This window comes from Chiloscyllium punctatum, chromosome 1 (genome assembly GCF_047496795.1).
Source record: "Chiloscyllium punctatum isolate Juve2018m chromosome 1, sChiPun1.3, whole genome shotgun sequence".
Classification (NCBI taxonomy): domain Eukaryota; kingdom Metazoa; phylum Chordata; class Chondrichthyes; order Orectolobiformes; family Hemiscylliidae; genus Chiloscyllium; species Chiloscyllium punctatum.
The window spans coordinates 45,620,046-45,764,224 of NC_092739.1; the positions used below are offsets into that span (position 1 = coordinate 45,620,046).

At 40.5% G+C, this 144,179-nt stretch overlaps 1 protein-coding gene across 1 annotated transcript; it reads right to left on the reverse strand.

Annotated features, from left to right (window-relative positions):
• Nucleotides 1-15,936: 15,936 nt before the first annotated feature.
• On the reverse strand, nt 15,937-73,784 carry wdr1 (WD repeat domain 1). Its single transcript, XM_072554562.1, has 15 exons — nt 73,489-73,784; nt 67,488-67,609; nt 67,310-67,400; nt 62,999-63,146; nt 56,433-56,613; nt 51,306-51,383; nt 48,430-48,510; nt 47,750-47,983; nt 38,497-38,586; nt 36,239-36,393; nt 31,118-31,205; nt 30,350-30,460; nt 29,213-29,389; nt 20,648-20,792; nt 15,937-16,589 (listed from the first exon to the last, which is right to left on the reverse strand). The coding sequence occupies exons 1-15, from the start codon at nt 73,502-73,504 to the stop codon at nt 16,480-16,482; spliced, it is 1,827 nt and encodes a 608-aa protein (XP_072410663.1). The 5' UTR covers nt 73,505-73,784; the 3' UTR covers nt 15,937-16,479.
• Nucleotides 73,785-144,179: the final 70,395 nt, after the last annotated feature.

The following is a 144,179-nucleotide window of genomic DNA, read 5'->3' on the forward strand; positions in this document are numbered from 1 at the left end:
TGGAAAAGGATATGGAAGATATAGACTGTACGGAAATAGATGGTGACATCTTGCAAAATGTCCATATTACAGAGGAGGAAGTGCTGGATGTCTTGAAATGCACAAAGGTGGATAAATCCCCAGGAGCTGATCAGGTGTAACCTAGAGCTCTGTGGGAAGCTAGGGAAGTGATTGCTGGGCCTCTTGCTGAGATATTTGTATCATCGATAGTCACAGGTGAGGTGCCAGAAGACTGGAGTTTGGCTAACGTGGTGCCACTGTTTAAGAAGGGTGGTAAGGACAAGCCAGGAACTATAGACCAATGAGCCTGACCTCAGTGGTGGGCAAGTTGTTGGAGGGAATCCTGAGGGACAGGATGTACATGTATTTGGAAAGACAAGGACTGATTCAGGATAGTCAACATGGCTTTGTGCGTGGGAAATCATATCTCACAAACTTGATTGAGTTTTTTGAAGAAGTAACAAAGAAGATTGATGAGGGCAGAGTAGTAGATGTGATCTATATGGACTTCAGTAAGGCATTCGACAAAGTTCCCATGGAAGACTGATTAGCAAGGTTGGATCTCATGGAATACAGGGAGAACTAGCCATTTGGATACAGAACTGGCTCAAAGGTGGAAGACAGAGGGTGGTGATGGAGGGTTGGTTTTCAGACTGGAGGCCAGTGGAGTGCCACAAGGATTGGTGCTGGGCCTCTACTTTTTGTTATTTACATAAATGATTTGGATGCGAGCATAAGAGGTACGGTTAGTAAGTTTGCAGATGACACCAAAATTGGAGGTGTAGTGGTCAGAGAAGAGGTTACCTCAGATTACAACACGATCTTGACCAGATGGGCCAATGGGCTGAGAAGTGGCAGATGGAGTTTCATTCAGATAAATGCGAGGTGCTGCATTTTGGGAAAGCAAATCTTAGCAGGACTTATACACTTAATGCTAAGGTCCTAGGGTGTGTTGCTGAACAAAGAGACCTTGGTGTGCAGGTTCATAGCTCCTTGAAAGTGGATTCGCAGGTAGATAGGAGAGTGAAGAAGGCATTTGGTATGCTTTCCTTTATTGGTCAGAGTATTGAGTACAGGAGTTGGGAGGTCATGTTGCGGCTGTACAGGACATTGGTTAGGCCACTGTTGGAATAGTGCGTGCAATTTTGGTCTCCTTCCTATTGGAAAGATGTTGTGAAACTTGAAAGGGTTCAGAAAAAATTTACAAGGATGTTGCCAGGGTTGGAGGATCTGAGCTATGGGGAGAGGCTGAACAGGCTGAGTCTGTTTTCCCTGGAGCATCAGAGGCTGAGGGGTGACCTTATAGAGGTTTACAAAATTATGAGGGGCATGGATAGGATAAATAGACAAAGTCTTTTCCCTGGGGTCGGGGAGTCCAGAACTAGAGGGCATAGGTTTAGGGTGAGAGGGGAAAGATATAAAAGAGATCTAAGGGGCAACGTTTTCACGCAGAGGGTGGTACGTGTATGGAATGAGCTGCCAGACCAAATGATGGAGGCTGGTACAAGTGCAACATTTAAGAGGCATTTGGATGGGTATATGAAGAGGAAGGATTTGGAGGGATATGGGCCGGGTGCTGGCAGGTGGGACTGGATTGGGTTGGGATATCTGGTCAGCATGGATGGGTTGGACTGAAGGGTCTGTTTCCATGCTGTACATCTCTATGACTTTCTATGACTCTAAATCCAAACCTCCCATCCCCTTCAGAAGCTGCAATTTATCCACCTTAACAAGAGGCTGCCTATGATGCCAGATGTCAGATCCAAACCCACTGTAAAGCCTCCGTAATGCTTGCCAAGTCCGCATCAAAGGGAGCATTCCCATGGGATATAATAAACGAGGAAGAACATTTATTTTGACCAGAGCTATTCTACCCAACCAGGATATCGGAAGATCCTCCCAGCACCGAAGGTCCTGTGTTATCTTCTCTAGAAAGTGCACAAAATTAGCTTTATATAATTGATCAAAGGCCGGGGTGATAAAAATACCTAAATGCAGGAAACCTCCCTGTGACCATCTGAAAGGGAAACAGGTTCCATCCCCAAGATCAGATATTCTCTTGAGGCCTCCCACAGCATGGCCTCCGACTTCATAAAATTAATTTTACGCCCTGAGAACCAACCAAATAGATTAATCACTTGTATTAAATGGGGTACAGGTGTCATCAGATCAGTTAAAAAGACAACATCATCCATGTAAAAGTTGATCTTATGCCTGCCTGACTCTACCTCCAGGGTAATTCAGTAGGGAACCCTCCGGATAGCCTCTGCCAATGGCTCAATCACCAATGTAAATAATAACAGTGAGCGAGGGCACCCTTGTCGGCTGCCTCTGCCAATACTAAAATTATCCGACTGTAAACCATTCGTGAGAACCGCTGCTTTTGGGTCACTATATAACATTGTCAACCACCTGGCAAAAACCCCTCCAAGACTAGACTGTTCCATAAAAGAGGACATAAAAGAGGTCCAGCCACTCCACCTGGTTAAAAGCTTTCCCTGCATCTAAGAAGACTACGAAGCCTGGAATCGAATCTTGTTGGCATACCTGGACCATGTTTAATACTCTTCTAATATTATTGGTAGACCTACGACCCTTAATAAAACCTGTTTGGTCCTCCTTTATAATGAAGGGCAAAACTCTCTCCAACATCAATCTCAGCATTTTCACCAGAATTTTAAAATCCATGTTCGGTGACGGTATGGGCCTGTATGAAGTGCAATCCTCTGGAGCTTTCCCTTTCTTGAGAATAAGAGAAATATTTGCTTCTCTCAGAGAGGATGGGAGGCAGTCCTGACTGTCTGAGTAGTTGTACATATCCAACAGTGTCTCGGCCAGTATGTCTATACACTCCTTATAAAACTCACTCTGAAATCTTTCGGGACCGGGTGCTTTACCACTCTGGAGCTGCCTCACCACCTCCTGTATTTCTTGGATTGTCAGAGGGGGCATACAGAAAGGACACCTGCTCTGAAGTTACACCTGGAAGGTTCAGGGTCTTAAAAAGGATGCCATCTTCGCCAATCTGTCCTCACAGCCCTCCAACTGGTACAGCTCAAAGTAGAACTTCGTAAATGTTGAATTAATCTTTTTGATATCGCAAGTAAGAGTGCTAACACTCTCTCTGATGGATGTGATAGACTGGGGGGCATTCTCCTTTCTGGCCAGGTCCGCTAGATATCTACCTGGTTTATCACCAGACTCAAATTATCTCTGTTTCGCAAAGGAGATTTCTCTCTTTGCTGTCTGGGTGAGCGCAGCATTTAAAGTAGTCCTGAGGCTGTAGTCCACTGCAATTTTGTAACAGATGGTCTGTCAAAGTATGCTGTCTCAGCTGCCTTCAGACAAGCCTCGAGCAAAGACTGCTATTCTCCCCTCTGTTGTTTCTGGGTCGCCGGGTCAGAAATGGCTACGTTTCCTTTGCTGCAAGACAGCACCGAATTCAAAACAATCGATGGGGCAAAAAACATGTCAATCCTAGTATAGCACTTATCTGGATTACAGAAGAAGTTGAAATCCTTACCTTCAGGGTGAAGACATCTCCACACATCCACCAACCCCAGCTCCCTGTTCAGGTCCACCAACTGCCTGGATTATGGGGACGTACTCGCGAGACCCTGAGGCATCCTATCCACTTTGGGGTCAGTAAGTCAGTTAAAGCCTCCCCCATAATTGTATGACACACCGCAAGGGCATCAACCCAGAAACCGCATCCATTAAAAATTTAAGGGGGTGTACCGGAGGGGCAGTACACATTCAAAATCCCATACTCCTCTACCTGTATTAAAGCTTCAAGAATCATAAACCACTCACATTCATCCTTAATTTGGTCTAACAGTTGAAATGGGAGATTCTTTTGGATGAGTACAGCAACTCCTTTACTTTTCGAATTAAAGGATAAGAAAAACACCTCTGAACGCTCCCTGCAGTAACTTCAAGTGCTCCTTCTCGGTTAAATGTGTTGCTTGCAGCAAGGCTACATCGATCCTCTCTTGTCTAAGGCTTGAAAGTATCTTTTTTCTCTTAATTAGTGAATGACGCCCCTTAACATTTCAGGTGCACCATTTAAATGAATGGCCAGCCATTGCTGTCTGAGACAGTCTGTGACCCTCTGGGAGGAAGAACCCCAATCATAGTGCACCAAGTGAAAACACCAAACAGTTCATATAAATTTAAAAATACAACTACCAAAACTACAAAATCAAAACTTCTAACAACTACTTCTACAACAGACCAACATATAACACAAATGAAAGTAAACTTTCCCCTTTGCCCACAGGGGGCGCTCATACTATCCACTAACCCCTCCATGGCTCTTTCTAGCTGAAATCATATCCTAACACCAGTCAACACAAAGTAAGAAAAAGTTACACGTATCTTATAACAAGAAAGTTAAAAGTGGGCACTCAACCCTTCCCATCCATACTGTAACCCTAGACACTCCTGGTGGAACAGAAATATATAAACCCCTCCTGCCTCCCCCAGCCATACCCCCCAATCCCATACCAAGAGAGAAAAACAAAAGGAAATAATGAGATAAAAGAATAACTGGAGGGGAGAAGGTAGAAGAGAGAGAAAAAGAAAAAGAAACCAATTATGACCCCCACATATATAAAAAAACCCTGAAAACCAGGTAAACCAGACAAGTTACAGAGAAAAACAGAGTAAAACATTTTTGTTCATATTATTTGAGCCAACCAGTCTATTTTAAAACATCCAGGAAGTCCTTTGCCTTTTCTAGTGAATCAAAATTAAACACGGACCCTCTGTGGCTGCAGCGTAATATTGCCAGATATCTTACGGAATACTGGATATTCAAGCCCCTCAGCTGCCTTTTTACCTCATCAAAGGACTTCCTCTTGTGAATCATGACCACAGAAAAGTCTTTGAAAAGCATAATTCGTGATCTTTTGTATATCAGAGCGTGTGGATCCTTCCCCAGTGTTCTAGAGGCTTCCAACACCATTTGTTTATCTCTGTAGTATTGGAGTCGCACTAGGACCAGGTGGATGCGCTGGACTGATCTGGGCCTGTGCACTGCGACCTGGTGGGCCTGCTCGATTTGCACCTGGCCTGCTTCGACTTCCAGCCTCAAAAACTGTGGGAGCCATTGCTCTAAGAAGCTGATGAGCTGGCCTTCTTCCTTTCATTCCGGCAGCCCCACCAGACTGATGTTCTTCCGATTACCTCGATTTTCAACCTGCTCCTCCAAGGCCTGCACCTGCCGTTTCAGATACTGGACCCAACACGCCGAGGATTCTGCTGTGGTTTCAGAGGCCGAGGTCCGCTGTTCCATCTCCACGATGCATGCCTGAGATGCCAGATCTCCTGGTCATGCTTCTGCAGCATGACCAAGATCGGTTATAGCCTGGCCTGGGTCTTCTCCATCACTGAATCAATCTTCTCTTGGAATTTCACAAACTCCGAGATCAGGCTCTGCTCCACATGGGGTGGCATGGTGGCTCAGTGATTAGCACTGTACCAGGGACCCAGGTTCAATTCTAGCCTTAGGCGGCTGTCTGTGTGTGGAGTTTATATATTCTCTCCGTATCTGCGTGGGTTTCCTCTAGGTGCTCTGGTTTCCTCCCACAGTCCAAAGATGTGCAGGTTAGGTGGATTGGACATGCTAAATTGCCCATAGTGCTCAGGAATGTGGAGGTTGGGTGCATTAGTCAGGGGTAAATATAGGATAGTAGGGGAATGGGTCTGGTTGAGTTAAACTTTGGAGGGTCGGTATGGACTTGTTGGGCCAAATAGCCTGTTTCCAGACTGTAGGCATGCTACGTAGAGGTAAGTCCCTGGGGTGTTCATGGAGGCTGATGCCGCAGGCATGTCCATTATTGCAGGGGAGTGCCCTGCTTGTTGCGATCCTCAAGGTCCCTCCCTTTTGGTCATTCTCTAACTATTTTAAACTGACACTGAACAATTCTGGGGGTGAGAAAATAACAATTTCTACTACACTGGGTAATAAAGGAAGGGTGAGTGCACCACTTTGTCTGGGTTCTGGTGCGGAGTTCAGCAGGGCAGACTACTGGGTCGCTGCCATCTTGAATCCCCAAGAATCACTTCTTAAGAGTCAATTATCTCAGAGAGAGAGATAACATGAGGGAGAAAGGTGAGCTAATTTGTGTTAACCAATGTTTAGAGATTAGATGCCTAGTACTCCAAACTACTCACAAGATGGCAAGCAAAATCTGAGATATCTATGTTCCAGTGTAGCATTAGCAAAGCAAAGAGAACACAAACGCTAGTGTTTAGGACACAGTTGTCTGTAACGCAAAATGGCAAGATAAGACAGGCACGATCCATTTAAAGGAGAAGTGTTTGAAAATTGGTCAGCATCTATATCTATCCAACTGAGTTAAACACAGCAAAATCAAACATTGCTCAAAGTTAAGATCCCATACTTATCAGATCAGACCTCCTATGATTTTCCTTCTTTGCAACTCAGTCCAGTCTCTATTTCAACTCAACTGTGTTGGTTATTTTGTGCATGTAGAGCTGTACTTAATATTTCTCAGGTTTCAACATTAGAATTCAGCAATTCACACATCATCACTTTCCTTTCAATAGGTGACTATGATGCCTTTTATTCTGACTACTTCATGGATTCAATGGATGCCATGACTGTCTCAGTGATGCAGAATACACTCAATTCATGCTAATACTAAAATGGCCTAAGCAAGGGTCACCAGACCCAAAACATTTACTCTGATTCCTCTTCAGAGAAGCTGCCGGACATATTGAGCTTTTCCGTTTTTGTTTTAGAAGGATATGGGCCAGATGCTTGCAAATAGGACTAGATAAATTCAGTACTTCAGATTGGTATGGACGAGTTGGACCAAAGGGTCTGTTTCCATGCTGTACAGCTCTATGACTTTATGACGCTCTCTCCACCTCAGCACCGTTGCTGCAGACAGGAACATGCCCTCTCTTCTGCTTCCTGTGGTCTATGACCAGCTTCTTTTTGCTGATGTTGATGTGGGGATTGTTATCTTTACATGATGCCAGGAAGCACTCGATCTCTGTCCTGTATTTTGTCTCATCATTGTTTGCAATCATCCATACAGTAGTGGTGACATCATCAAAGTTGCAAATGGAATTGAGGCTGAATTTGGTCACACAGTCATGAGTGTAGAAGAGTATATTAGAGTTCTGAGTAGGCAGTCTTGTGGAGCATGGCGATGAAGATTATAATGGAAAAGATGTTGCGACCTGTTTGTACTGATTGTAGACTGTGGGCCAGGAAGTCAAGGATGGAGTTACAAAGGGGGGGAGCAGAGTCTGGATCTTGGAGTTTAGAGATGAGTTTGTTTGGAATTATGATATTCAAGTCAGAACTTTAGTCAATTAGTTGAAGTCTGACATTATCATAAAGGAAATAGAGGATTCTGGGTAATCTAAGATGGAGGACAGGAAAAATTTCTGGCTATAAGAGTTGTTCTTTTTTTGAGGTATTTTAGATGCTGGAGATGATTTCCTTGAATTCCAGGAGCAGCAACTCCAGGAGTTGCATTGTTTTGGAACTTTGGGAAAAAAAAGTCAAACCAACAGCAGTTTTAAAAGGGAGAAGAACAGTCAAAGGAAGCACATAGTGAGGTCAGTGCAGGAGAGAGGGAGAGAAAGAAACTGACACCAGAGTGAACCTGCACAGCACTGCCTTTGCTGTTTGAATTCATTTATTGCTGGACATCAGAGTGAGTCTGGGAAAATTAACCAACAGTGAAATTCACAACTGGTCCTAGAGGAACTGTTTGGACAAAGTTCAAAGCACAGAATCAGATAAGTTAGTTGTTTTAAGTGGCCCACAGAAAGTCTATAGTAGTGAGTAGAGTGGGTTCATTCTTGATTATATGTCTTTTGAGATAGGTCTCTTGATTAAACTTAAAATATAAGCCGTAACTATTAATCTAACCTGGGGAAGTGTTTGGAGAGGAATAAGACGGTGTTATTTTCTGGGTCTACAGATTGTGAAGGATCAAAAATGGCCTTTAGTAGAGTCATAGTCACAGAGAGGTACAGCATGGAAACAGACCCATCGGTCCAACCCATCCATGCCGACCAGATATCCCAACCCAATCTAGTCCCACCTGCCAGCAACTGGCCCATTTCCCTCCAAACCCTTCCTATTCATATACCCATCCAAATGCCTCTTAAATGTTGCAACTGTACCAGTCTCTACCACTTCCTCTGGCAGCTCATTCCATACATGTACCACCCTCTGTGAAAAAGTTGCCCCTTAGGTCTCTTTTTCATCTTTCCCCTCTCACCCCAAACCTATGCCCTCTAGTTCTGGACTCCCCGACCCCAGGGAAAAGACTTTGTCTATTTATCCTATTCATGGCCCTCATGATTTTATAAACCTCTATAAGGTCACCTCTCAGCCTCTGACGCTCCAGGGAAAACAGCCCCAGCTTGTTCAGCCTCTCCCTATACCTCAAATCTTCCAACCCTGGCAACATCCTTGTAAATTTTTTCTGAACCCTTTCAAGTTTCATAATCTTTCCGATAGGAAGGAGGGCAGAATTGCACGCAATATTCCAATAGTGGTCCAACCAATGTCCTGTACAGCCGCAACATGACCTCCCAACTCCTGTACTTAATACTCTAATATGTGCTTCTTATCAGATGTGGGAGATTAAAGAGATTTTATGGGTTACTGTGGATTATATCTGCAATAAATGCTGTTGGTTGCGAATCTTATCAGATCGAATGGATCGGTTGGACAGACAGTTAGTGCAATGAGGAACTTGCAACAGCAACAGTATGTGATGGATGACAGATAAAGGAAGGGGGGAAAGTCTCAGACACAGTCACATAAATGGGTTAACTCCAGGAAAGGTAAGAGAGGTAGGTACCTAATGCCGGTATGTTCTGTGGCTATACCCATTTCAAACAAGTATGCTGTTTTCGAAAATATAGGGGGTGATAGATTTTCAGGGGAACATAGCATGAACAGCCAAGATTCTGGTATTGAGACTAACTCTAATGCAATGAAGGGTACGTCAGGTTCCAAGAGATCAATTGTCTTAGGGGATAGTCTGTTCTGAGGTAGACAGACGTTTCTGTGGATAGCAACGAAAAATCAAAATAGTGTGTTGCTTCCCTGATGTCAGGATCAAGGATGTCTCAGAGAGTGTGCAGAATGTTCTCAAGGGGGAGAGGGGCCAGCAAGAGGTCATTGTCCACATTGGATCCAACGATATAGCAAGGGAAAAGGTTGAGATTCTGAAGGGAGATTACAGAGAGTTAGGCAGGAATTTAAAAAGGAGGGCCTCAAAAGTAGCAATATCTAGCTTACGAGCTAGTGAGGGCAGGAATAGGAGGATAGAGCAGAAGAATGCATGGCTGAGGAGCTGATGCATGGGAGAAGGATTCACATTTTTGGCTAATTTTCACGGTATTAGGCAAGAACTTTCAAAAGCTGATTGGGGGCAGATGTTTGCAGGTAAAAGTACGGCTGGAAAATGGGAAGCCTTCAGGAATGAGATAAGGAGAATCCAGAGAAAGTATATTCCTGTCAGGGTGAAAGGGAAGGCTGGTAGGTATAGTGAATGCTGGATGACTAAAGAAATTGAGGGTTTGGTTAAGAGAAAGAAGGAAGCATATGTCAGGTATAGACAGGATAGATCGAGTGAATCCTTAGAAGAGCATAAAGGCAGTAGGAGTATACTTAAGAGGGAACTCAGGAGGGCAAAACGGGGACATGAGATAGCTTTGGCAAATAGAATGAAGGAGAATCCAAAGGGTTTTTACAAAAACATTAAGGACAAAAGGGTAACTAGGGAGAGAATAAGGCCCCTCAAAGATCAGTAAGGTGGCCTTTGTGTGGAGCCGCAGAAAATGGGAGAGAGGCTAAACGAGTATTTTGCATCAGTATTTATTGTGGAAAAGGATATGGAAGATATAGAATGTAGGGAAATAGATAGTGACACCTTGCAAATGTCCATATTACAGAGGAGGAAGTGCTGGATGTCTTGAAATGCACAAAGGTGGATAAATCCCCAGGACCTGATCAGGTATACCCGAGAACTCTGTGGGAAGCTAGAGAGGTGATTGCCGGGCCTCTTGCTGAGATATTTGTATCATCGATAGTCACAGGTGAGGTACAGAAGACTGGAGGTTGGCAAATGTGGTGCCACTGTTTAAGAAGGGTGGTAAGGACAAGCCAGGGAACTACAGATCAGTGAGCCTGACCTCGGTGGTGGGCAAGTTGTTGGAGGGAATCCTGAGGGACAGGATGTACATGCATTTGGAAAGGCAAGGACTGATTAGGGATAGTCAACATGGCTTTGTGCGTGGGAAATTATGTCTCACAAACTTGATTTTTTTGAAGAAGTAACAAAGAAGATTGATGAGGGCAGAGTAGTAGATGTGATCTATATGGACTTCAGTAAGGTATTCGATAAAGCTCCCCCGAGGTGACTGGTTAGCAAGGTTGGATCTCATGGAATACAGAGAGAACTAGCTATTTGGATACAGAACTGGGTCAAAGGTAGAAGACAGAGGGTGGTGGTGGAGGGTTGTTTTTCAGACTGGAGGCCTATGACCAGTGGAGTGCCACAAGGATCGGTGCTGGGCCCTCTACGTTTCGTCATTTACATAAATGATTTGGATGCGAGCATAAGAGGTACAGTTAGTAAGTTCGCAGATGACACCAAAATTGGAGGTGTAGTGGACAGTGAAGAAGGTTACCTCAGATTATAACAGCATCTTGACCAGATGTGCAGATGGAGTTTAATTCAGATAAATGCGAGGTGCTGCATTTTGGGAAAGCAAATCTTAGCAGGACTTGTACACTTAATGGTAACGTCCTAGGGAGTGCTGCTGAACAGAGACCTTGGAGTGCAGGTTCATAGCTCCTTGAAAGTGGAGTCGCAGGTGGATAGGATAGTGAAGATGGCGTTTGGTATGCTTTCTTTTATTGGTCAGAGTATTGAGTACAGGAGTTGGGAGGCCATGTTGCGGCTGTACAGGACATTGGTTAGGCCACTGTTGGAACATTGCGTGCTATTCTGGTCTCTTTCCTAATGGTAAGATGTTGTGAAACTTGAAAGGGTTCAGAAAAGATTTACAAGGATGTTGCCAGAGTTGGAGAATTTGAGCTAAAGGGAGAGGCTGAATAGGCTGGGGCTGTTTTCCTTGGAGCGTCAGAGGTTGAGGGGTGACCTCATAGAGGTTTACAAAATCATGAGGGCGATGGATAGGATAAATAGCCAAACTCTTTTCCCTGGAGTTGGTGAGTCCAGAACTAGGGGGCCTAGGTTTAGGGTGAGGGGGGAAAAATATAAAAAAGACCTAAGGGGCAACTTTTTCATGCAGAGGGTATGTGTATGGAATGAGCAGCCAGAGGAAGTAGCATTTGGATGGGTACACGAATAGGAAGGGTTTGGAGGGATATGGGCCGGGTGCTGGCAGGTGCGACTAGATTGAGTTGGGATATCGGGTCGGCATGGATGGGTTGGATCAAAGGATCTGTTTCCGTGCTGTACATCTCTATGACTGAAGGTATAGTTAATATTAGTAAACCTGTGGCTGGGTGTTATGGTATTTGTACATCAAGAAAGACATCAGGCAAAGTCCAGTCTGATTTCTTGTATGATGAAGACTTATTTAACTACTTATTAGTTGGCTTTGCAATGTGATTGTCGTACGGAAACTTCCTGAACACTGACCAAGGAAGATTTTAACCTGTTTGCATGCTACATATATCATCCTTTTCTCATCTGTCTTAATTAACTTTTGATGAAACTGCACCAAAACATTGGTCACCTTCTGTGTAATTCAATTGATTTGTATGTGAGTTTTTTTTTAAATTATAACTTTCATCCTTTTGGTCTCTTATCATTAGTAATCCATCTGCAGATGTGCTGTATGATTAATCCACAAGAAAACCTTGTTGCAATCAACCGATGTGCTGGGTGAATAAAGAAGGGTAGTCAGTACCTCTCACCTCACCTGGGAGCTTTACAGGTTGGAGCATCACATCAGGAATCATAAACAATTGGTGATACCTGCCCCATATCTGATCGGAATAGCTGACAATACTAGCAATGAAATTGTTTGAATATCATGGATTGATGATGTCTCATTTTCACAAAATTTCAAGATGATTCATTGTCTCCAGGATTGATCGATATGTCTAATTAGAACACTGTTCCATTATTTCATCCCACCAGAACATATTGCTTGGATCACAGATGTTGTGGCACAAAGCAATTTCTTTTGTTGTATTCAGATATGCAAATAATTTCTGCAAAACCCAGAGTTGTTACATCAGAAAGTTATGTTCTGCCTTCAGTCAAAATTATGCAGCCAATTCTTGAAATGCACTGGTTATTTTCTTACCGAAAATGGAAGAGCATAGAATTGACGTGTTTTGGAAATTAGTTAGGAAATGTAAAACTGCAGGGATGTAGGATGCATACATGTCAGATGCATATATGGTTATGCACATTGAAAGGAGGAATGAAAGTTGAAATTTTTTTAAATGGGGAAACACTGCAGAAAACAATCACACAAAGGGATTTGGCAGGCCTCATGCAAGAAACACAAAAAAACTAGCATCCAAGTTTAATAAGTAAAAGGTAAGGTAAATTGAATGGTTGCCTTTATTTCAAAGGGAATGAAGGATAAAAGTGGGGAATGTCTTGCTAAAAGGATACTTCTTCATTAGCAGTTCTGGAGAGACAAGGATGATTTGCTTCCACTCTGTAGTAGGGGAGCAGGAGTGGTGATCCATTGTGTTGAAGAATCCAATCCTGAAGCCACAGATTTTGTCCCAAGTGGGGCACATGGTGTTTGATGAGGCAGGTCACTGTGATGCTCTGGATTCTGCACACTCTTCCTGCTACTTGTATTGGATCTCCATGTGTTCTACTTGGTGATGCTCAGGGTGTTTTATATGTTCACAGATGCTGCTTAGCTCGTTTGCACACTCTAGGACAAGCAATATAGCCCCTAATGGTATTGCATTCATTTAGAAAGTCATGTGGTGTTTCCTCTGGCTTCCTAATGCTGACTAACTTTCATAGAACTTGGCATACGGCAAAATATACAAGGCACAAATCAGACAACTGGAATATAGTAAATTTTGGTTCTCTTATTCTAAGGAAATATATACTGGTACCAGAAAAGGTTCATGTGGCTGATCCCAGGTATTTGGTGGGGGTGGGGGGAAAGTGAGAGAGAAGGGGGAAAACGAAAAAAAGAGAAAGGGGGGGGGGGGGGGGGGGAGGGAAAGAGAAAGAATTTTCTTTGAGGTTGAGCTTGTACTCATTAGACGAATAAGAGGTGACCATATTGAAACATATGAGATTCTTACAGGACTTGACAGGGTAGTTTGGAAAGCTTCTTCCCCCTTGTGGGAGAACCTAAGACCAGCAGCCATAATCTTAGAGCAAGCAGTCACCCATTTTAGATAGACAGAGGAACTTATTTTTCTTGGGATTATGATCTGTGGAATGATTTACTATAGAAAGCTATCAAAGCTCAATCAAAATATATTCAAGGAGGAGAGAAACAGGTTTTTAGTGAGGGAGGGAGTCAAGGATTCTGAGGGTAAGGTAGGTAAGTGGAGTTGGACTATCAGGTCAACCGTGATATCATAGAGTGTGTCAGAGCTGACTTGATGGAGCTGAATAACACTTCTGTTCCTACGTCTTATAGTGTTAAAAATGAAAGAATGAAAAGAACAAGCTAAAGCCTGATATAATATGCAAGTAAATATTCCACAACAAATGTAATATGCGCAATAGTGCCCACAGATTCTGAATTAGCCTCATCAGTTATCTTCACATTCATGGAAAACATTCATCGTGTGAGAGACATCCAATAATTATAAATCTAACAATATCTGAGTGTCATCTTAAGGAAATATGTAATGATATCAGGCCACAAAATCTGATAGAAGGAAACATGATCAAAATCTTGCTATGCAATGCTTATTATAATAATGTTGAATTGTCATTAACCTCTGTTCAGCCCCCATTGAGCTCAAGCCCTCACAATATGCCCACAAATATCATTTTCTCCCCTCAGCCATAACCAGTTTAGCAGAAGATATAATTAATTAATTCTAATATTTACCTATCATTGCATATTTACATATATATAAAATCGCAAGAAATGTTTTTTAAAAAATAAATAAATAATTAAAATTCATTCACAGGATGAGGACAATTAAGAGTCAACCACATTGCTGTGGATTTAGTGTCACATGTCAGCCAGACCAGGTAAGAATGGCAGATTTCCTTGCCTAAAGGACCAGATTGTATTTCTGTCAGAAAAACCAATGGATTTTTTGGTAATAATTAGACTCAATTCCAGATTTTAAAAAAATTGAATTCCACCATCTGCTATGACAGGATTTGAACCAAGGTCCCCAGAACATTACTCTGGAATAACAGTAGGCCATCATCTCTCCCTTTATGTCCAAAAGGATGCTCTCAATGGCAATTTTTCCAGGCTCAAGTAAGTTTAAAAAGCCACCCGTTTCCTCCCTTATTGTGTGTGTGGCTACTTATTCACTACTGAGTGTATTAATAATTTTTTTGCTGCCAGAAATCAAAATGAACTGAACCTTTTGTTCCACACAAGTATTGCGTTCAAAAACTGAATCAACATTCAAAACAGAGGCAGCAAACTAATTTGCCTCCAAATCCCCAAAACACTTGGGAAAATTCCATCACCGGAGTGGCCATTTAGTAAAGACCAACACCTCGGCACAGGAGAGGAGCTTCTTCTCCAATTGTAGACTGGATCTTCAACAGCACGAGCAGGGCAAAAGGAATTTGTGATTACAAGAGCCGAAGAGAAAATCTATGATTAGAAGAACAACAAGGGCAGGAGGAAGGGAACGGATGACTGGAGAAGTTTTTAGCCAATGCTTCAGCACGAAGCAGTGTTTAAATAAGGATTGAGCAGACTCCAAGGGAAGCTGTGATAAAGCAAGCTTGAGCACAGTGAGTATCCATTAGGAATGGGCACCGAGCTTCATCTGGGTGGAGAGGTATAGTTTGTGCTCGGCTTAGAGCTTCTGCTGTGTAAGAAAAGGAGTTGGTATAAATTGAGCTTGTGTTTCAGCCCATCAGGTTGGCGTTGGGGGAAATTGACCTGTGGTGCTGCAGGTTGTTTTACCACTTTTTGAACTAACGCTGCTTTGATTTTATTCTCAAGACCTGAAGGATATGATTTGTTTCCTACTTTTGACACATTAGCATGAGTCACCTTAAAAGAATGTGTATTAAATATGCAGGACTTTGATAATAATTGAACTATGTTTAGTTCCATCCATGAGATGACAACAACTCTGCTTTCGTGACCCTTTTGGACTGCAGCTTTAAATATGATCTTAAGCCTGAACACTAATGCTTTGCTCTAAATTTAAACTTGTACATGACCAACATTAATCTGTCCATCAAGTGTGAAAGAAAGATTTTTTTTTGATATACCACCTAATACTGCGCTGGGCCTTAGGTTCAGAGTGGAAGTGGTTGGAATGTTGTGACAATGAATTCCATGCCAACCGAAAGGGAAGGAGAAAGGGTAGAGGTCAACATGTGTCAGTGTGTGACAGATTTATTTAAAATAAGATTAACAAAACATCTTATTTATGGCTTTCAAGTTAAAAGATTTAATACATTTTTGTGTATACAATGTTTGGCAATTGCGCTCTCTTTCTGAAGGAGAAAACCTGAAAAAAAAAATTCAACATAAATGCTGGACAGCAATGTTACAGCACTTTGCACCATTTAATAAAGCCAGCAAGAATCAAAAAATAGCCTTCAAGAAAATCTCACAAGCCGCACTCAGGGGACAACAAAATTGATCCCTGACCTGAACAGTGTCATCTTGCACTCACTTGATTCACCGTTTATCAATTGGACCTATGGAATAAAAACTGTAGACTACACTTACAAATTGATTACGCATAGCTTAACGTTTATAGCATTAAAAATTTATTAGGTTTTTTTTGATCATCTGGAGAAAACTGGAGGCAAGAATTGTGCAGTACAGATTTTTAAAGCAAAGTAATAACATGTACAATATACAGTAGCTGCACTTACATCAATTCAGATCACAATTAAGAATTTTTGTTACTGTACAGAAATATTCTGTAGCTGTAGCTGAGGGTCTCTTGATTCAACTCAACACAGCTTCATATATCTGGACTTAAACAAAAAAAAAACTGCATATGGGGCTTTATATGAATAGAAATAAGGCTGCTGCCTCTGGAATGTTGAACAAACAAGGGTAAAGCTCCAGAGATTAGGTTAACAAGTGCTTTTCACGTGCAATTTATTTTCTGCTAAAGCTTTCCAAACACAGTATCTTCGATATGAACACTCAAGGTGAACTAGGATTGTGATATGGGGCCCAATGGGCAATAAAGAAATTTTCTGCTCAATGCTAATTTTCTACAGCAGCACCCTAGTCCCTGAAATCCTACATGCCCTCCCCAAAAACAGCAATTCCCGTTCAGTTGTAAGTGATGGTCCACTGCTTCACACTGGCATCATGGGATGTTGTCACCAGGGTATGTTCATCCAGCCAAGCGATACCGCTTATGTGATACAACCGATGACATTCTAAGGAAAATAGGTTATACTTAAGTTTACATAATATTAGACAGCCTTGTAAGAAATCAATTATGCACCATAGTCCTCATTATTATCCAGAAAGTTCTAGTCTTACTTCAGTATATGTGAATTTAACAATTGCTTTATCAATTAACATTACTAGTATAACTCCATGATCGAGCTGAATTTAGAAAAGGTCACTGATCTGACAAGTGTTCAAAATGTACATGTTGGCATAATGCTATTAACTGTCTGAGGGTATCACCAGGCACCATTAGATAAAGGATTGTTTCCACTCAAAATGCACTTGAAATGAATGAACTGTTTGTTTGTAATTCAAGCTTCTGCAAAAATATCTACAGTTACAAATGTAATATCAGGGAACAGATAAAATAGCAGTCCTAAAATATTTGGCTATATTCAAATCAGTTTATCAAAAAGTGAAAACTTTTAATAAAAGGGCATCCAGTTAGAGCCAAGAATATAATTAGGAGCAAAGATGACCATTTGGTCCCTCAAGCCTGCTCTGCCCTTTAATATGATCATGGCTAAATCGGTTTGTGTTCTAAATTCCTATTGACCAATAACCTTTGAACCCTTGCCTAACCAAAAACAAATCTACCTACTGTCATCTTAAAAATATTCAATGACTCTCTATTTCCATGCCTTCTGAGGCATAGTTCTAAAGTTCTCATCAGCTTCAAAAACAAATTTCTCTGTATCTTTGTCTTAGAAGGGTGACCCCTAAATTTTACTGCAACTCTCATCACCCCCAACAACTTCCCTACATAAGCGTGACCTGATTTAAAGTTACTGCAAGTGAATAAAAAATTGAATCATTTATAGTTTTATTGGTGCAGAATTGACGTATTAAAATAACTTCCAAATGCAAATTTTTTAAAGTCTACATATAGCCCTACAAATATGAATGAAGTTTGAAGAATGTTTCAAAATTAGAGGGAAGGCTTAGGCAGTTGCGTAAGCAGAGTCCAATTCAAGAAAAAGTGAAGCAGCATGGACGCCTGCACAACTCAAGCAAATGGTTTAAGCATAACTCATTTAAGTTCTCTGATCCTTTTTAACTAGTCTGGTTAATTCCACCTGATTGGCACTGATGTGATAAGCGCTGAAAATATGTTGCTGGAAAAGCGCAGCAGGTCAGGCAGCATCTAGCATCTGTAGTCCTCACTTTCCACTGATGTGATAAGGTTTAACCTTCTCAGCGTCTTGAATAAAAACGTTACATTCACAGGTCTTATTTTAGCATAATTTTCAATACAGATATGTTTTTTCTTTTCTAAACCCAAATCATTAACTCAAATATAAGTGATCAGACTACAAAACTTCAGACATAATGAATGGTTGCTAAAAATAAGTTACACTAGAGGTAAGTACTAATTGTTTTATTCAAACTTCATGGATGTGATGTGGGTGTCACTAGCTAAGTCAACATTTATTGCCCATCCCTACCCAGAGGGCAGTCAAATATCAACCACATTGCTGTGGGTCTGGAGTCACATGTAGACCAGACCAGGTAAGGATGGCAGTTAAAAGGCCATTACTGACCCAGAAGGGTTTCTGTAACAATTGACTATATTTCATGGTCATCATTAGACTCTAGATATTTACTGAATTCAAATTCTACTGGCTGCCATGACAGGAATTGAATCAGGGCCCTGCTGTCTAGCTTTCAGTTAAAATGGTATGCATAATCAAGATTTTCTTTTAATCTTCACTATTGAGTTTAACAAACTTTTTCATGTGAACACTGTTACAAAAATGCTTCATGTTTAATTTTTCTTAGAGGTCTGAAGAAGGATAGAGCTTGGAAAAATAGATTTCTTTCTCGTTTTATGGGAATACTAGGAACAGTTCTTTTAAAAGTGGTCGATGGAAGGCATTGCTTTTTTTATTTTAATATAAACAAGGCTTTTTAGAAATAATGCAATTACTAACATCCATTTGGCCTGCTGTAGGTCACAGAAGGATGTCTGTTTGAACAATGCAGTACTTTCACATCTATGTTTGTTGGGGAGAAGCAAGCAGTTGGTTAAGAAAGGGAGCCCAGATAATCTATGATCTTTCTAAAGAGAACTCTCGTCGAGCTCAGGGTGAAAAACTTATTTATTCCTATTAATCTGTACATTGAAATAACTTTTCAATGTTGTACTTCCTAAGTAAGCTGGGTCTGCAAAGACTTCAGACACAACAGTGCATAGTTACCAACTTGTGCTAGGACAAAGCAAGAATAAGCACAATGGCCAATTTTTACTTTTAATAACGTGAACCTCTGTGGAGAGAAATTCTTTTAGAGAGGTTTGAGAAGATTTGTAGCTTAGATTGAGGTTCTGAACGTAGGTTTGCTTTCTGAGCTGGAAGGTTCATTTTCAGACGTTTCGATATCATACTAGGTAACATCTTCAGTGGACCACCTGGCAAAGCCTGGAGGCCCACTGAAGAGGTTACTTAATAGGGCGACGAAACGTCTGGAAATGAACCTTCCAGCTCAGCGAGCAAACCTACATCCAATGTTTTTTCTTTTCCTGAAGAGAGTGTGCATGCAAGTTACAAGTGTGGTGCTGGAAAAGCACAGGTCAGGCAGCATCCGAGAAGCAGGAGAGTCGGTGTTTCGAGTATAAGCACTTCATCAGGAACGAAGACATTGCTGATGAAGAGCTTATGCTTGAAATGTCGACTCTTCTGCTCCTTGGATGCTGCCTGAACTGCTGGCTTTTCCAGCACCACACTTTTGACTCTGATTTCCAGCATCTGCAGTCTTCACTTTTTCCTTATTTAGGAAGAAATAATGTTAAGGCTTCCATATTACCACCTATATAAGTTAATCAATTATTGCATCTTTCGTGAAACTTTGTTTTGATAATAAACCAATTATTATGTTTATTGAAGTCATCAATGGATATTTTTAAATTTAAACATTGATATAGTTAAGTCATTTAAATTGCTTTTCACTAACTGGGGAAAGCTTTAGTTGGTGTTGTGACCTGTAGGAATAGCAGAAGTGTTTGCCACCAGCCTTGGGTATTACAGCATCTGCCAACGTTAATCTAAGTACACAACAATGCAAAGTCTTGTTTTGTAAAAATTGAGGATATGCATTTCCTTCAAATCTTGTTTTTCTGCCAATGAACTAGAGTTCCTGTGAAAATTCATATTTTACAGGTGTTTTGTGGTGGGAAAATACATTTGATCCTGCACAGCACAGAATATCTACTTTACTTTAAAAAGAACAAGCTTAAGCTTAAATGCTTAGTTAGTCAACACTTAACCATTTCAAATATTTTACATAAATAAGTTCCTTTGTCATCAGGGTAATACCATCATTTGAGCACAGCTAAGACTGATCAGCTGTTGCTTAGTTGATCTTGGATGGCAAGTTCTGGAAGTCTCATCCCAGTTCATCGCTACGATCACTTATAGTATCAATATGCACTTGCTCAGAGGCCAGAATGATGGTTGGATAGAGAAGCAGAAACAAACACTGAGGATTGTATCAAAGGCTTTCTTCAAGTTGGAGCTAAAATCATTGTTACGAATGCAGCCAATGTTACATCCTTTCTTAGTATGATCAATGAGAGGCAATAGGTGGGAAAAAATGCAAAAAGCATTAACACTTAGACTCAGACAGCATGGAAATAGACCCTTCAATCCAACTACTCCATGCAGAGCATAATCCCAAACTAAACTAGTCCTACTTTTCTGCTCCTGACCCATAGCCCTCCTAACCTTTCCTATTCATGTACTTATCCAGATGTCTCTTAAACATTGTAATTGTACCAAGATCCACCACTTCCTCAGGAAGTTCAATTCACATGCAAACACTCTTAAAAACATTTGCCTCATATCTTTTTTTAAATCTCTCACCATTAAAAAAAGTGTCGCCAGTCTTGAAATCCCCCATCCCATGAAAAAGACAACTATCAATCTGTCCGTACCTCAACTTCTATCAGGTCAACCTAAGACACCAAAATCCATTATGCCCTAGTGAAACTCAATTCAAACAGCTCACAGCCATTAAAAAGGCACACTGAAAAGCAAATTGTAAATACCTTGTAGTTTGAATATTTTATGAGTATCCTTCAGGGTCCAGACGAAGACTAATCCATCCATCCCACCAGTTGCAAAATGTTGATTGTCTGGAGACCATGCTAAACAGAGAACTTTAGCGTGATGCCCATAGTAGCTCTCTGCCTCCTATTAAAACACAAATTTTGTTAAAACACAGTTCATCTCCTTCCAACACAGCCCCATCTACATAAATCTTGAATCTTAAATCTCTCTGCTTTTCGCAGCAGAGAGCGGCGGGAGCTGGGTGGAAGTTCAGACGGAGCGCAAAGCTGGTCGGGAAAGTAAGTGATTGTTATTAGAGTGGGTGTGTTCTAAACCCCAGGTCCTACAAAGTAGGGTCTCCCTCCCTCCCTCCTCCTCTAACCTTAATTAAGAGTGCACAGACTTGCCATAGGAAGAGGGTCTAAGGAAGTTTAGATCGAAGAGTGAGGCTTCAGCTCAGGAATCTTGATAAGGAGGTTGAGTAAAGAGATTACGCCACAGTTGAAGAGGGTGAAGACATGACTGCTCAGCTGGTTCAGTGCGCTACGTGTTTGATGTGGCAGGTCAACGACTCTGGTGTGTCTGGCTCGTATATGTGTGGAAAGTGTGCGCACATTCAGCAATTGACCGAGCATATTGCAGCACTGATGAAAGAACTCGAAGACCTTAGGCTCATCCGAAAGAACAAGATCTTTCTGGACAAGACCTTCAGTGATGTTATTACACCAATCATGCCAGAAGAGAGCAGAAGAGTGCAGACGATGAGGAAGGCAGAGAGGAGACAGGTGCAAGAGACGCCGGGAGAAGTACCTGTCAGGAACAAGTTGAAGCTTTTGGAAACAGTAGAGTCTGATGACACTGCCAGTTCGCAAGGCGGCCATGTTTGTCAATCAAAAGTTGCCGCTGAAGCAGAGCGGAAGAGTCGGACATCGCACAGAGCCGTGGTAATAGGGGACTCCATCGTGAGAGGAACTGACCCGGGTTTTTGTGGCAGCAGACGGGATTTAAGGATGGTGTGTTGCCTTCCTGGTGCTAGAGTGAAAGACATCGCGGACAGAGTGCAGGACATCCTCAAGGACGAGGGTGAAGAGCCCGAGGTGGTGGTACACGTCGGCACAAATGATGTCGGGAAGAAGAGGAGGAACATACTACAGCGAGACTTCGGAGAACTAGGAAGAAGGCTAAAAAGCAGGACGTCCAAGGTGGTTATCTCCAGTTTGCTTCCAGTTCCTCGGGCCAGTGTGGCCAGAAACCGGGAGATAATGGACTTGAACATGTGGTTGGGGAACTGGTGCAGGAAGCAAGGTTTCAAGTTCTTGGATCACTGGGGTATATTTTATGGTAACCATAAATTCTACAAGAGAGACGGCTTGCACCTTAATAGATCAGGGATCAGCATTCTGGCAGGCAGGTTTTCTGCTGCAACACCGCTACATTTAAACTAAGTAGCGGGGGGGAGGGGACAAGCTGGATGATTAAAAAGGAAATTGAAGGGGTAGTTAGAACAAGAGAAGTCAAGAAAGACAACTGTATCAAGGAGGCAGAAAACTGGAAAAGGCATCATGCTGTAAAGTTGAGTGAAATAAGGGTTGAGGGGAAGGGTGAGAGCAGTAACAAATTAAAAATTCTATATATGAATGCACGAAGCATTAGACACAAGGTGGATGAGCTTGAGGCTCTTTTGGAAATTGGCAGATACGATATTGTGGGGATAACTGAGACGTGGCTTCATGGGGACAGGGCCTGGGAAATGAATATTCAAGGCTTCACGTGCTATCGTAAGGACAGACTGACGGGCAGAGGGGGTGGGGTGGCCTTGTTGGTAAGGGAGGATATTCAGTCCCTTGCGCGGGGGGACCTAGAGTCAGGGGATGTAGAGTCAGTGTGGATAGAGCTTCGAAACACTAAGGGTAAAAAGACCCTCATGGGAGTCATCTACAGGCCCTCAAACAGTAGTCTGGATGCCGGATGTAAGTTGAATCAGGAGCTGAAATTGACCTGTCGCAAAGATGTTACTACAGTTGTTATGGGGGATTTTAACATGCAGGTAGACTGGGAGAATCAGGATGGTATCGGGCCTCAAGAAAGAGACTTTGTGGAGTGCCTCAGAGATGGATTTTTAGAGCAGCTGGTGCTGGAGCCGACCAGGGATAAGGCGATTCTGAATCTGGTATTGTGTAACGAACCAGAATTGGTCAGTGACCTCGAAGTGAAGGAGCCATTGGGAAGTAGTGACCATAATACAATAAGCTTCAATCTGCAATTTGAGAGGGAGTGGGTACAATCGGAAGTGACAATATTTCAGTTGAATAAAGGAAATATGGAGCTATGAGGGAGCAACTGGCCAAAGTTCAATGGTGCAATACCTTAACAGGGAAGACCGTGGAGGAACAATGGCGGATATTTCGGTGTATAATGCAGAAGTTGCAGGATCAGTTCATTCCTAAAAGGAAGAAAGATCCCAGGAGGAGACATGGGCGGCCGTGGCTGACGAGGGAAGTAAAGAAACATATAAAGTTAAAAGAGAAAAAGTATAACTTAGCGAAGATAAGTGGGAAAACTGAGGACTGGGAAGCTTTTAAAGAACAACAGAGGATTAGTAAGAAGGAAATACGCAGAGAATAAATGAGGTACGAAGGTAAACTGGCCAAGAATATAAAGGAGGATTTTTTAGGTATGTCCAAGGCAAAAAAATGTTTAGGACAAAAATTGGGCCCTTGAAGACAGAAACAGGGGAATATATTACTGGGAACAAAGAAATGGCAGAGGAATTAAATGGGTACTTCAGATCTGTGTTCACTGGGGAAGACACAAAAAATCTCCCTGAGGTAACAGTGGCTGAAGGACCTGAACTGAAGGGAATTTATATTTGCCAGGATTTGGTGTTGGAGAGACTGTTAGGTCTGAAGGTTGATAAGTCTCCGGGACCTGATGGCCTGCATCCCAGGGTACTGAAGGAGGTGGCTCGGGAGATCGTGGATGCGCTGGTGATTATTTTCCAGAGTTCAATAGAATCGGGGTCGGTTCCTGAGGATTGGAGGGCGGCTAATGTTGTGCCACTTTTTAAGAAGGGTGGGCGGGAGAAAGCAGGAAATTATAGACCAGTTAGTCTGACCTCAGTGGTGGGAAAGATGCTGGAGTCTATTATAAAGGATGAAATTACGACACATCTGGATAGTAGAAACAGGATAGGACAGAGTCAGCATGGATTTATGAAGGGGAAATCATGCTTGACTAATCTTCTTGAATTTTTTGAGGATGTAACTCGGAAGATGGACGAGGGAGATCCAGTGGATGTAGTGTACCTAGACTTTCAGAAAGCTTTTGATAAAGTCCCACACAAGAGGTTAGTGAGTAAAATTAGGGCGCACGGTATTGGGGGCAAAGTACTAGATTGGATAGAGAATTGGTTAGCTGATAGGAAACAAAGGGTAGTGATTAACGGCTCCATTTCGGAATGGCAGGCAGTGACCAGTGGGGTACCGCAGGGATCCGTGCTGGGACCACAGCTTTTTACAATATATGTAAATGATATAGAAGATGGTATCAGCAATAACATTAGCAAATTTGCTGATGATACAAAGCTGGGTGGTAGGGTGAAATGTGATGAGGATGTTAGGAGAGTACAGGGTGACCTGGACAAGTTAGGTGAGTGGACAGATGCATGGCAGATGCAGTTTAATGTGGATAAATGTCTGGTTATCCACTTTGGTGGCAAGAACAGGTAGGCAGATTACTACCTCAATGGTATCAAATTAGGTAAAGGGGCTGTTCAGAGAGATCTGGGTGTTCTTGTCCACCAGTCAATGAAGGTAAGCATGCAGGTACAGCAGGTCGTGAAGAAGGCTAAAAGCATGCTGGCCTTCATAACAAGAGGAATTGAGTATAGAAGCAAAGAGGTGCTTCTGCAGCTGTACAGGGCCCTGGTGAGACCACACCTGGAGTACTGTGTGCAATTCTGGTCTCCAAATTTGAGGAAAGACATTCTGGCTATTGAGGGAGTGCAGCGTAGGTTCACGGGGTCAATTCCTGGAATGGCGGGATTACCTTACACTGAAAGACTGAAGCAACTGGGCTTGTATACCCTTGAGTTTAGGAGACTGAGAGGGGATCTGATTGAGACATATAAAGATTATTAAAGGATTGGACACTCTGGCAGGAGGAAACATATTTCCGCTGATGGGGGAGTCCCGAACCAGAGGACACAGCTTAAAAATACGGGGTAGACCATTTAGGAAAGAGATGAGGAGAAACTTCTTCACCCAGAGAGTGGTGGCTGTGTGGAATGCTCTGCCCCAGAGGGCAGTGGAGGCCCAGTCTCTGGGTTCATTTAAGAATGAATTGGATAGAGCTCTTAAAGATAGTGGAGTCAAGGGTTATGGAGATAAGGCTGGAACAGGATACTGATTGGGAATGATCAGCCATGATCATATTGAATGGCGGTGCAGGCTCGAAGGGCTGAATGGCCTACTCCTGCATCTATTGTCTATTTTTACATGACTAAAAACAACAAAAACTTTCTAATAGATTACGAGATAGAAAGGATATAGAGGCAATACAAGAACATGGCATGAAGATGAAGATCGGTTCGACTTGCAGCAGACTCGATGGGTGCATGGTCTATTTTGTATTTTATGATGAAAGATTTATCTACTGGGGATGCAAAATATCAACCAATACAATGTCTGAACCTACAGCATAGTCTCAATTTGGGAACAGCCAAGCCCCTTTGACCTGATCCCATAATTGCAGGAAGTAATTTTTAAAAGACTTCGAGAATTCAAAGCAGATCTAATTTGCTTTAATCTCAGCAATAGTGTTATATCAGTCACTGCATTCGTTACTTAAGATCTCCATTATCAGACATTCCTACAAGATTTTAAACAGAAACCAAATTTGGGAAAAGTTTTTTTTTGCTCCATGTTCATTCCTCAACCTAGTCTTGCAAACGGTCATCACAATATGGTTGTGCCATTGCTGTCCACCCCCAAATTATTCATTTGACTCTTCTTCGCCAAGGCTACCCAGCAGGTATCAACTAAGCCTAACCTAGACCACATATTTCAGAAAGACTGTTTTTAAGGAATGGGGCCACTGAGCAGACTTTACTACCTCCCCCCACCTCTCTTTTTAGCATTATTTTACAAAATTTTACATCTGCATTGAACAACCAGTGGTAAAACAACATGGACGAAACTGAAGGTTACAGATATGGCAGAAACAGATTCCCTTGGCGACCATCTGTTTATTCTTAGAAAGATCTTTCTTTCTAAAAATAAGCCCAATCTGGATTTCAGCAAGCACTACATTCCACAGCATGACACTTACAATAAATAATAAAGTACTGTTGAGCTACAAAGGTCTTAAATAATTATGGTTTAAAATTTACTTCAGCTGGGGAGAAAAAACCTCCATTACTTTAAATCATGAGAGGAGTTGATCAAAAATGTGAACAATCATATTGAATATTACTGAAAGCCCACAAAGTACAATTTAGATTCTTTGGGAATTACTTCATCAAGATTTCTTCAATTTCGATCTGTATTTTTAATATTATGTCCCAAGGTCTGTTCTGAACGAAAAAGGAAGGAAGGATAGAAAAAGAAGTTAAAAATGGATAATGGAATGGACATTAAGCCAAAGCGAGAATGTTAAGATGAGTAACTTGTGACCAAATAACTGGCTTTGGGAAGATTTTAAACATGTGGAAAGAAGGATGAAAATTCTAAATTGCAAGGATGAAGGAGCCAATACCTCTGGCAGGAAAAAAAGGAATGAAAGAATATGTGGAAGATTGGATGTGAGCATAAAAGGTATAGTTAGTAAGTTCGCAGATGACACCAAAACTGGAGGTGTAGTGGACAGTGAAGAAAGTTACCTCGGATTACAACAGGACCTGGACCAGATGGGCCAATGGGCTGAGAAGTGGCAGATGGAGTTTAATTCAGATAAATGCAAGGTGCTGCATTTTGGGAAAGCAAATCTTAGCAGGACTTATACACTTAATGGTAAGGTCCTTGGGAGTGTTGCTGAACAAAGTGCAGGTTTCATAGCTCCTTGAAAGTGGAGTTGCAGGTAGGTAAGATAGTGAAGGCGGCGTTTGGTATGCTTGCCTTTATTGGTCAGCTTACACAGTACAGGAGTTGGGAGGTTATGTTGTGGCTGTACAGTACATTGTTGAGGCCAATTTGGAATATTGCGTGCAATTCTGGTCTCCTTCCTATTAGAAAGATGTTGTGAAACATGAAAGGGTTCAGAAAAGATTTACAAGGATGTTGCCAGGGTGGGAGGATTTGAGCTATAGGAAAAGGCTGAATAGGCTAGGGCTGTTTTCCTTGGAGCATTGGAGGATGAGGGATGAGGGATGAGCTGACAGAGGTTTATAAAATCATGAGGGACATAGATAGGATAAATAGACAAAGTCTCTTCCCTGGGGAGGGTGGAGTCCAGAACTAGGTTTAGAGTGAGCGGGGAAAGATAAGGGACCCAAGGGGCAACATTTTCATGCAAAGGGTGGCACTTGTATGGAATGAGCTGCCAGAGGAAGTGGTGGAAGCTGGTACAGTTGCAACATTTAAAAAGTCATCTGGATAGGTATAGGAATAGGAAGGGTTTGGAGGGATATGGGCTAGGCACTGACAGGTGGGACTAAATAAGGTTGGGATATCTGGTTGGCATGGACAAGTTGGACCAAAGGGTCTGTTTTCATGCTGTACATCTCTATGACTGAGTCAGAAAATGAACAAGTGTGGATTCAAGGCTGAAGGTGGAAAGAAAGAGAGTTAGGGCTAAATGACAAATGATTTTAAAGTGAGGTATAAATGGGCTAGTAGGCTGGAAATCAATCTTAAAAAAGGTCACCAAAATGTAAAGTCCCCAATTTATCTGTTGGGTAGATCCATGTTAACTGAAAACACAGATCAAACTTTTATACTTAACAAAAGCAGAATTCATTAGAAAGAGATTTAATTACAGATAACAACTATGAACTGTCAATATAAAACTTCTTAGTTAAAACTCTAATTCCCCTCTGAAAAACCATAAAACAGCATGGATGAGTAAAAACACACTACAGTAACAGTTTAATACCACCAGTCCTCAAGACTCAACGATATGTTCATTTCCCCAAGTTTGTGATCTTTGGCCTCCCGATTGTCTCATCTTCACGGGGTGGGGGGTGGGGGTGCGGGACAGAGAGAGAGACAGAGAGAGAGAGACAGAGAGAGACAGAGAGAGAGAGAGAGAGAGAGAGAGAGAGAGAGACAGAGAGAGAGAGACAGAGAGAGAGAGAGAGAGAGAGAGAGAGAGACAGAGAGAGAGAGACAGAGAGAGAGAGGGAGGGAGAGAGACAGAGAGAGAGGGAGGGAGGGAGGGAGGGAGGGAGGGAGGGAGGGAGGGAGGGAGGGAGGGAGGGAGGGAGGGAGGGAGGGAGGGAGGGAGGGAGGGAGGGAGGGAGGGAGGGAGGGAGGGAGGGAGGGAGGGAGGGAGGGAGGGAGGGAGGGAGGGAGGGAGGGAGGGAGGGAGGGAGGGAGGGAGGGAGGGAGGGAGGGAGGGAGGGAGGGAGGGAGGGAGGGAGGGAGGGAGGGAGGGAGGGAGGGAGGGAGGGAGAGAGAGAGAGAGAGAGAGAGAGAGAGAGAGTGAGAGAGAGAGAGAGAGAGAGAGAGAGAGAGAGAGAGAGAGAGAGGCTCCACATCCCATTCCAAAAGGTCTGAGTGAATCTCACTATTGTTCATCTGCACAAGCCATTCAGAAACGAATAATATGCATCAGGCTGAAGACCTTTGGCATTCACAATCACCCAAACCAAGTCAGCTACTTGTTGCCAACTAAACCTCATTTTGCATACTGGTGATGGCCCATCTACAAAGAGTTTCCCCTACTGCTTGAACAAAACAATACAACTTACAATGGGTTTCAATACCTTACTTTTTCCAAAGTGCAGCAAACCTTCCACAATCCTTGTTTTTAATCTTTTTCTATTTCACTACACAATTAAAAACATAATAAAGAGATGTCTTCACAGAACTGGATGTATCGGGTTTGGGTTTTGGGGGTGGGGGTGGACAATGGGAAGAAGGGGGAGAGATGTAGGAATGCTGTTATGAGAATATGGAACAGATAGAAGACAGTGAGAAATGCACAATTGAGTTTGCAGATTGAATATTTTGCAAAAATGAGAAGAATGGAAAAATCAACAAGCCAATGAGAGAATGGAATTTCAGTGGTAATGCTGTTACATTATGTAAAGAGGTGAGTAATGTGTCAGGCCTGGAGTTAAACAAAGTTTGGAATTCAGTTGGAGGTCAAACAGGGTACGAAGGTTTCTCAAACAGTCTGGTTGAGGATGAGCATTTAAAATGTAATCTTAAAAATACTAAAAAAGGTTAAGGTAGACCATTCTGGAGCTAGGAAAAAATGTTAAACTAATTTTGGATTGCACATAGAAAACTAGTCAATAAGATTCAGAATTTAATTGAGTCTAAGGGTTAAGCAAAATCCTGTTCACACATTATAACTGAAAAGGGAAGAGTCTCCTTTAACCATATCACAGGAAATAAGATTACCTTGTAGTCATCTGCAACTGTAAATATTGTTGTGACTTTATTTGTAGACGAAACAGCAAGGTTTCCGCCATCAGGTGAATAAGACAGAACAGACACAGGTCCCAAATGGCTTGGAGACAAAACAGAGTGTTTTTGCAGTGTGGCACCTTGAATAGAATACAGATGCACTTTGGAATCCTAATGATAAAGGTAAACATGAATCAAAGTTAAAATTGAGAAAAACAAACTTTGATGTTTAGCAGCAATAATACCATGTAGCACTTCTAAATGTCAAACCTGTACCTCGTGAAATTTCACTACATTTTGTATTATGTACTTTCAGAAACATATGCACACTTACAAATAAATGAAAATCATTTTACGTGTGACTGTTAAATTAAATTTCAAGTTAAGGATTAGCTTCAATTTTGCTGATAGTTTTGAAAGATCAACTCGATCATGCAAGCAAATTGCAGCAAATTAAATTACTTCACAACCATAAGCTTAATATTTTAATAAAATATAACTATCCCTGAAAATTAAAACGCATACTTCAATATTAAATTTCATCAGGTGAAGCAACTGGTGAACCTGTACTGCGATGATACTATGCCTTTAAAACGTGTATTTTGCCAGTTTTTTTAAAAAACAAAGAAATTTACACACTCTAAATTTTTGCTATAAATTCTGTGTTACGATCGAGCCCTCCACTATCACCTGATGAAGGAACATCGCTCTGAAAGCTAGTGTGCTTCCAATTAAATCTGTTGGACTATAACCTGGTATTGTGTGATTTGTAACTTAGTTTGTTTATTCAGTTGTCCTAACTAAACTTAGTTAACTTAGTTGTACATTATTTTTTTGTTAATTATTTTGATAGTTATAGTTAAGCCACTTATTTTCATTTTATCTGTATCCTAACTGTAGTGTACAAATAAAGCGCTTTGTTTAAAGATGAGCGATTTGACCAAATTGAATCTGGAATGCCTTACATTTACCTTTAAGATAACTTAAAAAGGTTCTAGGCCATCTTCTTAACATGTTCTGTGGGAGTTTGGATTGATCAATGACAGTACGAAACGTTATCACTCCAATTCTAAATTAAATATTTTCTGAATATGGTACACTTAAACATTTAAAAATAAAAAGACATCTTACATTTCCTCCCACTGCTACAGTAACTCCTCCAGGATGAATCGCTACACATTCTGGTTCGTAATCAAGGTTCTCAATCGTAAAAACCTTCTTCTTGTCCTTTAGCAGTACAATCTGTATGCAAGAGCATAGTTAGTAACTTTCTTGTAGAAGCTGTTGCTCACAGCTGGACAATTATCAGAATCAGAAAATAATTGTTGGAACATAATTTAACATGATAGAAACTATTAGCTGGTAAATACACTTTTTCTCATTGAACTGGAGACAGAATAAAGTTTGATACATTGCATATTTTATCTGATTGGGGTGGGGTGGATCTGGGACAGTTGGTAAACTTTGATGGCTGGTTTATTGTGCAGAATGAGGCCAAAAGAGTTTGTTCAATTCCTACATGCTGAGGTTACCATGAAGGTCCCTCTTTCTCAATCTCTCCAATCATGTGAGGTGATTGTGACCCTCCGGTTAAATCACCAGTCATCTGTTTAATGAGAGCACAGACCTATGGTCCGGGACGACTAGTGCAACTTTTTCTATCTTATCGTGCAGTAGCCAAATGTTTTATGTTATTATAATTGTGTACTTAGCTTAAAAAAAAACACTGAAAATTTCAGTCTTATACTTAGAAATAAAAATGAAAGTTCCCACTTAAGCACAATGAGATGCTATAAAGCACTTAAAGCAAACCTGATCAATCTTTAAAAAATATGCCATTACACATATCAGGTGTGAAGTCACATTATAGCCATTGTAGGGAATTAAAAAGAAAATTACCTGCTCAATGCAAATGACCACCACGTAGCCACCAGGACCAACTGCCACATTCTTAGGTTGATTATCCATCTTCACTGCATTTTCAGGTCTACAAAAACAAAAGATATTCAGTATGAATATTAGGTTTCTAGAACAAATAGAAAAATACTGTTGTCACAAAGTTTTTTTCTAAAAGTTGTTCCTTTTCTCAAGGATATGTGTCTTTGATTTTTTTAAAGAGGGGTTGGGCTCTGATTAGACTAGGTAAAAACAATGACTGCAGATGCTGAAAACCAAATACTAGATTAGTGGTGCTGGAAGAGCACAGCAGTTCAGGCAGCATCCAACGAGCAGCAAAATCGACGTTTCGGGCAAAAGCCCTTCATCAGGAATAGACTAGTTTGGTACACAGATGAAAAGGATTTTGAGAGGCCTTTTGTTTATATGTAAACTATGAGATTTCAGGGTAAAGTGGTAATGTTTTAGAAGTGACCTGTACAATGAAAGGGGAGTGGTCAGCTCCCTGGCAGTTCAGCTCAGTCCAGAACTACTTAGGAGTTCAACATTGAGCTGTGGGGAAACAGTTTGCTAAACTTTGTGCCCTTCTAACTTCAACCTGTAAGCATCTGTTCCTTTCTTTTAAACTATGTTTTAAGGGGGTTTGCTTATTGGGATTGTTGTATATATTCAGAACAGCATAATTAAGTCAGGTTTGGACAGACTGAGTTCTGTAAGGGTTCTTTATTCTGTTCTTTGTGTAATTTTGTGAATACATTTTTGTCTGTTTTAAAACCAGGTAGTCAGCCTTGCTAATTTACTCCGGGTAATTTTCACTGTACATTTACTGAGACAAACTGCAAAGTTATGGTCTGGGCTGCCTGCTCAAGAGTGTTTCCAGTGGTCTGGCCTAGTCCATAAAAAACATTAGACATAAAAATCACAGAACCATTACAGCGCAGGGATGCGACAATTTGGACTATTGCAACTGTTCAGCTCTCAATGAGCAATTCACATGATGACAGCATCACTGGCTAGGCTAGCATTTATTGTCTATTCAGTGGGTAGTTAAGATTCAACCACATTACTATAGGTCTGGAGTCACAAGTAGTTCAAACGAGATAAAAATGGCGGTTTCCTTCCATAAAATGAAATTAATAAATCAAATGGGCTTTTCTAGCAATTAGTAATGGATTCATGGTCACCATCAGACTGGTAATTCCAGATTTGTGTTGAATTCAAATTCTTCCATTTGCCATGGCGGGATTTGAACCTAGGTTCCCAGAACTTTACCTAGGTGTCTGGTTTAACAGCCCAACAATTATACCATCACCTACTCAAGTGCCATTCCCACTCTTTCCCAAAGCTAGAGTATTCTTTGAGGTAATTCATTTTTTTCTTGAATGCCTTGATTCTTCCACCATCACAATATCAGGTGACACATTCCAGATTTTAGGGCCTGCTATGGTTTCACCTATATCTCCACTGTTCCTTTTTCCAATCATCTTAAAATCTGTTTCCTTGTATTCTATCCTTCTACTAATGAGAAAAGCTCTTTCCCCAATTTTCTGTGTCCAGAATATTCATCATTTTGAAACCTCAATCAAATCTCCTCTCAAGCTTCTCTACAACAAGAGAAAATCTCAACTTCTCTTATCTATGTGACTGAAAAATCTCATCATTGGGATCATTCTCATTCTCTTTATAATGTCTTCATTTCTTTACTGAAGTGTGATACTCTGTGATAAATGGAAAATACAAGTTGAGGCCAAACTAGTGCTTTATTGAAGTTTGACATAACCAATTCGCTCCTATATTCTGATCCCTGTAAGCTTGGGAATAATGCCACAAGTTAAATCCTTGGGGACAAAATTCAATAACTTCTCCAAAAAAAAACAGGAAAAACATTAGCAGAGGGATCATGATAAGCAATGAACAATGCCCATTGATTGCAATGCAGTCAGCATTTCACTTTATGCTTTGTGTTCCCTTTCAACAATTTCAGTATTCATTCAATACTGACTATGCTACTGATTTCTTAGACGCATCAGCTATAGGACCTGAATGGTTAGCATAATATAAAGCCAAAATACAAACAAATGCTCAGCAGAACTGGCAACATTTATGGACAAAGGAAGAATTCAAGTTTTAGGTCGATGACATTTCATCGGATCTGGAGAAATGTAATCAATTTCAGTAAGTAAAAAGGGGTGCACGTGTGTGAAATGAACGAAACAAAATCTGCGCTAGGACATGGAATAGTAGAGATGAAATAGAAATAGGATTTTTTTGCAAAATGGACTAAAAAGAGACAGTGATATTAGACAAACAAAGGGACTTTTTAAAAAGTGCCCGGTGGATGCAAAAATGTCAGGATAGCTGTGTGAAAGGAAAAAAGAATGAAAAAAAAAGTGCAATTACCAAGATAGTCTCCATGGTCAATTCAGAAGACTGCAAACTGCGCAGTGGAAAAGTGTTGTTCCTGAATCATGAATTGAGTTTCATTGGAAAGACAAATGTCAGAGAAGGAGAATGGCAGAGAACTAAAATTATAGCTGGCTGCATTATGGAATTATGTGGTCAAATAGTAGCATTCTCAGAGTCACTCAGCCTGTTTTTAGTCTCTCCAGTGTAACAGACCACAGAGCAGTGATTGCAGGATGTTAAATCGAAAGGCATGCAAGTAAATTGCTATTGCATCTGAATGGAGAACTTAAGGCCTCAGTCAACGTGATAGAAGGAGGGAAAAAGGGGAGGTATTCAGTTACAGATTTTGGAACAACAAGAAAGCCAACAATTATGAAGTACAAGCAAAAGTGGCATACAGGTCACAATTTGATAAGCTATGTCTTACGGACTGGCACACAAGTCTCCACTTATATTTAAGTAACTGCGATTGATTTCCCCTAGAAGAGCCTGGGTTCTAACATCCTTGGAGGATGCCTTGTGGCACTTGAGAGATTACAAGAGGGCAAGTTTTAAGGGAGATGTGCGAGGGAAGATTTTCAAGCAGAGAGCGACAGGAGCCAGGAATGACACTGCTAGAAGAGATGGTGGAAGTAGACATGCTGATGACATTTAACAGGCATCTGGATGGTTACATGAATAGGGAGGGAACAGAGGTTTGTTCCTGTGTTGTACTTCTCCTTGAATTAGGCAGAAGTGGGCACTGCAGATGGCTGGAGATTAGAGTTAAGGTTATGGTAGTGCTGGAAAAGCACAAGTCAGGCAGCATCTAAGGAGAAGGAAAATTGACGTTTCAGGCAAAAGTCCTTCATCAGGAATGAGGCCTTGAATTCCCCAGTGCAACAAACAAGCAAAAGAATATCTAAAGAAATACTGATTGAGGGAGTGGAATTATTATAGCAATAGACATTATTAAAAATAATTTAACAGAACAAAATAACATTTTCCTCTGAGGAATAGGTGCCACAGAATTGGAGGTAGATGTTAACAAATTAACATAGTAACTCCCATGAAGACGGCAATGGCAGATAATGTCAGAAAAATTATTTAGTGAGGCCTTGACAAGCAAAGTGGTTAAAACAAAACACAACGGCATCATCATACTTTATCCTCTCTCTCTATCCATACTTCACCTCTATCCAATGTATGCTTCTGATTTACAAGCTTGTCATGGTCAAAGCACTCATCACGTCCAGACCACAACCCTACCCTTTTGTCTTTCAAATAGCCAAACAGTACAACCTGGTTGATCAGAGGAGCAAAATCAAGATGATAGTGAAGACTAATAGGGAATTGTGATATTGCATTGAGCGGAGTTACTTAAATCCCTGATTGAAAGGAGCTCTCCAATTTCCATTCTTCCTTCTTCTTTCACTATTTCAATCACAGAGGTATACTCCAGAGTGTGATGGCAGCAACATGCAAGAAATTGCTGTCCACTCAAGATGATGGCATCACCTTTTTGCTCTGACACTAACCTTTGCAGGTGACAAGGCAGCTTAGACTGGCCATAGTAGAGTTACGCCCAGAACGGTTATACAACTGGAAGCCAGCAGCTTTCCAATTCCTGATGAAGGGCTTTTGCCTGAAAGGTCGATTTTCCTACTTCTCGGATGCTGCCTGACCTGTTGTGCTTTTCCAGCACCACTCTAATCTAGACTCTGACGTCCAGCATCTGCAGTCCTCGCTTTTGACCAGCTTTCCAATATATTCCAAAATTGCACATTCGTGTCAAATTTATGTTGATTGTTGATTGATTTAATACTTCACTATGTTGCATTCTTCAGGCATATAAATAAGCTCATCTACTTTTGTGCTGGAAGACCCATGTCCCACCTGCTTCAATAATATCATTATGTAATAAAGCATCACCACCAAAATATGTCCAAGCAGATGTATTAAAAGCATTTTACTAACAATCTCACCACACATTTGGCTTGATTTGCCTCATGTAATTTGCCTTATCTTTTGTTATGAATGCTGTTTTGGGATTCCAAGGGCAGTTGCATGGGTTTTAAAAAACAGGCTCAAATACTATGAGTTGCTCACACTCTTATCAGGAAAATGTTAAGCAACATATACTTTGAGTGACTAAAGGTGCATTATCATTCCTGAAGTCCTCTGTAGACTTTGAAATAGTGACCTACGTTATTCACCACCAAGAGCTCATCTTTTATCCAGCTTAGTGAACCCTTTTAGAAATTTCCACCTGTGGCCTCCCCTTACCTGTGGCCTGTAGACCTAGATCCAAAATATTCACCCATAACTGCCTCCCTTTTACGTGCTATTCATGACATTATGCATACCAATGAGGCCAGTTTCTGCATTTACCACGCTGACTCCTGCACTGGCAAGGAGGTCTGACTGCTTAATTCAATCTACTGTGTTTGCTAAATCCCAAGCCTCCTTTTATTAAGTATGAGAAAGGCTAAAGTTATTATATTGGCTCAGATCACAATCTCCCACTCCTTTGGTACAACTCCATTCTCCTCCCTTACCTGCATCAGAATGTTCATACTATATGACAGCTTATTTGACCGAAAGATGATTTGCCAATCCCAAAGTCTATGTTAGGGGTGTTAACCAACTGCAAGCATCGTTAATGGGAGTTCTCCCATTAAAATTTAAGGAAATATAGAAGACAACATTAAAACATGTGCAATGCAAACAGAATCTTACTTGTATTCGTTTGAGCACAAACATGTGAAGCGCACAGTATCATCCATACTACAAGTGACAATCTCATTTGAGTCACTGGCCACTATACATGACACTTGGTTTGTATGTCCTTTCCCTGCGAAAGTATCATTCTCTCCAGTTGTAGCATTCCAAACATGTGAAATCTTATTAGTCAAGGAAATGCAAAACAGAAATTTTGCCAAATACATTCAAAACTTGCATGTGACAACTGAACGGAGCAGTACTATTTAAGCGTAGTGTCTCTGGGTTGGGTCGAAGTATTGCTGAATGTATGGATTTTTGTTTTTACAAACAATATGTATTCAATGGAACACAAACAACGACTTTACATCTGATTATCTTTAACAAGTGAAGGGATTTGGTCATAAGCAGTATTTAAGTGCTACATTTTAAAAGTGTTTGATAAAAAGCCACATGTTGTAGGCCTTGATAACATATTCAAGATTCAGATGGGATGAGGATGGGAGAAATAGATGCCATTATTGATTGGCCAACTAACAAAGCACTTATCAGTGAAGAAACCCGAAGTACAGACATCCTACTGTCTAGTTATGCAGAAAAGAATAAAAATATAGTCACCTAACCAATGCCTATGAATAAGGTCTGGCAGTGAAGGGGAACTTGCTTATCAAGCCCTTAGCCACTAAAGCCTTGTCTTTTCTAGACCTTAGTCAGGGCAAAACATTATTTTTAACAACATGGCGTGTCACTAACTCAAGAACATTTTAAAAATCTCCCTTCAGAAAGGAAAAAGAAAACTTGTGAAATATGTTCAGTCCTGACTACAAGGATCAAAGAGCAAAAAAAGCTATAATTACTCAGTTCAGTCAGTATCTTTGAAAAGAAAGACAGAGCAAGAGAAGGAAAGAGAAAAAGTTAACATGAAGTCACTGACATTAAGTAATTCCAGCACTGGGTGTTTTGGTTTAAAATTTCTAGTATCTGCATCGTTCAGCTTTTCAGATGACAGAGGAGTCCTATTGTTAAGATTGTTGGTTCATGTCTTGTATAAGTATATATTGAAAGAATGACTAGCATGGTTATGCATGACAGAATAATGAACACTTGAAACCATTAAAATAATATTGTTATAATAAATGGTGTTACCTTCCAGAAAATTGAAAAGCTACTCATGAAAACAGTAACAATTAAAGACAATCAAAAAAAAGCAATGAGGATCATTTTTTTGAAGTTTGTAATAAATTTTAAAATGGCACATTGAGCTAAAGCCAACTCGATTCTGATGAAAAAAAAAATCAAATCTTTCTCAAAAAAATGTATGTATAAAATCAATTAAATTCATATTACCATGTCTATAACTTTAGGAAGGCTAGAATTTTAATTACACTTATGTGGGGCCATAAACCTTATGGCATAGAAGGGAACAAAAATAAGTGTTACTAGATTGTCAAGATATAATAAAATACCAATTCAGAAATTAAAGACTAAATGGGATGACAGCAGGCAAAGAGGAATTTTCTTTCTCAAATCTGGCTCCTTTCAAAAACCCCAGTTTCTTCAAATAGTTCCAATGTCTAATGGCCCACAAACTGCCATATTTTAGTGTTAAAGGCAAGGAAAATTGTGTTAATTAAAAAATATACTAGAAATACTTCACTAACCAGACAATGACTGAAGTGAGAAACTGAAAGGTTGATGAACAACAATTCCAACTAAAGGTCACCAACCTTTGTAACATTAACTTGTATGCTGCTACATTAGAATATTTCCAACACCTGTAGTACTTTGCTTTTGCATCAAAGTACAACAGTGACAAATGTACCTTACTAAGCTGGCACTTTAGCATGTTTTGAACAGCAATACTTCTGATTTTCCAAAGAAATCACAACGCTTTTGGATACCTGGAGTTGTAATGACAGGTAAAGAGATAATCCATATTCATTAAAATGTCTGCTTTTCATCTCATTTTACGTTGTGGGTGTACTATTTAAAACATGGTTAAAACTCCTGTGTGGACCCTGACAGGTGAACTCCCTGGTCTGGTAAATGCTACAGTCTGACAAGGGTCCCAGCCCAAGGTTGTCCCAATTACTGAGATACAAACTCTTAACCAATAAATATAGATTATGTTTCTTAAAAATATAAAGATGGAAGAATCTGAAGAAATAAAGAAGCTGAATCATTTTGTCTAATATCTTTTAAGTTATCCGAAGTACCAAACTCTAACCAAAGCATTGACCAAGCTGACAAACGTCGTTAAGCACGTCAAAAAGGATATTCATATGACCATCATGGCTGCCTGAGTAGATAGAGCACCTCCCATCACTGGTGTGAACAGTCAAGGCCTGAATCGACTTGCTGTGCCCCTATAAAACAAAACGGTGGTCAAAATAGTTTTGGATTTATTTAATACAAATCCATTAATCTAACAAAACTCATACGTAGTTGCCTTCATGACTAAAACCAACTATATAATTGAGTCAATTAAGTTCAACGTTGACACAAATGTATCTACTACTTCAATTTAGCAACCTCTTGAGACCCGATGTACGAAGTCTCTGGATTCAGGTGGACATGTCAGCTCTCTGCAGCATTGGGTAAAATTTCAAATATACATGTGTAGTTTTTTAAAAACACAAAGGGGACAAAATAACTGTTTTGGAAGGTTGAAATGAGTAGAATGGCAATAATAGATTTGCAGTGATATGGTCACACACTAAATTTGTTTAATTTTAAGAATGCATTCTGATTAAATAAATAATAAGCAATCCTTTCATAACTCAAAAGGAGCAATGGTCTTTAAAGATTAAATGATTGATGCAAATTACATAAACCAAAATCTGCCTTCTTGGGATTCCAAGTATTTCTAAATTGGTGGAAACAGCATTTCTGACTCTGCACAAGCATCTTCACAGCATTAACAATTAGCATAAACAGGCTCAGAAAGAAAAACCTTTTTTTGACATGCTGGCAAGCTAACAAACTAAATTACCCATTCTACTCATACATCTGAAATAGTCACTTTAGTACTCAAACCAATAATTTTCTTTCAAATGCAATGACTACGGTGCCACTCTGGTCACAATCTTTACATTGCAGCCACAAGCACTAACTTAAATATGCACTAACAATCCCATGCAAAGTTTCAACTTCTGTTCCTAACAAAAATGATCAATACAAATTAACTTTAGTTCTCTCTCCAAAATGCTACTTTACAGAAAGGATTTACAAAACTTTATTTCAGATTTTCAGCACAATATTCGGCACTTTAAGTGTAGAAGAGCTTATAGACAGACAATTACAAAGAAAGGCAAGCAGCTCAGTTCAAAAATGTCTCTTCTTGAGCAGGTCATAAACATCCTATTATTCTACAGATGAAATGTGCTACTTTCCTTCCATTAGCCGGTCTCTTCAGATTCAAAGAGGTATTTATAGTCCAACATAGCGAAGTTCATACTGGTAGTCATGTAAGAAAACAGAGTTCCTCTGGGCTTAGAGTTAAATGAAGAGTAATTTTTATTCGGCACTCATAACTAACCTTACTGGGTCCAAGACGTTACACAAATAAGCATCTCTCTCTAAGGATCAAGATCATTTCAGATTACTTTCTGTCAGGAACTGACAGTATCTCAATCTGCACATAATAGCCCCTCTCTTTGACAGCCACTATTGGATTGCTTACAAGAATGGTACCTGAAAGGCAACGCCAACAAACTAAAAATTTCACACGTTTACATTGTAAAAATTTTTACAACGACAAATATAATACAAAATATACTGAAAAGAAACACCAATTTTCAGAAAATCAGGGGAGTATTTTGCTAATAACTTTTTGAACACAAAGTGCCAACAAACCAGATCACAGCACAAATTATGGCATTTTAATCTGCAATGTCCTCTGTGAAGGACACATTTCTCTAATATTCATAGCTCAAGAGCATTCTAATCATGTTAATCTTTATAAAAATAGTTACAGGAACCCAAGAGAATTTGGCTCTTCGTAAAAGTTAATCTGAATTATAGGAATGTAAAAGGAAAAATCTCAAATTAAGACCTTGATTTACAGTAGCATTGTCACTTCATAAAACTGCATCTTGCAATACTTCTGTCTCCAAAGCTTTTCAAGTTTTAGTTTTGAATTTTATTTTTAAGATAGATACACATGCATACAAAAAGGGTTGAGCATATAAGTTGCTGAAGCTTTGAGAGAAATGCTGTTATCTTTCAAAACGATTGCATCAGCAAAACATAATCCTGTAATAAACGAGAGCAGTTAAATTGAAAGCAAAATTGCAGTGGATGCTGGAGATTTGAAACAAAATCAAGTTTCTGGAGAAACTCAAGATTGCCAGCATCCATGCAGAGAAAAACAGTTAACATTTCAAGTCTGATATCATTCCTCTTTGGAACTGAGCAGTTCAGTTAATTTTATTAATATTTTTACATTCCTCAAACTTCCTTTCAACCATTTCATACACTCTGTTTGCTCTGGCAGACTAAAGGTTATTCCCATAATCAGCTTTCAAAGTACAGCTCTACAAATTCATTTACAACTCAATTTTTTAAGTCAAAAAACTAGCCAGTTACAGGTGTGGACAAAAAAAAAAGCAACAGAGCAGATTAACAATATGGATAACGAAAATCAAACTTTAAATCAAAAGGACACAACAAAACCTGCTCTAGCAGTTATGGCTAGAGATGCAACAATGGTTAAAACAAATAAAATTAGGAGTTCAGTATCTCAATGTGAGCAGAATACAAAACACAATGGAAATATTTGTGACTCAAGTTTGCAAGTTGATCAAGGCTGGACCTAAATGTTCATAAATATTTGGCATTTCAGAAGGACAGCAAGCTAGATACTGAGATAACTCTAATTCAAGAATGAGAGATGATTTTAGACTTAATTGGGTACTGAAAAAAAATGCAAAGATGGGAACTGACTTGTGGGAATAGTTTATAAAAACACCAACAGTAACTGCACTCTAAACAGAGTGAACAGGAAGGAACATGTGAGCTTCCAAGAAAGATACTGCAATAACCATAGATGATTTTGATCTTCACACTACACAAATCAGATTGGGAGTCAAAGTATGTAGGTTCACCGATTAAATGTAGGAAAATATCTTAAAGGAGTGTATTTTTCAGTCAAACAGTCAGCAAGTTATGAAAAACATGGCCATTTGCAATGAAGCAGGATTAAGTGACCCCTGCATGAAAACACGTCTAGGCAACGGGCATCATAAATTTATGAATTTCACATCCAGTTGGATGGTGAGATGAGAATATGAGACTACCATTTAGACTTAAGTCCAATTACAAGGGCATGAAGACAGACCTGGCTTAACTGAACTGAGAAAATATCTTTAAAATGTAGGACAATAGAGAAGCAGAAGACATTTAACGAGCTATTAATTTTCAAAGAATATTCCATTGAGTAAAATGGAGAAAAATAACAATTTTAATGGTCAAGTTGAAGATATATTAAATCATAAAAAGCATATAATGCAAAGACTAATGAGTGTTATTTTAACAATTTACAGTTAAGTCAATTTAGAAATTAGCAAAGAATAGCTTAAAGAAAATGGAGAAAATAGTACAAAACATTTGCCTAGAAATATAAGGAAAGGAATGAGTTTCTGCTATTTGAAAAGGAAGAGAGCAATTAAATTGAGCATTGTTCTTGGAGAGGGGGAGCTGGAGGAATTAATAATGGGAAACAAGGAAAACGCAGAACTGTTCAACAGCCATTGTGTCTGTCCTCACTGCATAATACACAAAAAGACACGCCAATATCAGCTGAAAATCAAAAAGATTAAAGGGATTAAAGATTAAAGAGGAGCTTAATATAAATCAGAGAAAAAAGGTACTAGAAAAATTTTTAGAACAAAATGCTGATAGGTCCTATGGACCTGATTGATTGCATCCTCGGGTTTTAAAAGAAATGACGACAGAATTGGTACCTCAATTGGTTGGAATCTCCCATAACCTGCCAAAATCTGGAAAGGTCTCAGCAGATGGAATAGCATTGTTACATCTGTGCTTTTCAATTAAGTGAGTCAGATAACCTAATATCTGCCATAGGGAAAATGTTAAAATCTATTGTTGAGTAAAGAGGTGTGGAAGATATGTAGGAGATCAGTGAGTGACAACATGCCTTTGGAAACATGAGTTTTTAGTTAATAAGTGCCTTTGAGGAATTAACAAGCAAGGTGGAAAAAGGAAAACGGAAAACCTGGAAATGTCACAATTTCCAGTAAACATTCGATTAGCCTAATACACAAAATAAGAGCTTATGGTGTAAGGGGCAACATTTAACTAACCAAATCTTTATCCATACTTAAAAGCAGAGCGTACAATAATTGGGTAGTTTCCAGCTTAGTAAGGCCAGCAGCAGTGCCTCTACTATTTACAATTTATGCAAATGATTTAGGAGGGGAGGGTACCGAAAGTCTTCACTAAATTTCTGATGACAAAAATGGGTATGAAAGCAAATTATGGTGTGCAGAAAAAAAAGTCTTAAAAAAGGTTTTATGGAAATTGAGTAAGCACAGTTGAAGTAAACACATATGGACTAATGTAAGCTTGACCACTTTGGCAGGCAGAGCATAAAGCAATATATTTTTTGAATGGGAAGATATAGTAGATAGATTGGGTATCCTACATGAATCAGAGTTAGAATTTGGTTTTCTTTAATTTATTCATAGGATCTGGGCACTGCTGGTAAGGCCAATGTTTATTGCTAATCCCCAAGTGTCCTTGAATTGAGTGGCGTGCTGGCAATTTCAGAGAGCAATGAGTTAACTACATTGCCGTGGACCTGGAGTCAGTTGCAGACCAGACCAAGGAAGGACATGGCTGTCAATATGGTAGATTTTAGTGAATTCAAGCTTCACCTTCTGCCATGGTGGGATTCAAATTCAAGCTCCCAGAACATTATTCTTGAGTTCTGGTTACTAGTCCAGTCACATTATCATTACATCACCACCTGCCAAGAGTTCCAGGAATTGACTTGGAAGTTAAATAGAATGGTGGAATTTAATACAAGAGGAAATAGGATTATGGAAGTATTGCAACAGCTGCTTTTGACAGCACCCGAGTACACTGTAATGTTGTGGTTTCCTTACAGAAGGATTAGTGCGTTCAGACAAAAGGTCAGATATTTCCTGTGGAGAATATCTTACAAGGAAAAAGTTGAGCAAGATGGCTCTATACCCATTAGAGTTTGGAAGAATAAGTGTTGACTTTGTTGAATGTACAGGGATTTTAGAGTAGGTGCTGACAGGATGTACGTTCCTTCTGCAAAAACCTATAATTAGAAGATAGAGTATTAAAATCAGAGTCTGAAATTTTTTTCCTCCCCTTTCCAAGGGTCATTAGGTTGTGTAATTCTCTTCCCCATAAAAATGGAGATAGAGTGTCGACATTTATTAGAGGCCACAATCGATTTCTTATTGACAAGAGAGAGAGTAGAGTTAAAGCCACAATCAGATCAGACATTAAACAAAAGCCTGGACCAGTTTAGTAAAGTGGGGGTGGCAGCAGGGGGCACAGCTTATATCCTCTAATTCTTCTGGTATGTGTAAAACCATTAGGCTGTTTTGGAAACTGTTGACCTTGTTGAAGGTGGAAAGGCTTGTGGATTTAGGAAGTTCAGCCAAAGAGATCTTGGCAAGCTCTTTACCATTGTCTAATAAGTAACTCAGCAGAATGGAAACGGCAAACAAAGGCATGTCCAATATAAAAAACTAAAATAGTCTACATAATAAAAATAATTGGTATGCTGCTCAGAATCATAGATGGACAGCCTGGAAACAGACTGTTTGGTCCAACTCATTCACTTCACGCATGTGGCCTTCTAGGCCATTGTGTATGGCCTTTTGAATGAATCCAAACTTTGCAGAACAAATCTTTTATTTTTTATTAATGTTTTTTCCAATCCTTTATTATTTTTATTTTAAACTTAAAATGAATGTATTTAAAATATCAGAGTAAAAGAAAATTCAACAAAATAATCCTCGCAGACTGAAGAGCATATAATTGAAGTTTCTTGGATGCGGCCTTATTAGATTAGAACTAACAATGCGGCCTTCCAACATAAAAAGGTTCCCCACCTCTGACCTAGTCCCATTTGCCAGCACTCAGCCCATATCCCTCAAAATCCTTCCGATTCTTATACCCATCCAATTGCCTTTTAAGTGTTGTAATTATACCAGCCTACACCACTTTCTCGGGCAGCTCATTTCATACACACACAATCCTCTGTGTGAATAGGTTGCCCATGAGGTCCCTTTTGAATCTTTCCCCGCCCTCGAGTTTGGAACTCCCCTAAACCAGGGAAAATATCTTGCCTATTTACTTTATCCCATGCCCCTCAAGATTTTATAAACCTCCATAAAAGGTCACCGCTCACAGCCTGTGTCGCTCCAGGAAAACAGCCCAAGTTTATTCAACCTCTCCCTTCAACCTTTTTGAATCTTTTCTGAACCTTTTCAAGGTTTCTCAACTTTCCTATAGGCAAAAGATATCTGAAATCAGCTAACTACTGCTGACCAGAGGAAATGTAGAAACTAATAGAAGTACTGTGGGATGTGTTTTTTGGGAATCCGCAAGGGAAAAAAGAAAAATCAATGGACATTAACCTACCCTTTCCTCCACGCAGAAGACAAGTTATCTGTGAAAGGTTGGTTAAATAAATTACCTGTCAGTTCAGTGATATCTTGAGGAGTTTGGATTGTTGCTGGAGAGTCAGTGTAACAATGACTTACAACATGCTGTGACAAGTGTTGCAACTAATATTATGCTCTGGCATAGGATTAATAATTCATTAACTTTGCTTTTGGTGGCACTTTAATTTTTTAGGTATTATTGTATTTCAGTGTTATAACGGTAGATTTCATGCCTACATGGGCACCGAGTGGAGCATGACGTAATCTGAAACAACACTGATTAGAACAATTAGAATCCCTAATGTGGAATCAGGCCCTTCGGCCCAACAAGTCCACACCAACCCTCCAATGAGTACCCCACCCAAATCCATTCGCCTACATTTACCCCTGACTGATGCACCTAACCCACACATCCCTTAACACTATGGGCAATTTAGCATGGCCAATTCACCTAACCAACACATCTTTGGACTGTGGGAGGAAACCCATGCAGACACAGGGAGAATGTGCAAACTCCACATAGCATGTTTAATCAAGACTCATGGTAGAATTACTTTCTTCTTGTCTAGTTCTGGGTGACTATACCATTAAAAAGTATGCAATTTTAATCCAGAATAAAGCAAAACATTGGTATCAAATATTTCAGAAAAGTTTCACTTATGATACCAAGAATAATTACTTAACACGTTCGCTCTTCATTCACCTCAAAATATGCTCATCTTGAAACCTCCCATCCCAGGGAAAATACATCTACCATTAACCCTCTCTATAGCCCTCATGATTTTATAAACATCTATAAAGGTCACCCCCCAACCTCCTATGCTCCAGTGAAAAACATCCCAGCCTATCAAGCCTTTGTTTATATACCTGGTACCATCCCGATAAATCTCCTCTCTACCCTCTCCAGATTAATAACATCCTTCCTCTAATAGGGCAACCAGAACTGGACACTCCAGAAGTGGCCTCAATGTCCTATACAACCTCAACATGAATTCCTTTTTAGTATAGGAATTGGGTATGAGCAATGAAAGCAAGCATACTAAATGCTTTGTGAATCACTCTGTCCAAATGTGACACAAAAAGTATGTATCTGAACCCCTAGGTCCCTCAATTCTGCAACACTACCCCAAGTCCTACCATTAATTGTTTATGATCCTTCTGTAATCTTAGAAAACCTTCTTCGTTCTACTTTGCCTTTACTGTCATCCGCAGACTTACTAACCATGTGTCTCTATTCTCATCCAAATCATTTATAACAATAAGAACATTACAACCAGGAGCAGGAGCAAGCCATCTGGCCCTTCAAGCCCACTCTGCCTTCAATAAAATCATCGTAAAACATTTCCAGGCCTCAGCTCCACTTACTCACCCTCTCCTAAGAGCTCTACTATTCAAAACATTATCTGAGCTTTAAAAACATTCAACGAGGTAGCCTCAATTACTTTACTAGGAAGGAAATTTCACAGATTCCGAAACCTTTGGGTGAAGAAGTTCCTCCTCAATTCAGTCCTAAATCTGCTCCCCCTAATTTTGAGGTTATGCCCTCTTGTTCTAGTTTCACCCGCCAGTGGAAACAACCTCCCAGCTTCTCTCTTTTCTATTCCTTTCCTAACTTTATGTTTCTATAAGATTTCCCCCTCATTCTTCTAAATTTCAATGAACATACAGAGGAACCTCGATTATCCAAAGGACACGGGTGGGGAGTATTTCGTTTGGTTAATCAAATGTTGGATTATTGAATGCCGGATAACAGTTCAGCCGAGCATCAGGACTTCGATTATCCGGCAAGATCACAAACGCTGGATAATGCTGTATTCCCAGCCTACTCAGTCTCTCCTCAAAAGCTAATCCTCTGAACTCTGGAATCAACCTAGTGAATCTCCTCTGCCTCCCCTCCAAACGACAAACAAGAGGACCCAGAACTGATTCTGTGGAACACCTCTGATGATGGGCCTCCAGTCTGAAAAGCAACCTTCTCCCACCACTGTCTCCTGCCATTAAGGCAATTTTTCACCCAATTGGCAAGCTCATCTTGAATCCCATGTGTTCTAACTTTACTAATTAGTCTAAAACACAGAACCTTGTCAAAAGCTTTACTAAAGTTCATGTAAACAATGTCTACTGCTCTGCCCTCAGTCTTTTTGGTAACTTCCTCAAAAAACAATCAAATTAATGAGACACCTCGAACAAAACCACACTGACTTTCCCTCTCAATTTGTGCCTCTACATATTTATAAATCCTACTTTTTAAACTATCATCTCTAACAACTTACCCACAACCAAAGTCAGACTCCCAGATCTATAGTTCCCCGGTTTCTATTTACAACCATTTCTTAAACAAAGGCATAACATTAGCCACCCCCCAGTTGTCAGGCACCTCACCTGCAGTTATAGATAAATGCAAATGAAAGATTTAATAAAGACATGAGGCTTTTTTTTTTAAAACACCAAGGGGGAATTCATCTGTGGAATGAATTCCCTGAGGAAGTGGTGGATATGGGCACAGTTACAGTGCTTAAAAGATACTTATGTAAGCACATGAAAGGTTTGGAGGGATATAGGCAGGAGCAAGCAGCTGGGGCTATCTTAGTTTGGGATTATATTCAACATGGACTGGTGGACCGAAGGGTCTGTTTCCATGCTGTATGACTATGTAATAGAACAGCTTTTCATGCTATAGGTCTTTTTGACATGAAATTAACAGATACTCATTTATGAATGATTCCACCAAGTGAATGGTCACAATGAAGGATTACCATTAAAAGTGAACATCCCTGATCTAAGACATTATCATGTCAGAATTCACTCAGTACTTTAGAAACAGAACTGGCAGCCAACCTATGACTAACAAGTTCAATACCTTGATGATACGTAGCGGCTTGCTGGGATTTGCTTTATCCAGATAGTTAATGTAGCCAGAAAGTGAAACGCTCAGCAGATGATTATTCTGCCACAAGCAGCCCAATTGTTGATCCATTACATCACTTCCCATAGTAAATGTTGTCACTGCACTGTTGGCTTCAACATCCCATAGTTTAACAGTCTTATCTCCAGAAGCAGAAATTAGGTGCGTACTATCAGCATTCCAACTAACCTGTCAAAGGTAAGTGACAAAAGTTAAAATATGGTAGTTCAAACAAACAATTAAAAAGTTTAAGTCACTGCCACCTTATAAGAGTTGCTAAAATTACAAGCAAGTCAACACGCACAAGAGTTTCAAACTGCATACTGAATTGAACTTTGACACAGTATCACTGGCTTCAACATGCTAATTGTTCAAAACAAAAAAAGTTGGAAAAAATGCAAGAAATTTTAAAAAGTTTTAAATGCATTAGCCACGGAATTAGGGAAATATAATACAAATCTGAAACTTTCGCTTAACATTTAAACAGACATCAAATGTGAAGATATAGTTAAAAGCTATACAAAACAACAAACAGTTTAACAAATGAAGGAGAATAGCTGCAAGCTCAATTTTGATCAATCAAACATAACAAGCAAACTTAACATCATAACTGATGGACCCTAAAACAAACTTACGGCATATACACCTCCATTGTGGGCACTGGAGCCTCCAAGAGCACATATCTGATTTCCATCCTTCCCATTATAGATAAAAATCTATTATGAAAAAGTATACACATTACTTCAAATGGGACACCAAAATAATTAAGAAAAAGTTAAAATTAAGTATTCAACTTTGCAAGAAACTACAGAATATATTTGTATGCTGAAATATCTTTAAAAATGTGCAAACTAAATACCACTAATTACAATAACGTAGGAAACAAATTTTTTAAAAAATGCCTTCCAAATCCTAGTGAGTTTTGAGAAGATTTGTAACTCAGGTTGAGGAATCACAGCCCTACTCAAAAAAACTTCAGAAATCTGGAGAATTAAGAGAAACCAGACAGATCCAACACACCACTCTTCTACAGTTTACCCAAACTTCACAAACCAGGAGCCCCCCCCAAAACCCATAGTCTCACTAGCTGGAACATCCACTTACAGATTGGCCAAGGAACTACACCAAAGACACTTAGAAGACAACTCCCGCCACTCCATCCAAGAATTCCAAAAGATCAAAGACACTAAGAGGAGGATGAAATAATGGTCTCCTTTGATGTAACAGCCCTGTTTACATCGATCAAGCTAGTGGACCTATGCCTTACCACACACCCTACTTCAACAACAAAACCTACAGAAAAACAAGTAGAACACCCATGGGATCTCAGAAATCAGGGTTCTTAGCAGAGGCAGTAATGCAGAGATTTGAACAACCAGCTGTGCCAACCATCCAACCCAAACTTTGGGTCCGCTATGTGGATGACATCTTTGTCATCATTAAATGAAACAAATTAGAGGTAACCTTCAAGACTATCAATAATACTCTTACCAACTGGAGAACTACAGAAGCAATCACCCCAACATCCATAAATGAAGCAGCATCAGAACATTATTTCAATGAGCCACCACACACTGCTGTCCAGAGGAGCTACGCAGAGCAGAGGAAAATCACCAAAACCGTGTATTAAAAAAAGATGGGTATCCAATGAACACAATCCGCCGATTTCTCAGCAACAAACCCGAACAAGCAGGTAAAACACGTCCAGAAACCCCAGCCACTCCTCCCCTACATCAAAGTTATCTCGGAAATGACTGCCAGACTACTCAGACCCCTTGGCATCATGGTAGCTAGCCCAAAGGCCCACCAACACAGTAAAACAACAGCTAACGAACCTGAAAGACCATATACAGACAACAAGCAAAACTAATGTCATTTACAAAATACCGTGCAAGGACTGTAACAAACATTACATTGGACAAACAGGCAGAAAACTAGCCACCAGGATTCATGAACACCAACTAGCCACAAAAAGACATGACCCTCTCTCACTAGTATCCTCATATGGATGAGGATGGACATGACTTTGACTGGGACAACACATCCATCCTAGGACAAGCCAAACAAAGACACGCACAAGAATTCCTAGAAGCATAGCATTCTAACTGGAACTCCATCAAACAATACATCGTGTTAGACCCCAATCTACCACACCCTGAGAAAAGGAACAGGAAATGACATCACCAACCCAAAGAAACCCATACATATAAATAGAAAGCAGGAATTTTCAGCAGTGTTTCGCCTGAGGCCCACTGAAGATGTTACCCAATAGGGTGACAAAATATCTGGAAATGAACTTCCAAATCCTTCTAAAGGATAATTCAGTTATCCTTTAAAACAATCTTTTTGCAAAGATGAAGCCAGTTAGTCCATACCTGATTTTCCTTTTTTAAAATTGCTTTAAAAGTTCCATCTTAAAAGCTAAATGAAAACACTAAAGAACTCTTGAAATCACAACTCTCACTACTACTTATTTGGGCCCAAAATTTGCCATTTACCCATTGTATCCTTAAATAAGGCCTAGGAAATACATTTTCCATATCCACAGGATGTGAGCAGCACTTTGCAAGTGCAGACAGTTTAAAATTGGAGCCTAAATGTTTTATGTCATTCCTGCAGTTGATTCAGTATTTTGCTGCCTTACCATCTTAAACAATGATAAATGTCAAAGATGTAATTTTGTTGCCCACCAAGATCAACTGTTGCGGTTCAAAATACTGCCAAATGTTGCAAGGTTTGAGATTGAAGTGTGCAACATTTTCAAAAGGTACATTATGGAAGTATTTCCAATTACAATCTTAACCATAAATTAATGATAGCAAAGCAAGATATGTCTACTGCATGAAGAGCAAGCTACAGAGGTATAATATTGGCAAAGAAAGGAATTATGTTAATTAAAATGAAGAACTGAACAATGACCGATTTATAACATCCACATTGTATTCATATCTGCGTGGTGATGCTTGTAGATACTTTACTCAGTACCGGTGATTTAACTATGCCTCTTGTAGACAAAAATTTGTTAAGTGGCAGAACCTGCCTACTTGAATGCATGTTACTGTCCTAATTAGGTCATACCACACAGAGGAATGACAAGTCATTTCTCTAAAGACACAAACTTGGATAAATAATTAACAATCATTGCAGCTATTTCCCAGATTTCATTCAACCAAAGAGCAATATCCAATTACTGAACTGTAATAAGATCAACTTGTCATCTTTTGGAAAATGCCACTGAAGCAAATTGTGGTTGTGAACAGATAAAACACTGCCTTGTACAAGTACTAGCTAGGTCTGTATGTTTTCATTTTTTTAAATATATAAGTCAATAGAGAATAAACTCTTCTTCCAGCGTACACATTCTCAAAAGTAAAAGCAGAAGTGACCTCAACAAATGTTGAGATGGAGCTCATAGTGCTGAAGTTTCCACCCTGAAGCAATGTAAGCAGTTGGCACATACAAACTCAGAAATGAAACACTGTACTTTAGAATAATTTATGCCTAATCTTACCTGCCCATCTGCACCAGCTGATGCAAACTTGCTTCCATCAGGCGAATACCGTAAGCAGTTAACAAACTTTGTATGGTTCTAAGGGAGAATCAGAGAAACAAGTTTACCAAATATATATGTACAAATAAAAGATATTTCTTTTCTAGGTGAGATTTTAGGAGTGATACAAGCATAAAAAGGTGCTAAACTTTAAAATGGACCATAGCAAGGCATTTTGTAAATAATTCAAGATTTTGCCACTCAATTAAATTTGTAATATATTCCTTACGTGAATGTGAGGGGTAATCCAAATTGGAAGGTATCAAATTTATTAGCAGGAACTTGAAAAGATGCCAAGGAGATAAGACAGGAGAAACACTGCCAAGCATCAAAGAGGCTTCAAAAGCAGAATGATGTCAAAGTTAAAGCACTCTGCCTGAATGCACATATTTGTAACTACATAGGTGATCTAACTGCCACTACAGAAACATGACTACACGGTGACCCCTTGTATTCAAACAGTGTCTTCCAGTTCTGGATTTCATAGAGTGAGAAAAAAAAAATCCACTTGTAGCAAACTGTCAAACCAGTTCAGAATCTTACAGGTTTCAGTTAAATCAGCTCATTCTTCTAACCACCAAGGCCCAATCTGCACAACATTGCCCCATGAGATGATCCCATCAGCTCAGGTAGCAGAAAAGTGAGCCTTCTGTAACTAATGCCCAATACTCCTCAAATAAGAAGCTGTCCATGTTCAAATGCAATATCCAAACTTTGGCTGACAAGTGGCACATGGATCTGCAAAGAAATGACAGGCAATAATTACCTCTAATAAGAGAGGATCTTACACTGTCCCTTGACATTCAATGGTGTTACCATCACTGAATCTTCCACTAGCAACATCCCACAGGTTACCACTGACCAGAAGCACAACTAGATTCGTCACAAAGTGGCTACAAGGGTCAGTCAGAGACTAGGAATTCTGTAGCGAGTAAACTCACTTCCTGATTCCCTAAAGCCCGTCTACCAGCTACAAATCAAAACTGTTATGGAATATTCCCCACTTGCTTGGATGGGTGCAGCTTGAACAACAAGCAGCTTGTCACCATTTAGGACAAACAGCATACTTGGTCTGTACCACATTCACAAGCATCCACTCCCTCTACCACCAGAGCTCAGTCCACACTTCCTGCTACTATCTACAAGATACACTGCAGAAATTCACCAAAAGTTCCTCAGACAGCACTTTCCAAGGCCAAGAACACTGCCATCCAAAGGACAAGGGCAGCATATACATAGGAACATGTGCAATTTCCCCAATATTACCGTTCCTTCATTGTCACTGGGTCAAAATTCTGGAATTTCCTCAATGGCATTGACAGTAAACCTACAACATGTGGGCTGCAGCAGTTCAAAAAGGCAGCTCACCATTACCTTAAGAGCAACCAGGGATGAATAGTAAAGGCTGGTCAGCAGGGAACTCTTACGTCCCACAGTGAATTATAAAAGATCAAACAGTATACAGAACATTAGGTAGCAAGACATTCCTACTTTATACTTCAACCACTTCCCTTGCAAGAAAGGGCAACATGCCATTTGCCTTCCAATTCCTTACTGCCTCCACCCATCTTAACTTTGAGACTGGTGTACATAAATCCCATTGTACCAAATAACCTGGTCTCCCAACTTTTTTTTTTTAAAAAAAGCCTCTGCTTTTCTATTCGTCCCAAAGCAGGACCTAATTTTTCCACATTAAAATCTACTGAATCTAACTCTGTACACGGTCCCCTCTTCACAACTTGCTTTCTGACCTTTGTACTAAATTTGGCTGCAATATTAGAAGTCACTTTATAAAGTAGCTATAATAAACTGCAAATAGTTGAGGCTCGAGCACTGATCCATGTGGCATTCCACTAGTTACAATTTAGCAAACTTAAATGGACTATCTTATCCTGACTGATTTGGGATAGTCAGTCAGCCAGCCAATGCTCTGTCCACACTAATGTATTAATCCCACCACCATAAACTTTTGTCTGGTATAATGTCCTATTAGAAAACAGATTATCATTTCCATTTTGGAAATCCAAATACACTTGCACCTTCTAGTTTCCATTAATTCACTCTGCCTATTAACTCCTCCAAAGTTGTGTCAAATTTTCATAAAGTTACTTTGGCTCTGCTTGATTATATCTGGTCTTCCAGATGCCTTGCTGCTTTTCTTCAATAGTGAATTTTGGCCTAAAGTTTCCTGCTTTTTGCCTTATTCCTTTCTTGAATAGATAATTATAATTTGGAGTTTTCCAATAGAAATTGATAGGTGTACTCTAGATGGTAGATTCACCAGTTATTGTAGGACCTTTCTTACAAACTAATATTTCTTCATGTAGACACTGTCCTATGTGTACCTGTTGATTGGAAGCCTATATATTACCTACAGGTGACTTCTCACCCCCACCCAAATGGATCAGCAACTTCATCACCTAATTAAGTGATTTTGCACTGTTGTACTGAACTTATGCTTTAACAATGCTACTCCCTCTTCTTTATGCTTATCCCTTTAAAATTTCAATAGACAATAGGTGCAGGAGGCAGCCATTCTGCCATTCGAGCCTGCACCACCATTCATTATGATCATGGCTGATCATCCTCAATCAAATACTCTTGAATGTGAGGATCCCAATGTTAGTCACCTTTGTAACCATTTTTTATAGCAACAATCCTATTGTACCCAAATGATTCCCATTTGTGCTGTTCAATCATCCATCTCAGTACAAGTGCTCTACAGGGCCCTCTTGTGGTGCAGAGGAAATGTCTCTTCCCTTGAACCGAGAAACCCAGGTTCAACTCCCACCTGCTCGAGGGGCGTGTAATAAGATTGCTGAACAGGCTAATTGCAAAAATAGATGAACTATTTTTTAAAAAATGCATGCATTTTGAGAAAGTCTTTTAATCGACTTGCCACCATTTCTCCTACCTTGATCCAATTTAGTAGTGGCCGCCATGCTTTATCTCCTTGTTTTCATTGTGTAGTTGTTACTCCTACACCAGTTTGTTTTCTTATAACTTTCAAATCCTCCCCTCCATTGAGGACGTCACCTCTCACTAAGTTATTAGTTCTAAGACCTCTTTAAAACCCTAGTTAAACAATTCACCAAGACACTATCCCAGACAGTTCAAGTCAAATACCACCCAACATCACAGCTCCATAATTCCCAAATACCAGCGCCTGTCCCCCAAGAGTAGAAGCCCTATTTTTTGCACATCGACCTTTGAACCAGGCTCTCTGATCTTATTTTTTCTGATTCCAATGTACTTGATGCACTGAATATATGTGACCACTGGGTATAACAAACAAAGCATTTTGTAGACAACTCATCACACAAGGTCATTGAGATGTACAGCATGGAAACAGATGCTTTGGTCCAACTGGTCCATGCTGATCAGATATAATTTAAAATTAATCCAGTTCCATTTGCCAGCACCCGGCCCATATTCCTCTCAATCATCCAGATGCCTTTTAAATGTTGTAATTCTACCAGCCATCATCACCTCTGGCAGTTCAAACCATACACATACCACCCTTTGCATGAAAAAAATTGCCCCATAGGTCTTTAATTTTTCCTCTCACCCAAAACCTATTCTCTCTAATTCTGGACATTCCCACTACAGAGAAAAGACTTACTTACCCTATCCACATCCCTCATGATGTTGTAAACCTCTATAAAGTCACCCTTCAGCCTCCGATGCTCCAGGGTAACAGCCCCAACCTGTTCAACCTCTCGATAGCTCAAACCCTCCAACCCTGGCAACAACCTTGGGAAATCTTTTCTGAACCCTTTCAAGTATCACAACATCTTTCCGATAGGAGGGAGACCAGGAATGCACAATTTTTCAAAAGTGGTCTAACCAATCTCCTGTACTGCCGCAACATGACCTCCCAACTCCTATACTCAATACTCTGACCAATAAAGGAAAGCATACCAAATGCCTTCTTCACTATCCTATCTACTTGCAAATCTACTTTGAAGGAGCTATGAACCTACACCCAAAAGGTCTCTTTATTCAGCAACACTCCCCAGAATCTTACCATTAAATGTAGAAGTCCTGCCCCGATTTGCATTTCCAAAAGGCAACACCTCACATTTATCTAAATTAAACTCCATCTGCCGTTCCTCAGCTCATTTGCCCATCTGATCAAGATTCCATTGTACTCTGAGGTAACCTTCTTCATTACCCACTATTCTGCCAACCTACCCCACCGCCTTGTGGCCCAACATTTCAACTCCCCCTCCTACTCCGCTGAGGACATGCAGGTCCTGAGCCTCCTCCATCGCCACTCCCTTACCACCCAACGCCTGCAGGAAGAACACCTCATCTTCCGCCTTGGGACCCTCCAATCCCACGGCATCAATGTGGATTTCACCAGTTTCCTCATTTTCCCTCCCCTCAACCTTATCCTACTTCCAAATTTCTTGTCTCAGCCCCACCCGTCCATCTTCTTTCCCACGTCTCCACTCTCCCCTTTCACCTTTGCCCCCACTTCCATCCGCTTATTGCGCACTCAGCTACCTTCCCCTCTATTCCTGATGAAGGGCTTTTGCCCGAAACATCGATTTTACTGCTCCTCGGATGTTGCCTGAACTGCTGTGCTTTTCCAGCACCACTCTAATCTAGAATCTGGTTTCCAGCACCTGCAGTCCTTGTTTTTACCTTCCCCTCAGTCCCACCCCCCTCCTCATTTAGCTTTTCACTGAGGCTTCCAGCCTCATTCCTGATGAAGGCCTTTTGCCTAAAACGTCAATTTTCCTGCTCCTCAGATGCTGCCTGACCTGCTATGCTTTTCCAGCACCACACTCTTGACCCCAATTTTGGTGTAAATTTTTCAAACTTACTAACAATATTTATGTTCACATCCAAACCATTTGTGTAAAATGATGAAAAGAAGTGGACCCAGCACCAATCCTTGGTGCAAGAAAATTAACATGAATATAAGTTATTCCAGTAAATAACTAGAAATGGTTAAAATTTAGCAAGTGTATATAATAGTAGAGTTATTAGTTCCAATATATCTTTTGACTGCATAGCATAAAACTGGTCTGTTTATTACAGCATTCCTCAACAGCACTGGAAGCTTAATAGGTTGCTTACATTTATTGTACACTTGAACTTTACAGGAAGTGCTTCAAAGAACACGCAGGTGTAGTCATCACTACCAGTCACAACATGAAACGGTCGATTTGGCTTAAAAGCTATGCTGTTTATAACTTTACTGTGGCCAGTAATCGATCCTACAGAGGTTCCTGTGTCCCAGTGGAAGACCGCTCCAAATCTGTAATGATTCAAACATGATAAATAGTTTTATACAAAAAGTGGAAATAGTACATGTGAAATACTTTGCCATAGTGCTGACACAGCTTTCATTCGTTTTGTTTCTACAAAGTCTGCACAGCTTCTGTAATGGTTTCTCCCATTCTGCCCTAATGCCACTTCTGGCATTTGCGAGACTCTATTCTTATTCAGCTTGACACCCATCCATCTCTTGTCAATAGCATCATTCATAGATGGGAGAGTCAATTTTCACTTGCATGCCAATAACAATGTGCTGTCTCTGAAGTACTACTTTAGAAAGTTAGCTACATTTATCAACCTCTATCTTAAACATAATTAAGAACTGAACATTCACATCATTCTGGAGTGCAGTAAAAAAATTTCACAATAGTTAGCTCCTTGAATCAGTAAACCCACACCTGTGGATTTCCCAGGCAGGGAACTCTGCACCTACCTTATCAAGCCCCTTCAGGATTTGTATTGTATGCTTCAATTAGTTCATCTATCATTTTCTAAACTTCAGGCAATACAGAGTTAGTGTATTTAAATATGTTGCCATAGAACAATTCCCTCTTCCCAAGAATAAGCCCAGTGGGAACAGGTGCTGTACTCTGAAGCAAGCAGATTATTCCTTATGTGACCAGATTAAACCAGCCTTGTACTCCAGGGGTTGTCACACTGATTCTTTGCATGATTATGGAAAGACTTATTTCTACACTCAATCTTTTGTTATAAAGTTAATAAAACATTCAGCTTCCTAATAGCTTACAGCACCTGCATATTAACTTGCTGTTTCAGGTCCATGGTCACAAAGAGGAACTTCTGACTGCAAATGTTATCCAGTCTTTCAATATCTTGCATTGTTATCCAGATAACTTCACATTCAGTTACAATGCATTCCATCTGTCACATTATTGTCCATTCACTCTGCCTGCCCAAGTGAAGTCATGTCTTTACCATTTACTTTCCTAACCAACTTTATATCATGAGCAAATGTGAATATATTATTCACAGTCCCCTCAAAGTTATGAATCTACACTGGAGAGAGAACATGTTCTGTGAAAGTATCTTCCATGATTCTGAACATTGTTTGCCCGACCTATAAGGTTAAAATCCTCCATGTTAAAAATGTAATAAAAGTCCTACTTACTTACATAACATATGCTTTGTTCAACAATACTACCTGCAAGGAGGTAGTATCAGTTATGGTTTTCAACAGAACTGAAGAGGCACCCCACCAAAAACAAACTGCACGGTTGTGGGGACGACATGGATAGATAAGTGGAATCGGCAGATTTGCTCCTGCAAATAGCTAAAATGCAGGCTGAGCTAAATGGCTTGTGTGTAACCATTTTATGGCTTTATAAAACAAAACTCAATATTTTCTGAGCTCCAATTATGATTATGAGTTAAAATACTCACTGCCTTTATCCAATCATTTATTTTCAAGGCAATGCTTCTTTCATTCCCATTATTTCTAACATTAAAATTATTTGATCCCATTGTCATTTGTAATCATATCGTCATATAGAAATTTAACATCTAAATCTATTAATTTGCCTCATATTACAAATATATACAATGTCTTTAACATTGACTTTTTCTAATGGAGGTGCCCCTGATTTATGAACATCTGTCTCAAACAATCCCATCCAGGGGTGCAATTTGAATATTCAACATATGAACATTTCCTATATTTATGACCGGTTACTTTATTTCGTCCTGCATTACGTTCTGACTTTCAAGTACAAACTAGCATGTGAACGGACTCCTGAATGGAACCTATTCACAATACAGGGACTGCCTGCATTCCTTGACATTAGTCGTTAATACAAAATATAAGACTGTTAAAAACAAAATGTAGAAACGCAAGCCATTTGAACTTGTTCCACCTTCCCTTCCTGACCCGTTTATTTTGATCTACTTTTGAATTTATCCTTTTCCTGAAGTACACGACCATCATACCATTCCCATCCTCACTTTGTAGTGCTTAGCATCCAGATATTTTTGTCAATATTATTGTATGCTAAAGATAGTTACAAATAAGTTTTTCTAACTGTTTGGCTTTGTAATTATGTATTGTTACAATGACCTGACGAGTCAGAAATGAAGGTAAAAACAATGATTGCAGATGCTGGAAACCAGATTCTGGATTAGTGGTGCTGGAAAAGCACAGCAGTTCAGGCAGCATCCGAGGAGCAGTAAAATCGATGTTTCGGGCAAAAGCCCTTCATCAGGAATACAGGCAGACTGCCTGAAGGGTGGAGAGATAAATGAGCTGAAGGTGGGGGTGGTGAGAAAGTAGCATTGAGTACAATAGGTGAGTGGGGGATGGGATGAAGGTGGAGTAGATAGGTGGAAAAGAAGGTAGGACAAGTCATGGGGACACTGCTGAGCTGGAAGTTTGAAACTGGGGTGAGGTGGCGAAAGGGGAAATGAGGAAACTGTTGAAGTCCAATTTTATGCCCTGGGGTTGAAGTGTTCCAAGGCAGATGATGAGGCGTTCTTCCTCCAGGTGTCGGGTGGTGCGGGAGCGGTGGTGAAGGAGGCCCAGGATCTCCATGTCCTCGGCAGAGTGGGAGGGGGAGTTGAAATGTTGGGCCACAGGGCGGTGTGGTTGATCGGTGCGGGTGGACGAGATGCGTTGGAGGGCATCTGACTTTAAATTTATTTGGACCATCTCTGACACCTCCCTCCCCTTCCTGGACCTCTCCATGTCCATTAATGACGACTGACTTGACCGACATTTTTTTTTGTTACAAACCCACCGACTCCCACAGCTACCTGGATTAAACCTCTTCCCCCCCAACTTCCTGCAAAAATGCCACCCCCTATTCCCAATTCCTCCGCCTCCACCGCATCTGCACCCAGGAGGACCAGTTCCACCACAGAACACACCAGACGGCCTCCTTCTTTAGAGACTGCAACTTCCCTTCCCACATGGTTAAAGATGCCCTCCAACACATCTCATCCACATCCCGCACCTCCGCCCTCAGACCCCACCCCTCCAAGGACAGAACGCCACTGGTGCTCACCTTCCACACTACCAACCTTCACATAAACTAAATCATCCACCGACATTTCTGCCACCTCCAAACGGACCCCACCACCAGGGATGTATTTCCCTCCTCACCCTTTTCCACCTTCCGCAAAGACCATTCCCTCCGTGACTACCTGGTCAGGTCCATGCCCCCCTACGACCCACCCTCCCATCCTGACACCTTTCCCTGCCACCGCAGGAATTGCAAAACCTGCACCCACACCTCCTCCCTCACTTCCATCCAAGGCCCTAAAAGGAGCCTTCCACATCCAAAGTTTTACCTGCACATCCATCAATATCATTTATTGTATCCGTTGCTCCCGCTGTCGTCTCCTCTACACTGGGGAGACTGGACACCTCCTCGCAGAGCACTTTAGGGAACATCTCCGAGACACCCGCACCAATCAACCACACCGTCCTATGGCCCAACATTTCAACTCCCCCGCCCACTCTGCCGAGGACATGGAGGTCCTGGGCCTCCTTCACCGCTGCTCCCTCACCACCAGACGCCTGGAGGAAGAACGCTTCATCTTCCGTCTTGGACCACTTCAACCCCAGGGCATCAATGCGGACTTCAACAGCTTCCTCATTTCCCCTTCCGCCACCTCACCCCAGTTGCAAACTTCCAGCTCAGCATTGTCCCCATGACTTGTCCTACCTGCCTATCTTCTTTTCCACTTATCCACTCCACCCTCTCCTCCTTGACCTATCACCTTCATCCCATCCCCCACTCACCTATTGTACTCTATGCTACTGTCTCCCCACCCCCACCCTCCTCTCATTTATTTCTCCACCCTTTAATCTCCTCTGCCTGTATTCCTGATGAAGGGCTTTTGCCCAAAACATCAATTTTCCTGCTCCTCTGATGCTGCCTGAACTGCTGTGCTTTTCTAGCACCACTAATCCAGAGTCAGAAATGAACACCTACTACAGCAATATTTAAGGCAGAGACATTTTATACTTAAATAAAGGCAAGCCTTTTACTGAGACCAATAAATGCACTCATTCCCATGCTGAAACTGCACTGCACAAAATTCTAAGATGGATGAACCAGTGTCCAAGCAAGATACTTCTTTCCCAAGTTTTGTGAAAGTTAGTTTTTTTTTTAAAACAAGATAGACTGTAGTTAGTGCACATTCCATGAAAGTATCATTCCTGAAAATTCTGTTTGGTCTATCAATAAGATAGAAGTCCTCCACATTACTGTAATACCATGTTTACATCATGACATGCATTTACAGCTATAACATTAATTCAGTCATGACTTAAAATTATACAGTCGGTTCTGATATAATGCAATTGCTCCATTCTTGTGCCATCTCACGTTATAAGAAAATCGTGTAACAGGTATGCCATATCAGCTCACGGGGCCAGAATGGTGTCATAGCCAATACAGGTAAGGAAAGTTTGCATTCTACAAATAACGGTCTAAATTCTTCATTCACGTTAAAGGCAATTCATGTCGAAGAAACAAGAATTAAATTGGAATCACCCATATGGGGGGAAAAAAAATTAATAGCTCTCATCAAACCATTCAATTTTTCAACCAGGGAGGTAATCTTTGTACCTAAATATTTAATGGAAAAAAATGGTGGCAAATCAAAAGGTTACTTTTTAAATTGGGTGAAAGGCTGAAATGCACTTCCCATTAAAACATTGGAGAACAAAGTTTAGGGTGCCCTGTAATTACCATTATTCTCAACTACTGCATCAAGTTTAACATTCAAAAGACAATTACCTCAGGTTCAGAAGCTGAACCACTTAACTAGGAGCAGAAAATTATTTAATGCACTACTGTATAAAGAACGAAAACTATCAATTGGTGACTATTTTTCCCCCCAAGATAAAGGGGAACTACATTTCCAAACCTAGAACACCACTAAATTTACACTTCAGAATGCATTTTCATCCAGATTTCATAATTGTTTACAGAAACACTCTGCTGTCTTTATTGCCCTATTGTGGTACATAGTAAAAGCACCATTCAATATTATAGAATGCAACTCTCGTAGAGCGATAGGATTTCCATTTAATCAGGTTGAGTTTAGTTTAAATTTGTTGCTTACATGCAATGTTTTCGACAAAGTAATAGGTCTATCCAGAATTCACTTCCTTTTTTTGTCCCATATGCACATGTTCCTAAATTTTGATCCATTTACAGCTAACTGCTGCCCATGATACATTGTTTAATTCAATGACAGCAGTAAAATTCTGTGGTACCTCGTGAAGATAAGTATCAAAGTAACAATATTGATTAGTAATCTCAAAGAAACACAATGTGCTTGCTAATTTCAAACGTTCTCAAGCCACTAATTACTTGAAAACAGATTGTAGCTCTTCAGGGTACAGGCTGTAAAATGTGAACATGTTTGCCCATGCTAACTTTTGAGAATAATTTGTGATCACAAATAAATAACTTCAACTCTAACCTAAACTGCAAACTGAAACCTGTAGTTTTACTGGTAATAGGAATATGCTATCCTACTGTAATTTCAATGCTGGAAGATAGCATCGAATAGAATTTTGTATTTAGTGCTTCCATACATAGGAAGAATTCTTAAAAGGGGGAAAAAAAATTGCAGATGCTGCAAACCTGAAATATTGACAGCAAATGCAAATATATTCAGATTGATATACAAGGTATGGTGATGAGCAAAGACACTGGAAATTGGAGAAATGGTTTTGTCTTAAAAAAAAGTTAAAAAAAAAACTTTGTTTCCGGTTCAGTGTCTTTCTCTCTCTCCAAAAACTGATATTACACTCTTTTGGATGTAGTTTTTTTTGTGTATTAGGAAGTAAATACAGATTATTTAAGTATATAAAACATGTTAAGTCATTTGTTATCCATCGAAAGAACAGTACTAATTTAGCACACACAAAGTAAACATATTGAGCAAAAGTACATGATTTGTTTGATTACATAGTAACACAGAAACATAGGTCAGTCAGCCCATTGAATCTGTTTTGCGATTCAATATCATCACTGTTCATCACCCAACTCAGTATCTTGCGCCCATTTTCTTCCTATACCCTTTGATGCATTTAGCCACAACGACTGTATCAATGTGTCCTTGAAAACATTCAACATTTTGACCTCAGCCACTTTCTGTAGCGGAGAATTATATAGGTTCTGCATTCTGAATAAAGAAATTTATTTTCAACTCCGTTCTAAATGGCCAACATTTCCTTAGACTGTGACTCCAGGTTCCGGCCTCCTTGGTTATCAATTACCCCGTCTAGCACTGTTGGAAATTTTTAGGTATGTTTGAGATACCTCTGATTCTTCCTTCTATTCTTAAAGGAATGCAACAGGCCATGTTCTAACATTTACAATTTGAGGACTTACATTTCCTTTCCTCTTCCAACAGCAGCAACCTTTTGACTGTCCCCTGACCAACAAATATCTTTGACTGCTCCTGCAAAGGGCTGGTACTCATACTTCAGTAGATGTTCTTTTTGGGTCGTATCCCAAATTCGAATTTTTCCAGAAGCATCTGTCACAATACAGAAAGATTTTTTAAGTGATGTGTAAATACAGCAATCAAGCATAGCATAGAAGACCAGACACTTTTTTAAAATTAAAGGACAAGTTTGCTTCACTATTCTAATGGCTATAAATACCAGCATTCCTTTTTCAGTACTTGATCATGATAACTTTAATGATGTATCTAGACCAAAAATTCCCTACGGACAGGCTCTTCAAGTGCTAGAGGGTTCACATGATGAGTTTTTGGGGTCGCAAGCACTGAAGCTGGTGGTGGAGGAATGGAAGGAGTAATCAGAAGGTGGTAGACGAAAAAGTGGGAGGGAGAAACCCTTCCTCCATTCAATAACTTTAATAATCCCTCACCAAATTCCTAGTCAGATCTCTCAAAATCCAAGGCATGAAAATGCGGTCACATCAGAAAAGGGTTTGGGAATCATTGTTATTAGATTTCCTACAGTGTGGAAACAGGCCCTTCAGCCCAACAAGTCCACACTGACACCCTCCAAAGATCAACCACACAGACCCATTCCCCTACATTTACCTCTGCACCTAACACTATGGGCAATTTAGCATGGCCAATTCACCTAACCTGCACATCTTTGGACTGTGGGAGGAAACTGGACCACCCTGAGGAAACCCACGCAGGCACGGGGAGAATGTACAATCTCCACAAACAGTTGCCAGAGGTGGGAATTGAACCCAGGTCCCTAGCGCTGTGAGGCAGCAGTGCTAACCACTGAACCACCGTGCCATCCATTGTCTTGCAACAATTTTTATTTTTTCACATTTAGAAAGCACCCAACGTTATTAATTTTCAATCTAACAGGTGGCATTTATTGACAATGGTATCAATTTGCCACACTTTTGCCCATTTAATCTACTAATACTGGCTTCTAATAGAGGTCACAAAACCATTTGTATTGCAGTAATTCACATTATGTCATTAATAAAAAGTGATAGTTGGGACCCCAATATAAATTCTTTCATCAATTCTAATGAAAAGGCTCTCTGCTACTTTCCACACATGCTGATTGTCTGCTGATGGGAAATAATGTTAGATTCATGCCTTCATTATTTATGGTCACATAATCTTTGGAGCTTCTAGCTGCATAGAGCTCATGGATTTCCTTCCTAAACTAAACCAATTCAAGATTTCTTTTACATCCAAAACTATTGCTCCAATAGTGTCTCTGGCATTTACTTTGCTCTTCTTTTAAATCATGGTCATCTGTACTTCGGGGGAGACATAGAGCTAATGTGTGGTAAAGTAACCAAGGGGCTCAAATCCCACCATAGTCGCTGGCAGAATGATTAATAAATTTAATTGAATTACCATGACCAGCACCAATATCACCTAAAAAGGGTGAAAATGTTGAGAGCTCACAGGAGTAAGTGAATCCCAAACAGTAGAATCATTATTCGACACTTGATCCATCCCATGAATAGTGGTAGACAATTAAAACTAATTGAACAAACATGTTCCAAAAATCTCTCCATCCTCAATGATTAAAAAGCCCAACATGTAAGCAAGAAACAATGCCAAAGCACTGGTAAATATTTTCAACAAGTATTGAATGGATGATCCATCTTGGCCTCCTCCAGAGATGTCCAGTCTTCAACCAATTTAGTTCACTCTTATGCAACATCAAGAAACAACTGAAAGCTCTGTTACTGCAAAGGACATGGGATCTGACCACATTCCAGTAATTGATCAGCACTTCATGTGACATTAAGAAGTCCTAGCCAAATTGAATATGGAGGAAAAAGGTACATTCATTGAAGTCATAGCCTCTGATACAAAAAAATGACTGTGGTTACTCAAGGCCAATCATCTCAGTCTTAGGACATTACTGCAGGCATTCCTCAGGGTAATGTCCTAGGCCAAACCATCTCTTTCAATGACCTTTGCGCCATAAAAAGGTTAGAATTAGGGATTAGTTGACTGCACGATGTTTACTACAATTTGGTGGTCCTCAGATACTGAAGCGTACAAGCTCCCAAGACCGTTCTTTTTTATCCTTTCCTATTAAGGAGTGGGCATTTCCAGAAAGGCATTTGGTGTTCATTCCCAATGGATGAGCTTGCTGGGGTGTAGCTAAGAGTCAACCATATTGGTCTAGAGTCACATATAGGTATGAGCAGACAAGACTGGCAGATTTTTCTCTAAAAGAACATTAATAAACCAGTTGGGTTTTTACAACAATGGTAATTTCCGCATTAATTATTAATGAGACTAGCTCATTTTGCTAGATTTACTAATTGAATTTAAATTCCACCAGCTGCCATGGTGAGATTTGAACCCATGTCAGAGCATTAACAAGTCTTTGAAATACTGTTACAGTGACATTAGATCCCAGGGCAAATAACATTTGCTCCACGTAAGTGTCAGATAATGACCATCAAATCATCTCCCCATGGTATCCGATTACACCACCATCATTGAATCCACTACTATCTTTTAAATATCACATGTACAGATGCGGCGGGGGGGGGGCGGGGGATTGTGTGGCAAGTAACATACCTCCCATCTCCCCAAAGCTAATCCACAACTTACAAGTCAATAGTTTGGTGGAATTCTCTCCACTTGTCTCGATGATTGCAGTTGTAACTCACTCAAATCCCAGTCAGGAGAAAATAGCCTGCTTGACTAGCACACCATTCACAAGCAAAGCACAACAGCAATTCTGCTAGTTACTCAGTGATCTAATGACTTTTTAAAAAAATTGACACAGCAAGTATGGACATGCATTTTATAAAGACGTAAAATAGTTCAAGATTTTACTTGGATTTTAATGCTTGAGAGGAAAAGAGTTGATTTCAAGATCATTTAGCACTATTCCCACTGAGCTGAAGAGCCATTTTTTAATATTGACCCAGTACAGTACTATTGCTCATCAATGCAATACATGAAGCGTAGATGACTGAGGAGAAACTAAAAGGAGGGATAAAATAAAGAAAACTTGGGCAGTGTTGTAGAACGGGAACCTAGGGTGCAGGTACATAAATCTTTGAAGTTTGCATCATATATAGAGAGGGAGGGTGGTTAAAAAGGCATTTGGCACGCTTGCCTTCATTGCTCAATCTTTTTGGAGTATAGAAGTTGGGAAGTCACGTTGAGCTTGTACAGGACATTGTTGAGGCCGCTTCTGGAATACTGCGTCCAGTCTGGTCACCCAGATATAGGAAGGATATGATCAAGCTGAAGAGAGTTCAGAAAATATTTATGAGGATTACCAGGCATGGAAGATTTGAGCTATAAAGGCTGGATAGGCTGGAACATTTTCCCAGGAGTGGTGGAGATGGAGAGGCAACTTGATAGAAGTTTACAAAATAATACGGTATAGATAGAGTTAATGGTAATTACTTTTGCCTCCAATGGGAAAATTTCAAAACTAAGAGGCACATTTTTAAGGTGAGAGGAGAGATTTAAAAAGACTGGAGGAAAGTTTTTTTTAAAAAACACAGAGTGGTTCATGTGTGGAATGAACTTTCTCAGGAAGTGGTGGATGAGGGTATACTTACATGTAAGACATTTGGATAGATACACTAATAGGTAAGGTTTAGAGGGACATGGGCCCAGAACATGAAGGTGGGACTAGTTTAGTTTGCGATTATGTTTGGCACGGACTGGTTGGACCAAAGGGTCTGTTTCCGTGCTGTGTGACTCTATGACTCAGTACTGCAGCGCTACAATGGGACTCTGCCATATAACGTAGCAATTTCATTTCCAAATTACAAAAATTCACTTCAGAAAACAAAACCTCTATGCTACAAACAACTTATTCAAAAATTAAATTATACAATTATTATATAAATGTTGTCAGACTTTTGTTTCGCTGCAATACATTACTCCACACAAAAGAGTGAGACAGTAACTACAAACATACCAGCCTATTTCAAACAATGGTTAACATATCTATCATGCGGAATCAAGGAAAAATGGGATGTTAATTGTATCTCAAAATTATTTTGGTTAATTATGAAATGTTCTTTTTGCTCAAAGAATCACCTTGGCTAGCTTCAACATTAAAAACGCCATAATTTTTACAAATGGACTGAACGTCTACAGAAATGGTAAACTTTCCAAATACCATGCCTGAAAGAAATCATTGCATGGAGCACACAATGGTTAATGCAATCACAGTTTTGAATGTTGTCCAACTGACATACCTCCTGAGGCAATGTAATACCCACTAGGTGCATACTGGGCAACGTGAACTTGATGAGCATGCTCAGTGTAAATATCAGCAATTTCTGGACGCTGAAACAAGACAAAAACATTTAAGACATTCTGAATTTTTAAAGATATGCAAATATCTGAAAATTAAACAAGCAAAAAAACAATTACATCAATGTTCCTTATGATGACGCTTTTGTTGTTGGTATAAAGAAAGTTGATTCCTTTTGGATCACCTCCAAGGACCTTTGAAACACCTCTTTCCACTTGAGGAAGGCAAGCAAACACTTTGGCTGTTGAGAAAGAAGAAAAGGACTGAGACAGATGCAATACTTTAAAGTTCATGCAAGACTGTCCTTTACTATACCTGAAATGCTAAGATTAGAAGCTCAATTTTAATATAAAACATTTGGCAGACAGAAATAGTGGGAAATAATGTTCTTCATTTATTCCCCAAGATGTAACAGTCTTCAAACTGCAAAAAAAAAGCTTGTTAGAACTAGATAAACGTGAGGTGCTGCATTTTGGTAAGGTAAATCAGGCCAGGACTTATACACCTAATGGTAAGGTCTTGAGGAGTGCTGCTGAACAGAGATCTTGGAATGCAGGTTCATAGTTCCTTGAAAGTAGAGTCACAGGTAGATAGGATAGTGAAGGTGGTGTTAAGTATACTTTCCTCTATTGGACAGAGCATAGAGTATTGCAGTTGGGAGGTCATATTGCTGCTGTACAGGACATTGGTTAGGCTGCTTTTGAAATATTGTGTGCAATTCTGGTTTCCCTCCTATAGAAATGATATTGTAAAACTTGATAGGGTTTGGAAAAGATTTACAAGGATGTTGCCAGAGTTGGAGGGTTTGAGCTATAGGGAGGCTGACGGTGACCTTAGAGATTTATAAAATCATGGGGGGCATGGACAGGGTAAATAGACAAGGTTTTTTCCTCTGGGTTGGGGCAAGTCCAGAACTAGAGGGAGAAAAGATATAAAAGGGACCTAAGGAGCAATGTTTTCATGCAGAGGGTGGTGCATGTATGGAATGAGCTGGTACAATTACAACATTTAAAATGCATTGTTTGGGTACGTGAATAGGAAGGGTTAAAGAGGGATATGGACCAAGTGCAGGCAAATGGGACGATTAATTTAGGATATGTGGTTGGCATGGATCTGTTGGACTGAAGGATCTGTTTCCATGCTGTACATCTTTATGACTCCAAGTTTGGGTGAGAAGAAAAATCATAAGTAATCAACCTATTCACCTATATAAACAGGGAAGTATTTTATCCTGTGTGTTCAGCCTTATTATATGAGAACAGCATTAATTTTAGGAAAAACTGTTGACCTGCATCAGTGTGGCTGATATGACAATCTTCTCAGCCTCCAAACATTTGGGCTTGATCTCATTATCATTCATTAAATAACCACATGGGTATGTGGTCACAGGTAGCATACTCCAGACAAAAAGTCCCATGTGCATCTTAAAAATCTACTTGAAGGTGGCTGTTTGCCTGATGTCGTTGGCAATTTTCACCTTCCAGCCAAAATCACAAAAAAAGGTAATTAATCTAGCAGCAATTTAAGAAATTCTAGATAATAACAGCTTTCTGGCTTCATGAAAAATTCATGCATTGTGCACCAAGCCCTGTAACGGATATAAGTCACTATCTATATACAAGCCATGCTTCCCAATTCCACTTTGAACTTGAGTGTTCAAGTTACGCAACCTCATTTTCCTCAAGTGGCTGATCAGCTGTGGTTCAGTGATAGTACTTGCAGTCCTTCACTGAAAAGTTTGTGGGATCAGGGTCTGTTCCAAAAACTTGAACATTTAAGCTACACAGACATTTCAGCCTAGAAGAGTATACTACAGTGCCAAAGTTAATAGCTTTCAGAGATGTTGAACTGAGGTGCCACCTCCTTTTTAGATGAATGTAAAAGATCACATAGCTTCATGCTAAATGCAGACGATGTGATCATTTCTTCCACCCTTTCAAGGAGCTAGATATAGTTCTTAGGACCATAAGGATCAAATGGTATGGGGTAAAAGCAGCAACAGTGCACTGAATTGGATGATCAACCATAATCATATTGAACAAATACCAGAGTAGGCTCCAAGGGTCAAATGGCCTACTCTTGCTCCTATTTTCTATTTATCTGTCACTATATTTGAGGTCCTGTGTTCAAATTAGTGGCTTCACTTACTGTATTAGTGAATTTACTTCAAATTCATGTAATTGGTTATAAAGCACTTTGGGACATTCTTAAATCATATAGGATACCATACACAAGTCTTTTTAAGAAGTAAAACCAAAAATATTCATGTAACATACCTGTAACATCAATCCCCATAAAGTGGAAAGGCCTCTGATGGTTAAATGTGTACATACTTCCAAAATTGGCTTTATTGTTGAAGGGAAGTTTGCAATTTTCAAAACACATGATGGAAGTTTGGTTATTATCCCATTAAAAGCAGAATAATGCAAGATGACTAAAGATAAAGTTGCCATAGTCCTACTAGCTCTTGGGGCTGCTCTGAGTGAAAACTGATGATGGTTATAACACTCAAGCAAAGGGAGAAGCTGAGAAGGAGAGCGCTTTATGGTCACCTCAGTGAATGTGGAAATTGAACCCATACTGTTGTCATCATTGCATCACAAACCAGCCATCCAAACTACTGAAGTAACTGACACTCATGCCCCATTGGTGTGTTGGTATTATTTCATCAAATATGAACATACAAATAAGTACAATCCTTGTGCCCATGTCATGTAGTGAGACCATGGTGGATCTGATTCCTGCTCACCCAATAAATTTTCATCCCCTTATCATAAATCTACCTCTACTTTCAAAATATTTAAAGACTCTCCCTCAAAAAGGCAGTGGAAGCAGTGTTCCAAAGTTTTAACAAGAGAAAAGACAATCCTTGTTTTTCAAAAGGTGACTTCTAGTTCTAGATTCGCCCACAGAGGGAAAGCTCCTTTGCACATACACCCTGACAAGGCTCCTCAAGACCTTTCAACGGAGTCATCTCTTACTCTAAGTTCCAGGAGACACAAGCCTAGCCTGACTCACCTTTCCATGTACCTCTTAACTGTCTCTAATGCAATTACATACTTCCATCAATAATGTACACAATGCTCATTATGTGGCCTATTAACATGTACCTGAAACAGCCTCCGTATATCTGTATCAATTTCTAATGGCAACAATAAAATTCTATTAGCTTTCCTAACCACTCACTGTACCAGCATATCAATCCTCTATAATACATGCATGAGGTCACCCAAATCATTTTCCATCAGAGCTCTGGAATCTCTCCATTAGATAATTTTTCTTTTTCATTCTTCCTACTGAAACATTGTGTCATCAGCAAATTTAGCAACCATACTTCCAATCCTTTCATCCAAATCATTCCTACAAATTACAAAAAGCTTAAGCCTCATCACTGATCCCTGTAGCAGAGAAATCATTACATCTTGCTATTTAGAAATGACCCAATTATGCCTTCTGTTTTCCATTTGCCAGCATATCTATCATATATACCATTAACTTTCACTTCCCACAAGAACCTTTGCATTTCTCAAGGTGTCACATCATTCTGGAAACCTACGTTCAACATATCCAGTAGTTCTGCTTTGTCCACAGAACAAGTTGTTACCTCAAACATCTGCAATGCATCGGTTGAACATTATTACTCTGCCTACTTTTCCAACAGCACTGCTATAATTTCTTTATTAGGAGTTTATATTCACTATAACAAAAGTTAAACTAACCAGCCTGTAGATTCCTGCTTTCTGTCCCCCTCCTTTTTGATTAAGAGGTGTTACATTTGCTACTTTCCAACTTCATGTAACCATCCATGAATTTTGGAAATTTTGGAAAATTAATACCAACAATCAACTTTCTCACTGGCCACTTTTTACAAAACTCAAAACAAAAACCATCTGGAGCCATAGATTTGTCAGTCCACAGTTCCAATCATTTGTAAAGTATTGAGAGCAAATACGATTTGTGTACTGCAAGGATAGCACTGTAACTGCAGCAGTTACATAATGTGGATGGTTTGTAGCATTTGAGCACAAATGCAGTATTATGTTAGTTAGATCCCCTTTGCAGAAATTGTTTCTAAAATATCTTTTAAAAATGAACCTCCGGGATCTTACGCATCCAATGAGCTTTAAGCTGAGACTGTGTTCCTGTTGGGCTATTACAGATTAGTTTCCATTCATAAACTTGTAGACTAGTTACTGAATTTGAAAGCAAAGTGTAAGGAAATGTGAGAATTGAAGATCAATTATTTCAGTAGTGATTTAAACTTGAAAATCAGAGACTATTAAGTGCCTAAATGACACAGATATACTAATAGTTAAAGGATACAAAACTAGAAAGAACATTGGCTAGGTTTTGGCTAGTGGTGAACAGAGGTACACATTAAGATTTCTTATTTTTAAAAGCAAACAACTTTAAACGTGCACACACCAACAATAAAATTTACTTACAGAACAAATATTCAACAGTAAACCGGAGAATAAAACATTCCAGTTTGGAAGACAGTAACACATAGTAAATTCAGTCCATTTTGATGTGATTAGAAAAAAAAAGCAGTGACATTTCCTAACAAGTTACAGTTGCAATGCAGTTGAATTGAAGTTGTAGAACATCCACAATAAATAGTTTGCTGTCAGCTAAATTAACATTTAAAAAAAAAGTGGATTACTCTTAAGACAACATATGCTTCCCTTTCTCCAGTTAGAGTTGGTGGCTGCCTTCTTGAATCTATAGACTGCGATGGTGGCATTGGGGATGTCAAGTTACAAGTTCAAGAATAAGGAAAGAAACAAATCACAATTTCACTCAAAAACCAAAAAGACTGCAGACGCTGTAAATCGAAAGCAGAAGCTGCTGGAAAAGCTCAGCAGGTCTGGAAGCATCTGTGAAGAAAAATCAGAGTTAATCAGAGTTTGGGCCCAGTGACCCTTTTTCAGCTGGTTCTCAGGAAGGGTCACCAGATCTGAAATATTAACTCTAATTTCTCCTCACAAAAGCTGCCAAACATGATGAGCTTTTCCAGCAGTTACTGTTTTGTTCACAATTTCACTCAATTGTGGAATAGGGTGAAGAGATTAAATTGGTTGATGTGATTAAAGTTTAATGTAACTTTACAATTAATGTATCAATTATCAAAGTAAAATTATTACTGACAGCATGTGTGCCAAAAAAGTAGGCATTACATTGCTTTTTACTTTGAGACAAGTATTTACAATATCTAGACAGGCATCTAATTAAGGCAAGTCCTGTCTGTAATATTCCCATTCCTGACTAAAATTGCAACAGGGCATGTTAGTGCATGTGACAAGTTATCTATACGATTAGAAATGCTAATTTGGAGTCGAACAGTAAACACAAATAGAAACAACAGAAGGAATGAGTACAAATTAACACTATAAGCAAAAGGAAACATGATTCAACAGTTCGAAACATTTTCTGGGATAGTTTTACTCAAATGAACAGTTCCTGAATTTGATTGTCGAAACATTTTACTGGACAAGTGCACTTCTACTAAAAAAAATTTCTCAGCAAGGCACGTCTATAATAAAAAGGTAGCAGGCTCCATTGCATGAACTTTAATCCGCGAGGAGATGAGAAGCGATCTCAAATTCTGTTGAATATATCACTTAAATACGCAATTATTCTCGGGAGATGCGCCTTTCGAATATATTTCAGGTTGCCAAACAGATTCAATACATACGTATAATTGGAAGAGAGAAAGACACTTGTTAACTCCCTAATCCCAGTTTATTGAATTTGCTGACCAATCGAAAAGATCCGCCCTTTCCGTTTAGTTCCTCTCGAACTAGCAGAAACCCTACAGGCGACTGAAACATACTATCAAGTTTGAACATATCTAGGAGATAGGTAAATTCTACAAAAAAAAAAGGAAGGGCAGAGGGAGGGAGGAAGGGCGTGGGGCGAGAAAGGGAATGAGCGAGGCTCCATCTTCACGTTTACTTCTCTCCCATGGGAACCCCAGGCCCAGCCCTGACATACGGGCTGAGGTCAGCCCCCGGTGCCCCGCTCGCTGCCACCTCAAGGCTCTGAGTAGCAGAGCCACTGTTACAGGGAGGAAGAGGAAGCCCCGGGGCCGGTTCGTACCCGCCCTGCAAAAACACTTACCCAGTTCGTAAGGCATCTCCGCTCGCTGAGCTGCACGCACACAGGCGGACGGATAGATAGACAGACCTGGCGCTGGTGTACACAGGGGCACTCAACCAAACTCCCCTCCCCAAAGATATATAAACCTGGTCCGGACACAGCTCCGGCTCTCTCTGTAGCTTGCCTGCCTGCAGGATTCACAGACAGGGTGGAGGCACAGCAACCCGGAAACAGGCGCACGCTCGCTCCCTCCCTCACTCACTTTGACCAAATATAGTCAAAGCCGCTCAAGCGGCCGCCGCTCTGAGCCCGAGCACAAACCAGCGCCTCCTCCGCCGCCTGACGCCAGCGCGCATTGCAGCCGCGGCCGCGCTTTCCCACGCCCCCGGGAGCACGCGCGCCTGGGGAGGGGAAGAGGGGGGAGGGGAAGAGGGGGGAGCGGGCAGCTCGTGCACGGCCAGGCGCGGGGGAGGGGGGGTGTGTGGTGTATGGGGTTTGCAAAGGGTGCAGCGCCCTTTCTGCAGCATTCCCCACCCACACCAAAGCAGGTCTCAGGAGGAATGCGGAAGGAATCGTGCTCTCTCTCTCTCTCTCTCTCTCTGTCTGTCTGTCTGTCTCTGTCTCTCCACCCACGATACCATAGCCCGCTCCCGAGAGTTTCTTCAATTTGCCTTTTATGGAATAGAATTTCTCTGCAAAGTGCGGACCTCCTTCAGAACTTGGACTCGAGTCAGGAGGAGTAGTTTAGTGCCACTCCTCCACACCCAGGCCACCTCGGGCCACAATTGCTTCGTGAAAGGTTTTAGGTTTGTTTTTTTTTGAACGGATGTAAAAACCCAAAATAAAATACTGCGGATGTTGGAAATCTGTAACATAAGAGCCACAAACAGGACTCGAAACATTCACTCAGTTTCTCTCTTCGCAGATGCTGCTGAGTTTCTCCAGCATTCTCCGAGTTTTAGGGTTATTTTATGTGTTAAAGGCGAGAGTGGTGTTGAGGGTGACGTGGCCCGTTCCTGAGTTTGAGGGGTGATCATTGGAGGCACGGCCGCGCAAGGAGGGGCAAAGAGAGTTGGAGTTTACACCGAAGTGAAGCGTTCACGGGGGCTAATGGCGCAGAAGACTGTAGATGAGGAAGGAGTAAAGCTTAAAAAGCGATTTAACGTAGAGGGTGAAAATCCAGCACTTTGGATTGAAATCCATGGCGATTTTCAGATAGGCGTTGAATAAATGGGATTTGGTGCAAATTAGGATACAGTCAGTAGAGGTTTGGATGGGATCAGGTTTTTGAAGATATGACAGGAAAGTATTAAACCATTTGAATCTGAAGGTTACAAAAATAGGGATCAGGGTTTTAGCTGCAGATAAGCGAGTGCAATTCCTGCTCCACAGACTGGAAGTAGATGTGGATGAGCTGGAGTATTTGAGTGAATGCATTTGAGTTTCTCAGACCATTAAAGGTGCCAGGATGCCAAGAATTTTCTTTTGTTATTATCTTTTCCTGAGGTTCAATTCAGATCTGGGGTAGAGAGGGAGAGATGAGGCAATTGGACCAATGGCAAGAGCTTACAGTCAGTTGGGTAGCAGCTTTTATTCCATTGACTTAAGCCAAACGTGCTATACTGAGACTAGGCAGAGTGTGTGTGTGTTGGGAGTGTGGGCAAGAATGGGACAAGTATTCATAGACCTCCTGACCCCAAAAGTATTGCTAATTTATTTATGATTTCCTGTGATTTTCATCATTTCCTGCTTTCCTGTTTTTGCCATCAACCTTGCCAAATAGTCTTCAACCCCTTTTATTCCTCAGTACAACTCCTATCTCACATTAACTCCCAGGAGCAGAGACTTGTATAGATCTGGTCAACATTTGGTCTAGTTATTCACTGCCACTTTTCTTTGGTCAATATCCAAGTATTACAATACTCCCCTTGTCACAAATAAATACTTCTGTTCCTTCAAGAGTATCCTGTGGATGAAGAACAAACAGATACATTCTTCCTCAAAATCCTTCTCTATTTATACCAACATCAGGCACAACATTTATAGATTTCCTTGCCTCACTACATGGTATCATGCTGCCTCAACTTTTACCTTTCACCTCAATTCAACTGGCTAGCATTTCCTTTTATGAAGACACTCCTCCAATCCCTCATCACTGTGAAGAAGAGTCATATTTGAACTTAAAACTCTGTTTCTCTCCACAGATGCAGCTAGACAAGCTTGAGTATCTCCAGCATTTTCTGTTTTTATCCCTCATCACTGTGCCTTATCTTTCATCTCCTATGCGACTCCAAGTTCACCTGTTTTATGAAACCGACCTTTTCTCCTCTTGCACTCACCGGACTCAACTTCAGATTAATGTAGTTTTGACTGAAACTGTCAATGGTTTCCACCCTCCAATCCTAGGGAAGAATGAAAATAATAAGCCCCTCAATTTTGCTTTACTATTTAATAAGATCACAGTTGATCTGATGGTGGCCTTAATTCTTGCCTGCCTCCACATCCCTTAACTCTCTTATAGTTTAAAAAAAATCTGACCAACTCAGTCTTTAATGCTCTCTGCCACAGACAATTTAGAAATATGAAAGAAGGTGTTTTTCCTTTTTTGTCTTAAATGAAAGAGACTTTATTCTCAAATTGTGGCCCCTAGTTCCTGGTCAGACATGCATCTTTTATCCTCCAAAAATACAATAAATAGCAAGTAATATTCATGCCTCACAACTGCCATGCAATGATCACCTACAACAAAAGATCATCTAATCAACACCCCTTGATATTCAGCAGCACTATTGCTGGAACCCCACACCTACTTCTTGAGATTGCTATTGACTGGAAATTGAATTGGAGCAGTTGTATAAATATTTTGGTCACTAGAGCAGGTCAGAAACTGGGAATACCTCACTTTATATCTGCCATTAATCTATCCACTGTGTACAATAATGATAGAATATTCTTGATGGTCCAGGAAAAATGTATCTCAAACAAGTCTCAAGAAATTCCACAGTATCTAGACAGAGCAGACCACTTGACCAACATCCCAGCCAGGAATCAATAGAAGGAAATATGTCTAAACTGTTTCCCATGTAAGTATATCACACCTTTAATGAGATGATTGACACTATACATGAAACTTAATGGTGGTGTTGTCAATACATTGTCAACTTTGTCTTCTAAGTTTAAGAGACAAATTGCACACCCAAGTTTTACATCTTTAAAATAAATGTGAAAATCTCTCGTTATGACCACTCTTGAATGGAGGATCCTGTATAGTTAAGATAATTGATCAATCCTATTCCATTACACATCAGGCCTGAAATAGCCTCTTCCCTGGTTGGTTTCAGAACACATTGTTCTCAGAAACTGATCTGATTACACATTGTGAATTCAGGACTAGATTAGATTCCATATAGCGTGGAAACAGGCCCTTCAGCCCTCCGAAGAGTAAGCCACCCAAAACCATTTCCCTCTGACTAATGCACCTAACCCTATGGGCAATTTAGCATGGCCAATTCACCTAACCTGCACATCTTTGGATTGTGGAAGGAAGCCAGCGCATCCAGAGGAAGCCTGCTTAGAGACAGGGAGAATATGCAAACTCCACACGGAAATTCGCCTGAGGCTGGAATTGAACCTGGGATCCTGGTGAGCCACCATGCCATCCCTAACTATATTTGCCAATATGATTCACCTAAGATTAAAATCACTCATATTGTTCCAATGCCTTCATTAAAAGTCCCATAATTTCTTGATTTTTTTTTGTCTGTTCTACATTAAACCAAAATCTGTCAGCAGCTTATTTTCCATGTTACTTTTTATCTCTATCCAGTGATTTTACATCTTAACTTTTTCAGTCAAAATCATTTCTCACTCCTGTGCTGAACCCATCCATTATCACCAGAGCTACCCCACATTTCTTCTTTGTTTCTATCCTTTTGAAATGTCAAATACTTTTGAATATTCAATACGCAACCTTGGTCTGCCGACAACCAAGTCTTTCTAATGGCTATCATATCATACCCATTTATTTCTATCTTGTTATATATGCTTTGAGCTCAGATAAAGAGCCTATAGTTTTGTTTTTCTCCATACTCTGACTCATAGAGTCAAATCGTCACAGAGTCCTACAGCACGGAGATAGGCCCTATGGCCCAAACCTGTCCAAATATCCATCCATGCTAACTCCATTTCTCTTCATCTTGGCCCATTTCCTTCTAAACTTTTCCTATCCATTTATTTGTCCAAATGCCTTTAAATGTTGTTAATGTACCTGCCTCAATCACTTCTGTTGGCAGCTCATTCCACATGCGTACCACCCTCTGTGTAAAACAGTTGCCCTTCAGGTTTCCTTTTCTTCTTTCTCCTCTAACCTTAAACTCTAGTCCTCGATTCGTCAACCCTGGGAAAAGGACTGAGTGCATTCACCCTATCCAAGCCGCTCATGATCTTATATACTTCTATAAGATCCCCCCTCAGTCTCCGATACTCTAAATAAAAAAAGTCCTAGCTTGTCCAACCTCTCCCTATAGCTCAGACTGTTGAGTCAGGCAACATCCTTGTAAATTTCAGATGCACTCTTTCTAGTTTAATAACATCCTTCCTATAGCAAGGTGACCAAAATTGAACACAATACTCCAAGTGCAGCCTCACCAATGTCCTGTTCAACTGCAACACAACTTCCCAACTTCTATACTCAATGCCCTGTCTACCTGTGACTCCACTTTCAAAGAACCATGCACCTGAACTCCAAGGTCCCTCTAATCCTTAAAGCCCTACCGTTCACCATGAAACTCTCGCCTTGATTTGACTTTCCAAACTACAAGACCTCACACTTATCTATATTAAATTCTATTTGTCATTTCTAGGCCCAATTCCCCAGCTGATCAAGGTCCTGCTGCAATTTCTGATAATCTTCCTCACTATTTATATTACCACCAATTCTAGTGCCATCTGCAAATTTGTAATCTTGTACATTCTCATCCAAATCATTGATACAGATAACATACAGCAATGGGCCAAGTACCCACCCCTGAGGCACTCCACTAGTTGCAGGCTTACAGTTTGACAAGCACCCTTCCAGTATTGCCCTCTGCTCCCTACCATCAAGTCAATTGTATATCCAATTTGCCAGCTGCCCCTGGATTCCATGCAATCTAAACTTCCAGAGCACCCTACCATGTGGAACCTTATCAAAGCCCTTACTGAAATCCATATAGACTGTGTCTACCGCTCTGCCCTCATCAACCTTCCTGGTCACTTCATCAATGAACTCTAACAAATTTGTGAGGCAAATTTTGAACTCACAATGCCATGCTGACTATTCCTAATCAAGCCCTGTCTTTCCAAATGCACATATATCTTATCTCAGAATCTTCGTAAGAAACTGTCACAGATGTTGAGCTTAGTGGTCTATAGTCCCAGATTTTTCTTTGCAGCCCTTCTTGAATGAGCCTCGCCCATGACTAACAATGACGTAAAAATGTCAGCCAGGGCCCTTGCAATTTCTTCTCTAGCCTCTTGCAGTGTTCTTGGATATATCTGGTCAGGACCAGGAGATTTATCCACCTTCATACATTCTAATACATCTAACAGCTCCTCCTTGATATAGACTGTCCCCAAGATATGATCACTAACTCCCCCAAGTTCCCAAGTCTTCATGTCTTTCTCCAAGTAAATACAGAGGAGAAGTATTCATTGAAGATGTCATCTATCTCCTGTCGATCTATGCCATACATGTCCACTTTGGTCCTTGAGGGGTCCTATTCTCTCTCTGGTTATTCTTTTTCCTTTACGTAAGTAACCGCTTTGGATTCACCCTAACCTTCTCAGCCAAGGCTATCTTGTGGCCCCTTTTTGCCCTCCTAATTTCCTTTTTCAATAAACTCCTATATTCCCTATTTACCTGCAGGGATTCCCTTGATCCCAGCTGCATGTACCTGAGTCATGCCTCCTTTTTTCTGGTCACAGCCTCAATATTTCTTGTCATCCAGGATTCCCTATTTCTGTCAACCTTGTCTTTATAGACCTTGAACACTAGCTATCACACTTCTAAAGGCCTCCCACTTGCTGGACGTCCCTTTGCCTGCAAACAAGCTACTCCAATCAACCTCTGCAAGCTCTAATTCCATCAAAATTCACCTTGCCCCAATTTAGAACTTGAATCTGTGGATCAGTTTTGTCCTTCTATTGGCTAGTATCCTTCTTTGTCTGTATTCTGTCACATTCTGATGATCATTGCCTAGTGTGCTATCTGCATCATTGTCTTGTCCTTTCTCTTTAATTTTCTAAATTTTCCCTCAACTGAATCCAGTATTTAGTTTAAAGTACTCTATACAGCCCTAAGTTTTCATTTATCCTACAAACTGGTCCCAGTACAATTTAGGTGAAACTGACTCCAATGGATCTGATGCATGTATTGAAACCCATTTCTCTCACATCAATCTTTAAGCCACAAATTTAACTCTGAACTTCTTTCTCCTAAGCTAATTTGCTTTTGGATCAGGTTGTAAGGACTATGTCTATTTGTTTCTAAAATGAGGGTACTGAAATGAGAAACAGCTATTTTAACAAAAAAATTTTTGAAAAACATACTTTGAAAAACAAGCAGCATGACACCCATGGCAAGCATCATAACAGCCTGTTTGTATCAGCAGGAGGAGGTATAGTCATCAATGGTGACTGACTCAATATTGACACCTTCTACAAACCATCGACATCCCACAGTTACCTGGACTACACCTCCCCCCACCCTGCCTCCTGTAAAAATGCTATCCCTTATTCCCAATTCCTCCACCTCTGCTACATCTGCTCTCAGGAGGACCAGTTCCTCCACACAACACACCAGATGATCTCCTTCTTTAAGGACCACAACTTCCCTTCCCACGTGGTTGATGATGCCCTCTAGCGCATCTCATCCACTTCCCACACCTCCGCCCTTGAACCCCACTCCTCCAAATGCAACAAGGACAGAACCCCCCCCCCCCCTCAGTTCTCACCTTGCATCCCATGAACCTCTGCATACATTGCTTCATTATCCGCCATTTCTGCCACCTACAAACAGACCCCACCACGAGAAGTATATTTCCCTCCCGACCCTATCCGCTTTCCGTAAAGACTGTTCCCTCCACGACACCCTTGTCAGGTTGACACCCCCTCCATCAACCCACCCACCCCCTCTGACACCTTCCTCTGCCACTGCAGGAATTGCAAAACCTGGACCCACACCTTCCCCTTCACCTCTGTCCAAGGCCCCAAAGGAGCGTTCCACATCCATCAAAGTTTCACTTGCACTTGCACACATCATTTACTGTATCTGTTGCTCCCGATGCAGTCGCCTCTACATTGGGGAGACAGGACGCCTACTTGCAGAGTGCTTCAGAGAAGATCATCAGACACACGCACCAACCAACCCCATCGCCCCCGTGGCCAAACACTTCAATCCCCCCTTCCCACTCTGCCAAGGTCATGCAGGTCCTGGGTCTCCTCCATCGCCGCTCCCTAACCACCCAAAGCCTGGAGGAAGAACACCTCAACTTCTACCTCGGAACCCTCTAACCCCATTGCATCAATGTGGATTTCACCAGTTTCCTCATTCCATCACCCCCCACCTCCATCCACGTCTTTCACTTTCAGCTACCTTCCCCCAGCCCCACCCCATCCCAATTATCTCACCACTCCCTCAGCTGACAGCCTCACTCCTGATGAAGGGCTTTTGCCTGAAACGTCGATTCTCCTGCTCCTCGGATGCTGCTTGAACTGCTGTGCTTTTCCAGCACCACACTGTCAACTCTGATCTCCAGCATCTGCAGTCCTCACTTTTGCCATGATATGTTGGATTAAGATGGAGAGTGTTATGTTGGATTCTGAAATGAGGATGCTGAATCTAAATAAAAGAAATTATGATGGTGTGAGGTGTGAACTTGTTCTGATAAATTGGGAAGATAATTTAAAGGGATGACTGTGGACAGACGGTGGCAAACAGTTAAATAGTTCGTGGAAACACTGCATCAATTGTTTATTTCTGTCTGGCATAAAAATAAAATGGGAAAGGTGGCCTGACCATAACTAACAATGGAAATTTAAAAAAAGTTTTAGATCCAAAGAAGAGGCATACAAATTAGCCAAAAAAGACCTGAGGATTGGAAGGGGAGCCTAGCAATGGCAGGAGTTTCTGGGATAATTGGGAGGCACAGAAGAAATTCATCCAAGGAAAGAGAAACATACTAAGAGGGGGACGAGGAAATCGTCAGAATAGCTGACAAAGGAACTAGGGACAGCAGAAAAGCAAAAGAAAAAGCATACAATGAGGTGAAGATTAGTGGGAAGCCAGAGGAGTAGGAAGACTTTAAAAACCAGCAGAGGACAGCCACAAGAGGGGAGAAGATTAATAATGAGGGTAGGCTAGCTAGTAATATAAGAACAAAAGTATAGGAGTTGGGACACTATGTTGAGGTTGCACAAGATACTGGTGAGGCCTCTTCTGGAATACTGTGTCCAGTTCTGATCACCCAGTTATAGGAAGGATATTATCAAGCTGGAGAAGATGTAGAAGAGATTTACCAGGAACGTTGCTGGGTAAGGAAGGTTGAGTTATAAAGATAGATTAGATTAGATTAGATTACTTACAGTGTGGAAACAGGCCCTTCGGCCCAACAAGTCCACACCGCCCCGCCGAAGCGTAACCCACCCATACCCCTACATCTACATTTACCCCTTACCTAACACTATGGGCAATTTAGCATGGCCAATTCACCTGACCTGCACATCTTTGGACTGTGGGAGGAAACCGGAGCACCCGGAGGAAACCCACGCAGACACGGGGAGAACGTGCAAACTCCACACAGTCAGTCGCCTGAGGCGGGAATTGAACCCGGGTCTCAGGCGCTGTGAGGCAGCAGTGCTAACCACTGTGCCACCGTGCCGCCCACTAGGACTTTTTTCACAGGAGTGCAGGAGGTTGAGACATGACCTGATAGAAGTTTATAAAATAACGAGGGGTATATAAAGAGCTGATGGTAGTTGTCTTTTTCCTAAGATGGGAAATTTGGAGGCTGGGGGCGCATTTTTAAGGTGAGAAGAGAGAGATTTAAAGAAAACATAGGCATTTTTTTACACAGAGGGTAGTTTGCTTGTGGACTGAACTTCCCGAGGAAGTTCCTTGGTCATTGTTAAAGTTTGAGACTCCATTTTTAAGGATGAGATTACAGAGTACTTGAAAGTACATGGTAAAGTAGAATCGAGTCAGTACAGCTTCGACAAGGGGAGATCATGCCTGACAAATCTGTTAGAATTCTTTGAGGAGGCAATAAGTAAGTTAGACAAAGAAGATAGCCAGTGGATGTGATCTGTATAGATTTCTAGAAGGCCTTTGACAAGGTGCCACACAGGAGGTTGCTAAGTAACATAAGAGCCGAGGTCAGACAAACTAGCCTATAACTTCCTGTCTTCTGCCTCCCTCGCTTCTTAAACAGAGATGTTACAGTGGCCAACTTCCAGTCCTCTGGGTCCCTCTCTGACTCCAGTGATTCCTGAATGATCATCAGCAATGCCTCCACAATCTCTTCAGCAATATCCTTCAGAATTTTGGGGTGCAGTCCATTAGGTCTGGGTTATTTATCCATCTTCAGACCTGTCAGCTTCCCTCGCACCTTCTCTAGTAATGACCACTACACTCACTTCTTTCTCTTGATTGTTTTAAAGTTCTGGTATGCTACTGTCTTCCACCATGAAGACTGATGCAAAGTACCTGTTCAGTTCCTCCGCCATTTCTTTGTTAGAAGCTGGCATGCAATTTTCTATTCTGTTATTTTAATAATTGTATTAAAGATTGAGCTAAAATAGCAGTCAAAACAATTGAAAATATTGGTCTTTGGGTATCTTAATTTCAAGGTTCAACTTCATTAAACTGAAAATCACACATTCTTTACAGATACCCTGATCCTTCTTTCATTTTAGTAACTTAAACAAAAATGTCTCATTTTTACTAAAGAGCAGGAAGTGATGCATTCTGATGATCACTCACCAGGGTTGGAGAAACCAATTTAATCAGCCACTGGAATTTTAACTGACTTTGGATAAAACATTGTAACTTTATAGCAGTGACAGCGAAGATTTATATTTAAGAGGGAAATCAGGTGGGCAAAGAAAGGACATGAGATAGCTTTGACACATCCAGTTAAGGAGAATCCAAAGGAATTCTACAAATACATTAAGGACAAAAGGGTAACTAGGGAGAGATTAGGCCCCTTAAAGATCAGCAAAACTGCCTATGTATGGAACTGCAAGAGATGGGGGAGATACTAGTGTTTACTGTGGAGAAGGATATGGACGATATAGAACGTGGAGAAATAAATAGTGATCTCTTGAAAAATATCCATGTTACAGAGAAGGAGGTCTTAAAATGAATCAAGGTGAGTTAAGTCCCTGGGACATGATCCAATGTACCCCAGAACTCTTTGGGAAGCTAGGGAAGTGATTACTGGGCTCCTTGCTGAGATATTTGGATCATTGATAGCCACAGGTGAAGTGCCAGCAGACTGGAGGTTGGCTAATGTGGTGCCACTGTTTAAGAAAGGTGGCAAGAGAAAGCCAGGGAACTATAGACTGGTGAGCCTGATATCGATGGTGAGCAAGTTGTTGACAGGAATCCTGAGGGACAGGATTTAAATGTATTTAGAAAGGCAGAGACTGATTAGGGATAGTCAAAATGGCTTTGTGCATGGGAAGTCGTGTCTTAAGAAATTGATTGAGTTTTTTGAAGAAGTAATAAAGAGGATTGATGAGGGCAGAGCAATGGACATGATCCATATGGACTTCAGTAAGGTGTTCGACAAGGTTCCTCATGGTAGACTGGTTAGCAAGGTTAGATCACATGAAATACAGAGAGAACTAGTTATTTGAATATAGAAATGGCCCGAAGGCAGAAGACAGAGGTTGGTGGTGGAGGCTTGCTTTTCAAAGTGGAGGCCTGTGACCATAAGGATTGGTGCTGAATCTATTTTTTTTTTGTCATTATATAAATGATTGCGAGTTTTGAGAAGATTTGTAGCTCAGGTTGAAGTTCTTGATATAGGTTTGCTCGCTGAGCTGGAAAGTTCATTTTCAGACGTTTCGTCCCCATACTAGGTAACATAATCAGTAAGCCTCCATATGAAGTATAGGTGGCATGGCCTGATTTGTATTTGTTTAGGTTTCCTTGGGTTGGTGATGTCATTTCCTGTGTTGATGCCATTTCCCACAGTGGTGTCATTTCCTGTTCTTTTTCTCAGGGGGGGCAGTAAATGGGATCCAAGTCTATGTGTTGATAGAGTTCCGGTTGGAATGCCATGCTTCTAGCAATTCTCGTGTGTGTCTCTGTTTGGCTTGTCTTAGGATGGATGGGTTGTCCCAGTTGAAGTGATGTCCTTCCTCATCTGTATGTCAGGATAATAGTGAGAGAGGGTCATGTCTTTTTGTGGCTAGTTGATGTTCATGTATCCTGGTGGCTAGTTTTCCGCCTGTTTGTCCAGTATAGTGTTTGTTACAACTCTTGCAAGGTATTTTGTAAATGACATTAGTTTTGCTTATTGTCTGTTCTTGGGAAGCAATCATCCCAACACCCACAAACGAAGCTGCATTAGAACATTATTTCAACGAGCCACCACACACTGCAGCACAGTGGAAAATCAGATATATGGTATATTCAAAAAGAGCAGGTATCGAATGCACACAGTCCACCGATCAATACATCATTTGTTCTGTCATCACTCATATTTGTAGTTATATTGTGTATTTTAATTAGTTAAGGTCGAAATTTAATACAGTATTTAGATTTTCACTATTCTCAGTTGAAGTACTGCCCTACATTAGTGAAGAAAAAATGTGTAGAATTCACCAATGAACCGACATAATTGTTTCCTCTAGGCCTCAGTTCTCCCTGCCTTTTGGTCCCTCCCCAGGATTGTTTCTTTTGTATAAAAGACCAGCAAACTATCACTTCCTTCACTGTGTATGCCATCAAATTGGACTCAGTGCTGCTTTTTCTGACATTCTCCTACTGCACATTGTTTGCTGATCATAAACCATCTCTAGCTTTGGCTGCAGCATCTTTAGTTGTCTAATCCTGGCTATTTAAAAGTTGTCCCTGAAGCTCCTTTATAACTCTTTGTCCGCCCTGCCCCAGTCTTCATCAAATGCATCAGTCAACTAAAAATGACTACCCTTAAACTTCCATTTGAAGCTGACTCCTCCCTCTGAAGAAAAGTGGCATACATCTAATGATATTGAAAGTGTAACACAATGCAAGTGTTGGGCTGCTGGTTTCAATTCCATCGATGGGTGCATTCAGGGTCTTCTTGGTACGAAGATGGGTCTCAATAGTCTTCGCCAGCTGAATCTTCACTCAGGGAATGGCAGCCAGGTTTCTCCTCTTATCTGAGTCCATCTGGAATATTCTCTGATTTCAACCAATGGGGTCACAGCCAAAGGGTCACAGCCCCCAACGAGGTTAGGCCAGGTCGTCCTACATGTACCCATCCCTTTTCCAAGATGTAATTACTCCATTATTCCAAAGGTCTGGCTGAAACTGGGGAATATACAGCCATAATGTCTCCCTATTTTTCTGGCTTAGTAACTCTCAATGAGTTTCAGCTCAAATGGCTGTCCTACAGTTCAATGTGCAATATAGGTCTTGCTGATCCTTGTTTGCTTTTGACCTATGGTAATCTTAGGCTTTTGTATTCTATCAGGCCTTGCTTACAGAAACTGGACCTAGTTGTTTAGGCCATTGGCCACATGGCCCCAATGAGCTTAACTTAGCTGGGCCAGCATTTATTGCCCATTCCTAATTGCCCTTGAGAAGGTAGTGGTTTCTTCAACTGCTGCAGTTCATTTAGTGTAGGTACACAAACAATACTGTTAGGCAGGGAATTCCAGGATGTTGACCTACCAAACTCAATGAATAGCAATATTTTTTCAAGTAAGCACAGTGAGTGGCTTGAAGGGGAAATTAAGCATTATGAAGTTCCCATCTACATTTTGCCCTTGTCTTACTAAGTGGTAGTGGTCATGGGTTTGGAAGGTGCTGTCTAAGGAGCCATGGTGAATTTTTGCTGTGCTTCTTGTAGATGCTGTAACCATTGTGATTGAGCTTTGGTAGTGGAGAGAGGGATGCATCCTAATGCTAGGATGGAACTTTCCCTTGCTGGTGTGTTGGGAGTAATTGCGAGAAAGATAGGAAAATTTGGGAAAACTAAAACACCCAATTGTCAAAGTGTTTTCCTGATTTTCCCCTCTAGTCATAAAAGACAAATTAACAATCTTGCCATTTAATAGGGACAATTTTATTTCCATGGACATTTGCATCACATTTAAACCCAACTCTTCATATTTACATAGCACTTACAATTTTGGCATTCACTGAGAAACTAGAAGGCACAAATTTCTGGCATGAAGATCAGAATGAGTATTGGGTGTGTGCAGCTCATCAAAGCATGTCCTGGCCACTTTACAACTGCTTCTTCAAAATAACCACCCTGCATGGTCCAGGCCATCATCCTCATAAACTATTCTTCCATGCACATCAGCACCGTCAAACCACCAGCCTCACTACATCATTATTCCTGCTCTTGGACCAACTTAAATACTACTTCAATTGTTCAGAACTTGCTTCTGCTAGGCTGCTTTGCACGCAGAGGCACTATGCACCTCATGCATCTGCACAGGATGTGTTTTATGGCTCTTATTTTATGGCTTTCTTTGTGCTCACTACTTACCTGGAGGTAAGCAGTGAACGCTACATTTCAAATTGCTTTCTTCGTGCACAGGCACAGACTTCAGCATTGATTTACGGGCTTCTCCCGTGGCTCGCTTTGGTTTCTTAGCTCGCAAGGTCATTCCTGATGAGTTATAGGCTGCAAGCTACTATGACTTGCATTATATTTGAGCACGGAGAGAGAGGCAGGCAGCTTGGGAAGCACTGAATAGTCAATCTATCAGTGTGTTAGAGAGTGGACATATCGCCATAAGTTACTGTGCTATATCATCAGACCTGCAACATGTACTGACAGTTTGAATGATACACACTGCATGAAATTCAAGCAAATGATTATGTGTGAAAGTCAAAGGGGAACAATCCATAGTAGGGCACTGGAGGACTAAAGTCAGTCAGAGAGTGATGCCACAGCTCTGGGGCTTATGTTAATCTCATCCAAGGATCCTACTAGAGCCCAGGTGTGCATGTCCTTGAAGTCTGGAGATTGGATACTGCTCCTTCAGGTGAAGAGGAACCATTCCAGGGATTACTGGTAAGTCAGTTGAGGTGCATTGGAGTCATCAGTTTAATGGATGGGCCAATTTTTCTTGCAGTAAGACAAAGGGTTGGATTGAGTATGATGGAAGTGGACGGAAGAGCAGTGGTGATGCATGAATAAGAGATGTGGTGAGGTGGCCTCAGTGAATGATAGGAAGTGCAGAGGACAGGAAGGTTTAGCAGTTTGGGAGGATGAAATAGGTGAGAGCATTTGAATGGGCATGACCTATGCAATGGTGAGATTTGTAGAGATTGATGGGATGTGTGTGCTGTGGCAGAATTTGAGTGGTGGCCCTGTCGGTGTGAGATAGCAAAAAAAAACTGAGTGCAGAAGATCATTGTTGTTCTTGTGGCACTGCAGGTATTCCTTTTTATCTGGGACTCAATAACATGGTTGGCAAACTGTGTCCAGGCTGGCTGCCCCTGGAAGCATATCTTTCAGAGGGGTTTGGCTCCCATAAGAACAGTGCTCCTCTCCATTACTCTGTTCACAAAGTAGGGAGTAAGCTTTCCTCTGGGCAACATGTCCAGTAAAAATAGTCAAGCACCACAGTGCAAGAGCCTGTTCTTGGCTTACAGCATCTGAAGGGTTGTGCATCTGGGCTTTGAAAATGACACCAGAGATGTGAAAGCTGGAAAGTCCTGGCAGTGGTGAGCACTTTTACTTCTCCAACTGTGTGATTCTCTGAGAAAGACCCCCAGAAGACTAGGTTGTATAACTAGGTAAAAGGAGAAAGTGAGGACTGCAGATGCTGGAGATCAGAGCTGAAAATGTGTTGCTGGAAAAGTGCAGCAGGTCAGGCAGCATCCAAGGAGCAGGAGAATCGACATTTCGGGCATAAGCCCTTCTTCAGGAAAGTCCTTCCTGAAGAAGGGCTCATGCCCGAAATGTCGATTCTCCTGTTCCTTGGATGCTGCCTGACCTGCTGCGCTTTTCCAGCAACACATTTTCAGCTCTAACTAGGTGAAAGGGAGATGATTGTGTGAGAAATGTCATTCCAAGCCATGTTGGAATGGACATTATGAATCTCATTCAACAAAATCAATAATATAAATGAGAATATTATACTTTTAGTTTTCCACCTTCACCTTTTTGGGAGGCACTGCAAAACAGGAAAAAGTGAATCAACCAATAGTGTCCTTCTTTACTAAATTCATAAAGATTAACATTCCATATTTGCGATGAACCTAGGGTGCCCACACACTAATGACAAATGCATAGCTCCATTGTATCATCCATTCCTCTCAGATTGGTTCTCCCAAAATTGCTGTTCTGTCTTCCTATATAAATACCAACAAATTCAAACATTTGAAACGTTGTTCCTACCGAATGACCCGCCAAGAATAATTTGCAAAGCTTTACCTATTCTGCAGGATGTGCTTTATGCCTTAGATGAGTTTATGAGACCCTCTACCTGTTGATCTTCCAGCTGAAGGAGTTGACCCCGACTGAGTGTTGCAGACTGGCACATTCCAAGATCCAGGACTTTATGTTGAGGGATGCGCTGAAGCTTGGGGCAGCTGCCACTAAGGCGCAGTGGGGAAAGACCACCGTGTAACATCTGCCTGCCTAAGAACAGGGGGCCCACGCAGTCATTTGGGCTCCGCTGAAGCCTCAGTTAAATATATGGATATATGATTGATAAACGTACAGACCTGTATATATGAATGATAAATTCTGATCTCTGTATGCAAATGTTTACGTATATATGACATGAACAACTGTACAGACCATCAAATTATTTTATGAATAAAGTATATTTTTGAAATTAAAAAAAGTTTACGAGACCATCTAATTTTGGACTACTGTGCACCATAGTTTTATCCATCATGAGTTATTTGCTTTCAGTTGTCTATGCCCTCAGCTCTCAAATTTTGCCTTTCTTAACATCTTACCCTTCTTACTCTTCCTTTAAGGTGAATATTCCTCCTTTGTCTAAGCTGCTTTTCACTACATATCCTTACGTCTGCTTATGTGCTTTGGTGTCTTTTTTTTCTGTGCTCTGGTAAAGTGCCTCAGGATGCTTCTCTACATCAAAGGTGCTTCATAAATGCAAGTTGTTGTTTGTCCAGCTTAGTCAAAATGCCAACTCAGTACAACTAACCACTCCAGGGCTAGTGCTCTGACATGACTAATTAACCTTTTGAGTGTGAAAGCTGTTTTATAAAGCTCACAGCACCTAACAGCTGTACTTTTTAAACAACAGTGTACAACCTTGAAAAACTGCAGGCCTGTGATTTCACCACATAAAACAACCTAAACTACTGATTTTATCAGTTCCACATGGGTCATGGGGAGGTCATATAATTAAACTCATCTCATGAGTGGCACATACCAGGAAGGGTGGTTCAGTAGAGTAAATTATTATCCCATTGTCAAGTCCCTACTTCCCAATTTAATGCAAAAAATAAACATTTAGTCACTGTCGTTTTACATTCACTCAGGGGATATGGGCTTTAATGGTTGGGCCATCATTTATTGCCCACTTCTAAATGCCCTTGAGAAGGTAGTGGCAAGCTGTCTTCTTAAATTGTTGCAGCCCATTTGGTGTTGGTACACTCATACCAAATGCCATTAGGGAGGAAGTTCTAGAATTTTTACCCTGCGAGAAGTGAAGGAACAGTGACGTACTTTCAAGTTGAGATGGTGAGTGTCTTGGACAGAATCCTGCAGAAAAGGGTGTTCCTATCTATCCACTGCCCTTTTAGGTCTCAGTGGTTGTTGTGGGTTTGGATGGTGCTGTCTACAGAACCTTGGTGAATTTCTGGAGCGCATCTTGTAGCTGATTGTTGCTACTGAGTGTTTATTGGGAGGATGAGTTTGGTTGGCAATGAAGTGGGCTACTTCTTCCTAAATGATGTCAAGTGTCGTGAGGTTTTTGATAGTGCGGATTCAGTATTGGCCATGGCATTGAATGTCAAGGGGTGATGGTTAGATCCTCTATTGTTAGAGACGCCCATTGCTACTTACAAATGCTACTTACCAATTGTCAGCCCAAACCTGGATATTGACCAAGTCTTGCTACATTGTAACATGGACTGTTACAATATATGAGGAATCACAAACGATGTTGTACTTTGTTCAATCCCCACTTCTGACGTAATGGTGGAGGGAAGGTTATTTATGAAGCAGCCTAAGATGTTGGGCCTAACTCATTACCCTGAGGAACTCCTGCAGAAATGTCTTGGAGTGGAGATGAGTGAACTGCAACAACCGCAACCATCTTCCATTGTGGTAACCAACCAGTAACAAGATTTCCCCTTGACTAACATTACTTTTGCTCAGGTTCCTGTCCCCCTTAGTTGAAGGGTCAATAACAAGGTAGCACAATTTTAAGGTAAAACGTTTAAATGGCATTAAAAGAAAGATCTTTTCACTTGACAGTAGTGCGGGACTAGAATGTATTGCATGGGTGGGTAGTTGAGGTAGGAAACCTCATAACCTTTGAAAAGTACTTGGATAAGCACATGAAATTTCATAACGTTCAAAGCTATGGACCTAGTGCTGCAAACTGGGATTAATTAGATTTAAGGTAGCTTTTGTGGTACAAATGCAATGAGCCAAAGAGCTTTTTCTGTATTGTATTATTCCAAGATCAAATACAGCCTTTCAAATCACGTCTGTAGTTCAGCTCTTTTGCATGTGTTTGAAGTAAAGTTGTAATGTGGTCAGGAACTTTGCAGCCATGTTTGAACCCAAACTGAGTGTCAGCAGGTTAGTGCTAAGCAAGTGCTGCATGGTAACACTGTTGATGACCTCTATCATCACTTTCATGATCATCAAGAGTAGACTGATGGGATTGTGATTGACCAACTTGTACTTCTTCTGCTTTTTGTGTTCAGGAATACCTGGGCAACTTTCCACATTGTTGGTAGATGCCAGTGTTGTAGCTATACCCAAAAAGCTTGGTTTGGGGTTCAAAACGTTTTGGAGCGCAAGCCTTCAGTACAATTGCTGGAATATTGTCAGGGCTCACAGCTTTTGCAGTATCCATTGCCTTTAAATATTTCTTGGTATCAAGTAGAGTGTGTGGAATTTGCTGAAGACTGTCATACATGATGCTGTCGATCTCCATTAGAGGTGAAGATTGAGCCTGTCTATCATCCTGTTCTGGCTGAAAATTGTTTCACATGCTTTATCTATATTATCTTTGAGGACATGATATTTGTGTATCCTCTTCCTCGTGCAATAATGGCCCATCATTATTCATGGCCGGATGTGACAGGACTGCAAAACTTAGACCTGATTTGTTGATTGTGGAATTGCTTAGCTTTGTCTATCATTTGCTGCTAATGCTATTTGGCATGCAAATAGGTCTGTGTTTTAGCTTCATTGGGTTCACATCTCATTTTTTGGGTGTGGTTGGTGCTGCCCCTGGCATGCCCTCTTGCACTCTTTTTATTGAAAGCAGTATTGATACACTGGCTTGATAGTAAAGGTCGACTGGGGGATGTGCTGGGCCATGAAGTTGCAGAATGTGTTTGGTTATAATTCTGCTTCTGCTTATGGCCCATAATGCCTCACAGATGCCAACACTTGACTACCTAGATCTGTTAGAAATCTATCCCATTTAGCATGGTGGCAGAGCCACTCAATATGATGCAGGGTATCCCATGTGAAGATGAGACTTCTTTTCCACAAGGATTGTGCAAAGATCAGTCCATCATATACTATTATGGATAGATGCACCTGTGGTAAGCAGATTGATGAGAATTAGGTCGAGTATGTTTATCCGTTTTGTTGGTTCCTTCATCAAATGCAGCAGACCTAGTGTATTAGCAACATCATAGAGTCATGGCATTATACAACCTGGAAACAGACCCTCCAGTCCAAACATCCACGCTGACCACGCTTGAGTCCCATTTGCCAGCATTTGGTCCATATCCTTCTATACCCTTCCGAATCATGTACCAATCCAGATGCCTTTTAAATGCCGCAATTGTACCAGCCTCCACCACTTCCTCTGGCAGCTCAGCCCAAATACACACACCACCCTCTGCGTGAAACAGTTGTTCCTCAGATCCCTTTTAAATATTTCCCCTTTCATCTTAAACCTATACCCTCTAGTTGTGAACTCCCACCCTAAGAAAAAGACCTTGTCTTTTTACCCAATCCAGACCTCTCATGATTTTATAATCCTCTATAAGGCCACCTCTCAGCCTCCGACACTCCAGGGGAAAAAAGCTCCAGCTATTCAGCCTCTCCCTATAGCTCAAACCTCCAATCTTGGCAACATCCTGGCAAATCTTTTCTGAACTCTTTCAAATATCTTACCATTCTTTCAATCGCGGGGAGACCAGAATTGAATGCACTCTTCTGAAAGTGGTGTCATGAATGTTCTAAACAGCTGCAACATGACGTCCTAACTCCTGTACTCAATGCACTGACCAATAAAGGCAAGCATGCCAAACACTTTCTTCACGACCATGTCTATCTGCAACTCCAATCTCAAGGAACTATGAACCTGCACCCCAAGGTGTTTTTGTTGAGCAACACTCCCCAGAGCACTACCATTACAAGTCCTGTCCTGGTTTGCCTTACCAAAACGCAACACCTCATATTTATGTATATGAAACTCCATCTGCCACTCCTTAGCCCATTTGATCAAGGTCCTGCTGTACTCTGAGATAACCTTCTGCACTGTCCTCTATATCACCACCAACCTTGGCGTCATCTTCAAACTTATTAACCACATTTCCTTTATTCCTGTCCAAATCATTTATATAACTAATGAAAGGCAATGGATCCAGCACCATTCTTGGTACACAACTGGTCACAGGCCTCCAGTCTGAAAAACAACCCTGTACCACCACCCTCTGTCTCCGACCTTCAAGCCAATTCCTTGAAAAATTGGGGCTTATTTTGAGATAAGTGTTTGATCACTTGTTTATGTCTTCTAATGAAAGTTATTGTAAGCAAATTATCATGCTTGATTGGATTAAAACCAAAGATTTTAAAATCTCGAAAGAACATGGTGCGTGTGATGACGCTGATATGACATCAAAGTAATTAAATATTGTAAACTGCAGTATCATATTATAGAATGTTATTTGCATTCTCAATAATTTGCCTAAGTGAAAGCTGTTTTTGTTGTATCTATAGGCTGAATGTTACGTTTTTTTTTAGGCCAATATGAGGTTGAATTGTTTTTGGAGAATACTTGCTCTGAGACCAAACGGGATTTACCTTCATATCTGAACAAACATGCTGCATTAACTACCTACCCCACCTCTTTGGCATCTCTCATGCCTAATTCTAACCTCACCTTACCATGTACAGTTCCTGCACATCACTCATTTGATATCCTTTGAAAAACTGGTATCCCTTACATGCACATACCAGCTTTAAAAGCTCATTGTGCACCCAGACAGGTTTTGCCAGTCCTGAGTTGCCTTGCACAGTTCTTGACATACATCTCAGACATGGGGAAATTCATATGATATTTTGCATTCAGGGGCCTGGAGTCCTGCTGGTAGGACGGCGGAGAGACAGAATGCCCTCTTCACCAAAACCAACAGTGGAGGCCATAACATGTCAGCCTGGTCCCAGGGTTGCCATGTGGGTCAGTACAGTTTTAGCTATCAAGAGGCAAGTATAGTACTGTAGGAAGGAGGTCTCCATCTCCGCTCCACCAGTGAGAGCATTGAAAATTTCACTGTGCGACTCACATTCACTTTATCTGTGATACTGTACTCACTTCCAACCAAGGCTCATGCTCCACCAATCTCTATTGCCTGTAATGTCTTCCCTCACTTGCTCTCACCCACCCCAATCCCCAACATCACTAATCATGCATGTCCTCTGCACTGCTTAATCACTTGCCTGGGGCACGTTCTAACTGTATCAAAAGTAGATGCTGTACCATCCACTTTCATTTCCATTAATACTTGCTTTTCATTCATTCCAGAAGGAAAGCAGCGCTAATAGAACAGAAAGAGTTAAGAAAGGCGTTTGGCTGCCTAATACACAGTTAGTTACCCCGAATGTGGAGAGGATCCTGCCTCTGACCATCCTGAGTGACTGGCCATGGTTCCTAACCAACTCTGCATCTGCTTTTATCAGTCTCTTGCTAATTATGTAGCCAAAGAGAGAATTGAGGGTTCCCAATTATGTTAGGTGTCAGTCTCTTTTCATAATTGTTTGCTTCTTAATTGTTCCTTCATTTCTCAATTCTCAATGCTCAGCCTGGTTCTTAACGATATTTTCCATTTTACAACTTCATGAACACTTTTCCTTCTTTGTCTTAATTCCTATCTCTTTTTTGATCCAAGAAGCACTGGATTTGTTTGCTCCTCCTGTTCCTTTTGAGAGAATATAACCTTTATTTAAATTTTCTTTATTTTTAAACATGATGTGGGCATCTCTGGCAATGGCTCATGTTTGTTGTCCATCTGATTTGTTGCTGATTTGAGTGACTTGCAGAGTCAGTTAAGAGTCAACCTCATTGCTATGTGTCTGGAGTCATGTAGAGATCAAATCAAGTAAAGATGGCATATTTCCCTCCCTGTAGGTTATTAGTGAAATAAATAGCTTTTCTTTTAAAAATAGCAATAATTACAGTCCCACCATTAGACTGACTTTTAATTCCATTTTTAAAAAATTGAAATCAAATTTCACTATCTGTTATAGTGGGATTTAAACCCATGGCCCTAAGAACTTTAGGCTGGGATTCTGATTCAGTGACATTACTGCTATGCCACTATCCTGGTGAATGCATCAATGTTATTGACTATACTACATGAGTAAGGGTGGTTGAGGCAGAAACCCTCATAACATTTCAGAAGTGTTTAGATATGCTCTTGCAATGCGAAGAGTACAATGCTAAGGGCCAAGTGCCAGAAAATGCGATTGGAATAGTTAAGTGCTTGTTTTTGTTTGGCACAGACTCAATGAGTTGAAGGGCATTTTTCTGTGCTGTGGACTTCTGTGCCTCAAAGCATACACATACACGCACTATCATCCTGGTTTACATTGTCTTAATGACTTCCATATTCCAATCCTATTTATTAAGTTACTTTTTTACATTTTAGTGCTAATTGTGTCTCTCAGTATTTTATGCACTCTGGTATTTCTTTCTGATGTTCTCTCCTGGCTCTCACACCACTATAAATGTAAGAATTTAAGAATATATCCTCTCCAACTGCATTCGGAAACTGCCTGCAAGGTACTTAGACCTGGCTCTGTTCAGATGCAACCCACTCTGCTTGTGTAACTGCCATCAACCACAGAGCTAATTGCAACGTCCACCTACTCTATCTTTCTAGATACAAGTTCATCTGTTTTAGCCTCTATTCCTTTATTATGTGTATGGGGCAATGGTTAACAATGGTTATAATCTAAGATTACTACATTAGAGGTCTGTTTGCTAACTTTCTTTCTATCTCTGTAAATTCTGATTGCAGGATCATATCCCCCCTTCCTATTTAGGTCATTAATACCAACAAAGACCGTCATTTCTAATGGATCACCCTCTCACAGAAGAATTGCCAGCGATGTGATATCTTTGACCCTGGTGCCAAGGAAACAACATAATCCTGGAGTCACATTTTTCAGTGTTTCCTAGATACAGGAGTTATCCATCTGGCTTGGAAAATTGCTCAAGTCACTAGCCTTTTTTAAGAAGGCTGAAAAAGGAAAACCTGAGAATTACAGACCAGTTAGCCTAAAGTTTATGGTGAGGACATTATTGAAGTCTATAATCAAGAATGGGGTAACTGGGCACTTTGAAATTTTTCAGTTAATCAGGAAGATCTAGAATGAATTCATGACAGGTAGGTCATGCTTGACAAACTTCATGGAATTTTTTTGTAGAGGTGAATACGTTACAGGATAGAGGAATGTCTCTTGATGTTGTTTTATGGATTTCAGAAGGCATTTGATAACGTCCCACATTAGAGAATGTTAAGTAAAGTAGAAGCCCACAGATTTGAAGATAAATTATCAAAATGGCTGGAAGACTAGTTGAATGGCAGGGAAAATGGATAGGTACTCAAGTTGGCAGGATGTGACCAGTGGTGTCCCACAAGAATCTGTGTTAGGGCCTCAATTATTCACTTATTTTTGAATTGGATAGTGACATAAAAAGTTATAGGTCCAAATTTGGCAATATTTGGCAATAATGTTACATGGCACTGTAGATAATAGAACAAAAGGGATTTTGATAGATTAAGTGAATGGGTAAAACTGTAGAAAATGGAGTTCAATATAAGCAAGTGCGAGGCGATCCATTTTGGAGCGAAAAAGGCGAGATCAGTTTACTTTCTAGACGTATTAAGTTAAACACAGCAAATGTCCAAAGAGACTTGAGGGTCTCAAAGGCAGGTATTAGTTAGGCCACAAGCTCATTGAATGGTGGAACAGGCTTGAGAGGCTGAGTGGTCTACTGTTCCTATATGTGGCCGCAGAAATATCCAATTGTTCCAAAAAATAGCAAATCCTCGATTCTACAGTTTTTCCCAGATACTCTTCTGATCGAACTATTCAGAGATGTTATTTCACACCTCTGGCGCAAGTGGGACTTGAACTTGGGCCAAGATTAGAGTGCTGCTGGAAAAGCACAGCAGGTCAGGCAGCATCCGAGGAGCAGGAAAATCAACGTTTTGGGTAGGAGCCCTTCATCAAGAATGAACTTGGGCCTCCTAGCTCAGAAATAGGGCCATACCCACGAGACCACAAGAAGTCACTGTCATTCTATCACTGTCCTTTCAGCTATCCTGTGCAGCTGTAAACTATTTATTATAAACCGGACATTAAAAATGAGCAAGTAGAGTTGCTCACCCTGGAGGTAATTTGTGTGTAGACACGCAATATGTGGTCAGTCCTCACTGAATACTTTGTGTCGGTCTTCATAATTGAAAGTTCAGGTATAAACATCACACGGAGGATTATGAAATATCATAAGAAATTAATCGAGAGAAAGGAGATATGAGAAGATTTAGCCTTAAAAATGGATATGTCCGATAGCCAGATGAACTGTTTTCCAGGCTGCTGAGGAAGGCAAGGGAAGCAATATTAGGGACCTTGGCAATCTTCTCTGACCATACACAAGGTGTCAAAGGATTGAAGGACTGCTGACATTGTCTTATTATTAAAAGAAAGGGTAAAAATAGACTTAGAAATACAGGTCAGTCAATTTTATCTCCAAGGTGGAGAAATTATTAGAATTCTGAAGAGCAGAATATATCAGCTTTTAATAAGATGTGGATTTATCAGAGACAGATTTAGGATAAGAGGTATAAGGCTAAGAAGGGGGTTGAGGAGAATGTTTGACATTCAAAACCTTTTGGGATTCTGCAACTCATTATCTGAACAAGAGGATGTGTCAGAAAATCTCATAATATCCAAACAACTGTTAGATATTCTCTTGTATTGCCACAGCCTCCAGAGCTATCAGCCAGAGCTGGAAACAGGAATAGTGTGGTCAGACCTTTGTTGGGTGGCGTAGATACGATAGGTCAAATAACCTCTTTCTTTCCTGAAAATGTCAATGAGAACTCATTCTCTTGTGCCTATAAATGGAATACTTAAAGGTAAAAGTAATAACCAATTTCTACAAGATGAAAAAGTTAAAGAAAGGTCCTTCTCCTCCTCACTTAAATCCATCAATTCATCATTCTCCCAGCACTGAATACAAGTTGCACAGAGTGATAAGTCACCCTGTAAATCCTTCTCCTTGAGCTGTTTGTCCAGCTCGTTATGCAATTTCATCTGTGTCCACCATCCTTTCAGGCAGTGTATTCCAGATCATAATCACTTGCTGCATAAAAATGTTAGTTTTCCTCATGTTGCTTTTCTTTCCTCTGCCAATCAGTTTAATTCTGTGTTGTCTCATTCTCAACTCTCCCACCATGGGTACAATTTCTCTCTATCTGCACAATCAAAATGTACACAAAATGAAGATGTATTCAAAATCATAAAAATAGTAAGAAATCAAGATATAGTGGTCAAATTGAACAATATTATTTAACTACAATCTTAACCATAACACTTTGTTATTGCCATCGTATATTGTGAATTCTCAGCCACCTGTTTTTAAAAATTGGGCATGAGCAAGTAGTTAAGATGGCTTCCCCAAATAATGTGACTTTTGCTTTTGGAATATAGACAGCAGCAAGTCACTAGGAAATACTCAAATAAACATGGACATAGTTGAGAGTACCTCAGCCATGTGTGGAATTCATATATCATTGCTCAAGGATAAGCCAACACAAAAACACTATGCCAGATTTTAAAAATTCCTTATTCCTAGATAATGATTTACAGGAAACTTCGTAACACAATGAGAACCCTACACTTATTAAGACTCTTACTTCAATTTCAAAGCATTAAATTCATTTAATAATCCTATATATGGAGCTGTCATACAGAAAATAGTGGCTCGGTGGTTAGCTCTGCTGCTTCACAATGCCAGGGAACGAGATACGATTCCATCCTCGAGTGACTGTCTGTATGGAGTTTGCATGCTCTGCATGAGTTTCCTCCAGGTGCTCTGGTTTCCTCCACAGTCCAAAGATTGTTTTTTACCTATCTCTTTCATATTTTTCTCTCTCTGGATTTTGTCTCCACCTATCTGGGCAGACAGATGCTCATGCACGCACATACACATCCTCCAACTTCAGCTTCAGCATAAATACATGTTTGTTCCCTGCTGCTAACAATTCTGATGGAAAGTCACCAGACTTGAAATGTTAACTCTACCTTCTTTCCACATGTCCTACCAGACTTGCTGAGTTTCTCCAGCAATTTCTGTTTTTGTTTCAGACCTTCAATCTCTGCGGTTCTTTGTTTCATATTATGTTTCTTTATAGTTGCACTGTAATGTACCTTGTAAATCTAATTGGAAGGCATTGCTAATTTTGAATATCTTCTATGTCAATGGGTGGCACAATTGCTCAGTGATTAGCATTGCTGCCTCACAGTGCCAGAGACCCAGGTTTGATTCCAGCCTCGGGTGACTGTCTGTCTGGAGTTTGCACATTCTCCCCGTGTCTGCTTGGGTTTCCTCCAGATGCTCTGGTTTCTCCCACAATCCAAAGATAAAGAAGTGCAGGTTGAGTGAATTGGCCATGTTAAATTGCCCATAGTGTTCCAGGATGTGTAGGTTAGGTGCATTAGTCAGGGCAAATGTAGAGTAATAGGATAGGTGGGATACTCTTCAGAGGGTTGGTGTGGACTTGTTGGGCTGAAGGACCTGTTTCCACACTGTAGGGTTTCTATGATTTCTATGTGTACGTTGGGTGAATTGGCCATTCTAAATTGCCCATGGTGTCCAGGAACATGCAGGCTAGGTGGATTAGCCATGTGAAATGCAGGGTATAGGGGGTAAGTCTGGATGGGGTGCCCTTTGGAAGGTTGGTGTAAAGTCAATGGGCCAAAAGGCCTGATTCCACACTACAGGGATTCTATGATTCTAAAACTAGAGACTGAATTAACTGCAATTTGTGGAAGTGCACTACTTTTACCCATATTTAGTCTTTGTGCATGTGCTTGCGAGAGAGACGATATGTGTGACATTGCTTTAATTTGAGGTGGATGTATGTGAAAATAAATAGATTTTCTTAATAAATGCATAAAAGATTGTGTTGAATTGGATTATAGAAACATCATAATGGTTACAGGCATTCTTGCAATGGCAACCTCTTGGTTAACCTTTCGGATTCGAACTATATTTCAGATCGATTTTAGTGCTGTCATTTTTACGTAAGATTCCAATATTCATTACTTCCATTTCAATTTTGCTTTTCAAACTATGATTTATCTGAAACTCAAATTATCATAAATGATGATGATTAATACAAACAACAACTCAGCTTATGTTATCTAACATTGTTAGCAATGACAGAAGAACATATCTGCTCTTGCATAAAAAACGCTAAACTCAAAACACAGACAGTTCTTTCAGAATGGATAAAACATAAGGGTGTTCTGATTTTGACAGCTGACTGAATAATTTATTTTGTATTTGACAGCTTTGTTTTCCTCTGGGATAAACTTGGAATGAAAATATTTAAATTCTCCATCAAGGAAAATGAAGCAGTCCACCCTTAACTGAAGTAGTTCAAATGAACAAGTATTTTTAGCCAAATGTGCCAGTACTCTAACTTTATAATGAGAGTATTTGACTGGTCTCTTGTCTTCTGCTACTTTCTGATTCGTTATCATCTTCTATAATTGCTCTCCCATTGCTACAGGTCATTCCTAACTGATTGTATTTTACTCAATGTACAATGGACCATAAACAACTTGTACCTCTCAAAGTTTCTTATCTTTTGTCACTTTCAAGTGGATTGTTTAATTAATTGCACAGATATGTGCTACTTAGGCCAACTGATCTTTGTGAACATGCTTTTTATGCTTTCTTAAATGTTAATTGATAGGGTGTGGAAATTGTTAGCTTCATTATTGGTCACTTGTCCCAAGCTGTCCTTGAAAACGTGCTGGTGAGCTGCACTCCCCACCACCCCACCGAAGCATACTGTAGGCACACCCACAATGCTACCAGAAAGGGATTTCCAGGATTCTGATCCAGCAACACCAAAACAACAGCAATGTGCTTCCAGTCACAATGGCGAGTGGCTTGGAGGGGAATCTGCAGCTGGTGGTGTCCCCATGTACCCACCACCCCTACCCCTCCAGATGGCAGCAGTCGTGGGCCTGGAAGATGCTGACCATGGAGCCTACTAAACTTTTGCAGTTCATCTCCCAGATGACGCACATTGCTGCCACTATGTATCAGTGTTGGAACTCCACCCCAGCATTCTGAGATAGCTGAGGAGATCATAAAGGCATTGGTGGTGATCTTTCAGGAATCACTGGAGTCAAGGATACTCTCAGAGAGGTGAAAAATGGCTAATGTAACATCCCTGTTTAGGAAAGGAGGGAGGCAGTTAGCCCAACCTCAAATGTTGGTAAGATTTCAGAGTCCATGATTAAAGATGAAATATGGAGTACTTGGAAGTGTGTGATAAAATAGGGCTGAATCAGCACTGCTTCATCAAGGTGAGGTCATGCCTGACAAATCTGTTAGAATTCTTTAAGGAGGTAAGGAACAAGTCAGACAAAGGAAGAGCCAGTGGACATGATCTGTTTGGGTTTCCAGAAGGTCTTTGACAAGGTGCCAAATAGGAGGCTGCTAAATAAATTGTTTAATTGTGGATGGTGTCAAGCCTTTTGAGTATCATTGGAGCCACACCCACCCAGGCATGTGAGATATCCTCTATCCTGGCTTATGCCTTGCAGATGGCTAAGTGGACCCAGGGATCCAGGAGGCAAGTAACCTGTCACAACACCCCTATTCTCTTATGCACTCTTGCAACCGTGCCTGTATGACTAGTTCAATTCAGCCTCTGGCAAGTGGTAATCCCCACTGATGGAATTCAATGGTGGTGTTGCCATTGAATGTTGAAGGGGGAGGCTAGATTTTCTGCCATTGTACTTGGTCATTGCCTGGCACCTATCTGGGCGACTGTAACCTGCCACCTGCCAACCCATACCCTGACACTGATGTCATTCCTGATGAAGGGCTCCTGCTCGAAATGTTGATCTTCCTGCTCCTCGGTTGCTGCCTGACCTGCTGTACTTTTCCAGCACCACTCTAATCTTGACACTGATGAGCTCCTACTAGACTTGGACTGCTCCAGCATCTAAGGAATCATGAGTGATGCTGAACACCACCCAGTCATCAGTGAAAATCCCAATTCTAACCCCATGACAGTGGCTCATTGTTTAGCACTGCTGCCTCACAGCACCAGGGACCCAGGTTCGATTCTAGTCTCGAGCGACTGTCTGTGTAGAGTTTGCACATTCTGCCCGTGTCTGCATGGGTTTCCCCCGGGTGGTCTGGTTTCCTCCCACAGTCCAAAAATGTGTAGGTTAGGTGAATTAGCCATGCTTAATTGCGCATAGTGTTCAGGGATGTGTAGGTTAGGTGCATTAGTCAGGGGTAAATGTAGAGTAATAGGTTCGGGAAAGGGGTGTAGGTGGGTTCCTCTTCAGAGGCTCGGTGTGGACGTTAGGCTGAAGGGCCTGTTTCCACACTGTAGGGATTCTATAAGCGGGGGAAAAGTAATTGATGAAGCAGTTGAAGATGGTGAGGCCAAGCTACATGTGGGTGTCTTGTAAGGGCAGTGCTAAGAATCCCATTCATAGAGTAGAATTTAAATTTAAATCTTTCCTGCCAAGAATGTGTGTCATAGCATATCTGCACTGGTTGATTAAAAATATTATTTTTATGCTTCACATGAACACCCCGATATCTTTTTCATCTTAGTTGACAGAGTGGTGCTGGAAAAGCACAGCAGGACAGACAGCATCCAAGGAGCAGGAGAATCGACGTTTCAGGCATAAGCCCTTCATCAGGAAGGCTCTCATTTCTGATGAAGGGTTTATGCCCGAAACATCGGTTCTCCTGCTCCTCCAATGCTGCCTGACCTGCTGTTCTTTTCCAGCACCACATTCTCATTCTGATCACCAGGATCTGCAATCCTCACTTTCTCCTCATCTTTTTCATCTTACCTTACCAACATATTCTTCTATTCCTTTCTCCCTCATGTGCTTACCTCAGTTCAGCATAAATACATCTGTACTATTTATCTGCATTATTTTTTGTGACACTGAATTTCCCAATCTGGCTACATTTTGGAGTGTTTAGAATTCCCTATTGGAATAATTGATCTAAAAAAATTATATTCACCCCTAGCTTCTCTCTTACAAATGGAAATATCATCTTTGATACCAGACAAAATCCCTTTAAAGGGAGGTGATAGCCTAGTGATATTATCGCAAGACTACTAATCCTGATACTCTACTAATATTTTGGAGACCCAGGTTCAAAACCCCCATGTCAGATGGTGGAGTTTAAATTCAATAATTAAAAAAAAAATTGGAAATAAGAATCTACAGATGTCCATTGTCAGAAAAACCCATTTGGTTTACTAATGTCCTTCAGAGAAGGAAATCTGCTATCCTCACCTGATCTGGCCTACATGTGACTCCAGACCCACAGCAACATGGTTAACTCTCAATAGCCCTCTGAAATGGCCAAGCAAGCCATTCAGTTGTATCAATCATTACAAAGTCTCAAAAAAATGAAACCACCTTCTAGGTCTTAACTCCTTGATCAGTAGTGAAGTTCCCGAAGGTGTTGGACATTGAAGTCATTCACCTAAAATACATTCCGCATCAGTCCTTCCTTTGAGAGTAGCCCAATATGGAGGAGTGCTAATTCATCAGCCTGGGAAGAGGGCTGGTACTCAGTAGTCAGCAGGAGGTTTCCTTGCCCACGTTTGAGTTGATATTGTGAGATTTCATGGAGTATGGAGTCCATATTGGGATTCTCTTCCAAATATATAAAACCATGTCACCACCTCTGCTGTGTCTGTTCTGTTGGTGGGACAGGACATACCCAAGGATGATAATGGTAGCAACTGAGACATTGCCTGTAAGGTCTCATTCCACTAATATAACCAGGTCATGCTGTTGCTTGACTAGGCTGTAAGGCAGCTCTCCCAATTTAGTCACTAGCACCCAGATGTTAGTAAGGAGAACTTTGCAGGGTCAACAGACCTGAGTTTGCTATTGTCTGTTCTGATGTTTAGATCAATGCAGGTGGTCCATCAGTTTCATTCCTTTATTGATACTTACTAGCAGTTAAATAAACTGTGGTTTGCTCGAACATTTCGGAGAGCATTGTTGTGAACCTCAAGTCATGTGAAGGCCAGACCAGGTAAGGACAACAGATTTCTCTCACTTTTAGTGAATTAGATTTTTTTTACAACCGATAACAATAGTTTCATGGTCACTGTTAGATTTTTAATTTTGAATGAATTTTAAAAGAAAATCAATTTGCACCCATCTGTTATGGGGGGCTTCAAACCTATATCTCCAGAGAGATTAGCCTGAGATTCTGATCTACAGCAATGTTGCCACTACATCAACAGTACTGTGGGAATCAGTTAAAAACTGTTTTGTGTTAACAGCCAAGTGGAATGCTGGTAAGAGCTGGTTCTTTGCCTGAAAAGAAGCTAATAGACACATGGGATGGCTGGAGAATTAAGGAACATAAAGTTACCAAGGTAGTTCTTGGTGGTGGAAATCAGTTCTAGAATACCAAGTCTGAGTCTTTCCTATACTGCACGCTCTTCAAAATCTGGGAAAGTATTGAAATGTGAATTCTAGCCTTTGGTTGTGGGAATGTATTTGTTCTGACTCATTGTTATTTCCTCCTTGAATGATTTCACTGCTCTGACACTGATTTATCTTCAACTTTACTTTTGTCAAATACCGTATCATGATGCTGTAAATGAAGTGTTTATTTTAACATTCTAAATACAGCCAACTCAGGAAGGAAGATTGCTTCAGGTTTGCAATTTTGTATCCATATATAGACATCGCTTTTCCAATCATAGAGTGAAGAGTTTCTAATCCCTGGATTGCAGCCTTTTAGAACATAGTAGAAATGAGACAAAAATGAAATCTTGGAAGTTATCTCAATTTGAAACTTATATGTTTCAATAAACACAATAGCAACACTTAATTCATTGAGAGCTAGACACATTAATGAAATATTTTGTATCTAATCCTGTATATCAGTGTTAAAGAAAACTACTACTGTCAAAAGTGCAGTAAACAGTATAGCTGACAGTAAACAGAAGTAAACAAGGCAATCACTGAGCGGTTATTTAAATCTGCTGGGTTTACATTGACAACACTGTAGCTGTGTCTGGTACAAACACATCCTTTTAAAAAAAAGGCAAGGGTTTTCTCCCTTTCCATTCCCCCCAAAAATGCCTCAAAATTTACCTCACTGTTTCACAAGCTAAACTCTAAACTATTTTATCAAAAAGCCAAAGCAAAACTTTCCCATTGTAGCATAACTCTGATTGTATGATATCCTAAAGAGACAATAAACATCATCATGGAAATGATGCAATGAGAGATGATTTGCTCACTCTAGTGGCAACATGAAGTATGACGGCTGAGATTGGAAAATGCACTGTCGCTCTCTCGCCCATCATGCCATCAGTGCTGGCATAAATTTAAATGCTTTACCAAGTTACCAATACGGCCAATTACAGACTTGATCTTTATTAGATTTTGAATGATAAAAAAGAAGGCTTTTGAATAAACAACATAATTATTTACCAGAATAATACAAAGAAATGAGGATGCTGAAGTACTGAGGCAAAAACAGAAATTGCTGGAGAAACTTAGCAGTATCTGTGGAGAGAGAGCAGAATTAATCTTTTGAGTTGAGTGACACTTCTTCAGAACTGATAGAAGGTTAGATTGGATGAAAGGGGAGGGATTGGACGGGAGTGGAATGAGCAGATAGGTAGAGATGGAACCCAGAGAGAAACAGCAAGGAAGTTAGGCAGACAAAGGGATGGTTTATAGTAAGCCAGGGAAGAAGAAAAATGATAATGGGGACAATGAGTAGGTGAAAATGGGTTGGCAGTGCTGAAAGCAGCCCATGTTGACAGGGCATTGGGTGGGGGGGCGCGGTGGTTAAGTGACATGGAAGGAGGCATTCAGTGTCTATAACCAATGAACTCAGTACTGAGTCCAGAAGGCTGCACAGTCCTCAAGGGGAAAATAAGATGTTGTTCTTCCAGCTTGTGTGGAGCTCACTGCAGCAAGTCTGAGGGAACATGGTGGTGTATCAAAATGGCAGACCACTGGAAGCTTGGGTTTACTTTTACTGTGAAAGCAGGGGTCTTATTCAGCAAACACAAAGAGAATAAGAATAAAGTTCATATTATTGTTCTTTCAGCTGATTCACAGAAGAGTTTGATCCATAAATTTTCAACCTTCTGGATAATAATCCCTCCCCAAGTAGAGACATAGACCAATTAAAGAAAAAAAAGATAACATTTTTGGCCATTAATTGCCGGTTTTTGAAAGAAAACATGATAAGGTATGAAATGTTCATGGTAAGGTATGAAATGTTCAAGATAGCTTTCGCCTACTGCCCTGGCACACAAAGGCATGTGTTACTAAATACAGACAAATTGTCACTGGGACCTTGGCAATTTGTTCAAGAATTCTTGAGACTTTGGAAATTTTACAGGAGCAGAGCCAAATTAGTGTTCCTAGAACCAAACTGTAATCAAACCCATGAGGCAGCAGTGCTCATCACTGAGCCACAATGTCGCCCATTCTCTTCTCATACTAAACCCTTTAAAAGAGGTTTCTCACAAAGCATGTAGCTCCTCTCTCAGCAGGCTGTAACCCAAATGAACATCAAACAACAACCAAATAAAGCCATTCATATAGACAAGCGTTTCCTGTAAGTAAGTTCACACTTGAGTCCTGTGTCTTTAAAGATCTGTCCCAGTGTCCTTTAAATGACCAATTTAAAAAATGGTATGTTTCTGCATTTCAAAGGAACCACAGTCCTAAATCCTTTAAACATCAACCCACAAGCAAAAAAATAAATGAGGCATCTTCATAACTTAAGTGCAGTAAAATATTTCTTGAATAAAGTTAATGTTGCTATCTCAGCAGATTTTGAAATTTTTCTTTTTGTGGACATTTGTGAATTCTCAACACTGTCAAGCTCTTGGTGATATTTTGTAACTGATGTCAGAGTTAATCCACAAGAGATGAGCAATCAGGGATTTTCCTGCTCCTCACAAAGTGACTGAAATCCAGAGAATCATGGGTATGGTAAAGCAAGTTGAAAAGTTGTGCCTAAATTTACTGTTGTTAATAAGTCACGACACACTAGTTGGCATGACAAGACATGGTGCTAGGATGAAGCACAAAACAGGCCTGCTGAGAAAATCAGAGAGAGCTGGGAATAAATGTTCATTGGCACGTAGCTTTTTGAAAGGCCAGACAAGAAAGAAAGGAAGGATTATTGGTATAAGATGAAATACAATGGGAAGAAATGATCTCAGATTGGAGGATGTAGAACACATATGGGTGGAGGTAAGAAATGCAAAGGGGAGGAAACCTTTTGGAGGAGTGATATATAGACCCTAGAATTAGCTTAACAGTAGGATAGAGAATAATTCAGGAGACAATGATAGCACATAAAAATGGCAGTATCATGATTGACTTTAATGTTCACGTAAATTGGGATAATCAGATTAACAAAAGTAGCCATGTGAATTCATGGAGTGTATCTGGGACAGTATCCTCGAACAATATGTTGTGGATCCAAACAGGGATTAGGCTATTTTGGATCTTGTGATGTGTAATGGTGCATGTTTAATAAGCGATGTCAGAGTAAAATATCCTATGGGAAACAATAATCGTAACATGGTGGACTTACACATTAAGTTTGAGAGGGAGAAAAGTAGGTTGCAAACAACTGTGCTAAATGTAAATAAGGGTAATTATAAAACAATGAGGGCAGACCAAGCTGGAATAGACCAGGAACAGGAGTTTAACAGAAAACTACAGTTAAGGAACAATGACAAATACTTAATAAAATAGTTCATAACTCACAATAAGTGAAGGAGTGAAGGAGAAAGATTCTAGGAAAGGAATAAGCCAGCCATAGTTATGCAGAGAAGTTAAGGAATGCATCAAATTGAAAGATAAAAAAATTTACAATGTGGCAATGATTAGAAGTAAGCTGAAGGACAGAAAAAATTTTAAGAACCAATAAATGTTAACCAAACAATGTTAAAGATGGAACAGATAAACATTGAGCATAAGCTAGCAGGTAATACCAAGATAATAAGCAGGAGATTCTTTAAATATATAAGAAGGAAGAAAGGCAACAGATTGCTTAGAGGTAGAGACTGGGCAAGGAAGACTGGGGAGACCAGAAAATGATAGAGGAGTTAAATAAATATTTTGCATCAGTCTTCACATTAAAAGACTCTAATATCATTCTAATATTACTGATTAATCAAGGGATAAAAGGAAGAGAAGAAACAAACAGAAAACTATCACTAAAGAAAAAGTGCAAGGGAAACTGAGGGAGCTCAGACTGTTAAGTTCCCTGGATCTGATGGGATGATTCCTAGGATATAAAAAGGAGCTACACTGAAAGTAGATAGATTGATAATGATCTTCCAAGAATTTCAAAGTTTGGGAGAAGATTTGTAGCTCGGGTGCTTGTTGTTGTGGTTCTGTTCACTGAGCTGGGAATTTGTGTTGCAGACGTTTCGTCCCCTGTCTAGGTGCTTGGGAGCTCCTGTGAAGCGCTTCTGTGTTGTTTCCTCTGGCATTTATAGTGATTTGTATCTGCCGCTTCCAGTTGTCAGTTCCAGCTGTCCGCTGCAGTGGCTGGTGTATTGGGTCCAGGTCGATGTGCTTATTGATTGAATCTGTGGATGAATGCCATGCCTCTAGAATTCCCTGGCTGTTCTCTGTTTGGCTTGTCCTATAATAGTAGTGTTGTCCCAGTCGAACTCATGTTGCTTGTCATCTGAGTGTGTGGCTACTAAGCTTAGCTGGTCGTGTCATTTCGTGGCTAGTTGGTGTTCATGGATGCGGATCGTTAGCTGTCTTCCTGTTTGTCCTATGCAGTGTTTTGTGCAGTCCTTGCATGGGACTTTGTACACTACATTGGTTTTCTCATGCTGGGTTTTGGGTTCTCGTCCTGGTGAGTCGTTGTCTGAGAGTGGCTGTTGGTTTGTGTGCTGTTATGAGTCCGAGTGGTCGCAGTAGTCTGGCTGTCAGTTCAGAAATGCTCTTGATGTATGGTAGTGTGGCTAGTCCTTTGGGTTGCGGCATGTCCTCATTCCATTGTCTTTCCCTTAGGCATCTGTTGATGAAATTGCGCGGTTATCCGTTGTTGGCGAATACATTGTATAGGTGTTCTTCTTCCTCTTTTTGCAGTTCTGGTGTACTGCAGTGTGTTGTGGCCCTTTTGAACAGGGTCTTGATGCAACTTCTTTTGTGTGTGTTGGGGTGGTTGCTTTCGTAGTTCAGGACTTGTTCTGTGTGTGTGGCTTTTCTGTATACCTTTGTGGTGAATTCTCCGTTAGGTGTTCTCTGTACCATCACATCTAGGAATGGGAGTTGGTTGTCCTTTTCTTCTTCTCTAGTGAATCGGATTCCTGTGAGTGTGGCGTTGATGATCTGGTGTATGTTCTCTATTTCTGTGTTTTTAATGATTACAAAGGTGTCATCCACATATCTGACCCAGAGTTTGGGTTGAATTCGCAGTAAGACTGTTTGTTCTAATCTTTGCATTACCGCTTCTGTTATGAGTCCAGAGATGGGTGAGCCCATGGGTGTGCCGTTGATTTGTTCATATATTTGGTTGTTGAATGTGAAGTGTGTTGTGAGGCACAGGTCCAGTAGTTTGAGTATGCAGTCTTTGTTGATAGGTTCAATGTCCTGTTGTCTGTTCTGTATGTCCAGCAGGTTGGCTATTGTTTCTCTGGCTAGGGTTTTGTCGATAGAGGTGAACAGTGCCATTACATCGAATGAGACCATGGTTTCTTCCTTGTCTATGTGTATATTTCTGATGATGTCCAAGAATTCCTGTGTTCATTGTATAGAGTGTCTGGATCCGCTGATCAGGTGCTTCAGTTTCTGCTGGAGTTCTTTAGCCAGTTTGTGTGATGGTGTCCCTGGTACTATGGGTCTGAGTGGGATGTCTGGTTTGTGCACTTTGGGTAGTCCATAGAATCTGGGGGTGTTGTTGCTTTCAGGTTTCATTCTTTGTAGGTCAAACCTGGTTATCTGTCCGTTTTTTTGTAGGTTCCTCAGTGTGTTGTTTATCCTATTGGTGAGCTGTGGGGTGGGTCAAACTCCCTCTTTTGGTAGGTGTTGCTGCAGATACAAATCACTATAAATGCCAGAGGAAACATCTCAGAAGCGCTTCACAGGAGGCTCCCAAGCACTGAGGATGTCACCTAGACAGGGGACGAAACGTCTGCAACACAAATTCCCAGCTCGGTGAACAGAACCACAACAATCTTCCAAGAATCCTTAGATTTTTGATAAGTTCTAGAGTATTGGAAAACTGTCAATGTAAAAACTTTAAAAAATAATTTTAATAATGCCAGGGAGGCAATGATCTAGTGGTACTATCGTTAATCTATTAATCTAGAAACTCAGCTAATGTTTTCAGCTCCCAGGTTTGAAGCCCACCATGCCAGATGAATTCAATTACAAAACAGTCTGGAATTAAGAATCTACTGATGATCATCAAACCATGGTTGATTGTTGGAACAACCCATCTGGTTCACTAATGTCCTTCAGAGATGGAAATCTGCCAACCTCACCTCTTCTGGCCTATATGTGACTCAAGACCCACAGCAATATGGTTGACTTTCAGTTACCCTCTGAAATGGCCTAGCAAACTACTCAGTTGTGTTAATCACTACAAAACCTCGAAGAAATGAAACCAGACAGACCATTTGGCATTGACCTAGGCAACGAAAACAGCCCTGTCGACCCTGGAAGGTCCTCCTTACTAGCATCTGGAGGCTAGTGCCAAAATTGCAATAGCTGTCTCACAGATTAGTCAAGGAACAACCTAACATAGTCTTACTCACAGAATCATATCTTACAAACAATGTCTCAGACACCACCATCACCATTCCTGCATATGTCCTATCCCATTGGCAGGATAGATTCAGCAGAGGTGATATCACAGTGGTATACAGTCTGGAGAAAGTTGACCTGTGAGTTCTCAACATTGGCTTTGGACCCCGTGATATCTCATGGCTTCAGGTTAAACATTGGCAAGAAAACCTCCTGCTGATTACCACGTATCATCCACCCTCAGTTGATGAATGAGTATACCTTGCATGTTGAACAACACCTGGAGGAAGCACTGAGGATGGAGTGGGGGATTTCAATGTCCACCAGCAGGAGTGGCTTAGCAGCAGCACTACTGATTGGTCGGGTTTTAAAGGACATAGCTGCTAGACTGGGTCTGCAGCAGGTGGTGAGGGAACCAGCAAGTGGGAAAAAAACATACTTGGCCTCATCCTCACCGATCTGCCGGCTGCAAATGAATCTGTCCATGACAGATATTCTGAGGAAGGGTCACCAGACCCAAAACATTAACTCTGATTTCTCTGCACAGGTGCTGCCAGACTTGCTGAGATTTTCCAACAACTGCTGATTTTGTTTGTGTCCCTGACAGTATCGGTAAGAGTGACCATTGCACAGTCCTTGTGGAGATTAAGTCCCGCCTTCACATTGAGAATAACCACCATTGTATTGTGTGGCACCATCACTGGGACTAAGCTCAAACAGATCTAACAACTCAAGACTGGGCATCTTTGAGGTTCTGTGGACTTTCAGCAGCAGTAAAATTATATTCCAGCACAATCTGTAATCTCATGGCCCAGCATAACCCCCACTCAATCATTACTATGAAATCAGGAGAGAACACTGGTTCAATGGAGAGTGCAGGAGGGCATGCCAGGAGCAGCACCAGGGCATACCCAAAAATGTGCGTCAACCTGGTGAAGCCACCAAATAGGACTGCCAAACAGCATAAGCAGCAAGTGATAGTCTGAGCTAAGTGATCCCACACCAATGGATCAGATCTAAACTGTGCAGTCCTGCCACATCCAGTCATGAATTGTGGTGGACAATTAAACAATTCACTAGAAGAGGACACTTCACAAATATTCTTAACCTTAATGGTGGAAGAGCCCAGTACTTCAGTGCAAAAGGTAAGGCTGAAGCATTTGCAACAATCTTCAGCCAAAAATGCCAAGTCGAAGTTCCATCTTGGCTTCCTCCAGTGGTCTCCAGCATCACTGATACCAGTCTTCAGCCAACTTGATTCACTCCACATGATATCAAGAAACAAATGGAAACGCTGCTCACTGCAAAGGCTATGGGCCCTGACAGCATTCCAGAAATAGTACTGAGGTCTTGTGCTTCAGAACTTGCCACTCCCTTGGCCAAGCTCTTCCAACACTGGCATCTGCTCAACAATGTGGAAAATTATCCAGGTGTGCCCTGGACATAAAAAGCAGGACTAATCCACCATGTTTCATCAACTGGGCTATTAAGCAGCACCTGCTCAGCAATAACCCGCTCAGTGATGCCCAGTCTGAGTTCTGCCAGGGCCACTTAGCTCCTGACCTCTTTACAGCCTTGGTTCAAACATGGAGAAAAGAGCTGAATTCCGGAGTTGAAAGTGAGAGTCTCAGCCCTTGATATCAAGGCTGCATTTGACCAAGTGTGGCATCAAGGACCCCTGGCAAAACTGGAATCAATGGGCATTGGGGGCACACTCTCTGCTGGTTGTATCCATACTTGGCATATAGGAAGATGATTGTGGTTGTTGGAGGTCAGTCATCTCAGCTACAGGACATCTCTGCAGGACTTCATCAGGGTAATCTCCTCAGCCCAACCATCTTCAGCTGCTTCGTCAATGAACATCCCTCTATCATAAAGTCAGAGTGGGGATGTTAACTAATGATTGCACAATGCTCCATTTGTGACTCTTCAGATAGTGAAGCAGTCCATGTTCAAATGTAATGAGATCTGGACAATATTTGGGCTTGGGTTGACAACTAACAAGTAACATTCACACCATACAAATACTAGGCTCTGACCATTTCCAACAAGTGATAATCCAGCCATTATTAGATTACTTACAGTGTGGAAACAGGCCCTTCGGCCCAACAAGTCCACATCGACCCGCCGAAGCGTAACCTACCCAGACCCATTCTCCTACATTTACCCCTTCATCTAACACTATGGCAATTTAGCATGGCCAATTCACCTAACCTGCACATTTTTGGACTGTGGGAGGAAACCGGAGTATCCGGAGGAAACCCACGCAGACACGGGGGAATTATCCCTTGAAATTCAATGGTGTTACCATCACCAAACCCCAACTATCAACATCCTGGAAGTTATCATTGACCAGAAACTCAATTGGACTCACTACATAAACATAATAGCTGCAAGAACAGGTCAGAGACTAGGAACACTGCAGTGAGTAACTCACCTTCTCGCTCCCCAGTGCCTGTCCATCATCCACAAGGCCCAAGTCAGGAATGTGATGGAATACTCCCCACTTGTCTGGATAGGTGCAGCTCCACCAACACTCAAGAAGCCTGACATCATCCAGAATAAAGTAGCCCGCTTGCTTGGCACCATATCCACAAACATCCACTCTCTCCACCTTCATTGCTCAGTGTGTACTATCTACGATCAGCAGTGTGTACTATCTACAATATGCACTGCAAACATTCACCAAAGATCCAAGACAACACCTTCCAAACCCATGACCACTTCTATCTTGAAGGAAAATGGCAGAGAAACATTGGAACACCACCAAGTTCCCCTCCAAGCCACTCACCATCCTGAGCTGGAAATATATCACAGTTCCTTCACTGTCGCTGAGTCAAAATCATGGAATTCCCTAGTTATGTCACTGTGGGTCAACCCACAGCAGGTGGACTGCAGTGGTTCAAGAAGGCAGCTCACCACTACCTTATCAAGGGCAACTAGGTACGGGCAATAAATGCTGGTCAGCCAGCATTGCCCACAATTAAATAAAAGAAAGGAGAGGAGAAAAGTACAGGTATCTGTGGGCTTGTTAGCTTAACATCTCTTATTGCGATTATATTAGAGTCTATTATAAAGAATGTAATAGCAGATCATTTCGAAATATATAACATGATCAAGAAGAATCAGCACAACTTCATGAAGGGAAATTGTGCCTGACAAATTACTGGAATTCTTTGAGGAGGTAACAAAAAGAATAGATAAAGGGGAAACAATGGATGCAATATATTTGGATGTTCTGAAGACATACGATACGATACCATTTGTTAAGATAGTTAAAAAGACAAGAACCACTGATTTTGGAGATAGCATTTAATATGAATAGAGGATTGGCTAAGTGATGGAAGTTTGTGGATGATGCAAAAATACGTGGGAAGACAAGTGAGGAATGGATGAAAAGAACTTGCAGGTGAAATATAATGTGGGAAAGTGTGAGATTGTGTAGTTTTGGTAGGAAGAATACAGAAAATGAATATTATTTAAATAAACTGAATCATAAATAACTAGCATCCAAGTCTAATGAATAATTGGGAAGGTAATTGGAATTTTTGCCTTCATTTCAAATGGAATGGAGTATAAAAGTAGGGAGATTTTACTAATCTGTATAAGTCACTGGGCAGCCCACAGCTGAAATAGTGTGAACAGTTTTGGGCTCCTAATGCTGATATTGGAGGCGGTTCAGAGAAGGTTCACCAGACTGATCTTGAGTTTATAGGGCCTGTCTTATGAGGGACTGTTGAGTAGTTGGCTGTGCTAGTACTCATTGGAGTTTTGAAGAATGAAAGACAATCTATTGAAACATATAAGGTTCTTTGGGCACTGGACAAGGTAGATGGTAGAACTTAGGATCAGAGGGTGTAATCTCAGAGTACGAGAGTTGCCCATTTGAAATAGAGATGAGGAGGAATTTCTGTTCTCAGAGTGTAGTGAGTCTGAGGAATTTTTTAGTGCAGAGGCTATCAATGTGGGTTGTTAAGTATATTCAAGGTTGTAATGGAAATGTCCCGTGTATACCCATAGAAAAGTTGATCACATGTAAAAGTTGACTCCTTATTTTTGGCCAAAAAATCTTGTATTTTCCACATATCTCATGTAAATGTTGACCCTACAATACCACATTATAAACCTCTTACAAAGGAAATTGCATGTTCCCATAAACCCACTTAGATGAATCACATTCATTCATTCATACTGGTAACTCTACTCAGCACTCATTGTTTACTATATTGCGTCTCTATTCATTCACTCATTCATTCATTCATAACTCTACTTAGCCCACTTCGTTTACTACAGCTCATTTTCATTCATTCATTCATTCATTCATTCATTCAGACTAGTCCAAAGTCTATCAGTATTTATTGCACTTTGTTCACTATAACGTCCAAAAGTTAATATCGTTAAAAAGTTAATCATTTTAATTGTGCCATTATATCTGAATAAAAGTGAGATATATTAGCTATATATATCATTAATTCTTTGACAAGTTGGTTGGTGTTGCCAAGGTTCATAACATACAAGCGTAAATGGGATGGAAATGGAAGAATTTGGCAGGAAAGTTCAAGACACTTACACATTCAGAGTTTAATAAATGTTTCATTTTAAGTGTGCCATTATACCAGGCCAGGACGATGTTGAACAGTGTGATTTTGCAGGATTTCAATGAAACTTTGATATGTTAAATTTTCGTACCGGTATGTATAAATAAAATGTACTCCCAGTAATTCATTCTCGTTACTCTTGATTTTATCTGGTAATTACCTTTACCGTAATTCATTGTGTTTTTCTTCTTTACCCGGAAGTAGTTGAGTGACCAAATCAACCTCTGCTAATAGTACGGTAGTTCGAACTGCAGCATGAATTTTCGACCCTCAAAACTAGTACCCGTGTAATAGTCTACCCTATAAATTGAACCTTTAAAAATAGTCTAAAACATTCGACTTTTACTCGAGCATATGAGGTATTTACTCAGTAAGGAAATCAAGTGGTATGGAACAGACAAGAAAGTGCAGTTGAGAATTATGAGATCAGTCATGATCTCAATGAATGGTGAAGCTGACCTGATGTGCTGAATGGCTTGCTTCTGTATGTGCATCTCATGGTCTGATGCTGATCTTATGCTGTTACAACCAGGTGAAGAGGTATGAATCTGCTGCCCTCTTTTTCATCTCCCTACTTGGCCACAGTATGCTCTTTTTAGCATGTGGCTATACCTTCCCCAATTAAAATGCAGCTACCTGTCCTGTGGAAAATAATAAACACATGTAGTCAAGCACACAGTCTTCAGGCATCCTCTATCTTGCTCTCTCTCTCACACACACAGACAGACAGACAGATGGACACACACACACACACACACCATTGCAAAAGGCAGATAAAATCAAAATAATAATATACAGTTTACAATCTCTTGGGTGTCGTTGAGATATAAGAGCTTAACCTCTGACCACAATTGATTAGTTGATATCAGACCACCAGTAGCATGCAATTTTGCAGTTATCCTTACGGTTATTGAGACCCTGATGCTTCTTTCCAATCAATGCTGTCACTAGGCATTTTTCTTCTTGAGAGAATGAGGGACAGAGAATTCTCAGCCTTAATTTTCACTCCCTCTTTAGCAAAAGCAACTTGTAAAAAAATGCCACCTTGCTGGTATATTCCTTACCTGCAGTAGTTGAGATTCCATACCAACTTATGAGTATTCTCATCAAAGGTGTAAATCAAAATAGGAGAGCAGGGTCTTTTCACATCTCCATGATGTGTGCTTACTGACTGGTTTCATTACCTTTACATAAAATGTTATTTTTCAGTTCAACTGTTGGTTGTCTAATCAACTTTTCTGTCCTGAAACTTGGCCTGTATGTGATTAGGTGATGCTTGGGGCCATTTTTGGTTGGTGATTTTGGTCACTTTTTAAAATCTCAGTTCATGGAAGTCCCCATTGTTAGAAGCAGATGACTGAATATTTTTAAAGATTATTAGTTTATACTTTATTTCTTAGTACTTTCACTCACAATGACCTAGAGCTACTTTCTATTATTGTTGCAGGTGCATCTTCTACAGGACTAGCAGCTGTACTCTTTCAGATACAGAGAGATGGACATTTATTGTGCTACTTGGTCACTGACAGAGATTCAACAGAAATATGCAGTGATAGACAGAGAAAACTAGCTGATACGTGGGTTTGAGAAAATTTTTCTTGGTCTTCACTTCAAGATACAGGCAGATGAGAAACCCTGAGAGAGACATTTGAATTTCTAAGAAGTGAGAAAAAGAAAGTCCCCATGAGTACAGTCATTTAATGCACGGAGTAGCTGACAGGAAAAGAAAACAGATCACAGCAGATATTTTGTCCCATATCCCAAGACCTGAAAAGGAAGTGTGTTTTTGCTTAAAAAGTGGATAACAACCAAATTCTACCAGGAACAATTCAGGAAATCAGAGGCGCACAGAATTCTGTTGAAAAATGTGCTCAGGTCAACAAAAGCTGTGTCAAAGCATACCTAACTTACAACCATCCAAATTAAAGCAAAATACTACAAATGCTGGAAATCTGAAGAAGAAACAGAATGTGCTGGAGAAATTCACTTTGTCTAGTAGCAGAAAGAAACAAAGAGTCTGATTTAACTGTTTCAGCACTAGAAGTGGCTGAAAAATGGTGGCTTTTATGCTGCTGGCACAGGGGTAGGAGCCCAGATTAAAAAAAAACAAAGACAGTGATAATGGTGTAAGTTAAGGTACAAAAAGGAGAAAATGGGTCCACTCTGCTGAGAGCAAATTCCACAAGATATGAGCAACTTGCTTGAAGTTGTGAAACTCAATATTGAGCCTTAAAGTCTCCATAGTCCCTCAACTGAAAATGAGGCATTGTTCCTCCAGCTTGCATTGAGATCCACTGGATCACTACAGCAGGACCACTTGGGAATATTAGTATGGGACCAAGGCAGTTTATTGATGTGGTAAGTGACTGGAAGGTTGGAGTCATTCCCATGGACACAGTGGAGGTGTTCCACAAAGCGGTCACTCAGTTTGCATTTGGTTTCTTTAATATAAGGAAACCACATTTTCAGCAACAAATACAGTAGACTAAATTGAAAGAAATACAAATAAAACATCGGTTCACCTGGAACGCATGTTTGGGTCCTTGGACAATGAGGAAGGAGAAAGTAAACGGAGAAGTGTGTTACACCTTGTCCAATTGCATATGGTAGTATCCTGCTGGAGGTGGCAGAAATGGCAAGAAAGAAGATGAAGAGGGCAGGAAAGTGAACACAAGAGGTACTCTATCATTATTTTGGGAAGAAGGGGAAAGGGTGAGGACAAAAGCACTGGAGATCAGTTGGATAATGTCGAGGGCCCTGTCAACCCTATTGGGGAAGAGTCCTTGTTTGAGGAAAAATAGAGGACATGAGTGAAATAATTGGAACAATGAGTGAAATAATTGGAACAGATCTGATAGAGGTGGACAAACTGGGAGAATGGAATGGAATTCTCACAGGAAGCAGGATGTGAAGAAATGTAGTCAAGGCAATTGTTGGAATTGGTGGATTCGTAATGACTATTGATGGATGTCTTACACCCAGAAATGGAAATGGTGAAATCAAGAAAGAAAAGCGAAGAGTCAGAGATGGAGCAGATGAAGGATGTAAGTTGAAAGCAAAACTGATGAATTTTTCCAAATACTCATGACAAACTGGAGTTAATGGGAATCAGAAGAAACAATCTGCTGGTTGGAGTCTGGCCTGGCACATAGGAAAATGGTTGTGGCAGTTGGACATCAATCATCTCAGGTCTAGGACATTTCTCCAGGAATTCGTCAGGGTAGGAATTTCTGTTTTTCAGCAGCAGCAGTACCAAGGGCGGGAGCTTGGACCAGGGGCCAGTTGGAAGTGGTGAGTCACTGATTTGAGTCATTAAAAATTTACCTCAAACGTGGGAGTTATCCATTTCTGTTTTTCAGCAGCAGCAGCAAGAAGGGCAGGAGTTTGGACCAGAGGCCTGTCGGGAGCGGTGAGTCACTGATTTGAGTCTGTACATCTGACACGCAAGAGCAGAGGTTTTTGAGAAAGGAGGGATTTTTAAAATTTCCCTCCAGCTATATAAGTGAGTGTTTTCTAAACCCGCAATCCTACTTTTGTAGGGCCTCCCACCCAACCACCTCCTCTAACCTTAAACACCGGGACACATCAGGTAAGCTTCTCTTTTTAAAATTCTGATAAGGGGACTAGCAGGAATGGTAGTGCAGAGACAGGAATGTTCCTCCTGCATGATATTTGAGGTGAAGGACACCATTAGTATCCCATCTAAGTACATCTGCATGACGTGCACCCAACTCTTGCGCCTCCAAGACCATGTTAGGGAACTGGAATGTGAGCTGGATGAACTTCAGATCATTCGGAGGCAGAGACTGTGATAGGTAAGAGTTACAGGGAAGCAGTTACTCCTAGGCATGAAGAAAGCAGGATAACTGTTCAAAGGGGGAAGAAACAGTCAGTGCAGGGATTCCCTGTGGTCGTTCCCCTGAAAAACAGGTATATCATTTATAATACTGTTGGGCGTGGAATGACTTACCAGGGGCATGCAGTGGGGTGCAGGTCTCTGGCACAGAGTCTGTCCCTGTTGCACAGAAGGGAAGGAGGGAAAGGAGGAGAGTGTTAGTCATTGGGGACTCAATAGTTAGAGGGTCAGTTAGAAGGTTTGTTGGGAACGAATGATACTCACGGTTGGTGTGTTGCCTTCCAGGTGCCAGGGTCCGTGATTTCTCAGATCGTGTCTTTGGGGTCCTGAAGGGAGAGGGTGACCACCCCCAAGTCATCGTCCGTGTAGGTACCAACAACATAGGTAGAAAGAGGGATAGGCAGGGATGTCAGGTAGGATTTCAAGGAGCTAGGGTGGAAACTGGGAGCTAGAACAAACAGATTTGTTATCTCTGGTTTGTTACCCGTGCAACGTGATAGCGAGGCAAGGAATAGGGAGAGATATCAGCTGAACATGTGGCTGCAGGGATGGTGCAGGAGGGAGGGTTTCAGGTGCATGGATAATTGGGGCTGATTTTGGGGAAGGTGGGACCTCTACAAACAGAACAATCTTCATTTAAACCAGAGGGGTACAAATATCCTGGGAAATTTGCTGGTGCTATTCGGGTGGGTTTAAACGAGCTCAGCAGGGAGATGGGAACCTGTGTTGTAGTTCCAATGCACAGGATGAGAGTAGAGAGGACCAGATTTCAGGATTTCATGGCCACAGGAATGTGTTCGCAGACAGCAGGCTGGTTTGAAGAGTGTCTACTTCAACACCAGAAGTATCCAAAATAAGGTAGGTGAGCTTGCAGCGTGGATAGGTACCTGGGACTTCAATGTTGTGGCCATTTCGGAGACATGGATAGAGCAGAGTCAGGAATGGATGTTGCAGGTTCCAGGGTTTAGATCTTTCATTAAGAACAGGGAAGGCGGTAAGTGGGGGAGGCCCTTGTTAGTCAAGGACAGTATAACAGTGGCTGGAGAAAACTTTTGATGAGAACTTGTCTACTGGGGTAGTATGGGCTGAAGTTAGAAGCAGAAGAGGAGAGGTCATACTGCTGGGAGTTTTTTATAGGCCTCTGCAGAGTTCCAGAGATGTGGAGGAGAGGATTGGCAAAACGATTCTGAGTAGGAGTGAAAGGAATAAGGTGGTCATTATGGGGTCTTTAACTTCCCCAACATTGACTGGAAATGCTATAACTCTAGTACGTTGGATGGATCAGTTTTTGTCCAATGCATGGAGGAGGATTTCCTGACACAGTATGTCGAAGGGCCGACAAGAGGGGAGGCCACACTGGATCGGGTGCTTGGCAATGAACCAGGCCAGGTGTTTGATTTAGTAGTAGGTGAGCACTTTGGAGAGAGTGAACCATAATTCGGTTACATATAGTTTAGCAATGGAAAGGGATAGGCACATGCCACAGGGCAAGAGTTATTGGTGGGGGAAAGGCAATTATAATGCGATTAGGCAAGACTTAAGATGCATAGAATAGCTTTACAAAATGCAGGGGATGGGGCAATCGAAATATGGAGCTGGTTTAAGGAAGAGATATTGCGTGTCCTTGATAGGTATGTCTCTGTCAGATAGGGAGGAAGTGATAAGGTAAGGGAGACATCTCTTGTTTAGTGGAAGAAGGAGGCTTATGTGACGATGAGATGAGATGGTTCAGATGAGGCGATGGAGGGTTACAGATTAGCTAGGAAGGATTTAAAGAGAGAGTTAAGAAGAGCAAAGAGAGGACATGAGCAGTCTTTAGCAGAGAGAATAAAGGAGAACCCTAAAGCTTTCTATAGGTATGCGAGGAATAAAAGGATAATGAGGGTAGGAATAGGGCCAACCAAAGACAGAAGTGGGAAGTTGTGTGTGAACCCTGTGGAGATCGTAGAGGTGCTAAATGAATATTTCTCATCGGTTTTCACTCAGGAAAAGGAGAATATTGTAGAGGAGAAGAATGAGGTACAAGATATTAGACTAGAAAGGATCAAGTTAGTAATGAAGAGATATTATCAATTCTCAAAGGTGTGTAAGTAGACAAGTCCCCTGAGCCGGATGGGATTTATCCAAGGATTCTCTGGGAAGCTAGGGATGAGGTGTTGGAGCCTTTGGCTTTGATCTTTAAGTTGTCATTATCTACAGATTTAGTACCAGAGGACTGGAGGATTGCAAATGTGCCCTTGTTCAAGAAGGACAGTAGAGATGACCCAGGTAATTATAGACCAGTGAGCCTTATGTCTGTTGTAGGAGAAGTTTTGGAAAGGATTACAACAGAGCGGATTTATCATTTGATTGTAGATCATCAATATGGTTTCATCAAGGGCAGGTCATGTCTCACAAACCATATTGAGTTTTTAGAGAAGGTGATCAAACATGCGGATGAGGGTAGGGCAGTTGACATTGTGTACATGGACTTCAGTAAAGCCTTTGATTAGGTTTCACATGGTAGGCTGTTGGAGAAAATGCAGAGGCATGGGATTGAGGGTGACTTAGCAGTTTGGATTAGAAACTAGCTTTCTGTAAGAAGGTAGCGAGTGGTGATTGATGAAAATCTTCAGCTTGGATACCAGTTACTAGTGGTGTGCCACAAGGATCTGTTTTGGGACCACTGTTGTTTGTTATTTTTATAAATGACTTAGATGCAGGCATAGGTGGATGGGTTAATAAGTTTGTAGATGACACTAAAATCAGTGGAATATTGGACAGTGTGGAAGAATGTTGCAGGTTGCAGGGGGACTTGGATACACTGCAGAATTGTGCTGAGAGGTGGCAAATGGAGTTCAATGTGAAGTGATTCACTTTGGGAAGAATAACAGGAAGGCAGAATATTGGGAAAATGGAAAGATTCTTAGTAGTGTGGATATGCAGGGAGATCTTGGAGTCTATGTACATAGATCGCTGCAAGTTGCCACCCAGGTTGATACTGCTCTTAAGAAAGCAGACGGTGGGTTAGGTTTCATTATTAGAGGGATTGAGTTCTGGAGCCGTAATGTCATGTTACAACTATACAAAACACTAGTGCGGCCACATTTGGAATATTATGTACAGTTCTGGTCACCCCATTACAGGAAGGATGTGGAAGCATTGGAAAAGATGCAGAGGAGATTTACCAGGATGTTGCCTAGAATGGAGGGAAGGTCTTATGAGGAAAGGCTGAGAGACTTGGTTCTGTTCTCATTGGAGAGAAGAAGGCTAAGAGGGGGATTTGATAGAGACATACGGGATGATCAGAGGATTAGATAGGGTAGACAGTGAAAGTCTTTTTTCCTAGGATGATGACGTCAGCTTGTCGGGGGTGGGGGGGGCATAGCTACAAATTGAGGGGTGATAGACTTAAGACAGATGTCAGAGCCAGGCTCATTGCTTAGACAGTGGTAAGGGCATGGAATGCCTTGCCTGCCAATGTAGATAATTCAGCCACATTAGCATCGTCATCTGCTTCATCAAGGACCTCCCTTCCAATTAAATGAATGAGGTGGAGATATTCACTGATGATGTTCGGTACCATTCACAATACTTCAGATATCAATTCAATCCTTGTCCAAATACAAAAGACCTGGACAATATCTAGGTTTGGGCTGACAAGTGGCAAGTAAAGTCCGGACCTCACATGTCCCAGGCTATGACCATCTCCAACAAAACAGAATTTAAACATCAGCCTTTCATATTCAATGTCATTACTATCATTGAATTGTGCATGATCAACATTTTGGGGGTAATCATTGGCTAAAAGCTGAACTAGACTAGTCCTATAAATACTTTGGCTACAAGAGCATATCAGAGGCTAGGAATTCTGAAACAACTATCTCACCTCCTGACTCCTCAAAGTCTATGCACCATTTACAAGTCTCAAGACAGCAATGCAATGGAATATTCCCCACTTGCCTAGATGAGTGCAGCTCCAGCAATACTCAAGAAACTTGACATTATCCAGGACAAAGCAATTCTATAAACTGGCTCTTCATCCACAAACATTTTGACCATCTCCTACCAATGCATCGGTGCAACAGTGTGTGCCATCTACAAGAAGTACTGTAGTAATTCACCAAGGATCCTTAGAAAACACCTTCCAAATTCATGACCCCTCCCATCTAGAAGAAAAATGGCTGCCAATGCATGAGAGCACCATCACCTGCAAACTCATCTCCAAGCCACTGACTTGGAAATATATCACTGTTTGGTCAGTGTTACTGAACCAAGAACCTGAACAGAATTGTGCCTACCTAAACCAAATGGACTACACTGATTCAAGAAGGCAGCTCAGCGTCATCTGCTCTAGGGTGACAAGGAATGGGTAATAAAAGCTGGCTCAGCTAGCGATGCCCATCCTCATGATGAATTAAAAAGAATAATGTGCTCATTGATGTTCAGTTTGGTTTCACCAGAGGCATTCAGCTCCTGGCCGCTTTACAGACTTAGTCAAACTATGGATATTACTTTAGTCTGATCTGCAGAAGCAAGATGAGAGTGACTGCCCTTGGTGTCAACACAGCATTCAACTCAGTATAGCATCAAGAGTTCTTAGAAAAAGTGAAGTCAATAGGAACCAAAGAAAAGCTCTCTACTGGCAATAGCCAAACGTGTCAAAAAGGAAGCTGGTTGTGTTTGTTAGAAGTCAGTCATCTCTGTCACGAAACGTAAAATTATAGAATCCCTACAGTCCATAAACAGACCATTCATCCCATCAAGTCCACAGCAACCCTCTGAAGAGCATTCCCTCTCAAGCTATCTGCCTACCCTTTCCCTGTATTTCCCATTTCAAATCCACCTAGTCTGTACATCCCTGGACAATTTAGCATGACCAATCCACCAGACCTGCACATCTTTGGTCTGTGGAAGGAAACTCACACAGACATAGGGAGAATGTGCCCGAGGCTGGATTTGAACCCAGTTCCATGGGAATGTGAGGCAGCAGTGCTAACTACTGAGCCATCATGCCAATAGGAATTACAATAGGAACTCCCCAGGTTCATGTCCTAGGATCAGCCACCTTCTGCTACTTGATAAACTATCTTCCTTCCAGAAGTTGGAAGTGAGAATACTGAATGATGATTGTACAATGTTCAGTGATATTTGTGACTCATCAGATACTGAAGCAGTCTGTGTAGACAACATTCAAGCTTTGACTGATAAGTGCCAAGTAATTTTCACACCAGACATCTCCAACAAGAAAGTCATTATCTTGGTGAATGTCAGTTTTGAACATTCTGAAAGTTAACGTTGACCTGAAACTGAACCCAACTGGCTATATAAAAACAATGGCTACAAGATCAAGTTAGAGGTTAGGAATTCTACATTGATTAACTCACCTCTCAGCTCTGCAAACTGTCATCTACAACGAGTGGGATAGAATACTCTCAATCTACTGGAATAGTGCAAATCCATCAACATTCATGAAGCTCAACAGTGTTCAAAACAAAACAGCCGACTTGAATTGAAATCCTTCCACCACCTTCAACATTAATTATGTTCACCACTAAAGCACCATGGCAGCATATCTACAAGGTGCATTGCAGCAAATCATCACGGATCCTTTGACAGCCTTTCCTCTACTATCTGGAGGGTGGCATGAATGAAACAATTGCATGGGAACACCACGACCTACAGCTTGCCCTCTAAGCCACAAACAATCCTAACTTTAAACTGTTTTAAATGTTTTCCAACCTTTCTTTGTATCATCAGCAAATTTAGGTTTAGTCCATATAGTTCTTTCATCTCAGTCATAATTGTAGTTTACAAACAGTTTGGACCCCAGCACTGTTCTCTGTGGCACTCCATTTATCTTGATTCTGTTTCCTGTTAGCCAATCCTTGTTTACATTCATATATTGTCTCCAATACCATAAGTATTTTTACCTTTTATGTGGTAATTTATTAAGTATCTTTTGGAATTTCTTTTTATGGTTTTAATGGTTTCTTTTTATCCTTTCTCGCATTTTGTATTCTCAAAGAACTCAAGGGACCGTGGGCGGCACAGTGGCACAGTGGTTAGCACTGCTGCCTCACAGCACCAGAGACCTGCGTTCAATTCCCGCCTCAGGTGACTGACTGTGTGGAGTTTGCACGTTCTCCCCGTGTCTGCGTGGGTTTCCTCCGGGTGCTCTGGTTTCCTCTCACAGTCCAAAGATGTGCAGGTCAGGTGAATTGGCCATGCTAAATTGCCCGTAGTGTTAGGTAAGGGGTAAATGTAGGGGTATGGGTGGGTTGCGCTTCGGCAGAGCGGTGTGGACTTGTTGGGCCGAAGGGCCTGTTTCCACACTGTAAGTAATCTAATCTAAAAAATAAATTTGCGTAAAGTGACTTGTTTCATAATATCAGGTTGGATGTACCTGATTGTGCTAGGAATTGCTTATATGCCTTGTTACTTCTTCTTCAAGAATGGGTTCCAACATGTCTCAATGATAGCAATCAGGCTAACTGGCCTATAGTCTTAACTTTAAATTATTTTGATGTTCCTTCACCATCACTGGGTTAAAATCCATGAATTTTCTTCCTAATGGCACTGCGTGTGTACTTACCACCCTTGGATTTCAGCAGTTCAAGATAGTACTTCACCAATATTTTTTCCCAGCACTATTAGGGAAGGGCAATATATGCTGGCCGAGCTAGTGATGCCTCCATCCCATGAATGAATACAAGCAATGTGTCATCCATTCCATTAGCTCTTGTGGAGTCTTTTACAAATATCTTGATGCTTGCTCCTTTCGGAGTGAATTAGCTAAACAATAAAAATAAAAAATAGGAAGAATGTGGGCAAAGAAGAAGCAGTTGTGATTAGTGACCACTCCTTTCTATATCACTGGCTTCATAAGGAGTGGAAGTGAAATTCCATATTTTACAAAGCATTAAAGAATCTGCAATGAAATGCTAGTACCTGATGTGTTGAGTTCCGCAACAATTTCTGGCTATGTAACCACATCTGAGCTACAGGTTTTCTTTTGACCTTTTTGTGTTTGAAAGAAATGTTCAAACTTCCGATAATTTGGAGTCCTTCTGAAAGTAAAAGACATTGCGACTTTTTTCACCCTACCATCATGATGCAAGCGTAAATTTGACTTTCTGGTATCTGTAGCATTGTACATTTTAACAATGATTTATTCTGAATAGCTGATTCAGACTAAGAAGTGAATAGTTTCTCCTTCCAGATTTCATTCTGTGCACAGTATTTACCTGCTGCATAATGCAAAGTTTGTCAAATGTAATTTGCAAATGCACAATGTGATTTATTTAGGTAGTAATTTGTTCTCTTCAACTTCTAATTGGATGTTGTACATTACCATCTGATATATAATATGTAAATGAAAGCAATGAAAATTAGCGTTTCCACATCAGGAGGTATTTATTGCTATTTAACTGACATGTTTGTTTGTCTGAAAATTTACTGCATGAATAATAAACTGAGGCACTGGCCAAAAGATGGCCTCAGTGTGCCAGTGTTTTTACACTATAACTAGAAATTATACTTTGCAGAATTTACAGTCATGCAACTCATGCGTATAAGATACGTATCTGTGCATGGATTGAAGCTGGAGGGTTTTCCTCATCTGCTAATGCAGAAATATTGAAAGGAACTCTTGAAAAATGGATGGTGCTGTTTCTGAGTACTTTTCTTATTTTCTACCGATGTTATAAAAAATCTGGAAAACCTTTGGGAATCTCAGAACCCAGAGATAGAAGTTTCACCTCCATATGAGGACATGAAAGGAGCAAGGTGTTGTATCAGGTATAGATTTGAATGAGCTAATATTCATGCTATAGAGTGCAGTCAGGATTATCATTTGACTCCAACGTCAGGCCCCTGACCCAAAAAATAAAATCTTGATCAAGAGGACTTTACCCTCACTTGACTCTGCTCTCCTAAAAACCATCTTGAGAAGTCCAGTGATTTGGTGTCCTGAACTATTTGTAGGAAATTGGGATGCCCCTTAGAACTATGTTCTCTTGTTATCCTTTAGTCATTGTTTCCTGTGGAGCATGATACCTCATTTAATTGCATTAAAGTAGTAACCAGCCTTTTACAAGCATAAACAAAAAGATGTATCCGGCATAAAGGATATATTCTATCATGAGTCAAGTCTTTTAAAAACTAAAACGTTTTTGATCTTGGAAGTTAGATTAAATGGGGGTGGGCAAGGGCTCAGCGGTAAGCTTGGCATCAGAGTAGCCGCCCGTGATTATTGGCAGAGCAGTTTTAGATAGGTGACAGACATTTCATAACCCTAAAAACAATTCTAACAATATGGGTAAGTATGGAAAGGGTGGGTGGGGGGAAGGATCCAGTGAAATGAATACCTATCTTCTTGGGAGCTCTTCTCCATCAGTCTGAGGGATTAACAAAGATCATTAACAACATCAGGAACAAACACCCCATCACCTCAAATCTGCCATCTCTGCTTCTCCATTCTCCTGGACAGCTTCAGAACTCGACGGAACATTCAAATCTTTTATGGTCATATACTTTCTTTGTCTAGTTAACTAATGTATAATACCTAAACTGCTGATTTTAACAAATGCAAATAAACTATCAGAAAATTGCTACAAACTCTTGCATATTGATAATTGGGATCAGGAACCCACCGCTCCCCCAAAACAAATAACACTAATTTTCAGCAAAAGGCTTTGTGTATGAATGCTACAGAGTTTCAGCTTTTCATGTCAATCTTGCTTAAAATCATCAGTTTCTTCCTGTCACTGTTGACAAAACTGCTCTGTACACTCTGTTACTGATGAAGATTTGAGTCGAGTATTTCTGAGAGAATTATTAAACAGCCATGTCATTTTTTTCTAATTAGGAAATGGAGATAAAGTTAGGCAAGATATTCTAATAATCCATATTGTCTTCTACTACTACTTCTAATAATTTTACTCCATAGATCATAGCCTAAGTTGTGCTCTGAAAGAGGATATATTTTGCTGTATTCCAAAATCAAGAAAATTACATCTGGCCTTTGATATAACCAGCAAAATAAGAATACCAGTAATGAGATCAACGCAGAGTCTTGAGCCTACCCTGTCATTCAGGAAGATCATGGCTGCTGTAATCATGATCTTAATTCCTGCCTGCTGCTCCTAAACTTTGACTTGCTTACAAATGAAAAATCTGTTTAATTTAACCTTGAATGTATTCAATGGGAAGCTTTCACTACTTGTACCTTTTACGTGGAATGTATTCAATTCTCTAATGATCCCAAAGATTAATGACTCTCTGAAAGAAGACATTCCTCCTCATCTTTTGTCTTAACTGGGACACTAATTATTTTGAATCTATGTCCTTGAGTTCTAGATTGTCTCATGAAATAAATCATCTTCTTGGCATCTACCCTGTCAAGCCCCTCAGAATCTTAAACATTCCAATATGATTGCCTCTTATTCTCCGAACACCACTGAGTAAAGACCAGACCTGCTCGACACTTTCTCAAAGTCAGCTCCTTCATCCCAGGTATCAATTGAGGGAATCTTCTCTGAATTGATTCTAATGCAAATACATTTCATCTTAAAAAGGTTTATAGAAATGTCCAATACTCTTGGTGTGCTCTTATCTAAACTACACAATCACGTTAAGATCAATATCCTGTTTACCTTCCTAATTATGTACTAAACCTGCGTGCTAACGTTTTGTGGTGTATGAACACCACTATACCGCAGCATTCTTCAGATTCTGAAATTGCTTTTGAAACTTAGCAGGTCTGGCAGCATCTGTGGAGAGAAAGGAGAGTTAACATTTTGGGTCTGGTGACCCTTTTTTGGAACTCTTTGTTTTTCTTATTATTCAAGTTCTCTCCAATTAAATGATATTCTGCTTTTTTATTCTTCCCACCAAAGTGAATATACTTCCCACAGTATATTCCATCTGCCAAATTTTTGCCTGGACATATTATCTATCTCTATCCCTTTGCAAACTTCTAGTATCCAATTCACAACGTGTTTTCAGACCTATCTTTATATCATCAGAAAATTTGGCTATTATCCATTTGATTACTTCATCTAAGTCATAATTATAGTTTGTAGATAATTTAGGCCCCAGCACCGATCTCTCTGGCACTCCTCTGTCTTGACTCTCTGCTTCCTGTTAGCCAATCCTTAATTCATATTCATGTATTATCTCCAATACCATGCACACACCTGTACCTTTTATGTGGAATGTATTTTGGAAAGCCAAATACACTATATTTTATGTTTTTTTTTAACTTGTTATATTTGTTGTACTTGTTATATTCTCATAGAACTCTTCATGAGATTCTGAAACATTGTTCATGTTTCATAGTTCAGGTTGGATTTGCTTGATTGTACTTGATTTTCAAAATACCCTGCTACTACTTCCTCAAGAATAGATTCCAGTATTTCTCAATGATAGAAGTTAGACTACTGTAACTGTCTTATAATTTCTTGCCTCCTGAGTCCCTCCTTTCTAGCGTGATGATGTTACATTTGTAGTTTTCCAATCTACTGGATGTTAACCTCCTGACAGCCAGTTGGTGAAACACTAAATGGGAAGACAGTCCTTATTCTGTTTTAGATTCACAAAGTTAAACATGACAAATATAGAGCTCCTAACTCTATTCAAATACCAATGTCAATCAATGTCCTTTTGCACATTTTTATGTACTATGTCCTTTTGCACATTTTTAAGTACTATTAAAATCAAGTAGATCAAATTAACTAAAGAATTTAAATCAAAATGTTGTTGAGGAAGAGGGGAGATGATGCAGTGCAGCCTCCGCAATGTCCACTGACAATGAAAAGCTTCAACTCTACCAGCAGAACTGCATGGCCATCCAAGCGCGGACATAACCATGGAATAGAGGCAAGCAATCGGATCTAACAACTCACTCAGTTGTCTGCTGTCTGGAACTATGTTGTCCAGCACAAATAGACTTCAAACATAAGATTGTTGGTTTATGAGTTCAATACTTTTCCACTTGTCCACATGTCCCTCAGAGAGCATTTCTTTATAATGTATTCAAATAATCAACAAATCAATATCCTCAACATGTAAATACTAATACAATTAATACATAGATCTTTCCCGAGTTTTGGAAGATTACAGCCAAGGCAACCATCTTTGCCGAATCTTCTTTTAAAATCCTATGATGTAGGCCATTAAATCCAGAATCTTCTCAGCCTTTATTTTTTCTAGCATGATTTAAATAATGGTTGTGGTTGTTTTAAGTTACTCTATCCCTTCTGGCTTTGGATTGTCAACACTTCTTGAGATTTTTTAGCATGTTTTCTAGCATGGAAACATATTTAAAACTGTTCAGAGTCTATATTTCATTGTTTCTATTATTAATTCCTTAGTCTCATCCTGCAAGGGCTACTGATTCATTTCATTGATATATTCTTGTAGAAGCTCTTAGGCCTGATTGTTATTTGCTCCCTGACATGTCAGAACTTTGTTTTGAGAAAGGTAGATGGAGGTAAGTGAGCATGGTAGTCTTGGCAGGTGAGCTCATAGACAGTTGTGAGGCTGTTGGTTGTGGAGGTGGTTTGGACAAAGATCAGCATCAGTACTTTGTCTAAAATTTGTGAAAAATAATTTTAAAAGAGCCTGTCAGCTCTGAACCCTCATATCACCTCACCGTACTCCATACTTCTCATGGCTTATCCATTTCAACTCATGTCACTTCATTTATCTCTGCACATCCTATGTCCTTTATACCCAACATGCCAACCTACACTGCCTATGCCTCACCCTTATATCTCTAATGCCAATTTATACAGTTTACTCAACCTAAAGGTTCTGTTTAATACCAACTTATTTTGTTTTCTTGCCCTTATGGCCCTTCATGGCTTTAATAACAACCCCAACATCTATAGCACTTTATGAGATCCACAATGAATTGGTGCCAACCTAAATTCCTGCTAGATATTTTTTGCACTTACCTATCATACCAACTCATTCAGGATTTACCATGCACACACACTTCAAGACACGTGCTGAATCTAAATTAATTTCTAAGGTGTATATTGATGAATGCATGAATTTTAAAAAAGCCCATTTACCTTTTTGGTAACCTGCTTGGTAGTTTTCATGAATATTCTCTTTACTATTCGAAAGTGTTCCAATGAGTGTGACAATTCCGAGAAGCTTATGCATCTTTCCCACACGTTCAAGTGTACATTTAATAATCCCAAATGGTTTCTTTCCAAGGGGAAATGTATACCAGAACCATATAAAAAGTGCTTTTTCTTTCCAAAAGGGTACCCTACCTTTCCACAGTCTTCTGGAAGCTTTATACTTCCTCCTATCAGACCTAAATACAGAAGTCATGTTTGACATCCAATGAGTGAAAATAAGATTAGCCTGAGGCAGTTGTATTTTAACACATGCATTTGCCTTCATGAATCGTGAATGTGCAAATTAGATCTCATTCCTATTCCCATCCACTGGGAGATTTCTAGTTAGGGGCCTTTTTTTCCCCAACAATGGAGAAGCTCTTTGTAAAAAGAACTTCAGGCTGTACTCTCTGTGTTTATTTTTATAGGTCATTTATCCTCATTTTATCATATTGTATTATTTCTTTTTATCAGTCAGTATTTGCTAGATTATATGTTTTTTCAACCACTAACTTCAACAGCAAAGTCTGCCATTTTCATGACTTGGAATGATATTGTTAATCCTTCATTGTCACTGGATTAAAATACAAGATATCCCTCTCTAATGGCACTGTGGTTGATCTACACCACAGAGACTGCAGTTGTTAAAGAAGAATGCTTACCACATGAATCATATAAAAAAAACTAGAAAGTGCATATGGGGAATAAACCCCTGTGCCATGAACTCTGATGTCTATCTATGATCAATTTTGGTCCTCTCTTATATACCCCTCAGTGGCATCACCCAAAATAAATTTCAGATCCGGCTGTATGCTGATGATATTAAACAATATCATACATGTCTCTGACAATCCTTTCATTGTCTCTGAATTGCCAAAGTGCTTGTTTAACATTCAGTACTGAATGAACAAAGATTTCCTTAAATGTTGGGAAGACATAGACATTGTTTTCAGTCACCAGTGCAAACACTTCTTTTACCATCATCTCCGTCACTCTTGCAGGTAGCTGTCTGCTACCATTCTTAACCTTGGTATCGTATTTGATCCTGAATTGAACTTTTGACTTCATCACTAAAATCAGCAATTTCTGCCTCAGTAACATCATCCATCTCTATCACAAATGATCTGCTGTTGAAATCCTCATCTGCCTTTGTTGCATTGAGACTTGACTATTGAATTTTGAGAAGATTTGTAGCTCAGGTTGAAGTTTTGGATGTAACATTGCTCGCTGAGCTTGAAGGCTCATTTCCAGACATTTCATCACCCTACTAGGGCAAAGCACTGCTGAAAATTCCTGCTTTCTATTTATATGTTTGGGTTTCTTTGGGTTGGTGATGTCATTTCCTGTGGTGATGTTATTTCCTATGGTGAAGTCACTTCCTGTTCCTTTTCTGAGGGGGTGGTAGATGGGGTCTAACTCAATGTGTTTGTTGATAGAGCACCGATTGGAATGCCATGCTTCTAGGAATTCTCGTGCGTGTCTTTGTTTGGCTTGTCCTAGGATGGATGTATTGTCCCAATCGAAGTGATGTCCTTCGTCATCCATATGTGAGGATGCTAGTGTGAGAGGGTCATGTCTTTTTGTGGCTAGTTAGTGTTCATGTATCCTGGTGGCTAGGTTTCTGCCTGTTTGTCCAATGTATATACAGACAGTGAGCAAAACTAATGTTATTTGCAAAATACCGTGCAAGGACTGTAACAAACATTACATTGGACAAGCAGGCAGACAACTAGCCACCAGGATACAGGAACACCAACTAACCACAAAAAGACATGACCCTCTCTCATTGGTATCCTCACATATGGATGAGGAAGGACACCACTTCAATTGGGACAACACATCCATTCTAGGACAAGCCAAACAAAGACACGCATGAGAATTCCTCGAAGCATGGCATTCTAACCGGAACTCTATCAACAAGCACATCAAGTTACTCCCTGAGAAAAGGAACAGGAAATGACTTCACCACAGGAAATGATATCACCAAACCAAAGAAACCTAAACATACAAATAGAAAGCAAGAATTTTCAGCAATGCTTAGCCTAAGGCCCACTGAAGATGTTACCTGGTAGGCTAATGAAATGTCTGGAAATGAACCTTCAAGCTCAGCGAGCAAAGCTACATCCAGACATGACTATTCCAATGTACTGTGGATGGCAAACTGCAAGACTCATTCAAAACTCTGTTACTTTTCCAACCACTTCCTGTTTACACACTATCCCTGTGCTTGTTGATCTACATTGATATCCAGTCCATCAACTCTGCAATCTTAAAATTTTCATCCTTGTTTTCAAATCCTTCCATGATCTCTTTCCTTGCTATCTCTGCTACATCATCTAGTCCTACAATCCTCCAAGACCTCCGTGCTCCTCCAATTCTGGCCTCTTGCACATCCTACAAGTTACACATTTTACTATTCAAATATAAAAATACACATAAATGCTATCTGTTAATATGATAGCCCATGATTTCAATTACTCCCTTGCTAGGTTCCTAAGGATCTAAGATTCTACAAGGATAAGTTTGGTCATTAAGATATTCCTTACACGAGGTATTATTTTGAGACTAAGTGTGGAGGTGGACCTAAAAGTGGGAGGTAGGCAAAGTTCTTTTCATGTGACTATATTCTTTTAAATTCATTACATTTTCATACATATGTAAAGCATCATATTTGACGGGCAGATCTGCCACCCCTCTTTCCCCACCCATTCAGACATTTTGGGCTCCAACCTCCAGGCACAATGTGTAAAAATTACGCAGGCTATACTTCACTTTCAGCAACTTAGGTGCATCACTCAACCTCAACACATCATCCACCCACCCACATGAGACCCAGGAAAAGGCAGCATCATGATTCAATAACATCTTCTGAGAATTCTCCTGAAGGCTATCCTTAAGGATGACAATAAAAGACTATCTCAACTGAAGAAGACATCCTGGACTGAGGTGGATACAGAACTCAACAGCTGTAGGAAGCTGAAGAGAACCTGGCTTTAGTGCTGCATGCAGATGAATGACTTACTGCATTCTATCAGAGTAAATACTGTTTGTCTACTCAATGCTTCATGCCCCTTGCAATGTGAGTTAATATTGTAAGCTTGCCAGAAGACTATCACACATGGGATTTGGTGCCAGGCATCTCCATCAGTTACCTCATGGGCAACCAATGTAGAACTACTTATATCACAGTGTTACTGACTTTCACACATCTGCTCGGGTTTGCACTTAAAACATGAAAGGTACTACAATACCTAACAGCCTACATACTATCAGCTCACTGAACTTTCATCACAACTAGGATAATGTATACACCTGATAGTTTTTCATCAAATATTTGCATGGGACAGGACATCACCACAAAATATACCTTTGGCAGGAACACTTCAGATGCATATCTCCAGCACACACTTGCATAATGCTTTATTGCTTTGCATCAACTTTAGTTCTTTTGCAACAATGATGCACATTACAACTAGAATCTTTTAACTCTAACTTCTCCCATACCACATTCTTCTTATTATAACACACACAGAATATCACATCTCTGGGTATTCACATCTCCAGGCAAAAGTGAGGACCGCAGATGCTGGAAACCAGAGTTTAGATCAGAGTGGTGCTGGAAAAGCACAGCAGGTCAGGCAGCATCGAGGAGCAGGAAAATTGACGTTTCGGGCAAAAGCCCTTCATCACATATTCACATCTCTACCTGTATCTATTAGTGCAGGTATAATGTTCATGTACCCATGCTAACATCTCTTAATGTTTCTCTCTATCTGCAGAAAAGGAACATGCACAGTAAGTGAAAGTGTGTATAGAGTGGGCTATGGCTTTTCACTACCGTCAAGCCCAGTCCCGTGAGCTGGCAGTGAGCAATAGGAAAGTGACTTTGCTGTCAGGAAAATTACATATCTACAGCCACCTTGAGAGAAAACCTCTAATTTACTGTCCCCAGCTCTACATCAAACATCAGAAGCATAATAAAACTTAGGGTAAGGGTGGAAGCTCAAGACACCAACAATTCTTTATGTTTTTCTTCAGATTGCACCACCAAGACAGGATCATCAGAAGAGCCCCAACCCCCGAGGCCCATCTCTCACATACATCTTTGAGAAGGAACAGTCAACACGCATCAGAAGGGGCAATGTCAAGACCTGTCTTCTCACCCTCATCTGGTGCAGAGACTTTTACCCTGGTGAGTAATCTCTCTCGAGGAGGCTCAGGGTCACAATCTGCTGAGCGCACAATGACTTGGGCGATTGGTTACACTTTTCAGTCTTCAACAAATGATCAGTGGCACTGACTACTGGCAAACATTATAAATCTACCATGCCCGGTTTAATAATTTACTCATTAAACCTTGCTTGTGTCTTTGTGGAAAAAGGCTTACCTATGTTTTTAATGAACACTGATCTCAACTTTAACTTTATTTTGCTTTACACTTTTTTCCTGTCATCCAATCAACTGTCTCAACTGTGCATTTACACAGCAATTCTATGATAGTCACAATTTCAGCTGATAAATAGTCCACACTATCACATCTGATCCACTGGGTCTTTTTTAAAGCTTTTCCAAACTTACTGCAACAGTTGAGTCCATGAGGGCTGTATTACAATACTTCAGTCTAAACACATTCTTCAGCGAACAAATAAATGCTTTGAAACCAGTGATCTTTCTATAACGTAGATCATCACTAGACTTTACATGTTTTTTCCTTATACTTTCATTAAAATTCTTTTAACTTACTGGCACAGATTCAATGGACCAAAGGGACTTTTTCTGTGCTGGAGATCTCTATGATTTAAATTCATTTTTATCAGCTCGGCTAATTAGGGGCTAATATCTATATCGCTTATGTATAATGTAGGTAATCATTGCAGTTTCTGGAATAACATTGAAAATTTTATTTGGCACAAAAACCAATTTTCCAATTCAAAGTAGCATCCATTGAAAATAGACCTGCAAAGTGAGTTATTTCTGTCAATGCACTAAATTACACCCTTCAAACACAACAGTGGCCCAATGCCTGACTTAATAGTTCACTGAATCCATTTGAAAAGCCCAAAACTTTACACTCCATTCTCTAAAGTCCTCTAAGCAAAGGCATGTTGCAATCTAACTGGTTTATTTAAATTTAAGAAATACGAGCCAAATATCTATATTGTTAAACATGGGAACTTAAGATCAATTGTTACTTTCAGATAAGGCAGATTTAGTAGGGTAGCAGTATTTGGAACAGAATACTAAAACATAATTTTGTCCTTATTTTAAGATCATACATTCTGTATTGATTGTCATATTTCTATTTGTCACAAAAACATCCAAGATAACATTATTGCACCCTCCCAGAAGTAGTGGGAGAGGATTAGTTGAAGGCAGAGGGAAGAAGAAACTGAAACAAAAAAGGACGAGGAAGAAGAAGATAACAAGAAAAGGGTGCCATTTAGTAAAGTGGGTGACAAAGAAGCAGGGAAATATAGGTTTGGTCAGACACTTAGTAAGATTAGGCGTGGAAATGGGTTAGGTTTGGCTGAATCTGATAATCCCTTTAATGACTTGCCTTTTGGCCGAACAATTGAGGTATGATTGAGGATAGAACATATTTGCAATAATCTAAAAATGTAAAGCTTTCCACACTGTGACATAATGGTGTGTGAATTATTCATATTGTAAAATCATTTAATATTGATTTTTTAATTTTGAACTAGTGGCTTATGGGTTTCGTATGGGTCAGAACGGGTTTAATGATTAACTTGCAAGTCTTACTGTAGCCATGGTAAATTAATTTTTTTTAATTCAGGAGAATAATGGGGTGTGCTTTATATTGGGAAAATTTCCAAATGAACAAAATAAACAGCGTAGTCCATTAATATTTCAGATAGAAGATTCTGGAATTATTTTGGGGGCTTAGGGAAAAATCTGTTGTTTAAGAATCGTTTTTGAGTTTTAGTTGGACAGTTTGCAGAACTTTTGGCCAAAGCTAGATGTGTAAAACAATTGTTCCTGAGAAAGGGAGGTATTTTTATCATTTCTAAAAATAGATTACTTCAATGTGAGGAGTTCAGTTTAAAACGTCCAGACCGGAAATATTTACTTAAATCCCTGAAAGAGTTTGAAGCTAAGAAAATCTGAACTCCTGTGAAGACTTCATGAAGGGGCTATCAGATTGTCAAGATGGGGAACTGAAGCCACAATTAAATAAAAAACCTATTGATGTGAAAGGGAAGAAGTTCTCTGGTGTGAGTACTATAAAGGTATAAAGGTATATTTCTGGGATGAATGGGATTGTGCTTTGCCATGTGCTTTGAAATCTTTAATTTTTTGTTATGTGTAAGCATTTCAATCAATGCTATTTTATTTTCATATTTTGCATAATATATTTCCATTTTATTGTTAAACCCGAATCTGCAATATTCTTTGTTTGTATTTCAGTGAAATACTGTCTTGTTTAAACCAAAATAAAACAAAATATGATTTATCGAGTCAGAGTTCGATTTGGGATCTGACTTGTCCAATAACAACATCACCTGGAATCATAACAACATAGAATGTCCCAGGAACAAAGAGGACTGTTAATGGTGGTAGCATTTTTCTGCACTAAGTTGGACAGAATGAGGGGGAAATGAAAGATTATAAAAGGGAGTAAATTGTTTTGCTACGGTTGGGGTCAAACTCAATTTAGTGTCCCAAAATAGTGCTGCGAGCTCATGGAATCTCTGACAAGGGGTGGCTCAGTGGTTTGCACGGCTGCCTCACAGCACCAGGGACCCAGGTTTGATTCCGGCCTTGGGCAACTGTCTGTGTGGAGTTTGCACATTCTCCCCGTGTCTGCGTAGATTTCCTCTGGGTGCTCTGGTTTCCTCCCACAGTCCAAAGATGTGCGGATCAGGTGAATTGGCCATTCTAAATTGTTAGGTGCATCAGTCAGGGAAATGGGTCTGGGTGGGTGACTCTTTGGAGGGTTGGTGTGGACTTGTTGGACCGAAGGGCCTGTTTCCACACTGTAGGGAATCTAATGTTAAAAAAGGTACTCTTTATTTACAGTTTAATTGATGTATACATTATTTTCACACTAGATTAGAGATTCTGCTCCCTTCAATCTCTCTCTTCAACATTCGTGCTATATTATCAGTATGACGTTAATCTCATGACTCAACACATTTCTCAAATTCTTAACCTCACTATATTCACATTTCAAACATCTGTCCCCAACATCTCAGACTTCAAGGAAGCCGATTTTGACTGATATCCCTGATCTCATTCTGATTGCATTTTGAGGTCAAAGATGTTCTGCACTTTCCCTTCTATGTGACCCTTCCTCTCCGAATGACAGCAGAGTCATCTTCTTCCTCTTGTTCTGAGAAATGGTTCCAAGTCTCTATTGTCTTTTTGTTCAATGATATCAACACCCTTTAGATTCTCTTTTTAAATTCAAAATGACAGACAGCTTCAAGTTGAACCTGCTTCCACTGTTGTGGCATTATGCTCCCCCTGCTGGATATCCTTCCTACTTATGTGGCTTGTTGTTGTCTCACAAAAAAAAACTTCAAAAGGTGATTGGCATGCTTTTCCCTGCTCAAGCTGGCTGAAGGTTTTGTTCTTTTTCTCCTTTACCATTGGACAGATCACTTTGTTCAATTTTTTTCTATGGTACCTCAGTTCCCATTGAATAAGCCCCTTGTTCCATTTGCTAAATGGTTTGCACTACATTCTCTCACACTAAATTTTCGCTGACTTGTAAACGACTCACCAATCTTCATCTGCCTCCCAACAATGACCTGGATGTGAATTAATTCTGCCTTCTACCCTTCATTAGTTAATAAGCTGCCACCTTATAAAGATCCTTAATGTATAAATCCATGTTTTCCTCTCGCCTCTTTTTTCCATTAAACTTTATTGGTTCAATCAGTAAATTTTGACAAAAATAGGCAACAACTGCCCAGAACACCTGTTCATACAATTCTGCATTCTCATCAATGTTCTGTTTCATGACTACATTGTTAGCAATAGTTCCTACAGGAGCAGTAATGTACTGACATGGTCCTTCCCACCAACCTTTCTAATTGAACCCTGAAGTAATTCAACATCTGGTGAAATTATTTTTAAACAATTTTCCCATTCCTGGGCCTGGCGTAGTTTCTCTCTTTTACCTAAAATGTTTCCAGAAATGGATAGAATGCCTTCCATGCTTCTCCTGAGCCCTGGGCAGTTCCTACATCTGCTCCTTCATCCTGCTGCTTGTTGCTTTAGGCAGTACCTCATTGTTATCCTTTTCCGGGTCTGTTTGCTACCCTACTGCTGCTCTCACAGTGTCTCAACATCCTGGTGAGTTTTCAAAAAATATATTCTGTTCTTCTTGACCACAAGGTTCACTTTGTTGCTGGCTTCAATGATTCTTTTGCTTTACTGCTGCCATCAAGTTGTACTGTGTATTTGGGATCTAACACTTTTTAATCTCTCAAAGCAATACTGCTTGACGTATGCAACTTTCTGCTAGTACAGGTACTCTTTGTTTACAGCTTCATCTTCTCACTACGCCAGAGATCATGCTCCATTCTAGCACTCTCTACCTTTTCATTTAACTCTGCATTCAATATGACATCATTATCATTATGTCTGCTTCTGACATTAACCTCATAAATTAGGACAGAATCTTGCAGAATACTAGAAAAAGAGCACCAAGGAAGTTGTAGGCAAATCAGACATGTGGTGTCATGTTTTCTATCTGAAGAATATTAGGGTAATGCTGCCTAGTGCTTTTGTGAACTACTCATTAAAGAAGTGTCAAAATCATGCCACTTTTGAACAAACAGTCAAAATTCTGGATTAGTGGTGCTGGAAGAGCACAGCAGTTCAGGCAGCATCCAACGAGCAGCGAAATCAACGTTTCGGGCAAAAGCCCTTCATCAGGAATAAAGCTGTCAGCGAACAAATCAAGTAGATACTTTGATTCTTTTGAGACTGTGGTGGTTGTCAGTGGGGTTAGGATGGCCAGTGGATTGTGTTCTGTTCGATGCAATATATTGTGTTGAAGAACAGCAGCCAGTGATACAAGAAAGTTCAGTTTAAATATACCACTCATAAAAGTTAAACAATCAGTACCTTGTATCTATGCCTAGAGCAAACTAACCTCTAGTTTGTATGTGCAAGAACATTCACCACAAAAGAAAGGATTGCTGTATTTGTGGCTGAATAGGACTTTCATCAGACATCAGTTCAAATGCTGATTTGGCATGAGGCATCAAGGCCCAAACCTCAAGCCTGTGATTGTCAGTGACTGGATATATAGCCCAAGTTGTATGCTGGAACCCTGTGGAAGTCTTAATGTGTTGACTTTCATGGAAATTTTATGAGAACTTTGAACTTCAAATATGCAAATGCCGTGCTGCCAGGAGACCCTGAAATAGAGCTAGAAACTTCAGATGGTTCTGTGGAAATTAACTGAACAGTTACTCATAAAATGTTGAACAAAATAAAACATAGTTCAACTCATGAACTGACTCCTCAATCACTTGCACTGAAACACCCCGGTTCCCATCTCAACTCTCCCCAAGCAAATCCCAATCCACCCTCCCATAGCCCTGACTAACCTCCGACTCTGTGACTAGCTCCCGCACCCAACTACCTCCTGGTTGTGCTGATCCCCGAGTGGCCATCTACATTCCTGACCAGACCTGACTACACCCCCACCACTCCAGCCAGACAAGACTGAAGGCATTTACCCAGCATCACCTACTTCACCTTACCCACTGCCTGTGTTACTCAGTTATTTAAGATGCAGGAAAGGATGGTGCAACAGTGGAAGAACTGGTTCCCAGGCCTTCATGGAGATCCTGGGCTGGACTGCACTTCCCCTGTCTTATGTGGCCTTCTCCCACCACCTTGTGGATAGTGAGTGAAATCCATGTACCACTGAAAACACATGGCAGGGGATTTTAAGCACCACAACAGGCAGGATGAGGATTATGAGGCTGTATAAAATTATGAAAGTTTCAGATTGTGAAGGAAGAGATGGCATGGGGCAGGGTGACACTAGGCACATGGACACACAGGATGGCCGCTTAGGCATCAGTTGTCCAACTTGACACAAAAGATGGCCGCCAGATCACAACATGGAGAGAAACAGCAGAGCAGATACAGACACTGCCTGAGGCCACCCGACTGCCAGCACAATGCACTTAATTAGTTTAAGGCGGACAGGGGAGAGAATACACATGAGTAACAAACACTGCCCATCGAAGTGTCTGGGTCCAGCCAGCACCTCTTATAGAAATGCTAACAACTTGATACAGGCTCAATACGAAATGTTAATGACCAGGACTGCAGTAATCATTCTTCTCAGGAACAGCAATTAGTGCCCATTACGACAGCAATGGAATTCTATCAATGAAACTATCGAAACTATCAATGATTCTGTAACGATTACTATAAACAAACTATGTACAAAGACAATAATCTCATTACTGACCTATTGTATCACAAGATGCATAAAAATTTCTCGACATGTACTCCGGGTCGAGAGAAGACTCACAGCTAACCATTGTGCTGTTGGGGTCTTTCTCTCCCCAGAGCTCCGATATTTCCTTGTACATTAAGCTCTGTCATTGAACCCCGACTCTGATTCTGAGACTAGCAATTTTCCCCGTAACAATATCGTAAATAGGAATTGTTTCCAATGGCTGAAAGATTAATATGCCTGAGATTTAAATGTGTTTGGTTATTGGCAATAAAAACTAGAGAGATAACATAAACTAGAGAATAAAGAACACAAGGAAAACATTTTACACAAAGAGTAAGGAGGCAGTTAAGATTTCAACAAAGGAGAGTAAAGAGATTGATTTCGAGGATAAAAATAGAATTCAGCAGTAATCTTGCAGGAAACGTACAATGATTGTAGAACATTCTATAGGAATATGAAGAGAATAAGATTAGTGAAGATAGATGTAGGTCCCTTATAGTCAAGAATAATGCAAGTTATAATAGCTAAAAAAAGTAGATTATTTAAACAAATACACATTTTGGTTCTGTTTTCACAAAAGAGCCATGATGTGAAGGTGTCAGTGTTGGACTGGGGTGGACGAAGTTAAAAATCACACAACGCCAGGTTATAGTCCAGCAGATTTATTTGGAAGTACTAGCTTTCAGAGCACTGCTCCTTCAGGTAACTCTGAAAGCTAGTGCTTCCAAATAAACCTGTTGGACTATAACCTGGAATTGTATGATCTTTAACTTCACAAAAGAGGACATAAGTAGCTTCCTAAAAATGTGGGGAACACGTAGTCTAGTGAGAGGGTCAAACTGAAGGAAATCAAATTTGGTAGGGAAATGGTATTGGGGAAATTGATGGGATTGAAGTCTGATAATTCCCTGAGGTACAATAACTTAAACCCACAGTACTTAAAGAAGTGTCTTAGTCATTTTCTAAGATTCTATAGACTCTGGATAGCTTCTATGAATTGGGGGACAGCCTATGTAACTCCACTATTTAAGAAAGGAAGTAGAAAGAAAACATGGAATTATAGACTGATTAGCCTGACATTAGTGGCTGGGAAAATGCTATAGTCCATTGTAAGAGATTTACAGCAAAGCTGTTGGAAAACAGTGATAGGTTTGGACAAAACCACCATGAATTGATGAAAAAGAACTCATGCTTAACAAATCTGTGGGACTTTTTTGATGATGTAACTCGATACAGAGGAGGCAATGGATATAGTTCACAAGGACTTTCTGAAGGCTTTCGATAAGGTCCCTCATAATAGATTAGCACGTTAAATTAAAATGCATGTGTACTGACATGGATACAGAACTGGTTGGCAGACAGGAAACAGAGAATAGGGACAAAGGGTCCTTTTCCAAGCAGCAATTAGTGATTGCTAGGGTACTATTGGGACTAGTGTTTGGACCCCTAGCTATTCATAATATGTTAATAATTTAGACGAGGAACTAAATGCAATATCTCCATATTTTCAGGCAACACAAAACTTGGTGAGAGATGAACTGAGGGGAGGATGCAGAGAGGCATCAGTGTGACTTGGGCACATTGAGTGGGAAAATGCATAGCACTGCCAGCACCCGGCCCATATCCCTCCAAACCCTTCCTATTCATATACCCATCCAAATACCTTTTTAGTATTGTAATTGTACCAGCCTCCACCACTTCCTCTGGCAGCTCATTCCATACATGCACTACCCTCTGCATGAAAAAGTTACCCCTTAGGTCTCTTTTATATCTTTCACCTCTCACCCTAAACCTATGCCCTCTAGCTCTGGACTCCCCATCCTCAGGAAAAGACTTAGTCTATTTATTCTATCCATGCCCCTCATAATTTTGTAAACGTCTATAAGGTCACCCTTCAGCTTCCGATGCTCCAGTGAAAACAGCCCCAGCCTGTTCAGCCTCTCCCTATAG

Excerpts from the sequence above, each read along its gene's own strand:
- wdr1 (XM_072554562.1), bottom strand. Across the intron at positions 36,394-38,496 it reads GCCATGATGGTCATATGAAT|GTTTGGAATGCTACAACTGG; the intron begins ATCCTTTTTGAC and ends AAGATTTCACAT. Across the intron at positions 29,390-30,349 it reads CTGTAGCAGTGGGAGGAAAT|GATTCCAAAGTGCATCTGTA; the intron begins GTAAGATGTCTT and ends CTTTATCATTAG.